The sequence below is a fragment of the Anolis sagrei genome, chromosome 2 (assembly GCF_037176765.1).
Source record: "Anolis sagrei isolate rAnoSag1 chromosome 2, rAnoSag1.mat, whole genome shotgun sequence".
NCBI classification, from domain to species: Eukaryota; Metazoa; Chordata; class Lepidosauria; order Squamata; family Dactyloidae; genus Anolis; species Anolis sagrei.
The window spans coordinates 174,327,617-174,432,116 of record NC_090022.1 but is presented as its reverse complement, the minus strand read 5'-3'; the positions used below and the strand labels follow the sequence as shown (position 1 = coordinate 174,432,116).

At 42.4% G+C, this 104,500-nt stretch overlaps 3 protein-coding genes across 4 annotated transcripts; all 3 read left to right on the top strand.

The window, feature by feature from the left end:
* The first annotated feature begins 298 nt into the window (after positions 1-298).
* On the top strand, positions 299-27,245 carry ATP6AP1 (ATPase H+ transporting accessory protein 1). 2 transcript variants are annotated; one of them, XM_060763249.2, is made up of 10 exons: positions 299-462; positions 8,637-8,766; positions 12,324-12,398; positions 14,660-14,853; positions 18,901-18,941; positions 19,191-19,276; positions 20,609-20,841; positions 22,462-22,509; positions 23,896-24,130; positions 26,389-27,245. In XM_060763249.2, exons 1-10 carry the CDS (start codon positions 362-364, stop codon positions 26,596-26,598), a joined length of 1,353 nt encoding a protein of 450 aa, XP_060619232.2. In that variant the 5' UTR covers positions 299-361; the 3' UTR covers positions 26,599-27,245. The 2 variants fall into 2 exon arrangements, with proteins under 2 accessions (XP_060619232.2, XP_060619234.2); XM_060763251.2 differs by having other exon boundaries at positions 300-462; positions 8,640-8,766.
* A 7,090-nt stretch (positions 27,246-34,335) lies between these two features.
* On the top strand, positions 34,336-59,234 carry GDI1 (GDP dissociation inhibitor 1). The gene is made up of 11 exons (XM_060763253.2): positions 34,336-34,563; positions 43,737-43,844; positions 45,054-45,153; positions 46,123-46,257; positions 48,245-48,443; positions 48,961-49,092; positions 50,587-50,686; positions 52,317-52,488; positions 54,840-54,984; positions 57,370-57,424; positions 57,604-59,234. The coding sequence occupies exons 1-11, from the start codon at positions 34,519-34,521 to the stop codon at positions 57,754-57,756; spliced, it is 1,344 nt and encodes a 447-aa protein (XP_060619236.2). The 5' UTR covers positions 34,336-34,518; the 3' UTR covers positions 57,757-59,234.
* A 3,579-nt stretch (positions 59,235-62,813) lies between these two features.
* Positions 62,814-89,217, top strand: FAM50A (family with sequence similarity 50 member A). Its single transcript, XM_060763254.2, has 14 exons — positions 62,814-62,941; positions 65,234-65,358; positions 70,292-70,376; positions 70,503-70,602; positions 72,996-73,135; positions 73,296-73,372; positions 76,333-76,399; positions 76,542-76,603; positions 78,190-78,266; positions 79,940-79,994; positions 82,340-82,388; positions 84,048-84,118; positions 84,726-84,836; positions 89,058-89,217. The coding sequence occupies exons 2-14, from the start codon at positions 65,248-65,250 to the stop codon at positions 89,064-89,066; spliced, it is 1,014 nt and encodes a 337-aa protein (XP_060619237.1). The 5' UTR covers positions 62,814-62,941; positions 65,234-65,247; the 3' UTR covers positions 89,067-89,217.
* The last annotated feature ends 15,283 nt before the right edge of the window (positions 89,218-104,500 follow it).

Here is a 104,500-nt window from a genome sequence, read left to right as displayed (position 1 = left end):
GAACCTTGGCCCAAGCAGTTAGTCATCCATGGCACTGGTTCTCAAGCTGTGGCCCTCCAGGTATTTTGGACTTCAACTCCCATAATCCCACGCCAGTGGCCACAATGGCTGAGGCTTCTGGGAGCTGAAGTCCAAACCTCTGGAGCACCAAAGGCCTCTGGAAGGCGAGGAACCTCCTACGAAGGAGAAGGAAATCATAGGCGATAGGAAGGAGGTTTCTATTGGCTGCGGCTGATCCTACTTCGCGTCCCTATTGGCTGCCTTTTGGAACCAATATCCTCCTCCCGTTCTGATTGGCTGTGACGCGCCGGGAGAGCAGGCGAAGGGAAGCAGCGGTGAAAGGAGCAGAGAGGGAAGAAAGATGGCGTTGCGGGTGTTTGCTGGGTTTTGGCTGTTCTTGCTTCTGGGCCTGGCGGCGGCGCAGACAGGACAGGTGCCCTTGCTGGCCTGGTCCAGCCACAGGTACGCGGGCCTCTGGACTACCTTGCAGGAATGAGACAGCAAAGGGCTGTCTGGAGTGCGTCTACACTGTAGAATTAACGCAGTTCGACACCGCTCCGTGCTGTGGGATGGTGGGAGTTGTCGTTTGGCGAGGCACTGAAGCCCTTCTCTCTGTACAGCATGCACTGGCTTGATTTTGGTGAAATGTTTACTTCATCTTGAATTAAATGGCGTTTTTCCATCATTGCTCCCAGGCCCCTTCTGCACTGCCATATAATCCAGATTATCAAAACAGATAATCCACATTATCTGCCTTGAACTTGATTATCTGAGTCTACACTGCCATATAATCCGGTTCAAAGCAAACAATTGGATTTTATATGTCAGTGTAGAAGGGGCCTCAGAGCTGAAGGGCAGCCCTTCTGGTTATGAAGGGCTATATTATTTACTAGCTGTCCCCTGCCACGCGTTGCTGTGACCCATTTTGTGTCTATGTGTTTTGTGTGTGTATATATGTGTGTGCAGTGGGTTAAACTGCTGAGCTGCTGAACTTCCTTACCAAATATTACAGGTTTGAATTCGGGAAGCAGGGTGAGCTCATGCTGTTAGCCCCAGCTTCTGTGAACTTGTATTGTCGAAGGCTTTCATGGCCGGAATCACTGGGTTGTTGTAGGTTTTTTCGGGCTGTATGGCCATGTTCTAGAGCAGGGGTCCTCAAACTAAGGCCCGGGGGCCAGATGCGGCCCTCCAAGGTCATTTACCCGGCTCTCGCTCAGGGTCAACCTAAGTCTGAAGCGACTTGAAAGCACATAACAACAACAACAATCCTATCTCATCAGCCAAAAGCAGGCCCACACTTCCCATTGAAATACTAATAGATTTATATTTGTTAACATTGTTCCTCATTTTAATTATTTTATTGTTTTTAAATGTTTTTTACATTACAAATAAGATATGTGCAGCGTGCACAGGAATTCATGTTTTATTTTTCAAATTATAATCCAGCCCTCCAACAGTTTGAGGGACTGTGACCTGGCCCTCTGCTTAAAAAGTTTGTGGACCCCTGGTCTAGAGGCATTCTCTCCTGATGTTTCGCCTGCATCTATGGCAAGCATCCTCAGAGGTAGTGAGGTCTGTTGGAACTAGGAAAAAGGGTTTATATATCTGTGGAATGACCAGGGTGAGACAAAGGACTCTTGTCTGCTGGAGCTAGGTGTGAATGTTTCAACTGACCACCTTGATTAGCATACAATGGGCTGACTGTGCCTGGAGCAACTTAGTTTGAAAACATGCAAATGTGAGTAGATCAGTAGGTACCACTCTGATGGGAAGGCAACAGCGCTCATGCTGGCCACATGACCTTGGAGGTGTCTACGGACCACGCCGGGTCTTCGGCTTGGAAATGAAGAGGAGCAGCACACCACAGAGTTTGACATGACTGGACTTAATGTCAGGGGAAAACCTTTACCTTATATATTTGTGGATATATGTGTATTTGCACATATGTGTGGTTTTGCACATGCATTTTGATGTTTTATATATATATTTGGCTTTTAAAGCCTTTTCTGCTGTGTTTTACAGTGTTTTTATGAGTGATGGTCACTCGTTGGCCTGATAGGTGTCAATTTTGTGTCAATTCGTCCAGTGGTTTTTGAGTTCTGTTAATCCCACAAACGAACATTACACTTTTATTTATATAGACTAGCCATCCCCTGCCACGCGTTGCTGTGGCCCAGTCTGGAAAATAAAGTAAAGTTTATATATCTGTGGAATGACCAGGGTGGGACAAAGGACTCTTGTCTGCTCTCACAACCACCATGTCAGACTACACAGAGAAGCCATTGAAATCCGCAAGCATGTGGACAATTTCAACAGAAAAGAGGAAACCATGAAAATGAACAAAATCTGGCTACCAGTATTAAAAAACTCTAAAATTACCACAGCAAAACAACAGAGAGTAAACAATCAGGCACATCTAATCACCTCTCAACAAAAGATTACCCCAGGCACTGCCAAGCCATCAAATGCTAATTAAGGTGGTCAGTTGAAACATTCACACCTAGCTCCAGCAGACAAGAGTCCTTTGTTCTATCCTGGTCATTCCACAGATCCATCTTATTAGGACGACTGACCACTGTAGTTTTATATTTAGTGTTTTTAAAGTTGTTTTGTAATTTGTGATATATGATATTTTAATGAATGTATATGTTTTTATGGCTCTCGATGAGGTTGAGAAGCTCGGTATACAAAACTGTGAAATAAAATAAACAAAAATAAATATATAAACTGATTTTCCTACTTCCAACAGACCTCACTACCTCTGAGGATGCTTGCCATAGATGCAGGCGAAATGTCAGGAGAAAATGCCTCTAGAACATGGCCATATAGCCTGGAAAAACCTAGAACCACCCAGTTACAGAATCTGCTGAAATTATCAGATTCTGTACAAGATAGGTAGGAACACAATGTACCTAGTGAGAATCCATCTTTAGAAAAAAAAATGCTATTCTTAAATAACATGTTACAGCAAAGATGAAGGAGAAGCTGACTGAACTGCAAGATATTTTGACATGGGACATGTTTGGTTTTCCAAATTTATAACCAAACTAGCTGCCCCCTGCCATGGATTGCTGTGGCCCAGTCTGGTGACCTGGAAACTAGTGTTGGTTTCTAATATGTATAATTTCTTTATGCTTATGGGCAAACAGTATTTCTTGTCAGTGTTGATGTGGAGATTGTCTAGTTTGCCTACTCTGGAACATGTAACATATCATTGTCCTTCTTTAGAGGTCCTTTTGAAATCTCTGATACTATATCTGGCATGTGTGTGTGTGAATCATATCTATTTATCTATATCTAGGGCTGGATGGCTCTTTCTCAGGAAGGCTTTGATTTTCTTGTCCTGGTGAAGGGAGTTGGACTGGATGGCCTTACGGCAGCATTACTCAACTTGGGGGTCGGGATCCCTGGGGGGGTTGTGAGGGGGTGAGAAGGGTCGCCGAAGACCACCGGAAAAACCTACAACAACCCACAGTATTTTCTGTTGGTCATGGAGGTTCTGTATGGAAAGTTTGGCCCAATTTTCTCGTTGGTGGGTTTCAGAATGCTCTTTGATTGTAGGTGAGCTATAAATCTCAGCAAATACAACTCCCAAATGTCAAAGTCTATTTTTCTCAAACTCCACTTGTGTTCACACTTGAGCATGTTGAGTATTCATGCAAAGTTTGTTCCAGATCCATCATTGTTTGAGTCCACAGTGCTCTCTGGATGTAGGTGAACTACAACTTCAAAACTCAAGGTCAATGCCCACCAAACCCTTCCAGTATTTTCTGTTGGTCATGGGAGAACTGTGTGCCAAGTTTGGTTCAATTCAATCGTTGTTGGGGTTCACAATGTTCTTTGATTGTAGGTGAACTATAAATCCCAGCAACTACAACTCCCAAATGACAAAATCAATTTTTTTGAGCGAAGGACATACATTGGGTTGTTAGGTGTCTTGTGTCCAAATTTGGTGTCAATTCATCCAGTGGTTTTTGAGTTCTGTTAACCCTATAAACGAACGGTACATTTTTATTTATATAGATTGGTGGAGTTCAGAGTGCTCTTTGATTGTAGGTGAACCATAAATCCCAGCAACTACAACACCCAAATGACAAAATCAATTTTTTTTTGAGTGATGGTCTCTTGTTGGCCTGATAGGCATATTGTGTCCAAATTTGGTGTCAGTTCGCCCTGTGGTTTTTGAGTGACGTTAATCCCACTAACGAACATTACATTTTTATTTATATAGATGTGTATTTCTGTTAGAAGACTGGGTAGGCATTTCAAGGAATGTAGACCTTTACTGAACTTTGTCAGAAAGTCCAATAAGGAGGTGTGAAAGGAGAGGTTGTGGATGGATGCATTCTTGCAAATGCACCGATTCTCAGGGTGGGACAAAATTTGTGACAACCTATAAGGAATGTAGTTTTATGCTGAGCTCCTTCCTGACATTCTGCTCTCAGCCATCCATACTTTGTAGCCATTCATTACATCTTATGGTAACAAATATTATGGTTTGACTTTCTGTTCTGTGAAAATGTTCCTTTTTATTATTTTTATTAGCCGTCCCCTGCCATGCGTTGCTGTGGCCCACATGGGGGTTCTGTGTGGGAGGTTTGGCCCAATTCTATCATTGGTGGGGTTCAGAATGCTCTGTGATTGTAGGTGAACTATAAATCCCAGCAACTACAACTCTCAAATGTCAAGATTCTATTTTCCCCAAACTCCACCAGTGTTCATATTTGGGCATATTTAGTATTTGTGTAGAGTTTGGTCCAGATCCACCATTGTTTGACTCCATGGTGCTCTCTGAATGTAGGTGTACTCCCAAACTCAAGGTCAATGCCAACCAAACCCTTCTGGTGTTTTCTGTTGGTCATGGGAGTCCTTTGTGCTAAGTCAAAGAATCAAAGAATCAAAGAGTTGGAAGAGACCTCATGAGCCATCCAGTCCAACCCCCTGCCAAGAAACAGGAATATTGCACTCAAATCACCCCTGACAGATGGCCATCCAGCCTCTGCTTAAAAGCCTCCAAGGAAGGAGCCTCCACCACACTCCGGGGCAGAGAGTTCCACTGCTGAACGGCTCTCACAGTCAGGAAGTTCTTCCTCATGTTCAGATAGAATCTCCTTTTTTGTAGTTTGAAGCCATTGTTCCGCGACCTAGTCTCCAGGGAAGCAGAAAACAAGCTTGCTCCCTCCTCTCTGTGGCTTCCTCTCACATATTTATACATGGCTATCATATCTCCTCTCTGCCTTCTCTTCTTCAGGCTAAACATGCCGCTCCTCATAGGGCTTGTTTTCCAGACCCTTGATCATTTTAGTCGCCCTCCTCTGGACACATTCCAGCTTGTCAATATCTCTCTTGAATTGTGGTGCCCAGAATTGGACACAATATTCCAAGTCTGGCCCAATTTCATTGTTGGTGGGATTCAGAGTGCTCTTTGATTGTTGGTGAACTATAAAACCCAGCAACTACAACTCCCAAATGGCCAAATCAGTGTTTTAATGAGTTAAGGACATACATTGGGTTCTTCGGTGTCTTGTGTCCAAATTTTGTGTCAATTCGTCCAGGGGTTTTTGAGTTCTGTGAATACCACAAACGAACATTATATTTTTATTTATATAGATTTTTCTGATTTTTTTCTTACATGGAGCTCCATTGTGTAAACTACATGTTCTGGCATTTCGAAAGGGAAGAGAAATGTCATCTGGTTTGCATTGTGTAATTCTGTGCTGTCTCACATGCCTTTCATTTCCTTATTTCAAGAGTTCCAGAAATTGGAAACTTACGTTGGCCCCTTCCACACAGCTGAATAGAATCCCACAATATCTGCTTTGAACTGGGATATATGGCAGTGTGGACTCAGAAAGCCCAGTTCAAAGCTGTATTGTGAGTTATTCTTCCTTAATATTCTGGGTTATATGACTGTGTGGAAGGGCCCGTTGCTTCATATTCTTTGTTTTTGTCCTTTCTGAGCTCTAAAATAACTACTTTAAGGTATCCTTTCTTGTAGCCCTATAATTTGTTCTTACTGTATAGTTGAGTTGGAACTCTATAGTAGTTTCCTGTGGCCAAATTGGGGTTTCGGCCCTATCTGACATGGAAAGTCAAATTAAAATTGTCCTCGTGGTCAAAAACAGAACAGAAATACTCATTGTGCTCCTCTACCCTTATGTTTTTTAATTAGTCAAGGAGAGTCATAGAAAATAGTAGGATTCTTTCTTCCCGATAATCTGAAACAAGACCCACTAATTGCCATTATTGGATTTTCAAACCATGTCAATGGGGCTACAATATACTTAAAAGTTAGATTACTATTGAAAAGAGGAAAATAGCCCCCTTTGGGTTCCAAACAAAAAAGGGTAATTCAGTGACTCTGGAGTATCAAGGGCCACCAAAACAGACTTTGGGGATCACTTTTTGCCCACCCTGTTGTAAGTGTAACTGACGTTGGTAGTATTTGTATTTAGATCTGCTGAAACCCATTTTGAGATTGATTTCAGTGTGAGCAGTTCTTCTGAGTTTTTCAGAGTAAAACTTTCTTTCTGAGAGCACAAAATGCCTGGTTATTTTGCTGCCCGTATCTCTGAAGCTGAACCTTTAAAGAAATTGGAGTCAAGATATTCCATAGATGGTATGCCACCCCCCAAAATTAGGACTAATGTATACAAATATGAAAAAATAATATTGGAAATGTATTGTCGAAGGCTTTCATGGCCGGAATCACTGGGTTGTTGTACGTTTTTTCGGGCTATATGGCCATGATCTAGAGGCATTCTCTCCTGACGTTTCGCCTGCATCTATGGCAAGCATCCTCAGAGGTAGTGAGGTGCCTGGAGCAATCTTTTGTTGAGAGGTGATTAGATGTCCCTCTCGACAAAAGATTGCTCCAGGCACTTCCAGATTATCAAATGCTAATCAAGGTGGTCAGTTGAAACATTCACACCTAGCTCCAGCAGACAAGAGTTCTTTGTCCCACCCTGGTCATTCCACAGATATATAAACCAATTTTCCTAGTTCCAACTGACCTCACTACCTCTGAGGATGCTTGCCATAGATGCAGGCAAAACGTCAGGAGAGAATGCCTCTAGAACATGGCCATATAGCCTGAAAAAACTTACAACAACCCAGTGTATCCCGGCCATGAAAGCCTTCGACAATACAATATTGGGAATATTATTCCCAAGAAAACCAGAGTACTACTTACTAAATATTACTGACTCAGATCTAATTTGGACCAAAATAAAGATATTTTAGTTCTTGTGGGTTTTTTCGGGCTATATGGCCATGTTCTAGAGGCATTTCTCCTGACGCATCCTCAGAGGTGAGGTCTTGCCATAGATGCAGGCGAAACGTCAGGAGAAATGCCTCTAGAACATGGCCATATAGCCCGAAAAAACCCACAAGAACTGAGTGATTCCAGCCATGAAAGCCTTCGACAATATAAAGATATTTTATTTACCTACATCTCAACTGCAGCAAGAATATCATGCAAAACTTTGGAAAATAGACAAAATTCCAGAAATATACGATTGGATAAATAAAATACAAAAAATTAAAGACATGAAGAATAGCTCGGGAAGCCTAATAAAAGGAACAGATTGGTTGTCCTTTGAGAAATATGTGAAAGAGAAGAGACAGTATCTAGCAATGTGTTTTTGCGGGGTTTTTTTCCTATCAGTTTATGTTTCTTTTATCTTTAATACATTTATCTCTGTTTTTTCCTTATCTATGATTAAAAAGGAGTTTATAGAGAGATGAAAAATTAAATAAACAAAAAAATTGATAAATAAGCAATTACGTAATATAGGTGAAGACACAGAATGGAATTCAAAGGATTTTCTCATCTCTTATTTAGCTTTTTTCTATTTTTAAGGTATTTTTGTATGTTATTTTTTCCTCTTCATTTTTTGCCTATTTCAATTTATTTTTAAACATTTTCCTACTTTCCTATAAACTTAGTGTTCTCCCACTTTCTATGTAAATTCCAACAAAATGATCATATTTCTGGGTTGTTGTAGGTTTTTTTTGGGCTATATGGCCCTGGTCTAGAGGCATTCTCTCCTGACGTTTCGCCTGCAGCTATGGCAAGCATCCTCAGAGGTAGTGAGGTCTATTGGAACTAGGAAAAAGGGTTTATATATCTGTGGAATGACCAGGGTGAGACAAAGGACTCTTCTCTGCTGGAGCTAGGTGTGAATGTTTCAACTGACCACCTTGATTAGCATACAATGGCCTGACTGTGCCTGGGGCAAACTTTTGTTGAGAGATAATTAGATATCCCTGACTGCTTCCTCTCTGTTGTTGTGCTATTGCAATTTTAGAGTTTTTTAATACTGGTAGCCAGATTTTGTTCATTTTCATGGTTTCCTCCTTTCTGTTGAAATTGTCCACATGCTTGTGTATTTCAATAGATCGTATTTGTGTGCGTATAATACAATAAAATTATTAATTAAAAAAAGAAATGGGAGTAACAGCAGCAGCTTTGATAGTTCCTTGAAAGTTTTGGCTGAAGGTCAGAGCAGATGCACTGCCCTATTCACATCTCAGATATCCACCATACCTGCATAAGAGATCTTTGTCAGAAATATATGCCTTCCCTAGCTCTTCTCCCCCCTTTGATCCCTTTCCTTTACTCCTCTTTCGTGAAGCAGATCTTTGTGGCCCCCTTCATCCATTCCACATGAGGGGCACGTGGTGACAGAAACTCAACTTGCAGCACTACTGGACTCGGCACTAGACAGCGGACCTCATAATGTGCTGCTGTTCCTTCAGGAGAAAGTGAGTATTTGTTTTCGGGTCCTTGGTTTAAACTGTATATACTCAAGTATAACCCTAGTTTTTCAGTCCTTTTTTTAGGCTGAAAAAAGTTTCCTGTGGCTTATACTCGAGTCAATATTATTTATTATTTTACTTTCTTGTTGTTATTATTATTACATTTATTATTTTGTTGTTATTATTACATTTATTATTTTACTCTATTGTTACATTTATTATTTTACTGTATTATTATTACGTTTATTATTTTACTCTATTATTATTATTTTACTCTATTATTATTGGAGGACATGTAAGCATATTTACATTGAAGAAGGTTAGAATAATGGTTCAATCAGAGTTGGACAGTCTTATCTTGAATTACAGTTTTATGTAAATATACAAAAACATTTAACCTACTGATGCCTAAATTAATATAATTTTATTGGTATCTATTTTTATTTTGAAATTTACCCGTAAATGCTCCATTTCTCACCCTCGGCTTATATTCGAGTCAATACATTTTCCCAGTTTTTGTGGTAAAATTAGGTGCCTCGGCTTATATTTGGGTCGGCTTATACTCGAGTATATATTATTATTATCATTATTATTATTATTATTATTATCTTTATTTATACCCTGCAAAATCTCCCGAAGGACTCGATGCGGCTTACAAAGGCCAAGGCCGCAACAAACAACAACATACAAATATAACAGTAAAACTCATAAGCAAATAATAAAACATCAAGCAAAGACAATAAAACACTAAAAACAATGACACATGATGCATTTAAAATCTAAATGCCGGGCCAAATGTAATGAACAAAATTTAAAAGTGCTGAACTTGACAGTAGGTATGTAGAGGTTTTTTGGAGGTAGGTGCAATGTGCAGACAATCCTAGTTTCTAACAAAGTGCATTTGGGACATGATGCCAGGAGTTTCCTAATCTGGAAAGGCACGCTGGAACAGCCAGGTCTTCAGGCTCTTCCTAAAGATTGCCAACGTTGAGGCTTGTCTGATATCCTTGGGGAGAAAGTTCCAGAGTCGGGGGGCCACCACAGAGAAGGCCCTGTCCCTCATCCCCACCAAACGCTCTTGCGACGCAGGTGGGATCGTGAGCAGGGCCTCTCCAGATGTTCAAAGGGAACGTGTGGGTTCATATATGGAGATGCGATCATGCAGGTAGGCGGGTCCCAAACCGTTTAGGGCTTTGTAGGTGAGCACAAAATAGCTCGTGGTCCACCTCTGGCCCCAGGACTCTTTAAGTTGTGACCCATGTAACTCTGCATCGGGTTTCCCAAACCATCAACCCCCACTTTTTAAAGACTAGCACAATTTTTTAATCATTTTTTGCCCCCAAATTACACAGAAATATGAAAACACTTATCACATAAGCACCTCAAGACCCTGTACTATCGAATGCCCCGTTTTCCTTTCCAGTTCCTCTCAGAATGATGGAGGAAGTGACACAATGGTTTTTGTGCCCAGTCAGGGGTTTTGTGGTCTGTTTAGGGAGGGATCTGAGGGGATTGACCATTGGCCTCAGGCAGTCATCCATCCCAGGCATTATATTGTACTGAGCACTTACAATACCTTTGAATTGTGAATGAACCTCAGTGAGCAGTTCTGCTCTCCAAATAAATCATGACAATCATTCCCTGGTGAAGTATTTCCAGTCCATACAGTAGGGGATGAGTCTCTTCACAGTTGTATTAATCTATTTCACTATGGATTTAGCTACCTGGGGCAGCCTTCCCCAAGCTGATGTCCTCCACGAGTGATGCAGTGCAAACTTTTCCCATTTTTTTTGTCGTGTCAGGAGCAACTTGAGAAACTCCAAGTTGCTTCTGGTGTGAGAGAATTGGCCGTCAGCAAAGACGTTGCCCAGGGGACGCCCAGATGTTTTGATGTTTTTACCATCCTTGTGGGAGGCTTCTCTCATGTCCCCTCATGAGGAGCTGGAGCTGACACAAGGAGCTCATCCACGCTCTCCCCAGATTCGAACCTGCAACCTGTCGGTCTTCAGTCCTGCCAGTACAGGGGTTTAACCCACTGTGCCACCGGGAGCTCCTAAGCGTTTCCCATCATCCCCAATCACCATGGTTGATCTGATTGTGCCTGATGGATTTTGTCATATGTGGATGGCCCCACCTTGGGGAAACTCAAAAGGGAGTCTCAGACCTGGACTCAACAGCCTTTCAGACTTTGAAAAGACACCAACAATTATTTATTTATTTATTAATTATTTACAGCATTTATATACCGCTTTTCTCACCCCTAGGGGGACTCAAAGTGGAGGGAGAGGGCTATCCTTTATAAGTCACCGATAGGCTGAGAAAGGCGGTATACAAATACAGCAAATAAATAAATAAATAAATAAATATAAAAGATTGCCCATAGGGACCCTAGATTTTGTGGGGTCTGTTTTTAACAGGAGATGCTTTCCACTCCCCTGTCTCACTAGATTAGGGAGAAACCTTCGTCATACCTACTTTTCTCTAAGCCCTTTATACAGTGGAAAATTAAATGAAAACCACTATACAATTTGCCTGAATCAGCTGAGGACCTGGCAAAGGGAGAGCCAGAGAGCACGGGGCTAAATGGAATGAGGAAGTGATAACAGAAAAGTCACGAGGCTTCTCGCTCACATGACCAGGGCAAGGAAACCACTGTGTCTTTGCTACTGTCAGTGTTGTGAAGAGATCCGAAGCCCAGTTCCTGGGCCTGGCTTTAATCATCCTGGAAGTATTAATGTGGTAGAGCCACTATTCAGATGGCTGCTTTTAGATATTGGTAATCTGCATCATGGGACTGAAAACGATAAAAGTTAAAAAGCAGAAATGTCCCACCCTGATCATTCCACAGATATATAAACCCATTTTCCTAGTTCCAACAGCCCTCACTACCTCTGAGGGTGCTTGCCATAGATGCAGGCGAAACGTCAGGAGAGAATGCCTCTAGAACATGGCCATATAACCTAAAAAAACCTACAACAACCCACTAAAATATACATCTTTATTCAAATAAGTATCCTTGTTTAAATCAAAAAGTGATGATTGCCATATCTATAGGCCGAAGGAATATAACTTCTGTTTTCTGCTTCTGAAGGGACTAGACATGAACCGAGAGATTCCATCTGACCATTAGGATGAAGTTTCCTACTATAAAGGCTATTTGATAGCAAAATAGACTGCCTCTCCTTTTTAAGGAGTCCTTACACTGTTGGCTGACTGTCTTTCAAAAGTAATTTAGTTACAGTATGTATTCCTATGTGGTAGTTTTTAGACTACATCAGTGGTTCTCAACCTGTGGGTCTCCAGATGGCCTTCAACTCCCAGAAATCCTAACAGCTGGTAAACTGGCTGGGATTTCTGGAAGTAGTAGGCCAAAACACCTGGGGACCCACAGGTTGAGAACCACTGGACTAGATACTTTTTACATTTTCTTCCAGCTTTGTGTGTTTATGTAAGGGTGGCCATTTCCATTCTGCTTGGCCACAGGAACTGACAAAAAGATCATAGTTAGATCTTTCATAACAGTACTAATCTGAGTTTAAAACAAAGTTGTATTTTTCTCCCAGCTCAGTGTTGAGGATTTCACTGCATATGGAGGAGTATTTGGAAACAAGCCAGACAGCGCCTTCCCCAACCTAGAGGTGAGTGAATGAAAAATAATGATATTTGTTGGAGAAGTCACTAATTCCACCATCCCCAGCCACGGAAGTCTGATACATTTATATGAATCACACCACTGCCCTGCGTGTCAAAAGAGGATGTCAGAAGAGGAACTTGAAATCCAGTTGTGGTTTAAACTCTGCCTAGCCAGCTTGAATTCTTTTTCCATTCCTCAAATCAGTGCCAAGTTGGCACAGCTTCTCGATTCTTTGTTTTAGTCCAGTGGTTCTGAACCTGTGGGTCCCTGGGTGTTTTGGCCCACAACTCCCAGAAATCCCAATGGTCTTAGGAACTCCTTTGGCAGAGAAGGCTAAAAATCTGTCCTTCTCTTACTTTTTGGAAACAGATGCCAAATCCTTCCACCAATAGCCCTCCTCCATCGTGATTGGCCAGCCTTGCAGCCGGGGGGGAGGGCTGCTTTTGAGGCTCCAAGCAGGGAGGGGATAACAGGCATGCTTGGTGCATGGCAGCATGGTGCACATATGAGGGAGAGTGTGCAAGGCTGGAGGGAGGCCCTTCAAGGTATGGAGGTTCTGTGTGGGAAGTTTGGCCCAATTCTATCATTGGTGGGGTTCAGAATGCTCTTTGATTGTAGGTGAACTATACATCCCAGCAACTACAACTCTACAATGTCAAGGTCTATTTCCCCCAAACTCCATCTGTGTTCATATTTGGGCGTATTGAGTGCTTGTGCCAAGTTTGGTCCAGATCCATCATTGTTTGAGTCCACAGTGCTCTCTAGATGTAGGTGAACTACAACTCCAACACTCAAGGCCAATGCCCACCAAACCCTTCCAGTATTTTCTGTTGGTCATGGAAGTTCCATGTGCCAAGTTTGGCTCAATTCCATCATTGGTGGAGTTCAGAATGTTCTTTGATCATAGGTGAACTATACAACCTCCAAATGACAAAATGAAGCCCCACTCCAGGTATTCAAATTTGGGTGTATTGGGTATTGTGCCAAAATTGGTCCAGTGAATGAAAATACATCCTGCATATCAGATATTTACATGACGATTCGTAACAGTAGCAAAATTACAGCTATGAAGCAGCAACAAAAATATTTTTATGGTTGGGGGTCACCACAACATGAAGAATGGTATTAAGAGGTTATAACATTAGGAAGGTTGAGGTCTACTTAAAGACCAGGATTCAGTGCTCACTCAACCATGAAAACCCATTGAGTGACCATGGGCAAATCGCACTCTCTCAGCCTCAAAGGGAAACAAAGGCAACCCTCCCACAAATCTTGCCAAGGAACTCTATAATCGAGTTTCCATAGGTCAGAAGTGACTTAAAGGCATATAACAACAACAGCAGCAATCTTTATTCCAACCTGTCTCTGAAATGTTTCGTCTATTAATTTATTTATTATTTACTTCCTGGGTGATGGGTGGTGATGGGAGCAAAGACAGAAGGGAGCAGAAGACATTTCCATCTTGTCTTTACTAGTAATATAAAATAGTATATTGTATATACATATAATATTTATAATATTATAATGTAATACAATATAATACTAGTAATAATAATATATTATAATTATAATTATATATTTACAGTACATTTAATATTACTAATAATATTACAATATAATGGTATAGTAATGTATAATACTGATATTGTACTATGCTAATAATATAATATATTGTGTGAAAATATATATTGTAAGCCGCTCTGAGTCCCCTTCGGGCTGAGAAGGGCAGCATATAAATGCTGTAAATAAATAAATAAATTTGGTTCTTCACAGACCAGTGCCCAGGCCAAGAGGTGAATTGAACAAACACACAACAAGAAATCTAGTCTATTCTGGAATTTGCTGTGTGTATGTTAGTCTAAGATTACTTTTGCTAGGTTTTTTTTCTGTTAAACCAACATAAATTAAAAATGAAATACTGAAAATTATAACTAGGTAGGCCAGGCTTTCCTGAATTAATGTACATTTGAAAGCTCACATTTCTTGGAGTGTGTCTTGGAATTACTGCCATTAGTAGAGGGGCCAAATTGATTCTGTAGTACTAAAAGACAGGTGGGCAACTTGTGAACTGGATTGTAGCTCCCATGTTACTTGATGATCAACTATGCTGGTCAGGGTTCATGAGCATTAGCATGTGGAAAACTATAGGTTGCTCATTCTTGCACAAATAATGTACTGTCGAGGGACAGGGAAGCTCATGATCACTTTGTGGCCTGATGTCCTGTTGACAACAGCTCTGACTCTTCGCCCTTGGCTTCCCAACAGAATGCGGTAGGTGCAGCCTCCTCTTCCTTGGTGCTTCCTTCTGTGGACTGGTTTGCTGCCAGTGCTGTCCCTGCCTTTTTGAAGGCCAAGCTGGGCATCTCGCCTCTCCATGTGGATCAGAATACCCTTCAGGAGCTGCGGCTCAACGCCAGCTTACCTGCCCTGCTATTGATACGGCTGCCCTATACTACTGGGTAAGTAACCAGCCTTTTGGCATCCTTCTTATTACTGAAGATAATAATAATAATAATAATAATAATAATAATAATAATATTTATTTATACCCCGCCACCATCTCCCCGCTGGGGACTCGGGGCGGCTTACATGAGGCCAAGCCCAGACAACAAATTATAGCAGAATAAAACCAAAAACGCAAACAGTAAACAACAACATCATAATTACATAACACATATGAATACATAACAATATAAAATTACAATAAACACAATCACAATGACAGTGGGCGGGCTACATGTAATGATAAAAAGAAAGTTAATTAAAAACTGATTAAAAACTCAAGTGAGATAAGGAGAAGCAGGTTATTTGTGGAAGAGGGCTCATTAAAAACAGGGGTTGTGGAATCAAGCTTTCCCACAAAAGGGGGGACGGGGACGTATACTCCAATGACAGAACGTTGAGGCTAAGCAATAGTGTGAGGTTGTATACCTACTCACCAGATGGCTAAAGTGCTTTCCCATCTACATCACCAAATGCAACATTTTTTTTAATTATTAAACTTTATTTGTACCCCGCTAGGGACTCGATGCGGCTTACAAAGGCCAAGGCCTCAATACAACAACAGCAAACAATAACAATACAATACAAAGCAAATTAAAAACATAAGCAATAACAAAACATTACACCATTACACAATAAATACCAGGGCCAGGCCCGTGATGGGTACAGGTTAAAAAGTGCTGGGTGTGACAGGTGGTATGTTGGAATTCTGGGCAAGTGCAATGTGCAGAGAGTCTTAAACTCTAATAATGTGCTTCTGGGACATAGTGCTGGGGGTTATCCTGTTTTGGAAAGGCACATCGGAATAGCCAGGTCTTCAAGTTCTTCCTAAAGACTGCCAACGTGGGTGCTAGTCTAATGTCTTTGGGGAGGGTGTTCCAAATTTGTGGGGCAACCACAGAGAAGGCCCTGTCCCTCGTCCCCACCAAACGCGCCTGCGACGCAGGTGGGATTGTGAGCAGGGCCTCTCCGGATGAATGAAGGGAGCGCGTGGGTTCATAAACGGAGATGCTGTCACGCAGGCAGGCATGTCCCAAACCGTTTAGGGCTTTGTAGGTAAGCACCTGATTTTGGTTCAGTAGGTAAACGGCAGCCAATGGAGCTCCTTAAACAGGAGGGTTGACCTCTCTCTGTAGGGAGCGCCAGTTAACATCCTGGCCGCTGCCCGTTGCACCAGTTGGAATTTCCGAGCCATTTTCAAGGGCAGCCCCACGTAGAGCGCATTACAGTAATCCAATCTAGAGGTGACCAAGGCATGGACCACCCCGGCCAAATCAACCTTTGCGAGGTATGGTCGCAGCTGGCGCACAAGTCTTAGCTGTGCAAAAGCCCTCCCGGACACCGCCAACGCCTTAGCCACAAGCGTAAGTGATGAATCCAAGAGGATTCCCAAGCTGCGGACCTGTGACTTCAGGGGGAGTGTAACCCCGTCCAGCACAGGTTGCCATCCTATACCCTGATCTGGTTTACGATTGACCAGGAGGACCTCTATCTTGTCGGGATTGATCTTCAGCTTGTTCCTCCTCATCCAGATAGCCACAGCAGCCAGGCACTCGTCCAGCACCCGAGGGTGGAAATGAGTAGTAGAGTTGTGTGTCATCTGTGTAGAGATGGCATCCAACTCCAAAACTTCGGATTACCTCTCCCAGCAGTTTCATGTAGATGTTAAAGAGCATGGGAGACAAAATAGAGCCTTGCGGGACCCCACAGGTCAAAGGCCAGGGGTCCGAGCAGGCATCTCCCAGCTTCACCATCAAGAGATGTGCACAGCTGTAGTATGAATAGTAGGCCCAAATTTTTTTATTTAACATTTGATTTATTTATTTATAATAATAGTAATATTAATATTGAACTCTATTTATACCCCGCCACCATCTCCCCAATGGGCTAACATGAGGCCGAGCCCAAAAAGAATACAACAAAATAATATACAAAACAAAATCAAACACAACAAAATACATAAAGCAACAAAATAAAATAGACAAAATAAAATTTACCATATTTCTATCCCACCCAACAAAATAATATACAAAACAATAGAAAATTAAATACAACAAAATACAAAATGCAATAAAATAAAATAGACAAAATAAAAATTTACCATATTTCTATCCCACCCTATCTCACCCCAAGGGGGACTTACAGCTTGGCACAATTCGATGCCACATCAAAACATAAACATAACAGATTATAATACATTAAACATTAAATCATTAAACATAAAACAATAACATATAAATATAATTAAAACAATAGTTAAAACAGCAGTTAAAACAACCACATAGTCCACATAGTGTTATCATCTGGATAATCTACAATCATTTTAGAAAATATTTTCCTAGTTCCAAAATTGACATTTCAACTGTCTGTGTTTCTTATCCCAAGATCTCTATCTCTTTCATATATTTTTCAGCACATAGTATCCCTCAATCCAGCCTACTCACATTTCTTGGGATCCATACTTCCTGCTTCTTCCAGTGTGAATGGGAACCACCCTTCCCTAAACTTGCCATTGTATTTTTCCTAGCATTTCAAGTAATTCAAGTAGATGTTTGATCGTGTGCCAAGAATGTAGGCTTCCTTCTCTCCCTTCCAGCCAGAGGCAGCGGGGTCTTAAATGAAATTACTGCAAACTACCTTCCCACCATTGGCAGTGATGGGAATTATGTGGCACTGCAGATATTGTTGCATTGTAACTTCCATTATTATTCACTATTGGGTATGCTGACTAGGGCTACTATTCCCTAGTCAGGGTTCTACTATTCCCACTCCCGAAAAGGGAGAGGTTGGCATTTTGTTGGAGACTAGTTTCAATCTTATTGGTTCCCCTTTTATTTATTTATTTGCAACACTTGTATGCCGCCCTTGTCACCCCGAAGGGGACTCAGAGCAGCTTACAAGATATATATACATACAATACATTATATTATTAGTAATATTACATGTAATATAAAACGTATAATTATAATATCCTATTAGTAGTAGTAGTACTATAATAATACTAACCAGGGCTGTGGTGCAGCTGGCTGGGAGTCAGCTGCATTAAGGTCACTACTAACTGAAAGGTCATGAGTTTGAAGCCAGCCTGGGTCAGAGTGAGCTTCCGACCAATTTGTGTAGCTTGCTGTTGACCTTTGCAGCCCAAAAGTCAGTTGTATTTATTTATTTATTTATTTATTTATTTAGAGCTTTTATAACCCGGTCTTCTCGACCTCCGAAGAGGGACTCAGACCAGCTAACAGCGGAAAATTAATACACACATAGAATAAACATAATAGCATCATAATACATAAATACATTAAAATGCAGATCATACCATTACAAAAGCCAGGTTGTCAGAGTAAAATCATAAATTCATCACCATCCGCCAGTGTGGTCAGCCATTATTGACTCAATCATCATTCTTCAAATGCTATATTCCAAAGCCACGATTTTACCAGCTTTCTGAAAGTCAGGAGGGAAGGGGCAGATCTAATCTCCAACGGGAGAGAGTTCCAAAGCCAAGGGGCCACCACCGAGAAGGCCCTGTCCCTCGTCCACACCAGACGCAATTGCGAAGGAGGTGGGACCGAGAGCAGGGCCCCTCCAGAAGATCTTAACAAGTTGCATCTGTCAATTAGGAAATTTGAGTACTGTGTTTGCAGGGAGGCTTATTTAACTAATTTATGACACCATAAAAATCTCCAGTAAGTATGCAAAGAATGAGGAAGTACTTAATCAGTATCACAAATGGTCGGTGAAGGGACTGCTCCCCTGGTGGCCAGAATACTCTCATCAAAAGCTGGAATATTAAGTAGCCTCTGTGTGTCTGTCTATATATGTTGTGTGTCTATGGCATTGAATGTTTGCCATGTATATGTACATTGTAATCCGCCCTGAGTCCCTTGTGGGGTGAGAAGGGTGGAATATAAATACTGTAAGTAAGTAAATAAATAAATAAATAAACAAATACATTAACAGTAACCTCTCTCTTCTCTCTCTCTCTCTCTGATTCACTTCTGCAGTTCAAGTTTGATGGCCCCAAAGGAAGTTTTGACCAGCAATGGTAAGTAAAAGCATGGAACCCATAATTCACTGGGAAGGAAGGATAGCCGCTAAAGTCACTTTGGGTGGGCATGCTGGGTTAAATATTCACCCTCTGAGAAAGGCCACTGCTGGATGTGTCTGGAAGGCTTGTGGACTTGTAACTGTCCCATATGTAATCCTATTTGTGGACTTGTAACTGCCTCATACGTAAGAGGACATGAGAGCACTTTGAGATAAGGTTTTTCTCTAACAAGATTTCTCCATACAGATGAAATCCTGGGGCAGGTTCTAAGTGGCCTTCAATCCGAAGACATTCCCTATACAGCTATCCTGACTGCTTTACGGCCCTCACGGGTATGTGGACCTTCTGATTCCTGTGCTGCTTTGGTTGGCTTATTGAGCCATTCAATGTCTTCAGACTACAGGAAAGGAGATTCCACCTGAACATTTGGAAAAACTTCTTGACTCTGAGAGCTGTCCAACAGTCGAACTCTCTCTCTGCTCCAGAGTGTGGTGGAGGCTCCTTCTTTGGAGGCTTTTAAACAGAGGCTGGATGGCCATCCATCGGGGGTGCTTTGAATGCTATTTTCCTGCTTCTTGGACTGGATGGCCCATGAGGTCTCTTCCAACTCAAATATTCTATTATTTGTAGGCAACTTTGTAACATGAATCCATCTTTCTCTCTTCTGGTTTTTCTCTCATCCATCATTCCAATCTCTTCTCACACTGTTTTTTTTATTTATTTTTTTGCTTTTATGGGGATAATATATTATGTATCTTAATTTTGGGGTGTTGTGTGGTTTCTAGGCTGCATGGCTGTGTTCTCTCAGCATTTTATTCTGACCTTTTATCTGCATCTGTGGCTGGTATCTTCAGAGACTCTCTCTTCAAATCCTCTGAAGATGCCAGCCACAGATGCAGGAGAAATGTCAGGAGAAAATGATGCTTAAACATGGCCATACAGAAGAAGAGGAGGAGGAGGAGGCGGAAGAGCTTTATTTTTCTACCCCGCTTCCATCTCCCCAAAGGGACTCGGGGCGGCTTACATGGGGCCAAGCGCAGGGAACATACAATTAAAAGCAGAGCAATAATAAAATGCAATTTAAAAACAAAACAAACATAACAATAATAGACAAGCATCAAGCAACAAAAGAACTAAGCGGGGGGGGGGGGGGGGGAGACCTAAAATACGAGCTGATTAAAGAGTAATTGGTTCAACAAGGTGGATAAAAAAGTATAATAGCATAGGAAATATCATTAAAACAGAGCAATCTAACAGGATCAGAAACAATTCAGTATGACTTATAATATCTGAATAATAATGTAATATAGGAAATTTAGGTTGAATGATAATTCGGTTGCAATACAGCCCGGAAACCACACAACAGCCCAGTGATTTATGTCATGAAAGCCTTCAGCAGTACATCTTGTAATTTTGCTTTGAACCTTGTCTACCAATGCTTTTTAAGCTACCTGATTTAAGCGACCAGGAAGAATGGCTTTCCCAAAATGTCAGGAACTAGAATTATATTTGTGCCCATTGGTTGAAAGCATTCCTTTCTTTCCTGACAACTTGCAGCTAATAGTCTGAAGTCCCTGGTCCATAGCACCCTAGTAAACCACTCGGATAACTTTGTTATATGCAACCTGTGCCTGGTATAAAACGAATGAACATTTTTCCTCCAGGTTGTCCGGGATGTGTCTGGCTTGGCCCCTGAGAGATTGGGCCGACAGCTACTCCAGAAGGAGACCACTGTGGCACCGCTCCGTTTCCCTGCAGATAAGCCCTGGGTACTCTTCTGGGCCACCAACTTCTCAGTGGCTATCAACGACACATGGCATGACCTTACAAATCTCACGTTTGGGGACCGTGCTACCGTTGATGTATCAAAGTCTACAAATACACAGAATGCTTCTGAGTGAGTTGTGGAAGAGGATGAAATGGGCAATAAAGGGACACAGATTGAAGTAATTACATAGTGGGGAAAATTTTGTTGGCTCTTGGAAGTCAGGGTGCTGGAGATCCTGGTGTGTAGCATATGTATGCTTTTTACAAATAATCGAGCCAGAATATGATTTTAATAAATTAAACCATGTGGTTGCTAATTTGTATACAGTCACTTTTCCACATTCGCTGGGTTAGCGACACAGGAACTCTGTGAAAGTGAAAAACTGTGAATTAAAAAAATCCCTGCCATTTAATTTTTTTAAAATTATTTTATATCAGGACGCTCTTTGATTGTAGGTGACCTATAAATCCCAGTAACTACAACTTCCAAATGTCAAGGTCTATTTTCCCCAAACTCCATCTGTGTTCATATTTGGGCATATGGAATATTCGTGGCAAGTTTGGTCCAGATCCATCATTGTTTGAGCCCAAAGTGCGCTCCTGATATAGGTGAACTACAACTCCCAAACTCAAGGTCACCAAACCCTTCTAGTGTTTTCTGTTGGTCATGGGAGTCCTGTTATACCACGTTTGGTTCAGTTCCATTGTTGGTGGGGTTCAGAATGCTCTTTGATTGTAGGTGAACTATAAATCCCAGCAACTACAACTCCCAAATGACAAAATCAAAAAAAAATTGAGTGAAGGACATACCTTGGGTTGTTAGGTGTATGCTGTCCAAATTTGGTGTCAATTGGCCCACTGGTTTTTTAGTTCTGTTAATCCCACAAACGAACATTACATTTTTATTTATATAGATAGATTCCCTGCCATTTTTTAACCTGAGAGAACATCTCTCTAGAAATGTCAAGGTCCTCCAGTGAGACTCGATGGTGAACTTCAGAAGGATGTTGATCACAGAGTTCCCCTGGAGGACCTAAAGTTTCCTAGAGTGAGCATTTCAATCAAATTGTAAAAGTCAAGCCTGTATATTGTAATATTATTAGTAATATTACACGTAATAGAAATATAAAATTGTAATATATTATTATTAGTAGTATTAGTAGCAGTAGTATATTGCATTATATTATAATATTATGAATTATGGACATTTTTGGTTATTAAAATCTACAGGAGTTACTAAGGTCTTCTCTGGTTACTACCACTTTTAGAGATCTGCTTGTAAACACTTCTGTGCATCTCCCAACCTTGGTATTGAGTTACTAGGCTGTGAGATTTCCAATAACTAAAAGGAATGACAGGCAGTCCCCAAATTACGAACAAGACTAGCTCTGTATTTTTGCTCTTCAGTTGAATTTGTTTGTAAGTCAAGACAGGGACATATTTAACGTGAAACTCCAGCACAAACATACACATGCTTTGGATACCACAGGGAAGGGTGAACACTCCTGTGGTGATTGTGTTGCTGCCTGTGTCCCTGTTCAGGAGATTTTCCCTCACTTTCTGTCCCTGTGTACATTGGATTTTGGAAACGTTGTGGAGACAAGGATTGGGAATAAAGCTTCAATGCAGAGCCCTTTCCTCCATAATAATGACTCTCCCAGGAATGGATTTTCCTTAAAGATAGATAATACAGATTTTGATTGATATTGGTGCTTTTGAATATTAACATTGTTTTCTTTCCATGCCTTAGGTTGGTATTGAGTTATCCCAGTGTAGGTGGCCAACCCTTGACAATCACGTAAGTACAATGGACACAGTTTCTTCAGTTCTAACTTTATGTCAACCATCATTTTATTTATTTATTTGTTTATTTATTTACTTTACTTGTATACCGCAGTTTCTCAGCCCAACAGGCGACTCAACGCGGTTTACAACAAGGATAAGAATCAATCAACGATATACAATTTAAAACCATAAAAGCATAATATAAAATATTGACACAACAATAGACAACACAATGCATCTCATAACTAGAGTCGTGATCCAATCCGTCGTCCAAATTTCCATTCCTGTAATCATCACATTCATTGCACTGTTTAACCGAATGCCCGTTCAAACATCCCAAGTTTTTAATCTTCTTCGGAACACCATTAGCGAGGGGGCTGATCTTACCTCCATAGGAAGGGCGTTCCACAGCCGGGGGGCCACCACAGAAAAGGCCCTGTCTCTCGTCCCCGCCAGCCGCACCTGTGAAGCAGGTGGGATAGAGAGCAGGGCCTCCCCAGAAGATCTTAGGGTCCTGGCGGGCTGATAGGCAGAGATACATTCGGATAGGTAACTTGGGCCAGAACCGTTTAGGGCTTTATAGGCCAACGCCAGCACTTTGAATTGAGCCCGGTAGCAAATCGGCAGCCAGTGGAGCTGGTGCAGCAGAGGAGTTGTATGCTCCCTGCGCTCCGCTCCTGTTAGTATCATGGCTGCCGAGCATTGGACTAGCTGGAGCTTCCGAGCTGTCTTCAAAGGCAACCCCACATAGAGAGCGTTGCAGTAGTCTAGACGGGATGTAACCAGAGCGTGGACTACCGTGGCCAAGTCAGACTTCCCAAGGTACGGGCGCAGTTGGCGCACAAGTTTTAACTGTGCAAATGCTTCCCTGGTCACCGCCGAAACCTGAGGTTCCAGGCTCAGCGATGAGTCCAGGATCACACCCAAACTGCGAACCTGCGTCTTCAGGGGGAGTGCGACCCCATCCAACACAGGCTGTAACCCTATACCCTGTTCGGCCTTACGACTAACCAGGAGTTCCTCTGTCTTGTCTGGATTCAATTTCAATTTGTTCGCATCATTATTTCCTAACAAATATCTTTCCCCTTTTAAATCTGTGGAGATAATTACCTTTGCCGTCATCGAGTTTGGAATACCATCCCACTCAGATATTTTTCTTTTTTTTTAATGGATAAGTCGCTTTGAAAAGGGAATGTGCACACCTACCTTTTGAAGCATTTTGCAACATTCATATTAGTAGAGGATGGAGTGGTGACTGTTTAATTTTGTAGAAAGTGCGGGGAGGCTTCATCTGCCCTATCCCACCTTCCGCAGCATGATAGAGAAAGCTCTGTTACTTTTCCTAGAGCAGACCCGATCCCCCTCCTTTTGAATCCATCTCTCCCCTTCCATCTCTCAGGTTCCAAATGACAAATATCCGCTACTCAGTCTCAGCACAGAACTGGTTTACTGTCCGGACCGTAGTGCTGCACAGACCTCCAAATCCCCCGGCAACTTTCAACGGCACCCAGATCACGGCACCCAGCAACTATTCATTCAGCTGCGCTCGTGTCAGTAGTCAGCCAGCCTTGGAGGGCGTTTTGGTACCCTACAAAAATGCCAGCCACTGGAAAGTGCTGATCGTGAATTTTCAGGTACGCTGTTGTGTATTCTTGTAAGTTTACTGTAGCATGTTGGCTTGTGACAGAAAGCTGGGGCCTTTTGGGAAGCTTTCATATCTGTTTTCCAAATGATAAGCTGTCGCTTCACTGTACGTTTGTGACACTGATGAAGTACTTCCTTATTCTTTGCATACTTCCTGGAGATGACCTCTTTCTTTCTAAGCTCTCCCAGCAGCAGGAAATGGTTGGGCATTCCTTGCTTTTTTGACCTAACTCTTAGGATGTTGAACCAAGATACTACCTCCTGCATTCTTAACTTCCTTGCAGCAGAGGCAGGAATTGTATGGTCTTCCTTATTAGTGAACAACAGCCCCTACTTTTGCCATTAGTGAGGGATGTTGGGAGTCAGACCTGGAGGGCAACACAGTTCCAACCCGTCTGCACATGAACTAGAACTAGGTGTTGCCCTATATGGTGATCATGCATGTTACTTTTAGCACAGGGCTCACAGAATCTCGCAGCCAGCTTTTTTCTTCTTCTTTTAATTAATTGAAGAAATTATATTAAATACATTGTCTTTCTCAAAGGTATGCCATTCAGTGTGTCGATTTTGGGTTTGAAGACAGCGATAGAAAAATAACTACAAAAATATCAAGTTCATCTGCTTATTGAAAGAGCACAGAATTTTATTTATTATTTATTTACAGTATTTATATTCCGCCCTTTTCACCCTGCAGGGGACTCAGGGCGGATTACAAAGTACATATACATGGCAAACATTCAATGCCATAGACACACAACATATATAGACAGGCACTCATAGGCTATTTAACATTCCAGCTTCTGGCCACCAGGGGAGCTGTCGCTTCACTGTCCATTTGTGACACGGATGAAGTACTTCCTCGTTCTTTGCATACTTGCTGGAGATTTTTATGGCCTCGTAAATTATTTAAATTAGCCTCCCCACGTAAGTGGTACCTAAATTTCCTACTTGACAGATGCAAATGTCTTTTGGGCTGCAAAGGTTGACAACAAGCTACACAAATTGGTTGGAAGCTCACTCTGACCTGGGCTGGCTTCAAACTCATGATCTTTCTGTCAGTAGTGATCTTAATGCAGCTGACTCCCAGCCAGCTCTGCCATTGGACCATCAATGGATTGCATTTACTATTGTAGCAAAAATCCCTATGGAAATAAATGACTGCCCCGCAAAAAAACCAAAAAAAGCAAAAAACAATGATGAGCACAGGAAGGCCTTCAATGTGAGAGAACACCTAGCCTGAGAAGTAAACTACAAACTGGATCTACACTGCCATAAAATCCAGTTATCTGATCCCAGACTATCTCCTTGAACTGGACCACATGAGTCTACACTGCCATATAATCCAGTTCAAAGCAGACAACTCGGGATCACACCCTGGGAAACAGCGCAGTATGGATCCAATCCAAGCTGATTTAAAATACATGTTGGCTAAAAACAAATGTAAAAGACTACAAGAAGTACCAGTGTATGCCACAGTGTGCCAGCCTCAAGGTATGCAGGTAATGAGATTAAGGACAGCTAATTGATTGAACACGCATGTGGGTAAAATTAACAACCGTTTAAAACTGCTTAAAATACATGTTGGCTAAAAAGATATGTAAAAGACAACAAGAAGTGCTGGTGTGTTTCAGCCTGTATCTAAAATTGTGAATTGTCTAATTTATTTATTATTATTTATTTAAAGCATTTATATTCCACCCTTCTCACCCCAGAGGGGCTCAGGGTGGAGCACATGTAAACAGCAAACATTCAATGCTGAAACATATTAGACTATACACATACAAAAGCATTAAAATCACATATCGACATTAAAATCCACTAGTTAAAACTGTCTCAACAACCATATCGAATTTGGTTGGCATACTAGGGTTCCTATCGCTGCCTCATTGCACAGTCCCAAAGGCTTGGTCCCACAGCCACGTTTTTATCTTCCTTCTAAAGGACAAGAGGGAGGGGGCTGACCTCATCTCATTAGGAAGGAAGTTCCATAGCCGAGGGGCAATTACTGAGAAGGCCCTGTCTCGTCCCTGCCAAACGCACTTGTGATGGTGGTGGGACCGAGAGCAGGACCTCCCTAGAAGATCTTAATCTCCGTGGTGGTTCATAAGGGTAGATGCATTCGGACAGGTAATTCTGACCAGCCAGCTGTGAATAATGAAATGTGCTGATTTCCTTGGGGGAGGATGGGGGCGTGGGGTGAAGATGGGATCAGGCTCCATCATTAATACATTCTCCCAATTCCTTTCAGATCCAGAGCTTTAATGTGATAGGTGATAAATTCTCCTATGCCAGTGACTGTGCCGGCTTCTTCTCTCCTGGAATTTGGATGGGTTTGCTGACCTCCTTGCTCCTTGTTGCTGTTTTCACCTACGGCCTCCACATGGTCATGAGCCTCAAGACTATGGACCGTTTTGATGACCCCAAAGGACCTACCATCTCTGTGCCCCAGACCGAATAGCTTCCTCCCGTTGTAGCCATTCTGGGCTCTTTCTACCCATTGCCACATCTTCCCAACACTATTCACAAAACCCCGTCTGGTCTCCGTCCTATACCTTTTCCCATATTCAGGTTCTCTTTCCTAATAGATCCTTCCCTTATCACATCTTCTGTGCTTCTAACCTTTCCCCACTATCCCAGCTTCAAATACCCCAGTGGACATGCTGGAATTAAGAGGAATGTGTAGTTTTTCCTATTGGATGGAAAGACAGGTTCTGTCTGAAATGCAGGGTCTTCGTTATCTCATATGAACTTTGTTGAAGGGCAGAGCACTTCAGGGTCCTCTTCTCGTCCCCTTTGGGATTCCAGTGGTACAAAATTAGTCCTGCCTGGTAATGTGGTGTACATATTCTCCTACTTTGTTGTGTTAAATGTCTCTTTCTTACCCAAATCCTCTTCCCTAGATTTTAGATGGCCCTTCCCTCATTCCTCCCCCCACCCCCAGCTCTACCTTTATTTATTTTTGTGGTTCCTGTGATTACTTCTGTTTACAGTGAGTCAGTATTTGAGACTCCATGCTGCTGTTGATCAGGGGAGAGTGGGGTTTCCTTTCAATGACCCCTGCTATTTCGTCAACTTGAAAGATGTGAATAAAAGACAAACAGTCCAGTCTCTTGTGTATATATGAAAGGGGCTCTTGGGAATTTTGCAAGAAAACAAAACTTAAAGCATATTTTTTTAAAAAAGCAACTAGACCTGTGTTTCACAACCTGGGGGTCAGGACCCCTGAGGGGGTCACGAGGGGGTGTCAGAGGGGACACCAAAGACCATCAAAAAACACAATATTTTCTGTTGGTCATGGGGGTTCTATGTGGAAAGTTTGGCCGAATTCTATTGTTGACGGGATTCAGAATGCTCTTTCATTGTAAGTGAACTATAAATCCCAGCAATTACCAACTCCCAAATTTCAAGGTCTATTTTCCCCAAACTCCACCAGTGTTCACATTTGGGCATATTGAGTATCCGTGCCAAGTTAGATCCAGATCAATCATTGTTTGAGTCCACAGTGCTCTCTGGATGCAGATGAACTACAACTCCAAAACTCAAGGTCAATGCCTACCAACCACTTCCAGTATTTTCTGTTGGTCCAGATCCATCATTGTTTGAGTCCACAGTGCTCTCTGGATGTAGGTGAACTACAACTCTAAAATTCAAGATCATTTCCCACTAAACCCTTGTAGTATTTTCTGTTAGTCATGGGAGTTTTGTGTGCCAAGATCGGTTCAATTCCATCGTTGGTGGGGTTCAGAATGCTCTTTGATTGTAGGTGAACTATAAATCCCAGCAACTACTACTCCCAAATGACAAAATCAATTCCCCCCCCCCCCCACCAGTATTCAAATTCGTGCTTTTGGGGTATTTGTGCCAAATTTGGTCCAGTGAACGAAAATGCATTCTGCATATCAGATATTTACATAACAGTAGCAAAATTACACTTAGGAAGTAGCAACAAAAAATGTTATGGTTTGGCGTCACCACAACTGTATTAAGGGGTCACAGCATTAGGAAGGTTGATAAAAACTGGTTTAACCCATTGTGCCACTATGTCTCCATTAGCTGCCACAGTGAGTGTGGGCGATCATAAGACATTCATTTCCTATAAACTTGTGAGGTAGTCAAGCAAAGTAAGTATATCTCATCTCAAGGCCTAAGTACCCTAATCATAGCAGATCCTGTCTCTAATTGGAAGCTAAGCAAGGCCTAGGTTTGCATGGATGGGAAACATCGAATGAATACCAGGGCTATATTTCAGACCATTTCCGTTACCTTGGCAGCCACCTCTCCACCAAAGTCAACATCGACACCGAAATACAACAGGGCCTGAGGTCTGCGAGTGAAGCATTTTTCTGAATGAAGCAGAGTGTTTGAGGATCAGGACATCCGTAGGGATACCAAGGTGCTTATTTATAAAGCTATTGTCCTCCCAACCTTGCTATATGCCTGCGAAACGTGGACTGTCTACAGACGTCACATGCAACTCCTGGAAGGATTCCATCAGCGCTGCCTCTGGAAAATCCTGCAAATCTCTTGAGAAGACAAGCGGACAAATGTCAGTGTGCTGGAAGAAGCAAAGACCACCAGCATTGAAGCAATGGTCCTCCGCCATCAACTCCGCTGGACCGGCCACATTGTCCGGATGCCCGACCACCGTCTCCCAAAGCAGTTGCTCTACTATGAACTCCAGAACGGAAAACGGAATGTTGGAGGACAGGAAAAGAGATTTAAAGATGGGCTCAAAGCCAGCCTTAAAAACTCTGGCATAGACACTGAGAACTGGGAAGCCCTGGCCCTTGAGCGCTCCAGCTGGAGGTCAGTTGTGACCAGCAGTGCTGCAGAATTTGAAGAGGCACGAATGCAGACAAAGAGAAATGTACCAAGCCGCCTTCCACCTGGAAACCAATGCCCTCACTCCAGGAGGAGATGCAGGTTAAGAATAGGGCTCCACAGCCACAAGAATACAGATCATGGAAGACTATCCTACTTGTCCAACGAGGGATTGCCTAAGTAAGTAAGTATATTTCAGAGGAAGGAACTGGCAAAACTCCTTGTCTAAGAAAATCCTATTAAATTCACAGAGTTACCATAGATTGACAGGTGAATTGAAAGTATGCATGCATACATATACAAAGTTATATCTGGCAACGCTACACAAATATATTGGGTTATTTTTTACAGGTTTAAAGTAAATTGTTCTAGAGAATTAGTCCTACACAAGGAGCTGTTAGCAGAGGATGTTCATTTCCTTTGAAAGTGGATTTCCTTGTGATGATGACCAGATGCAAAGGAAGACAGAGAAGGGCTCCTTTTGTGAAGGAGGAATTAGGCAGTGGGGTGCTTTCCTAGCCATCCTGCCTTTCCCAGCATTGCTACAGAAAGGAGCAAGGGCTTTGTTCTTTTCTGTTGCCTTTCTCATGGGTGGGGCAGCGGTGAGCATTTGAGCTCTGCGGGGCTACAAATACAAGAATACAAATACAGGAATACACACGGTTGCCAAACGCATGTGTGCATGCGCATTCTCCTTCGTTACCACTGGCAACAGGATGTCAGAACAACCATTAGCTGGCTTTGCTTTCACCAGCAAAGCCATTGGAGTGCCAAGCAAATGTATCCTGACCCCACCTTCCACTCATGCTTTAAACAGTTGAGCCCTGTTGCTTTCTTGTGAGTAAACACACCACAAACTGCACACTGACTATTCCTCCTCTCCATCCCCTGAAGGAGTGAGAGAGGCAACCCTGTGGAAAGCAAAGATGCCCATGAAATGCCCCATTGGTCTTGCTGGGAGCATCTTCGACGCTTCACCCAGATTATAAAATGAGGCAATGTTTGATGCAACTGGGAGTATTTTAGGAAGGTTGTGCGTGGTTCTTTTGCGGACGAGGATTACCGTGCTTTTCTTGAATTTGTAATCAGATGGGAGATTGGGAAGAAGGAAATACAGTCCTAAGGCGGGCTTATTTTCTCCTCCCTTTACAAATGTACAATGTATAATGTGTATGTGTTTTTTTTCTAATGTAAATATATATTTTCAGTACACACTATATTTTTAAAAGGAGAAAATGGGCCTTCAGGGCGAAAAATCTCTCATCTTCCATTGGTTGCAGTGTTTTGTGTGTGTGTGTGTGTACACACACACACACTTAATTTTTTAAAAGGAGACGACAATGGACTCTTCAGAACAATGTTTACTCCTCCCGTTTGGTTGCGATGCTTTATGTGTCTGCATGTATACTGACTGTGTATATAGAATCAGAGTTGGGTCGCTCATCTAGTCCAACCCCCTGCCATGCAGGAAAAGCACAATCAAAGTAGCCCCAACAGATGGCCATCCAGCCTCTGTTTCAAAGCTTCCAAGGAAGGTGCCTCTACTGCATTCCAAGGCAAAGTGTTCCACTGTTGAATAATAATAATAATAATAATAATAATAATAAGAAGAAGAAGAAGAAGAAGAAGAAGAAGAAGAAGAAGAAGAAGAAGTGGGTTAAACCCTTGTGCCAGCAGGACTGAAGACTGACAGGTGCTAATCCGGGGAGAGGTGGATGAGTTCCCACTATCAGCTCCAGCTCTTCATGCGGGGACATGAAAGAAGCCTCCCACGAAGATGACAAAACATCAAAATCATCCGGGCGTCCCCTGGGCAATGCCCTTGAGAGAAGCCTCCCACAAGGATGATAAAACATCAAATCATCTGGGCTTTCCCTGGGCAACGTCCTTGCAGACGGCCAATTCTCACACACCAGAAGCAACTTGCGGTTTCTCAGGTTGCTCCTGACATGACAAATAATAATAACAATAACAACAACAATAATAATAATAAGTGCCACCTGCCAGCAGTAAATAATAGGTGGGATCATAAACCTGCAAAGGTCATGGAAAATGAGCATACAAAAATACTGTGGGACTTTCAAAGCCAGACTGTTAAAGTTTTCGAAGCCAGACTGATAAAGTTTTGGAACACAACACACCAGACGATTGTGGAAAAGAAAAAAGTCTGGATTATTGATGTCACCATTCCAGGTGACAGTCGCATTGAGGAAAAACAACAGAAAAAACTCAGCCACTCTGACCTCAAAATCGAACTGCAAAGGCTCTGGCATAAACCAGTACAGGTGGTCCCAGTGGTCAATGGTGCACTAGGTGCCGTGCCAAAAGATCTCAGCCAGCATTTGGAAACAATAAACATCGACAAAATCACGATCTGTCAACTGCAAAAGGCCACCTTACTTGGATCTGCGCGCATAATTCGAAAATACATCACACAGTCCTAGACGCTTAAGAAGTGTCCGACTTGTGATTTTGTGATACGAAATTCAACATATAGATTTCGTTTGCTGTGACATACTGTGCTTTTGTGTCAGTAAAATAATAATAAAAAACGTTATTTGTACCCCGCCACCTTCTTGTCAAAGAGGACTCAGGGCAGCTTGAGACCAAGCCCAAAGGTACAATGCAGCAAAATAAAATACAAAATGCAGACAACAAAAATACATCAGAATAAAATACATACAATAGCAAAAATAAATAAATAAATAAAGCAAATTGATATAATATAAAACCAAACGGGCCAAATGGACGAGGTAAAATGATAAAACCCTAGATGAAGTTGAATAGAAAATGTGTAATTGAGAGGAGCCCAAAAAAGATGAATAGTGGGTTTAGGCTTTTAGTTTAGGACGGGGGAAAGTGCATCATAGGGCAACACTATAAATGGAATAAACAGAAATGGGATAAATGGTTACTCTCCAAAGGCACATCAGAGGAGCAAAGTTTTCAAAGTTGTTTTGAAGGCTACTAAGGTAGGGGCTTGCCTAATCTCACCGGGTAGTGAGTTCCAAAGTTGGGGGGCCACAGCGGATTCCTATATATATATGTTTTGGTATGCAGATTCCTTTACTCTATGGTTCCTGAGAAGTTATAAAAGGGACTTCTGGTTGCTTCTGGAGATACTTATTCTGCATAGAATTATGGAAAATATAGACCCCTGTCTGATCCCACAGCAAGCTGGCTTCAGGAAAGGCAAAAGCTGCACATTGCAAGTGCTGACCCTGACTCAGCACATAGAAGATGGCTTTGAAAGGCAGCAGATCACAGGAGCTGTCTTCATAGACTTGTCAACAGCCTATGATACTGTGAACCACCGCCTCCTCCTGAGAAAAATGTTTAATATCACAAAGGATTACCACCTCACCCGCCTCATAGGAAACCTGCTACAAAACAGGAGCTTTTTAGTTGAGTTCCAGGGCCAGAGAAGCAGATGGCGGAAACAGAAGAACGGCCTGCCTCAGGGGAGCGTGCTTGCTCCATCCATGTTCAACATCTACACAAATGGCGAGCCACTGCCAGAAGGGACAGAGAGTTTCATCTATGCTGATGATCGTGCCATTACTGCTCAAGCAGGGAGCTTTGAGATGGTAGAACAGAAGCTCTCTGAAGCTCTAGGTGCTCTTACTGCCTATTACAGGGAAAACCAGCTGATCCCTAACCCATCTAAAACACAGACATGTGCCTTTCACCTTAATAACAGACAAGCATCTGGGAAGGAATCCCACTGGAGCATTGCAGCACACCCAAATACCTGGGAGTCACTCTGGACCGTGCTCTGACCTACAAGAAGCACTGCCTGAACATCAAGCAAAAAGTGGGTGCTAGAAACAATATCATACAAAAGCTGACTGGCATAACCTGGGGATCACAACCAGATACAGTGAAGACATCTGCCCTTGCGCTATGCTACTCTGCTGCTGAGTACGCATGCCCAGTGTGGAACACATCTCACCACACTAAAACAGTAGATGTGGCTCTTAATGAGACATGCCGCATTATCACGGGGTGTTTGCGCCCTACACCACTGGAGAAATTACACTGCTTAGCTGGTATTGCACCACCTGACATCTGCCAGGAAGTAGCAGCCAATAGTGAAAGGACCAAGGCAGAGACATCTCCAGCTCATCCCCTGTTTGGGTATCAGCCAGCACGTCAACGACTTAAATCAAGACATAGTTTTCTTAGATCTACAGAGACACTCGCTGGAACGCCTCAGCAAGCGAGAGTCCAAAAGTGGCAGGCTCAAACCCAGCACCTCAATCCATGGGTGATACCAGATGAGAGACTCCCCCCTGGACACACAGAAGACTGGGCGACTTGGAAGGCGCTGAACAGACTGCGCTCTGGCACCACGAGATGCAGAGCCAACCTTCAGAAATGGGGCTACAGAGTGGAATTCACGACATGCGAGTGTGGAGAAGAGCAAACCACAGACCACCTGCTGCAATGCAACCTGAGCCCTGCTACATGCGCAATGGAGGACCTTCTTACTTGGAGCAACACCAGAGGCACCAGAGGCATTCCAAGTGGCCCGATACTGGTCAAAGGACATTTAATCAAACTACTAAACTCACAAATTTTGTATTTTGTCTGTTTGTTTGCTTTGTTCTGTTAGAAATGTAATATAATTTGACTGGTTGCTCTGACACGACAAATAAATAAATAAATAAATGGATACTGTTGGCATTGAATTGTTGCCTGCGTTAGCCGCCCTGAGTCCCCCCTCAGGGGTGAGAAGGACGGGGTAGAAATGGTCTAAATAAATAAATAAAGGAGATTCCATCTGAACACGAGGAAGAACTTCCTGATTGTGAGAGCCGTTCAGCAGTGGAACTCTCTGCCCTGGTTTGTGGTAGAGGCTCCATATTTTGAGGCCTTTAAACATGAGGAAGAACTTCCTGGCTGTGAGAGCTGTTCAGCAGTGGAACTCTCTGCCTCGGTGTGTGGTGGAGGCTCCTTCTTTGGAGGCTTTTAAACAGAGGCTGCATGGCCATCTGCTGAGGGTGCTTTGAATGAGATTTTCCTGCTTCTTGGCAGGGGGTTGGACTGGATGGCCCATGAGGTCTCTTCCAACTCTTTGATTCTATGATTCTATATATATGTATAGAGAGAGAGAGAGATAGAGAGAGAGATAGATACACACAGAGATGTATGCATATACTAGAACCCATCCTTGCAGTGAGGTTTCCATGGTGAAGGCAGGCCTGACAAGCCCCCTCCTCCTCCTGCCCTCAGCTGATGACAGGGAGAAACAGGGGCCGGAACTCGTTTCCCATCCTCTCTCTGCGCTGAGGCTGTGGCCAGAACACGGCGGAGGGGCACACTCCCACCCCTCGCCCTTTTCTCCATCCGCCTCCTTTGGAAAAAGGGGCGCGAGGATCCAGTTCACCCTCCCTTTTCCAAGGCGGAGCGATCTCTGCTTTCTCTCTCGGCTCTGGGACTCGTTTATTTTCCCCGGCGGGGTGATCCGCTCGGCGCGGTGGTGCGGCTCCATCTTGGCTCCGCTCGGGGCGGGGGCTCCGCGGCCGGGACCACCACCGTCACCACTACCACCACCATGGACGAGGCCTACGACGTGATCGTGCTGGGCACCGGCCTGACCGTGAGTCTCACCGGGGAAGGGCCAGGGGCGGCCCGCCTGTGGGGACTCCTTTTCCTCCGCCACCGCCGCATCCCAGCCTCCCTTCCCTTCCATTGCAGGCAGGATGCAGCGTCGCCCTTCCTTGATGCAATGGGGAGGGGGAGACCTTGCATTGCAATGGGATGGATGGGGATGGATGGGGCATCTTTCTATTTTTATTTTTCCAAGCACCCACTTCCATATTTCTCCTGCAATAATAATAATAATAATAATAATCATAATTTATATTGCAATCGGATTATGGAGATGGGGCATCAGTTTTTATTTTTCCAATAATAATAATAATAATAATAATAATAATTTGTATTATTTATATTGCAATGGGATGGTGGGGATGGGACATCTATTTTTTTTATTTTTTTCCAAGCACCCACTTCCATATTCCTCCTGCAATAATAATAATAATAATAATAATAATAATAATAATAATTATTTATATCACAATCGGATTATGGAGATGGGGCATCAGTTTTTATTTTTCCAATAATAATAATAATAATAATAATAATAATAATTTGTATTATTTATATTGCAATGGGATGGTGGGGATGGGGCATCTATTTTTTTTTATTTTTTTCCAAGCACCCACTTCCATATTCCTCCTGCAATAATAATAATAATAATAATAATAATAATTTATATTGCAATGGGATTATGGAGATGGGGTATCTGTTTTTATTTTTCCAATAATAATAATAATAATAATAATAATACTTTGTATTATTTATATTGCAATGGGATGGTGGGGATGGGGCATCTGTTTTTGTTTTTTCCCAAGCATCCACTTCCATATTCCTCCTGCAATAATAATAATAATAATAATAATAATTTATATTGCAATCGGATTATGGAGATGGGGCATCAGTTTTTATTTTTCCAATAATAATAATAATAATAATAATTTGTATTATTTATATTGCAATAGGATGGTGGGGATGGGGGCATCTATTTTTTATTTTTTTCCATGCACCCACTTCCATATTCCTCCTGCAATAATAATCATCATAATAATTTGTATTATTTATATTGCAATGGGATGGTGGGGATGGGGCATCTGTTTTTGTTTTTTTTCCAAGCACCCACTTCCATATTCCTCCTGCAATAATAATAATAATAATACTTCGTATTATTTATTTTGCAATGGGATGGTGGGGATGGGGCATCTGTTTTTTTATTTTTCCAAGCATCCACTTTCTTATTTCTCCTGCAATATATTATTATTATTATTATTACAATAGGATGGTGGATCGTGCATTACAATGGAATGGTGGAGATGGGGCATCTATTTTTATTTTTTTTCAAGCACCAATTTCCTTAATCATCCTGCAATAATAATAATAATAATAATAATAATAATATATTGCAACAGGATGGTGGAAATTGTGCCTTTATTTTTTTTCCCCAAGCACTCATTTTCTTATTTCTTCTGCAATATAAATGATAGTGATTATAATAATAACAACAGCCAGCAGAGTGTCTGCTGTGGACTCATCTTGTTGTGTTTCTAATAATAATAATAATAATAATAATAATAATAATAATTTGTATTATTATTTATATTGCAATGAGATGGTGGAGATGGTGCATTTATTATTATATTTTTTCCAAGCACCCACTTCCTTATTTCTCCTGCAATATTATTATTAATAATAATTTATATTGCAGTGGGATGATAGATCATGCATTCCAATGGGATGGTGGAGATGGTGCATTTATTTATTTATTTATTCCAAGCATCTACTTCCTTATTTCTCCTGCAATATACATTAATAATATTATTATTATTACAATGGAATGGTGGGAATGGTGCCTTATATTTTTTTATTCCTTATTTCTCGTGCAATATAAATAATAATTGTTATTTGGATTATTTGTATTGCAATGGGATGGTGGATCGTGCATTGCATTTTTTATTTTTCCAAGCACCCACTTCCTTATTCCTCCTGCAATATAAATAATAATAATATGATGATAATAATAATAATAATAATAATAATAATAATAATAATAATTGTCCTTCCATGCTGTGTATGTGGATTTCCACCTCATTGGCTCTGTTCTCCTAATGGAAATGGGTTTGGCCCCATTGCAGCTCCTCTGATGCAACCCTCCATCCATCCTCAATGTCTGGGTACCAATTGCAAAGCCTCTTTCTCTCTCCTTCCTTCTTTCCTTCCGTCCGTCCTTCCTTCCCTCCCTCCCTCCCTTCTTTTCCTTCTTTACTTTCATCCTCCCCTTCCTTATTTCCCTTCACTCTCTTCTCTTCCTTCCAACATTTTGGCCAGATCCTTCTTATTTCCAACCCATCCCTTGTCTTTAAGATAACAATCCTTGTGTAGCAGACAGTGTTTCCTTCTGTGCTTATTTCAGTGCTGCCAATTGCCCCGGGCGCTCTGTTGGTTGGCAGCATAGAAAATGGGAAGAAAACGACAATAGCATTGCTGCAGTTCCTAAGGTCTGCATAGCATCCCTCTCTCGACATCCCTCATCTCCGATTCCCAAAGTCTGGAGTCACAATATGGGAAGTCCACCCCGTTATCAGTATCTCAAGATTGAAGGGTCTTGCAGAGCAAGGCCAAATCCTGGTGCAGATGTGTGTGTGCACCTACTATTGCAGGCTTGGACAGGGCACAACCCCCTCCTCAGTATGCGGTTCTTCAGATGTTGTCCATGGTTCTGCAAGTCTTCTGGCTATCTAAGGTCCCATGCTTTTCCCACTCTGAATTTTGGTACTGCCTATGACATCTAAGGTCAATGTTTTATATATATATATCTCCACACACACCAAGGATAATTTTATTCTCATTTTCCATATTCTTGTAATCCAGAAAGGAGACTTGGGGTGACATCAAGGGTGTCAAAGCCATTTTCATCAAAAGCCACACCAACCTTATGATTGGGTTGTTGTAGGTTTTTTCGGGTTATATGGCCATGTTCTAGAGGCATTCTCTCCTGACGTTTCTTATGATTGCCTTCAAAGGGCCGTTGCATCCATGGCAGAGAATCCATGGCTACAGAGGACTAGCTAATTTTTTTTTACATTGTTGGTGTTCTTTAGTTTTTATCCGTTTGGCTTCCCAGGTGTTATTGAACGACAACTGCCATCACTGTGATTATCCACTGACTGAGAATAATGGGAATTGCAACCCAACAGCACTTATAGATCTGAAGTTGAGGAAAGGTTGAACGGCATTTTAAAATCAGATATCATATCCATAACCCTTGTATTTAAATTCAGACCCCACTCTCCTGACTGAAGAAAACACTTTTCAACCTTCCAGATGTTGCTGTATCACAACTCCTATCAGCTCTCAATTCATCATGATGTCTAAGATGAGGAAGACAACTTGTAGTTCAGCATCTGGAAGAGGGCCACATAAAACAACATGGCGGGTGAAATTCATCCTGTGGGATTTGAGTTTGACACAAGTCACTGTAGAATTACCGTATATTCTGGTGTATAAGACTACTTTTACCCAAGAAAATCTTCTCAAAAGTCAGGGGTCATCTTATATGCGGTGTCGTCTTATACGCTGGAGTGGCCTTATACATGGGAGTCATCTTATATGCAGGGGTAGTCTTATACGCCAGGAGTCGTCTTATAGAGTGGGTGCTGAAACCCAATCAAATTGGAGAATCTGTGGTTGCCGCATATGGTGGGAAGCTCAAAAATGGCAATGGCCGTGTCCCTGCCATATGAATACGTCAATATACATAATGAGATATTGAGGAGATGGGACTCAGGTCTAAACACTTAATTTATTATGAAGGGAATTTATACATAATGTTTTACTAATTTTGGGCATGAAACATCAGAAATAAAGTGTCAGTAGATCCGCCTAGTCAACGCCATGGCATTCCCTGTAGTAACCTAAGGATGTGAGAGCTGGACCTTAGGGAAGGGTGAGCGAAGGAAGAGAGATGCTTTTGAACTGTGGTGCTGGAGGAAAGTTCTGAGAGTGCCTTGGACTGCGAGAAGATCCAACCAGTCCATCCTCCAGGAAATAAAGCCCGACTGCTCATTGGAGGGAAGGATACTAGAGACAAAGTTGAAGTACTTTGGCCACATCATGAGGAGACAGCAAAGCCTAGAGAAGACAATTATGCTGGGGAAAGTGGAAGGTAAAAGGAAGAGGGGCCGACCAAGGGCAAGATGGATGGATGGCATCCTTGAAGTGACTGGACTGACCTTGAAGGAGCTGGGGGTGGTGACGGCCGACAGGGAGCTCTGGCGTGGGCTGGTCCATGAGGTCACGAAGAGTCGGAGACGACTGAACGAATGAACAACAACAACATCTTATCCACCTCTGAGGACAATTTTGGAGTATTATGGATTATTGAACTCCTGATAAGAGATACTCAATCTATAATATATTCTGGGGGAGCCATTTGTCCTCTTGGGGCAAGTAGGCTTCTCTTTGTTTCTGAGCTCAGAACGCATTGACTTTTAAAAGCAGATTACCACTGCAAACATATTTTGTGGTTAGCCATGATGACTTAACCGTAATGGTTTCTCCTAAGTATAGGCAGTCTCCGACTTACATACGACTCATCGTTACGGGGGGGGGGGGGCAACAGGAAGTGAGAGAAATCTATTCCTTAGAAGGGAAATTCACTCCTGGAAGAGTGATCATGGGGGAGATTCTACTGAAGCATTCTCACCAAGCTTTGTTTCTACAGCAAGCCAATTTGTTCAAAATCCAATTATCCCAGGAACAGAAAGGGAGGTGAAATCTTCAGAACAAGAGCACAGACAGCAAAACAAATACCACAGGGGTGTTCACCCTTCCCTATGCTATTCAAAGCTTAAAGATATATATATTAGGCTGGATTTACACTGTAAAATGTACCTATTCTGACTTACAAACAAATTCAACTTAAGAAGAAACCTACAGAACCTATCACTTCCATAACTAGGGGAATGACAATTCTTTAGACATCTAAGTGGAAGCTTGTATTCAGAATTATCCTTTAGACTGAGGCTTCTAGTCTGCTTTGTAGAGCTACAGAACTGCTAGGGAAACAAAATGTTCATTTAAATCAGTGTAAATCTGCAATGGCGCTGTGTCCAAAGGACCTCTTCAGGTTCACAAAATAGTGATCGCTTGAGGGGGAAAATATTTCAGGGACTATCCAAATAATTTTATTTCAAACAAAAGTAAGAATTTACAGCTAGCAAAGTTTGGTGTAGTCTGGAATGTAATCAGAGCTTGGAAAAATTAGGGATTTTTGTAATAGAACTCTTAGAACACCCCCTCCAACCCCATCCCCACACACGCACATACACATGTGTCACACAGCCATTTGTTGACTGGGTAATTCTGGAAGTAATAATTCAAAAACATAACATTTCTGGATATTGCCTATAAAAAACTAATACCAATACACAGTCTTCCCAACAATGTTTAAGTCAGATTTCACTGGTGCGTAGGGGACTATATAAAATTTAATTACATGGAGCTACATCGGCATTTGTTCCAACTGGAGAATAATAATAATAATGTATTGTCAAAGGCTTTCATGGCCAGAATCACTGGGTTGTTGTAGGTTTTTTTCGGGCTATATGGCCATGTTCTAGAGGCATTCTCTCCTGATGTTTTGCCTGCATCTATGGCAAGCATCCTCAGAGGTAGTGAGGACCTTACTACCTCTAAGATGCTTGCCATAGATGCAGGCGAGACGTCAGGAGAGAATGCTTCTAGAACATGGCCATATAGCCCGAAAAACCTACAACAACCCAATAATAATAATAATAATAATAATAATTTAAAAAAAAACTTTATTTATACCCCGCCACCATCTCCCCAAGGGGACTCGGAGCGGCTTACATGAGGCCAAGCCCAACGACACATCAATAAAAACAACAAGCAACAAGCAAATAAAACAATACAATTAATATAACTCAGCATATAGACAATAACACGCAAGGGTTTAAAAACCTATGGCTGGGCCAGATGTAATAGTTTAAAATTTAAAAATAAACGCTGGGCATGATCAGAGGTAGGTAGGATTATCTAGTAGAAGGGTTTTAAAAGAAATGTAGGGAGAACCACCCAGTGCTTCTGAGGACATTTTGCAGGGAATTATTTCCTTTATTCAGGGAAGGCACACTGGAACAGCCACGTTTTCAGGCTCCTCCTAAAGACTGCCAATGTGGGGGCTTGCCTGATATCCTTGGGAAGTGAGATCCAGAGTCAGGGGCCACCATAGTAAAATGTCACGTTGCCAGGCCTCTGCCTTATTTAGGTAGAGATGAACCAAACTCCCAGTTTTATCAAACAGTTTAATTAAAACAGCACTTACTTGCTGGCTATTTTAATGGACCAAAGTATGACAACAGATATTTTTCTCCCAAAGATCAGTCTCAAGGTTAGCTCCTTAAATCCAGTAACACCCAGCTGCAACCCATCTCTTGCATACCTCCACCCTTACTTGTTTTCACCCTTGAACTCTTACTTATAGATTACTAAACCCTTTAGAACTAATACATTAACCTTTCCATCATCAAGCACCATCAACTGCAGAACATATGACAAGAAGGCCCTATCCCTCGTCCCCACCAATTGCGCCTGCGAAAGGGGCGGGAGCAAGAGCAGGGCCTCCTCCGTTGATCGAAGCGATTACGTTGGTTCATACACTGAAATGCGGTCATGCAGGCAGGCGGGACCCAAACCATTCAGGGTTTTGTAGGTAAGAACCTGCACCTTGAATTGGGACCGGAAAATGAACGGCAGCCAATGGAGCTCCTTGAAACACCCAGTGAAATCAGTGTGACTTACAGAAGTAGCAACTATCAGTTGCCTTTCCTTTCTATGCAGTCTATTCACACAGGGCATATCATTGGACTTTGCTCAAGACCTGTTCTTGAGTTCCACTTGGAAATAGTATGTTTGCTACTTTGCCTCAGTCCCCTGCCATTTTGATAACGAAAGATAACTGAATGAACTTTGGATGGCTGAAATCCAAAGTTAGATCTTATGTGAAGTTTGCTTTGCATATTGGCCTGCACTTACAGAATTGTCCTGCAATGTTTCAGTGAGATAAGATTTCATCAGAGTGTTGCAGGATCCAGCCTCTATGGAGGATTTCTACTAAGTTCAAAATAAGCTCTGGATTTCGATGCATAAAGCACCCTTTTGTGAGCTTACCTTTTCAGTTTCTCACACACTTCCATCTGTTTACTGAAGCTCATCTCCTGGCTTTGCAGGTAAAAGATTTAGCCAATTCAGGCAGTCCCCAAGTTACAAACATCCAACTTACAAATAACTCATAGTTAAGAATGGGGGTGAGACAACAAGAGGTGAGAGAAATCTATCCCTCGGGAAATTCACTCCTGGAAGAGTTATTATCACGGGGAAAAGGTGGCTCCAGTGAAGCTTTCTCACCAATCCTTGTTTCCACAACAAGCCGCATTTTTCAAAATCCAATTATCACAGGGACAGAAAATGAGGTGAAATCTTCTGAATGGAGGCACAGACAGCAAAATGAACATCACAGGGATATTAACCCTTCCCAGTGCTATTGAATGCTAAAAGATATTTACATATATACTAGCCGTCCCCTGCCGCACGTTGCTGTGGCCCAGTCTGGTGATCTGGAAAGAAAGTAATGAGAAAGTGTTGGTTTCTAATCTTTCAAATCTATGATACTGTATCTGTGTGTGTGAATCATATATATCTATGGCTGGATGGCTCTTTGTCAGGAGGGCTTTGATTACATTTTCTTGCCCTGAGGGGAGTTGGACTGGATGGCCTTAAGCATTTTCTGTTGGTCATGGGGGTTCTGTGTGGGAAGTTTGCCCCAATTATGTCATTGGTGGGGCTCAGAATGCTCTTTAATTCTAAGTGAAGTATAAATCGCAGTAACTACAACTCCCAAATGTCAAGGTCTATTTCCCCCAAACTCCATCTGTCTTCATATTTGGGCATATGGAATATTCATGTCAAGTGTGGTCCAGATCCATCATTGTTTGAGTCCACAGTGCTCTCTGGAAGTAGGTGTACTACAACTCCCAAACGCAAGGTCAATGCCCACCAAACCCTTCTAGTGTTTTCTCTTGGTCATGGGAGTTCTGTGTGCTACATTTGGTTCAATTCCATAATTGATGGAGTTCAGAATGCTCTTTGATTATAGGTGAACTCTAAATCCCAGCAATTGCAACTCCCAAATGACAAAATCACAATTTTTTGAGTGAAGGACATACATTGGGTTGTTAGGTGTATGCTGTCCAAATTTGGTGTCAATTGGCCCACTGGTTTTTGAGTTCTGTTAATCCCACAAACTAACATTGCATTTTTATTTATATAGATATGGCTGAAGTTACATTTTAAAAATGTACCTGCTCTGACTTACAGACTAATTCAACTTAAGAACAAACCTACAGAACCTATCTTGTTCATAACTGGGAGACTATCTGTATATTGTTCTTTTTAAAATTCTATGTATGTTGGTTTAATCTCCTCTGACCTAAAATCTCAAGGTAGAGTGTCTTTGAAGAACCCCCTTGTCAGTTTCTGAATAATTCCTTGAGATCGAGTAGCTACACTCCCTTGTCATTTTTAACTGAGTACTCCCCCATCTCCTTTAAACTGGGGTGCTCCTACAGGAGAGATCAGCCACAAGCTTTCCCCAATGCATTGTCACTTTCACAACGTGTAGTGAACAATATGTTAACTTAATATTATGTTGGACATCCAGGAGAATTTTAGATAACCTAAAACACCTTTTCAAAACATCAACCTCCTGGAACTAAAGTTGTCCCTTCTCATTCGCAGTTTCGACTTTTGCAGATTTTATCTAAAGTTTCTCTCTATGAATCTCTAGGTCTTCCAGTGTGAATCCATGGTGGACTTCCCTCAGCCATGCTGAAGGACCTAGAAACTTCTAAACATGACATCTTTCTATGAATCTTTAGGTCCTCTAATCCAATTCTGTGGTCTGCTTCCAGTGGAAATAAACTATAAAGTCATACTGGAAGACCTAGAAATTCCTAGAGAGGTGTTCTCTCATGTAAACCATTAGCAATTCCTTTATTTGTGGCTTTCTAGTGTCAAGGGTTCATGTTAACCTCAGTGAATGTGGAGGGCTTACTATAATGTGAAAAGACTCAACCACTCAACCACTTTCTGTCCTAGGAATGTATCCTTTCGGGCATCATGTCTGTGAATGGCAAGAAGGTCTTGCACATGGACCGGAATCCATACTACGGGGGCGAGAGCTCATCCATTACTCCCTTGGAAGAGGTGAGGTATCAGGAACAGTCTATGTGCACATTTACTTTTGTTAGAAATGTTCTCATTCCTAATCCCTACTGGACCATGAACCAATTTGTCACCTTAGACAAAGACCTTCTCTCTTGGCCTCCCTACCTGTAATGAGAGAGAAAACATTCAAGAGTTACTGAGATAATGTATATGAACCATTTTGAACCCTAAGAAAAAGATCTATTTAATAATCCCTGTTTGTGTGTGTGTGTGTGTGTGGGGGGGGGGGGGGAATCTTATTTCCGCTCTTTAAAAAAAGTTAGCAATCTTTCTTTGACTGATACAGCTGAAAGCAATTCTTCTGTATTTTGCTGGCATTGTATTAGTAAATTGAATTTTAAATTACCAGTTGTTCTGGCGTATAAGACTACTTTTTAATCCAAGAAAATCTCAAAAGTCAGGGGTCGTCTTATACATGGGGGTCGTCTTATACGCTGGAGTAGCCTTATGCATGGAGGCCGTCTTAGATGTGGGAGTAGTCTTATACGTTGGGAGTTGTCTTATAGAGTGGGTGCTGAAACTTCCAGTCTGGATTGGAGAATCTGTGGTTGCGGCATATTGTGGGGGGAGCTCAAAAATGGCAGTGGCCACGTCCCTGCCGTATCCAGCGACTGTATGAAAGCATTAAGGGCGACGCTGTACAAGTACGGTAGAAGAAAATCCATTCATCAGGATTCATGGACTTAATGCGGTCCCGATGGTGAGGTGAAGGGGCGCCTCACCAGGAAGGTGTAAGTGAAGGGTGGAGCAAGCTGCAGGCGTCCAGGGCACCCGGAGTATGGAAAAAAGAGAGAGAGTGGCTGTGGACCCAGAAAAACACAACTCTTTTACCTGTCTGGCCTGCCCTTGTATCCTATTACCGTACCTCCTCCTCTGCCTCTCAGATCTCGCTCCTGAAGACTGCATTGAAGCGGTGCAGGTGCGCAGGTGTGAGATCTGAGAGGCAGAGAAGGCGGTACAGTGATAGGAAAATTACCATATTCAAATCAAATCTGATGCTTTTATTTGGTGTGTGTGGGAAGAGGGGTAGTCTTATACAGTGAGTATATCCCAAACTCTATATTTTAATATTATATCCAATATTATATATTATATTGGAAAAGTTGGGGGTTGTCTTTTATGCCCAGTCGTCTTATATGCCGGAATATACAGGTAAATTGCATGGTTTTTCTCCCCCTTAATCACCAGCTCTACAAGCGCTTTGAGATCGCAGAGGGGCCCTCTGAATCTATGGGGCGTGGAAGGGACTGGAATGTTGACCTTATCCCCAAATTCCTCATGGCAAATGGTAAGTCAGTTTCCATTTGGTCCATAGGTCAAAGAGGTGGTACCTTTTTTCTGAAAGAGGGCTTCAGATAAGTTGCAAAATAGGCGTGCCTGTAGAATGGTTCCTCTGCATGATTTCATCTATAGCTCCCATCTCTTCCACTTAGTATAGCCAGTGGTAAGGGATTGTGGGATTCTGGTCCTAAACATCTGGCACATTATTCGTTTCCTACTCTTTCTGTAGCAGGACAATACACAATGGTGTAGGCAGGCATGCAGCCGGGGGGGGGGGGGGGCTTGAGGGGCTTCAGCCCCCCCCCCCCCCCGAAATTCTCATGGTGGTTCGCGAAAAGGCCTTACTAGTGCATTAATTAAACTGTTATGTTTATTCATATCATGATCTGATCACCATACTCAATATATGCATGAGGGTATTGGGGTAATGATACAAAAGGTTTGCTAGGCTAGACCCTCTTTCACTCAGACTCTGCCCCCCCCCGAAACTCAGCCCCCCCCAAAACCCCCCCTGAAAAAAAATTCAGCCCCCTTCTGAAACGAAATCCTGGCTACGGGCCTGGGTGTAGGACAGCCTTTCCTGCTGGTAGCACTATGACATGTGTTGGTGTACCAGCATAGGCCAGGACTTTGCATGCAGTTGGCTGGTACTGATGGACCAAACATAGTTTCTACAGTCCTTGGAGCTCTCTTTCTTATGCTCCCCAACTCTATCTATACTGACCAAGACTAGTAGTATTTCATCATTTGTTTGCAGCTTCTTGTAATCTGTCATTTTTGTCTGTTTTTTTCAATGTTTTTCTTTCTGTATTTGATATTTTAAATGCTTTTCTTTGTTGTTGTTGCATTGACTATCTTGACTGGCTGTGAGGTAATAGATAAAAGCTTTAAATAAATAATAAGTTGGCTAATCTTTCTGCTGTGGGTGGGGGAGCTTCCTACGGCGACTAATAAAAGGTTGCCTTCTGTTATGTAGGCCAGCTGGTGAAGATGCTGCTGTATACGGAAGTGACGCGCTACCTGGACTTCAAAGTGGTGGAGGGCAGCTTTGTGTACAAAGCAGGAAAGATCTATAAGGTGCCGTCAACAGAGACAGAAGCCCTAGCATCCAGTGAGTAGATCTGGATTAAACAAGTTTCTCCTCCAAAATTTTTGTCTGTCTTTGGATCTGTATTTACTTACATTTCCTTTCAATTTAACATGTGTATCTTGCTGTTTATTTTTGTTTATTGCTTGTTGTTTTCATTATTGCTTATTGTTTTTGATGTGTTGTTGGGCTTGGCCATCTTCCATTGGGAAGATGGTGGCGGGGTATAAATAAAGTTGCTATTATTATTATTATTATTATTATTATTATTATTATTATTATTATTGCTTCGTAATCCATTAGTGAGCTCTCTAAGCAGTTACAAATACATTCAGGTATATTCACTGTAAAAGAGCTATAAGAGCACAGCCCAAAATCAACTGAAGCCAGCCCATAGTAAAAGCAGTAGCAAGATAATCTTACAAACAGTGCTTTTGAAACTTTTGATAGCCAAGCTACACTTAATTCTTTTTGAATGGAACTTGGAAGTGTGCTTCACTTTACACTTGCAAAGGTTTACCATTTGAGAACAACATGTATTCTACTCTTCTACCACCATGAGCAGAGTAACATGTATGGAAATAACTTATTTGAGGGCAGGTACAGTTAAATTTTACACCTTTATACTGTTGTGGTAGCAGGCAACAGACTTAACTCAGTCCCAGAAGAGAGATAAAGTCAACACAACCAATTGTACAGAGGTTCCACTGGGCAGCCATTCGTTCTTGAATAACTTTAATTTTTTAAAACACTAATTCTGTTGAAGGTTGTTCTCGAGCAACAATCACTTGCCTAAACAGAAACATTTTTGACACATTTTATTCCTTTTATTCATTCCAATACCTGAGATATTGGAATCCAGAAATGAAGTGACGATTCTAGTTTTTACCTTTCATAAATGCAAAGTTGCTTTGCAGATGCTTCATAAATCTCCTCCGGGCTTGGAAGGAGAATAGGTACTCCCATCTCTTTTGCTCCTCTCCTGAGGGAGCAATTTATTATCCACTAGCTGTATCCGCCATGTGTTGCTGTGGCCAGCCTTATTTATTTATTTACTTACAGTATTTATATTCTGCTCTTCTCACCCCGCATGGGACAGGGCAGATTACAATGTACACATATATGGCAAACATTCAATGCCAAAGACACACAACAGATATAGACAGACAGAGCCTTCTCTCCCTCTTTCTCTCCTTCTTTACCTCCTTCCGTTGCTCCCTCTTTCCTTCCTTCCTTCCCTTTTCTTCTTTCCTTCTCTCCTTCCCTCCCCCTTTTTCTTTCTCTCCTTTCTTCTCTACCTCTTTTTTTCCTTCCTTTGCTTTTCGCTTCCACCCTTCCATCTCTCTTTCCTTCTTTCCTAACCTCCCTCTTTCTCTCCTTTTTCCCTCCTTCCTTCACTCCCCCTTTCCTTCCTTCCCTTTCCCCATTCCTTCTCTCCTTCCTTTCTTCTCTACCTCTTTCCTTCCTTCCCCCTTTTTTCTTTTCCTTCTCTCTTTCTCTCCTTTCTTCCTTCTCGAACTCTTTCCTTCCTTCCTTCGCTCTTTTCTTCCATGCTTCTTTCCTTCCTTTCTTCCTTCCTTTCTTCCTCCCTCCCTCCCTCCCTTCCCTTCCTTCCTTCCTTCCTTCCCCCTTCCTCCCTTCCTCCCTTTCTTCCTTCCTTCCCTTTTTCCCCCTGTAGTCATTTCGCTTTTTTGGGTTTTTAAGTCATTTCTGATTCTTTCGGGGTGGGGGGTATGAGTGATGGTCACTCGTTGGTCTGTCAGGAATATAACGTCCAAATTTCGTGTCAATTTGTCCAGAGGTTTTTGAGCTATGTTAATCCCACAAATGAACATTGCATTTTTATTTCTATAAATTGACAACTTGAAATCCCTTCACCTGGAAATGCCACAGAGTGGATCTGGGTCCATTACAGGCAAAACGGGTTTTCTCTAGTAAGCCAATACCACAGTAATTCAAACAGCAGTCTCCAGTCCACCCACCTTCTCCGCTTATCTCACGTCTCTTTCAGATCTCATGGGCATGTTTGAGAAGAGGCGCTTCCGCAAGTTCCTAGTGTTTGTGGCGAACTTTGATGAGAATGACTCAAAGACACTGGAGGGTGTGGATCCTCAAAACACCACCATGCGCGAGGTCTACCGGCGCTTTGATCTGGGTCAGGATGTCATCGACTTTACAGGACATGCACTGGCACTCTACCGGACTGATGAGTGAGTGATTCATCAGAATCCCCCCGGATTGCAGAGTGTCCCATTCTGTGTTTTTTCATTCCTGCTTTTTTGATTAATGAAGTAATGAATTAATTCCATTTATATCTTACCAAGGGGCTTGGAGTGGTTGTGTGCCATGTTGTCCCCCATGTTTCTGTTAGCAATTTCCATTAGTAATCAGGGGAGGGTCAATTTTGATGTTTTATACTGTTTTTATTATTATTATTAATGGCATTGAATTATTGTAAATACTGTGAACTGCTCCGAGTTCCCTTCAGGGTTGAGAAGGGCTGTATACTGTAAATAAATAAATAAATTTATAGTGGGAGACTGATAAGCTGAGGGTAACAATAAAAGTAGTCTGATGTTCTTTCCAGCACTGTTTGGTTGGTTCTGGGGATGGGGAAAACACTTTCTATGGAAGCCGTATTTGCAAAATGGAGAGGGGTTTTTTTTTTTTTGCTTCCTTTTATGCTATGCTAACCAAGGCAGCCTGTTTTTCTCTCTCTTTCTGCAGTTACTTGGATCAGCCCTGCTTGGAGACCATCAATCGTATCAAACTGTATAGTGAATCCCTGGCCCGCTATGGGAAGAGCCCCTACCTCTACCCGCTTTACGGCCTGGGTGAACTTCCCCAGGGCTTTGCCAGGTACTGATTCTCAAGGGCATGGAAGAGGAATGAGAATCATGGGCCCTTCAGATGTTTTTGGGCTGCAACTCATAGAATTTCTCGCCATTGGCTAATTCACCCTGGTCTTCTGGGAGCTGCAGTCAAGCTAACCTCTGAAGTACTGCATTTTGTAGATAGTATTACTATTCTCTTACAAACTGTGAATGGGCCCCTGCTTTTTCATAAAATATTCTAAGTTTTTGTTTTTGATGTTTATTCATTCAGTCACTTCTGACTCTTTGTGACCTCATGGACCAGCCCATGCCAGAGCTCCCTGTTTTTGTTTTAGAAAACTAAATTCTCTTTGATACCAGCTCTGGAAAATAAAACCTGTGCTGATACTAAGAAAGATATCAGGAATGGGTTGCTGTGAGTTTTCTGGGCTGTATGGCAATGTTCCAGAAGCATACTCCCTGTGTTTCGCTCACATCTACGGTAGGCATCCTCAGGTGAAACATCAGGAGGGAATGCTTCTGGAACATGGCCATAAAGCCTGGAAAACTCACAACAGCCCAGCGATTCTGGCCATGAAAGCCTTCGACAACACAATATCAGGAATACTAGGAGTGATAGGATTTTTTTACATTCTTAAGGTTAGCAGGTATTGCTTTATCCTTATTTATTTATTTATATTTCTATACCGCCTTTCTCAGCCAAAGGGCAACTCCCAGTGGTTTACAAAAGGCTCAATTCGATGCCTACAGTAACATAAAAACCATTGAAACATTTAACATAAATAACATTTGATAAAATAAAACAAAACCGATAAAAGTATAAATCCTCAGCGTCTCATTACTAAAATCATTACTCAATCACATTGTCCAGTCATTCTAAGATCAGAGTTTGTCTACTGCACTGCATTTGGGAAAGCTTGCTCAAAAAGCCAGGTTTTAACATTTTTTCGAAATGTTAAGAGGGTGGGGACTGATCTGATATCCCTAGGGAGGGCGTTTCATAGCCAAGGGGCCACCGCTGAAAAGGCCCTGTCTCTCGTCCCCATCAACTGAGTCTGTGAAGAAGGCGGGACTGAGAGCAGGGCATCCCCAGAAGACGTTAGGGTCCTAGATGGTTCATAAGGAGAGATACGTTCGAACAAGTAAGCTGGGCCAGAACCGTTTAGGGCTTTATAGGCTAAAGCCAGCACTTTGAATTGTGCTTGGTAGCAAACTGGCAGCCAATGAAGCTGGCGCAACAGAGGAGTTGTATGCTCCCTGAACGCCGCTCCTGCTAACAACCCGGCTGCCGCCCATTGGACCATTTGAAGCTTCAGAACAGTCTTCAAAGGCCACCCCACATAGAGAGCGTTGCAGTAGTCTATACAGGATGTAACAAGAGCATGGACTACTGTGGCTAAGTCAGACTTCCCAAGGTATGGGGAATATAGCTTATAGCCGAACTGCATGTTCTGTGCTTGGGGTGGGGCACAGAGCTCAGAACAGTACTCTTCATCAACCACTTTCTTCATACCCCCAGGCTCAGCGCTATCTATGGTGGCACCTACATGCTCAACAAGCCAGTGGATGAGATTGTCATGGAAGGCGGAAAGGTCATCGGGGTCAAGTCAGAGGGAGAGGTAAGCAGAAGCTGGAAAATTCCTTCTGGAGCAGGGAATAATAGGAATATTGTTTCTGAAACAAGTAGTACCACATCCTAATGTTATGAGAGGTCTGAATGTTCATGTTATTTACCTGTATCCAGAATCCACTTTTATCTTTTCATAATCCTTCTTCAAGCTAATTGAGTTTACACAGACTCACAGATGAAATGGAGAACCATTCCTTCTCCTTCCTATGTGATTTGTCAGATAATTCTAGTTCTGCTTTATACTTGATTTAATGGCTTATGGTCAGGGCCAACTTGAAGCATTTTGCTGCCTGAGACATACAGCCAGGTCCAGGTGTATAGTACCCAAAACCAACCTACTTTATAATAATAATAAATAATAATAAACTTTATTTATACCCCGCCACCATCTCTCCAACGGGGACTCGGAACATGGAATGTTATTTTCCTTCGTTAAGGGTCCCTTTCAAATCTATGATACAAACAACAATTACAGTAAAATAATATACAACTTACAATAAAATAAACATCGCAGTAAAATACAGAACATATAACTTCAATAACCAAAATACAAAAAAAGCAGTAAACCAAACATAATGGCAGTGAGCGGGCTGCATGTACATAAAATAATTTAATAGTACAGAAAATTTATAGTACAGAAAATTTAATAATCCCATTTCTCCCATCTCTAGCAAGACAGATAGGATAGAAAGATAAATAAATATTTTGCTGCAATTTTATTACACTCCAGATCTGTTTAATATTAGGGAGGTCCTACATTTGGTGTGTACATAAAGTGAAGCACACTATTTATTCAGCTCCACTATAGCATGGTAAAACACAGGGAAAGCTTCTGAAATGTTTTTCAGCTCTTATTTTCATTATTTACATTATTAGCTTAAATCAGGGTTGGGATGGGGCATTTATGGAAGGTGCAAAGTAGTGGCACAGAGATTTAAGTGTAGATCTTTGGAATGAAATGCCTCTGAATATATGCTCAGAAGTGTGCTCTTTTTGGTACCAGAATTAAAGTGACAGTCCTTTCATACAAAAACCTGGTTCTGATTACCCCCAAGCTTACTTCATTTCAAGGCATCTATATAAATAAAAATGTAATGTTAGTTTGTGGGATTAACATAACCCAAGAACCACTGGACGAATTAACACCGAATTTGGACACAAGACACCTATCAGGCCAACGAGTGACCATCTCTCATAAAACACTGAAAAACACAGCGGAATGGACTTTAAAAGCCAAAAAACAAAAAATACATTACAATGCATGCACACAACCACACATATATATATATATATACACACACAAACACAAACACACATATATACACATATAAACAAATATATACATATACATATAGGCATATACACGCACACAAAACACATATACACAGACTGGGCCACAGCAATGTGTGTCAGGGGATGGCTAGTTTATTTAAAAAAAACATGTTTTTCTTTATATGTTGCTGAACCTTTATATGCCTTGTTCAGTATCAAGGCATCCAAACAGTAAAACAAACATAACAAAATGAAGAATGGCAGAATTTCCACAGCTAGTTGCATCTGAGATAGAAAGGCTGGCCTCTCCCCACATGCTTTTGGTAATGTTGACTTTGCCATCCCAGGTGGCACGCTGCCAGCAGCTGATCTGCGACCCCAGCTACATACCTGACAGAGTGCGCCCAGCGGGGAAGGTGGTGCGTGTCATCTGCATCCTGAGCCACCCTATCCGTGGCACCAGTGATGCCAACTCCTGTCAAATCATCATCCCCCAGAATCAAGTGGGGCGCAAGTCTGGTGAGTGATAATGGACGTGGCAGGGTAGGAATGGGGAAGGCAGAAATGTACTTGGTTGTGAATGTCTTCGGCAGAATGGTGTGCCATGTTTACAAGTGTTTTCTAATAGTACATCTTTCTGAAGCCTTTCTTTCACAGGATCATTGTGAGATTGGGCCAAATGGGTGTAGTGAAGAACTGAACTTTAGCTCTGCAGTGGAACAGACATAAAAATCTTCCATATACTCAGTCTATTGGTCTGTCTAATTCACTTGTGGATCTAGTGCAGCCAGAACCACGTTGTTGTGGCCTCTAAACTCTTCCCAAATAAAACAAATTGCAGCACAATTTTCAGGCAGCTTTTGTCACACAACTATGCAAAAAAAGACCCTGAACACATGGGAAATAAACCCTAATACCCCTGTGTTGTATATCGTTGATTATTATTATTATTATTATTATTATTATTATTATTATTATTATTATTATTTGAAACACAACAAGATGAGTCCACAGCAGACACTGCTGGCTGTTGAATTGGTTCATACGTCGAACACTTCCCAAGTGTCTAGGACTATGTGATGTATTGGCGAATAATGCTTGCAGAGCCCAGTAAGGTGGCCTTCTGCAACTGGCAGATGGTAATTTTGTCAGTGCCAATTGTGTTTAAGTGCAGGCCAAGGTCTTTAGGCACTGCACCCAGTGTGCCGATCACCACTGGGACCACCTTGACTGGCTTGGGCCAGAGTCTTTGCAGTTAGATCTTTAAATCTTCATATCGTGTCAGCTTTTCCAGTTGTTTCTCTGCAGTCTTGCTGCCACCTGGGATTGCGACATCGACGATCCATACTTTGTTTTTTAATACGATTGGTCAGGAGTATTGTGCTCCAAAACTCTGTCTGAGTTTGGAAGTCCCAGAGGAGTTTGGCGTGATTATTATTATTATTATTATTATTATTATTATTGTTGTTGTTGTTATTATTAGAAGCACAGCAAGATGAGTCCACAGCGGACACTCTGCTGGTTTTTGTATTGGATCACTATTATTATTATTATTATTATTATTATTATTACCCCCCCCCCCATAAACACCCCCAAACTCCACTGTTCCGCCACATATCTAGCCCCTCTCAAAATGGCAACAGGAAGAGATTCAGCATTACTTCCTGTTGCCATTTTGACAGAAGATGAAAATAGGTATTTGGGCTTGCTGGAAGTTGTGGTGTGTGGCATTGACACCCATAAGAGAGTTTGCTGTAAATTGATCCTTTGGCCCCAATGCAGCTGCCCAACCCAATCATATATTGTCTGTTCCATGTAGACTACCAGCAGCTTTTCAGCGCTTCAGATAAGACTTTTCCAGCCCTGCCTGGGATTTAAACCTGACACATTTCACATCGAGAGAAAGGATTCTTGTCCCTGAAGCTATAGCCATTTCCCTTTACAGTTTGCTTTCCACATTTATGGGCCTAACTTTAGGAGACTTGAGTAATATGTTCTCTTCTAGGAACCGCACATGTTCCAGGACTCTATAGTTAACTTGCACTGAAATTTGACTATAGAAATGTGTTGGAAGACTAGCAGGGGTCTCCAACTAAGGCCCGAGGGCTGGATACGGTTCTCCGAGGTTATTTACCTGGCCCTTGCTCAGAGTCAACCTAAGTCTGAAACAACTTGAAAGCACACAACAACAACAATCCTATCTCATCAGCCAAAAGCAGGTCCACACTTCCCACTGAAATACTAATAAGTTTATATTTGTTAAAATTGTTGTTCATTTTAATTATTGGATTGTTTTTAAGTGTCTTTTGCACTACAAATAAGATATGTGCAGCGTGCATAGGAATTCATTCATGTTTTTTTTTTCAAATTATAATCCGGCCCTTCAACAGTTTGAGGGACTGTGACCTGGCCCTCTGTTTAAAAGGTTTGAGGACCCCTAACCTAGAGCTTCCTATATTGAACATTTCTCTAGGACCCAGAGGATGTTTCTTTTAGCTAGTGAAGAAGAAGAAGAACTTTATTTTTCTACCTCACCTCCATCTCCCCGAAGGGACTCGGGACGGCTTACATGGGGCCCAAGCCCAATGAAAAAAAAACAATTAAAAACAAAGCGATAACAATTAAGACAGCATAAAACAGCATAATAATAGCTAGCAACAACAATAACAGCAGACTAATTTTTGCGGGGGAGGGGGGGGGTCAATTTTTCAGAGTTTTGCTGCTGAGCATCTAAAGTGGGAAAATGGCAAAACTCTTTGTGTGTCTCAGAAGACTTCTCTAGGAATCTCTAGCGCCTCCAGGTTGACCGTATGGTCAGCTTCCACCAGATGATCCTTCTGACTCTTTCTTTCTCCCTCTTTCCCATCCAGACATCTATGTCTGCCTCATCTCATCTGCCCACAATGTAGCTGCCCAGGGCAAGTACATTGCTATTGCGAGCACTACTGTGGAGACGGACTCACCTGAGAATGAAGTGCAACCAGCCCTTGAGTTGCTTGAACCTATCGACCAAAAGTGAGTGTTCAGGGGTGGTGGGTGGGAACTGGAGAGAAATGCAATTTTCAGGGGATGCTGCTGTCCGGAATTGTCAGATGATTTTCTGCCTGAAATTTGCATGCTGAAATAAGTAGGGAAGAATCATGTGGTTCTTCATGAGGTCATGAAGTTATTTATGAGAAGAGTTAAGGAGTTGATGTTTATTTTTATTTATCATGTCAGGGCAACCAGTCAATTATATTACATTTCTAACAGAACAAAGCAAACAAACAGACAAAATACAAAATGTGTGAGTTTGGTAGTTGATTAAATGTCCTTTGACCAGTATCTGGCCACTTCTGGTGCTTCTGAGGTTGCTGCAAGAAGGTCCTCCATTGTGCATGTGGCAGGGCTCAAGTTGCATTGCAGCAGATGGTCTGTGGTTTGCTCCTCTCCACACTCGCATGTCGAGGATTCCACTTTGTAGTCCCATTTCTGAAGGTTGGCTCTGCATCTTGTGGTGCCAGAGCGCAGTCTGTTCAGCGCCTTCCAAGTCGCCCAGTCCTCTGTGTGCCCAGGGGGGAGTCTCTCATTTGGTATCAGCCATTGGTTGAGGTTCTGGGTTTGAGCCTGCCACTTTTGGACTCTCGCTTGCTGAGGTGTTCCAGCGAGTGTCTCTGTAGATCTTATAAGGAGTTGATGAGCAAAGGCAAGGAGAGTGGCTAAGCAGAACCACAATTGAGAAGACAGGTAGACCTGGTCAATTCTTATAAATGTAATGACATTTTTGTTATAAGGGCTGTACTGCTTCAGAGTGCACATTACAACATCAGCCCTCTGTGATGGTGGGAAAAATGGTTTATTCCAGTCTTCCAGTATGCTTGGGTGCTCTGCATTGAGTATTCAATTGTATGAATCAAATCTGTAGTCCAGATACACGTTTATCTAAAAAAAGCAAACCCTGAAAAAATACAAACAACCAAAATGACCGGAGGGTATGATGAGGAGTAAGGAGACAAAAGATAAAGAGATGGAAGCTTGTTGAGAAGTGGGCGTTTAATAAACTGAAAGGCTTATATAAATTCTGAAAAGGGACGTGGAGAGGCATGATGAATCATCTTTTGGGGCAGCATGTTGCCGATGAAACTCAATATGTGAAAACAGAGACCTTAGAAATTCTGAGATGATGATAGGGATCTGTATTGAAAGTACTTTGAAAGAGGGTCACTGTTGGTATGTGCACTAATCTCTGTCCTACTTGTGGTAAATAGGATTAGCAGGTTTCTGTGTCCTGTCGAAAACTGGCAAATCTGCTTGATTAAAAAAGATATATTGTGGAGTTTGTGCATATATTCTCCCAAGACTTTCACAGAGGATTGAACCATTCTCAACGTTCCCTGCTAGTGTTGGCTGTACTGGTTGTGCATGGTAGGATTTGGAATCAAACACATCTCCTCCTATGAACCAGCTAGGACATTAAGATCATCTGGAGAGGCCCTACTCTCGGTCCCGCCTGCATCACAGGTACGTCTGGTGGGGACGAGAGACAGGGCCTTCTCAGTGGTGGCCCCTCGGCTGTGGAACGCCCTTCCTACAGAAATTAGATCGGCCCCCTCCCTATTGGCATTTCGGAGGAAAGTGAAGACCTGGTTGTTCGAGCAGGCATTTGAATAGGCAGTGTAATTAATATAGGAATATGGAACAACAGATTGAGATTGGATCTTGATTCTACTTGAGATGTTATATTGATGTTTAACTGTTTATTATGTTATTGCTTTAATTGTTTTTAAACTGTTTTTATGATGTTTAGCATTGAATTTTGCTATTGTTAACCACTTTGAGTCGCCCAGGGGCTGAGAAAAGCGGTATATAAATGAAGTAAATAAATAAATAAATCTGATGAGTGCCTGGTTATACTATTAGACCCAAAGCCTTTTTTGTACCTCAGGCTGGGTCTATACTGCCATATAACACAGATTATCTAATCAAATAATCCAGATTATATTGTTTGAACTGTATTATATGAGTCTACACTGCCATATAATCCAGTTCAAAGCAGATAATCTGCTTTTAATGGAGCCCCCGGTGGTGCAGTGGGTTAAACCCCTGTGCCGGCAGGACTGAAGACCGACAGGTCGCAGGTTCGAATCTGGGGAGAGGCGGATTAGCTCCCTCTATCAGCTTCAGGTCCTTATACGGGGACATGAGAGAAACCTCCCACAAGGATGATAAAAACATCAAATCATTCGGGCGTCCCCTGGGCAACGTTCTTGCAGACGGCCAATTCTCTCACACCAGAAGCGACTTGCAGTTTCTCAAGTCGCTCCTGACATGACAAAAAAAAAAATCTGGATTTTACATTGCAGTATAGATGGGGCCTCAGGTTGCAATGCCAGTTTTCTTACCAAACTGTTTTCCTTATAGGTTTGTGGCCATCAGTGATATATATGAACCTACTGATGATGGAACTGAAAGTCAGGTGAGGCTCTCCAGTACTTTTGAAGGGTTTCAGAGGGTGAAAGAATGAGCACATTTGGCTGGATCCAGAGCTGGATCTCAAAAAAGTCCTGGCTTCTCTCCCCCCGTCCCCTTTCCCCAACTTCTCTGCCCCATCTTATATACTGGTATTGTTTGTGTCTCCTGACTTTCTCCGCACAGATATTCTGTTCACGGTCATACGATGCCACCACTCACTTCGAGACAACATGTGATGACATCAAAGACATTTACCGGCGCATGGCAGGAGCTCCCTTCGACTTTGAGAGCATGAAACGGCGCCAGAATGATGTCTTTGGCGAGGACGAGCAGTGACCACACTCATTCTTTCCCTGTCCCTCCCTTCCCCAGGTTTTCCCCATGCGAGGGACCATACTCCTGCCAGGGACTGGCGCTAACCCACTCCTCACCGTAGACTGGCTTGTCCTCCAAATCCTCATTCTGCTGGGGCAGTGGTGTCACTCTTGTGGCTCTCCAGGTGTTTGGGACATCAGCTCCCAAAATTCCTTGTCATTGCACAAGCTGGCTAGGGCTTCTGGGAGCTGGAGACCCAAACATCTGGAGGGCCACAAGTTTAACACCTCTGCCTCAACCTATAAGGCAGAAACACATTTCTGCGTTAATTCTTTCTTGCCCTCCCACCAATTTTAACCTTTCTGACATGTACCTTTTACATTCTCTCCAGTGCCTCTTTCAGGCATTTGGGACCATGCTGTCTGTTACATACAATTGCATGCATTTAAGTCCACTCTGGCTTAGGGGGGAAAGCAATTTGAGACTAGGGTGATTTGGCACACTTTTTTGCAACAACTAATTATTCCTGATTGTCTCTCTTGGATAAATGTGCATTTGAAAGATGAAAGAATTAAGCACACTCTCCACTTTTGCTCTTCACATTCCCCCATTGCAAACCTATTTTAACCCCGAATGAGAGTAATCATTGGAGATTAAATGCATAGCATTGCATGTAACATGCAGTCTGGCCTCGTATCCTGCTGCTAACCTCAAATTCTTCTCTTTTTCTATTCCTGCCTCTCATGCATTTTGCTGGTCTGCATTCTCTCTGCTTGTTGATCCCCATCATTACTCCTTTGTGCCTCACAATCCCCTTTCTAGCTTTTACTTCTCCCAATTCTGATCATGTTTCGCTTTGTGACAGATCTCCTTCTGATGTATGCATACCCTTTCTTTCTCATCATGGTTTGAACACTCATCCCTGTACACCAAGAGGAGACTGGAATAACTACCACTACAATATGAGGATGTGGAGGCATGTAAAGCCACTCTGAACCATCTCTTTCACACATTCTGCCCCTCTAGCCAGTCTTGCGCCCCCATCTTGCCACTTCAGGTTCCCACAGGCCTCCGTTTGTCTTGCGTCTATTTTGTCCCCTCAGTCCCTCTTAGTTCCTTTAGCCTAAAATGTGGGAAATTGTGTGTGTGTGTATGTCTCTTCTCTCTCTCTCTCTTTCTCGTGTGCTGGACATAGGGACAGGGCGGTGGTTCTGTCCCCTTTCCACTTGCTGCCACCTGCTGTAACTTATTGTAACTTATTAACGAAGCAGGTCAAACCTTTGTTGACACTCCTGAGAATTAATGATGTTTGGGTGTGAAGGGCTTGGCCCTGGCATCAGCAAAGAGGCCTGGGGCCTGTTTTGTGTCAGAGGCTTCCTTCATGCCAAAGCTGGCTTATGGTTAACAATCTGTCTGTAACTCTAGGGGGATATGAGGGGCCACTTCCCTCCACCCCACAGCTGCTCAGTTGTCTCAAGATAATAAATTCACTTAGTCTATCCCTGGCTTCTGTCTGGTACCATTGCCATGTGTGGGGGGAAACTGTGAACAGGCCCAGAATGGAGTGGGATGCTTTTAGCAAAGTGACACACCATGTTGCGCTCAGAAGATGGAAGGAAAGTACCATGTGCGGAGTGGTAAGGGATCAGGGGATAATAATAATAATAATCTATATAAATAAAAATGTAATGTTTGTGGGATTAACAGAACTCAAAAATCACTGGGGGAATTGACGCCAAATTTGGACACAAGACACCTAACAACCCAATGTATGTCCTTCACTCATAAAAACACATAAAAACACAGCAGAAGGGACTTAAATGCCCAAAAAGCTAAATGACGAAAAGCTAAATGACAATACAGAAAAAAGGGAAGAAAGAGAGGGAAGGGGAGAAAAAAAGAAAGAAAGAAAGAAAGAGGAAAGAAAGAGGGAGGGAGGGAAAGAAAGAAGGAACGTGAGAAGGAAGGAAGGAAGGAGGCAGAGAATGAAGAAAGGAGAGAAAGAGGAAGGGGAAAAGGGGGAAGGAAGGAAAGTTAGAGAAGGAAAGAAGGAGATAAGGAAAGCAAAAAGGGAAAGAAGGAAGGAAAGAGGGAGCGAAGGAAGGGGGGAAGATGTAGAGAAAGAGGGAGGGAAGGAAAGAGAAGGAAGAAAAGAGAGCAGAAGAGAAAGAAAAGGGAAAGGAAGGAAAGAGAAGGAAAGGGAGTGAAGGAAGGAGGGAAAGAAGGAGAAAAAAAGGGAAGGTTGGTTGCAGGGTACAGCTAGTCTATATAAATAAAAATGTAATGTTCGTTTGTGGGATTAACAGAACTCAAAAACCAGTGGGCGAATTGACACCAAATTTGGACAGAATACACCTAACAACCCAATGTATGTCCTTCACTCAATTTTTTTAATTTTGTCATTTGGGAGTTGTAGTTGCTGGGATTTATAGTTCACCTACTATCAAAGAGCATTCTGAACACCAATTATGGCATTGAACCAAACATGGCACACAGGACTCCCATGACCAACAGAAAACACTAGAAGGGGATTGGTGGGCATTGACCTTGAGTTTGGAAGTTGTAGTTCACCTACATCCAGAGAGCACCGTGGACTCAAACAATGGTGGATCTGGGCCAAACTTGGCACAAATCTTCCATATGCCCGAATATGAACACAGATGGAGTTTGGGGGAAATAGACCATGACATTTGGGATTTGTAGTTACTGGGATTTATAGTTCACCTACAATCAAAGAGCATTCTGGACCCCACCAACAACAGAATTGGGCCAAACCTCCCACACAGAACCCCCATGACCAACAGAAACCATCCAGTCCAACTCCCTTCACCAGGGCAAGAAAATGTAATCAGAGCCCTCCTGACAGAGCCATCTAGCCATAGATTTGGGGAAAATAGACCTTGACATTATAGAGTTGTAGTTGCTGGGATTTATAGTTCACATACAATCAAAGAGCATCTTGCACTCCACCAACGATGGAATTCAACCAACCAGAACTCCACACAGAACTCCCATGACCAGCAGAAAATACTGGAAGGGCTTGGTGGGCAATGATCTTTAATAAACCTTATTGGGAAAATATACAAAGTATTACTGAAAATGGAAACAGAACTGATAAAGGATTGTATGCTAAAAAAGCTACAGACCAATCTCCCTGTTGTGCCACCTCTACAAAGTTCTGGAGAGACTTATTCTGCATAGAATTATGGAAAAAATAGACCCATATCTGATCCCACAGCAAGCTGGCTTCAGGAAACGCAAAAGCTGCACATTGCAAGTGCTGAACCTGACTCAGCACATAGAAGATGGCTTTGAAAGGCAGCAGATCACAGGAGCTGTCTTCATAGACCTGTCAGCAGCCTATGATACTGTGAACCACCGCCTCCTCCTGAGAAAAATGTATAATATCACAAAGGACTACCACCTCACCCGCCTCATAGGAAACCTGCTACAAAACAGGAGCTTTTTGTTGAGTTCCAGGGCCAGAGAAGCAGATGGCGGAAAAAGAAGAATGGCCTGCCTCAGGGGAGCTCCATCCATGTTCAACATCTACACAAATGACCAGCCACTGCCAGAAGGGACAGAGAGTTTCATCTATGCTGATGACCGTGCCATTACTGCTCAAGCAGGGAGCTTTGAGACTGTAGAACAGAAGCTCTCCGAAGCTCTAGGTGCTCTTACTGCCTACTACAGGGAAAACCAGCTTATCCCTAACCCATCTAAAACACAGACATGTGCCTTTCATCTCAAGAACAGAGAAGCATCCCGAGCTCTGAAGATCACCTGGGAAGGAATCCCACTGGAGCATTGCAGCGCACCCAAATACCTGGGAGTCACTCTGGACCGTGCTCTGACCTACAAGAAGCACTGCCTGAACATCAAGCAAAAAGTGGGTGCTAGAAACAATATCATACGAAAGCTGACTGGCACAACCTGGGGATCACAACCAGACACAGTGAAGACATCTACCCTTGCGCTATGCTACTCTGCTGCTGACTATGCATGCCCAGCGTGGAACACATCTCACCACACTAAAACAGTGGATGTGGCTCTTAATGAGACATGCCGCATTATCACGGGGTGTCTGCGCCCTACACCATTGGAGAAATTACACTGCTTAGCCGGTATTGCACCACCTGACATCCTCCGGGAAGTAGCAGCCAATAGTGAAAGGACCAAGGCAGAGACATCTCCAGCTCATCCCTTGTTTGGATATCAGCCAGCATGCCAACGACTTAAATCTAGACATAGTTTTCTAAGATCTACAGAGACACTCTGCAAGCGAGAGTCCAAAAGTGGCAGGCTCAAACCCAGAACCTCAATCAATGGCTGATAGCAAATGAGAGACTCCCCCCTGGGCACACAGAAGACTGGGCGACTTGGAAGGCACTGAACAGACTGCCCTCTGGCACCATGAGATGCAGAGCCAACCTTAAGAAATGGGGCCACAAAGTGGAATCCTTGACATGCGAGTGTGGAGAAGAGCAAACCACTGACCACCTGCTGCAATGCAACCTGAGCCCTGCCACATGCACAATGGAGGACCTTCTTGCAGCAACACCAGAGGCACTCCAAGTGGCCAGATACTGGTCAAAGGACATTTAACCAGCTACCAACCAGCTACTCACAAGTTGCGTATTTTTTCTGTTTGTTTGCTTTGTTCTGTTAGAAATGTAATATAATGGACTGGCTGCTCTGACACGACAAATACAAAAAAATGCTAAAATGTCAGGCACAACATAGAACGCACGGGATTTATAGTTTGTTGTGGTGCCAGACCTCCCTGCAGGAGGAGAAGGCTCAATATCTCCCAAAACCACATATCCCAGGATTCTATAGCATTGAGCCAGAGCAGAGGAGCTGCATCCATAGAGACCCTTGACTCTTGTTCTCTACACTTCCGGACTCTCATCGAAGCCGTTCTTCCACTCAGTTGTGGGCCTTCATCGCAGAGAGAGACTAAGCGTGAGAATAACCCAATCGCAGCCTTCGCTTTTGTACCGGAAGTCTATGTTGCGACCAACGTATTCGACCTCTTTCCGCGTAACCCAACTTGCAAAGGAAAACAGGAAGAGCGCAGGGCTCGTTTCCGGTCGCGTCTCAATGACGTAGTTGAAGTCATCTGGTAAGATCCAAGACTGGAAAAGAGGCTTTTCGTCTGTCGGAAAGAGAGGAAGGGGATCCAGTCTCTCGTAGGCTCGACCAGGTTTGTTTTATTTCATCAGTTTCCTCACCCTGAGGCTTCCCACTTCCATCCCCATGCCCTCTCTGCCCTTCAGGTTCGTCTGAACTGTAAAATTAATGCGCTTTGACACCGCTGGGATTTGCAGTTAGGTGAGGCACCAACACTCTTTGGCACAGAAGGGTAAAGACCCTGTAAAGCTACAATTCCCGTTATTCCGCAACATTGAGCCATGGCAGTTAAAGCGGTGTCAAACTGCCTTAATTCTTCAATGTAGATGCACCATCAATCTTCTCTTTAGAAAATATCTATCTATTGTATTGTCGAAGGCTTTCATGGCCGGAATCACTGGGTTGTTGTAGGTTTTTTCGGGCTGTATGGCCATGGTCAAGAGGCATTTTCTCCTGACGCTTCGTCTGCATCTATGGCAAGCATCCTCACAGGTAGTGAGGTCTGCTGGAACTAAGAAAAAAAGCGTTTATATATCTGTGGAAAATGGAAGGCAAAAGGAAGAGGGGCCGACCAAGGGCAAGATGGATGGATGGCATCCTTGAAGTGACTGGACTGACCTTGAAGGAGTTTAGGGTGGTGATGGCCGACAGGGAGTTCTGGCGTGGGCTGGTCCGTGAGGTCACGAAGAGTCGGAGACGACTGAACGAATGAACAACAATATCTGTGGAATGACCAGGGTGAGACAAAGAACTCTTGCCTGTTGGAACTAGGTGTGAATGCTTCAACTGACCACCCTGATAAGCATTTGATGGCCTGCCAGTGCCTGCGGCAATCTTTTGTTGAGTGGTGATTAGATGTGCCTGATTGTTTCCTCTCTGTTGTTTTGCTGTTGTAATTTTAGAGTTCTTTTAAAAAAATACTGGTAGCCAGGTTTCTCAAATAATATGCTGTGTCTGTGAACCCCACCTCCTCCAAGGTGAACTGAACCACCTAAACTGGGCCCTACAGGCCAATGGATACTCCACCTCAGACATCAGAAAAGCTGCAAGACCAAGAACAAGCCACGAGAGTAAAGACGAAGATCCACCCAGAGGAAAAGTGTTCTTGCCATACATCAGGGAAACCACTGACCGCATAGGGAAGCTGATGAGGAAACACAACATACAAACTATCTACAGACTCACCAAGAAAATCCAACAAATGCTATGCTCAGCAAAGGACAAGAGGGATCCTCTCACCTCTGCAGGAATCTACCGTCTACCATGCAGCTGTGGACAAGTCTACATAGGGACCACCAAACGCAGCATTGCCCAAACACGAATCCAGGAACATGAAAGGCACTGCAGACTACTTCAACCAGAGAAGTCAGCCATAGCAGAGCACCTGATGAACCAACCTGGACACAGCATATTATTTGAGAACACAGAAATGCTGGACCACTCCAACCACCACCATTTCAGACTACATAGAGAAGCCATTGAAATCCACAAGCATGTGGACAATTTCAACAGAAAAGAGGAAACCATGAAAATGAACAAAATCTGGCTACAAGTATTAAAAAACTCTAAAATTACAACAGCAAAACAACAGAGAGGAACAAACAAGGACATCTAATCACCTCTCAACAAAAGACTGCCCCAGGCACTGCCAGGCCATCAAATACTAATCAAGGTGGTCAGTTGAAACATTCACACCTAGCTCCAGCAGACAAGAGGTCTTTGTCCCAACCTGGTCATTCCACAGATATATAAACCCATTTTCCTAGTTCCAACAGACCTCACTACCTCTGAGGATGCTTGCCATAGATGCAGGCGAAACGTCAGGAGAGAATGGCTCTAGAACATGGCCATATAGCCCAAAAAAACCTACAACAACCCAGACATTGTAATAAATAAATGTGCTAATAAGAAATAAATAAACATATAATCCAAAAAAGAAAGATAAATGAAGACTTGGTTCCATCCCATCTCCAAGATGTTGCTTTATTTACATGGATGCAAATACAGACATTCCAGAATCTGGAAAAAAAAACCCAAGAAGAAATAGAAAGCACTTTTGATCCCAGGCATTTCAGATAGCAGAGACAGAGCCAGTCAAGGATTTCTTTTTAGGAATTGGGATATGAGCCAAAGGGAAAAGCCATGGGTTGTATAAAGAAAGTCCCAATTTCAACCTCCAGCCAAAAGGGAGAGAGTCCGCCCAAATGTTTTGGACTGCAAGTCCATGTTTAATGAGGCATCTGGGAGTTGGTCCAAAAGTGCCTCCTTGTAACAGAGAAGAAGTTTGTTTATGGAAAGGGGTTGCTTGTGAGAACAGACAATAGACTGCAACTTTGTAAAATACTATGCGCCTTGTGCCTTCCAGGTCCATCGACAACCATGGCGCAGTACAAAGGAGCTGCCAGCGAGGCTGGCCGGGCACTTCAACTGATGAAGAAGAGAGAGCGGCAGCGTGAACATATGGAGCAGATGAGGCAACGCATTGCTGAGGTGATTGGAAGTACAAATGTTGGGGAGGAAGGAGATAGAAATGAGGTCTTACTGCCTCATCACACTAGAGCATGGATCCACTTTAAATCCAGTTTCTACCTACTGCAGAATTCTGGGGTTTGTAGTTTAGTGAGCCCAGAACCTCTCTGACTGGGCAGTATAAAGACCCCTCCCTAAACTACAAGCCCCAGAATTCTGCAGGAGGCAGAAACTGGATTTAAAGTTTGATGAGGTTCTTATTGGATTGCTTGTACTGCTCACATAAGGGAAGGATGCTCTTCAATACAAAGAATGTTAACAGCCTGTGTGTGTGCATGCTTGTTGTGTGTGCATAACATAATGTATTTTCCTTACTGACAGACTAGCATACAAACCCGGTGTTGGGGGCTGTTGCTCTCCAGCTTTCATCCCTTCTCTTTCCTTCCCTCATACCTGTTCCTCCTTTTCCTTCCTTCCTTCCTTCCTTCCTTCCTTCCTTCCTTCCTTCCTTCCTCTTCCCTCCCTGTTTTCCTTCTCCTTTCACTTCTTTTTCTCTTCCAGTCACCTTTTTCCTTTCTCCAACTCTGAGAGGATCTACCTCACAACGTCTCCGTGGCACTCTTGGTGGCTCTTTCCTTCCTCCCTCCATTCCTCTCATACACGTGTCATCTTTCTTTCCAAGTGACATTACAGATGGCCACTTCACTCAGTAACAGCCAATCATTTACCTAGCAAACAACCTTTGTGGTGCAAACAGACCTACTTTGACTTACATATATATAGAGATTACTGTCCTGATTTGTCATCGATCCACTCCTTTGGGCTACATGCAAATCTACCATTTGCCAAAATATATATTCCTGTGCTTTTCTTTTCAATTTCTAACCAAATAGCTTAACCGCTACCTCGTTCCATCAAATACGAGATCTGCCCAAGGGCCGCTTGTGATCTCTTAGGGCTAGCAACCTGAATAACACTGCTGCAAAATGTAGTTGCTAAAAAACCAGTCAAAATATAGAGTTTACATTATGCTTTTAATAAGGGATTCCCCAGTTCACATCTGTCACCTTATATCACACCCGAGCTAGTGTCATGAATGAGCTAAGCCAGGGGTCCTCAAACTAAGGCTCGGGGGCCGGATGCGGCCCTCCAAGGTCGTTTACCTGGCCCTCGCTCAGGGTCAACCTAAGTCTAAAACAACTTGAAAGCACACAACAACAATCCTATCTTATCAGCCAAAAGCAGGCCCATACTTCCCATTGAAATATTAATAAGTTTTGCATTTGGTAAAATTGTTGTTCATTTTAATTATTGTATTGTTTTTAAGTGATTTTTGCAGTACAAATAAAATATGTGCAGTGTGCATAGGAATTCATTCATTTTTTTAAATCAAATTATAATCCGGCCCTCCAACAGTTTGAGGGACTGTGACCTGGCCCTCTGTTTACAAAGTTTGTGGACCCCTGAGCTAAGTAGTAAACCCAGTGCACCCATGTTCAGGTAATAGTATCCAATAATACTTGTCTCATGGCCATCACACCCTGTCCTGACTCAACACACAAAACATAAGAACAGTTTTATTGACATCAGTACCATTTAAATCCCACAAAATGTGTTTAGTGTCAAGGAACAATAAATTGTTAAAGAATGCTTCCTCCAACTGTTCTGATGGATTTGTGGGTTTGTAGCTGACATTCACATTGACTTCTCTTTCTTTGTTTTGACCCAGATGCATTCACAGGTACTGCCATTCTCTTCATTTTGGACCTGGGTGACCATTTACTACTACTGCATGGACCTAGCTTTCTTTTCCTGCCCTTTTAAAACTAACTTTACAACCCTGAATAATAATAATAATGTTCCAGTGTTTAGATCTTTCCCAACAGGGCCTTCTTCTGATAATTTTTTACTCACCTTGCTTGTTTCCTTCTATTCCATGTTGGATTTTAAAATGCTGTATATCATTGCTTGAAAGTCTCTCAGATGGATGCTGCCCCATTGCCTTGTTTTGGGCTTTGTTCTGCAAACACTTTGTCTTCCTAACATGACCACAGCATTTCCTGCTTGGTTCTTCTCCTCCTACAGTATAGATTTTAGTAGAAAGATCTCTAGCACTTCCCAATGGTGTTCCCAATGGTGTTGTAATTTTATATCTTTAATGTTATTCATATGTTTTATGTAATTATGATGTTGTTGTTTATTGCTTGTGTTTTGGTTTTATTTTGCTGTAATTGGTTGTTTGGGCTTGGCCTCATGTAAGCCGCCCCAAGTCCCCATTGGGGAGATGGTGGTGGGGTATAAATAAAGTATTATTATTATTATTATTATTATTATTATTATTTCTCTCCAATTTGTTATAATAGCTTCTCACTATGGCCAATGTACCTTTCTCGTGGAATGTGACTTTTGATCAAAGTAGTGAAATTCCTTTGAGCAACATCACCTGTGTAGCTGTGTGAATTCTTGAATATAATAATAATAAAAGAAAACTTTATTTATACCCCGCTCCATCTCCCCCAGGTGGACTCGGTGCGGCTTACATGAGGACACGGCCATCGATACAATACAAGCAATATAACACAAAACACAATAAAATGAGCAAAATACATAAAATGCAAAATTGAAACAATATACAACACAACAATGTAAAATCAAACATTAAAAACACAGGGAATTTCACTAGGCAGGGCCAGATGCATGGATAAAATTATTTTAAAAAATTAAAAACACTGGGAGATAAGACAGTGTAACTTATAAGGAGGAGGCTCCAAGAATGAGGAAGGATTTCATCGCACAACCCTTAAAATAAGGTGCATCTAAGGACATTTTGTGCAAAGTGTGGTCAGGGAGAATCTTACATTCAATCACTGAAGGCACATTGGAATAACCAGGTTTTCAAATTCCTCCTAAAGATTGCCAGTGTGGGGTATTGTCTAATGTCTCTGGGGAGTGAGTTCCAGAGCCAGGGGGCCACCACAGAGAAGGCCCTCTCTCTCGTCCCTGCAAGTTGCACTTGTGATGCGGGTGGGAGCGAAAGAAGGGCCTCTCCGGAGGATCGAAGGGATCGCGTGGGTTCGTAGATAGAAATACGGTCATGCAGGTAGGAAAGTCCCAAACCGTTCAGGGCTTTGTAAGTCAAGACCTGCACCTTGAATTTTGCCCGATAGATAAACGGCAGCCAGTGGAGTTCCTTAAACAGGAGGGTTGACCACTCTCTGTAATTCGCTCCAGTTAATAGTCTGGCTGCCGCCTATTGGACCAGTTGGAGTTTCCGGGCCGTCTTCAAGGGCAGCTCCATGTAGAGAGCATTGCAATAGTCCAACCTAGAGGTAACTAAGGCATGGACCACTGTGGCCAAATCCAATTTCACGAGGTACGGTTGCAGCTGGTGCACGAGTTTCAATTGTGCGAATGCCCTCCCAGCCACCACCGACACCTGAGCTTCAAGCGTCAGCGCTGAACCTAGGAGGACACCCAAGCTGTGGAATATGTGTTTCTCCAGCTGAATTTATTATTTTCTTAATGGAAAGGTGATATATCTTTTTTTTTAAAAAAAAATGAAAATGTTTGGGCAGAAAATATGTATTTTGGCCAAGACCTTTAGATTGAAGTGTGCGGTAAAGTCTAATGTAGTTGGGATAAAGGTAGCAGTTCTTGGAAAATGAAAAAATACCCCCAACTGCCTTGAAAGACCTCCTGGAGGCATTTTCCCATCATTTCAGAATTATCTTTCTCCTAAATGACAGAAGAGCCTCCGGTGCTCCTTAGATGACCTTGAGGAAATTTTAAAAATATGGAACTTGAGGAACAGAGAGGCTCCACAAAAATAGCCCGTGGGTTGTGTGCAGCCTGGGGGTCACACCTTGCAAGCTACCTCATTCTAGCAGGCGTCTTCTATGGAAATAATATTCTTTATCTTCCTTTCTACATGTCCCTGCAGCCTACTGGGCTACCCAAAAACTTCACCCAAGCCTTTTACCTTTTTGGAGTTAGCTTTGAAGGTGCAAAAGTGATTGTGAGGAGCTAAAAAGAGAAGTGAACCCTTCCAGGTTCTGCTGTTGGAAGCTGTTCCATTAGGATAGCAGTGTTGGATCCTTTCCCTAGAGCAGGGGTCCTCAAACTAAGGCTCGAGGGCTGGATACGGCACCCCAAGGTCATTTACCCGGCCCTCGCTCAGTGTCAACCTAACTCTGAAACGACTTGAAAGCACACAACAACAACAATCCTATCTCATCAGCCAAAAGCAGGCCCACACTTCCCCTTGAAATACTAATAAGTTTATATTTGTTTAAATTGTTCTTCAGTTCAATTATTGTATTGCATTTAAGTGTTTTTTTCACTACAAATAAAATATGTGCAGTGTGTATAGGAATTCATTCTTTTTTTTTTAAAATTATAATCCGACCCTCCAACAGTTTGAGGAACTGTGACCTGGCCCTCTGTTTAAAAAGTTTGAGGACCTCTACCATAGAGTATGAGTGATTATTTTTGTCACTGAAATAGAGGAGAGCACTTGACTCAGTGGCTACACCGATTCAGTGACCAAGTGTTGTTATTCTTATATGTGTATAATTTCCCATTGATTCAGTGAGTTTGCTCTAGTTATAGCTAACAGTCAGATTTAGCCTACTGGTGTCAGGCCAGGTTTTGTTAGGTAGCTGTCACCCCCCCCCCCCCCCATCACATTGCCTTTTACTTCTCCTCTCCTTGGGACAATAGTAGATTTCTGGAGATTTATCCAGAGCTTGAAGTCATTTACTTTTGAGGTGGAGGATATCCCCCGGAATCCTCTACTAATCATAACCATTAGGTTATGAGATTCTGGAAGTTGTGGTGCATAACAGGAACTCCTCTAGGCTTTGAGTTTGATCCAAGAAGTTTGGTTTAGGAATTGGGAGGTCATGGAGCTTCTCTATTTTTGTAGCAAATGCGAACTGTACTTTCCCCATGGCAGGAAAACATCATGAAATCAAACATCGACAAGAAATTCTCTGCCCATTACGATGCAGTGGAAGCAGAACTGAAGTCCAGCACAGTGGGTAAGTGTATCTGTGTACTATTAAAAAATGAACCCAATGTTCTTCTTCCTAACCCCATTTTGGCTATATTGATTCCATTTGCTATACACTCAAACCTAAAAAGTCTGTTGCCTTACCTGTGTACAGGCCTGGTGACCCTGAATGACATGAAGGCCAAGCAAGAAGCGCTTGTAAAGGAACGGGAGAAGCAGCTGGCAAAAAAAGAACAGTCCAAAGAGCTGCAGCTGTGAGTTGTTGGATGGACTTGTATGTATTCTAGGTAGCTAAAGGCCCCTTCTACACAGATGTATAAAATTCAGATTATCTGATTTGAACTGGATTATCTGGCAGTGTAGACTCAGATAATCCAGTTCAAAGCAGATAATGTGGATTATCTGTCTTGATATTCTGGATGATATGGTAGTGTAGAAGAGCCCTAAGATAAGAAATTTATTCTGTATTTATTGAAGATGGAATGATAGATAAGAACTGGATTACTTATCGTATTAACTCAAGTATAAGCTGACACGAATATAAGCCGAGGCACCCAATTTTATCACAAAAAACTGGGAAAACCTATTGACTCAAGTATAAGCCTAAGGAAATGCAACAGCAGCTGTTGGTAAATTTCAAAATAAAAATAGATACCAATAAAATTGCATTAATTGAGGCATCAGTAAGTTAAAATGTTTTTGAATATTTACTTTAAACTAATTTAAGATAAGACTGTCCAAGTCTGATTAAACCATTATTCTAACCTTCTTCAATGTAAATGTGCTTACGTATCCTTCTAATAATAATAAGTAGAGTAAAACAATGCGATAATAACAATAATAAAAAAGTAAAATAATAAATGTAATAATAACTGTGCTGTCGCACGCTGGGCCTGTGCATCAGACTGTAGACAGGACATAAATTCTGTGTGCCCAACGGGACGCCGGGGCTGCCTCAGATTAAAGGCCTTTGGATTTCCTTAAAACAGAGTCTTTAGATTGCTTAAAGGTTCAACAAAGTTCTTTATTAATGAAAACAAACAGGTACTTTAAGGCTTTCTTAACGGTCTATAGGCTCTTTCAATCTTGTCCACAGGAAACAGGCACTATCTTCATGACTGGTATTTTAACTAATGGGGAAATCCTTAACTTCTAATCTGGGCAGTCTGTCTTTGCCTCTGTTGGCGTGGAGCCCCTACACCCGGTACCAACTGCTTCTGGCTTCCTCGAGAAACCTTTACCAAGCAGAGCTTTGTAGACTTTCAGAGGAAAAAGGAGTTCAGGTTTCGGTGATGGCTGGCTGAAGTCCTTCAGCAAAGGAGCTGTAGGGCTGTACAACCCCGGCCAAGCTGTGGGCTGTATATCTCCCCGGCCAAGCCGTAGAAGACGAAGCTTTCTACAGGAGCTCTTGGTATTATGTCCTGCATGAAAAGCTTCTCTGTGTAGACTGAACCCAAATTGGCTCCTATTCCCTCCAAAAACCCAAAAAGGGGGCGGGACCAGGGAACCTAACTATAATTGACAGGTGGCTTGCCCTATGATTGCAGCCAAAAGAAGCCACCTATCTGCAGAGCCCCTGAAACTCAGGACTACAACAAACATTCAATGCAAAGCAAACAAAATAGCTCCTGGTACAGTTGTACCTGCACAATAACAATACATAGAGTAAAATAATAAATGTAATAATAATAATAATAATAATAATGGAGTTATATAATGTAAATGTCATAATAATAATAACAGTAATAACAGTAAAATAATAAATAACTTTGACTTGAGTATAAACCGATGGGGCTTTTTCAGCCTTAAAAAAGGGCTGAAAAGCTCAGCTTATACTTGAGTATATACAGTAACTGGTTATGAATGTAGGACAGCAGTAAGAATGTAAGACTGATGAGATTTGGGGGGGGGGGGGGGAGCAGATACATCCTAGTAGTGAGGGACCAAATGAAAGAGGGAGAGATCCAAATATTGTACCATATTTTCTTTTAGATCTTTGTGAAAGCTTTACGAGAGATGTTTCAGCCTTTTAAAATGGGTAACAACACAAAAGTTGGGAAACCGCTCTGTGATTGCGTTGTGGGTAAAAAAAACTATGATTGAGGCTCCAAAAGGGTTGAATTTGACCCTAGAGCCTGAGATTTCCCTTCTCTGATGTAAGCTGTTAGTTGGAAGTGCACATTTCATACAGACTGATTTCTGTATTCCTTCAAGCAACACACAATTAACTTGCATGGAACTTTCTCAACAAGATTTGTTCAGAGGGGGTTTGGCCTTGCCTTTCCCTGAGGTCAAGAGAATGTGACTTGCCCAAATTCATACAGTGAGTTTCATGGCGGGGTGGGGACTCAAACCCTGGTCTTCAAAATTGTAGTCCAACACTGAAACTATTACACTACATTGACTCCTTCCCTCTAGCATTCTTTTAATCAGGCATCCACAAACTCAGTCTCTCCACCTTTTTGGCCTTCCAGAAGCCTGAGCCAGCTTATTGAATGGTAGCTGGAAGCCCAAACAGCTGGAGGGCCAGAGTTTGAGGGTGCCTACTCCTAATGTTTCTCAGCTCCCTACCTTTCTCAAAGATCCCACCAAAATTCACACCCTCTTCCCACATTTCTCAGAGAGGATTGTGCTTTGGGCCTTACAGGAAGCTGGAGCGGATGCGGGAGCGAGAGCGCAAGCAGGAACAGAAACGTAAGATCTCAAGCTTATCCTTCACTTTGGATGAAGAAGAGGAAGAGGATGGAGCTGAGGAGGAGGAGGACGAAGTCGAGCTGGAGCAGGAAGGTGAGAGGAACAGCACTTTTGCAGTGGAGAACACCTCAGTAGGTCTGGAATAATGATGGCAAGTAGGACCACAGAAAACAGATGGGACGGGCTATTGGGTTGAAGCAGTGGGATTCTGAAAATAGGTTCCTATTCATTCATATATCCTCATTCTCCCTAGAGCTCCCTCCCAAGAAGAAGAAACTGGGGAAGAACCCAGACGTGGACACTAGTTTCCTGCCTGATCGTGACCGTGAGGTAAGGTGCTTACATGCCTTCCTTTGAAAGCGAGACCGCATCTCTGTTTATGAACCCACACAATCTCTTCGATCATCTGGAGAAGCCCTACTCGCATCACAAGCGCGATTGGTGGGGATGAGGGACAGGGCCTTCTCGGTGGTGGCCCCTCCACTCTGGAACTCTCTCCCTAAAGACATCAGGCAAGCCCCAATGCTGGCAATTTTTTGGAGGAGCTTGAAAACATGATTGTTTCAGTGTGCCTTCCCAGAATAAGGAAACTCCAATCATTATGTCCCCAAACACATTTTATCAGAGATCCAGGATATCTGCATGTCCATCCCCCTCCAAACACCAACCCTTTTTACCCGGTAATGCCCAGCATATTTTAATTTTAATTATTACATTTGGCCTTGCCATAGATTTTGATTGCGTCATGGTGTGTTGTTAATGTTTATTGCTTTGTTTTTGAGTTTATTTTGCTGTATTGTTGTTGTTGTTTTTACTGATGTATTTGGGCTTGGCCTCTTGTAAGCTGCACCGAGTCCTCCGGGAGATGGTAGCGGGGTACAAATAAAGGTTTATTATTATTATTATTATTATTATTATTATTATTATTATAAAGCCACTTTCATGTATTGGATTGGGACTAGGGAAGTACAGGTCCTAGTCCCCATTTAGGTCTGAAACTCCTTGAGTGACCTTGGACTAGTCACATTGTCTTAGCCTGATGCTCTTGACTCAATTATTGTGAGGATAAAGTGATAGAGAAAAGAGCCTCATGCACCAGACTTTATCTTATCAATAGCGAACCGAAGGTACAGTTGTAACGTATTTAAAAAGCACAAAGTTTTAAAACTTGGCATTATATTAAACATCCATTGACTAATAGCTGGCCACTTGGAGTGCCTCTGGTGTTGGTTTAGAACAGGGATCCTCAAACTTTTTAAACAGAGGGGCAGTTCACAGTCCCTCAAACTGTTGAAGGACCGGATTATAATTTGAAGAAACAAAACTATGAATGAATTCCTATGCACACTGCACATATCTTATTTGTAGTGCAAAAAAACACTTAATTTCAATAAAGAAATAATTTACAATAATTAAAATTAAGAACAATTTTAGCAAATATAAAATTATTAGTATTTCAATGGGAAGTGTGGGCCTGCTTTTGGCTGATGAGATAGGATTGTTGTTGTTGTGTGCTTTCAAGTCACTTCAGACTTAGGTTGATGCTGAGTGAGGGCCGGGTAAATGACCTTGGAGGGCCACATCCCCTGCTTTAGAAGATCCTCCATTGTGCATGTGGCAGGGCTCAGACTGCATTGTAATAGGTGGTCTGTATTTTGCTCTTCTCCACACTCGCATGTTGTGGACTCCACTTTGTAGCCCCATTTTTTAAGGTTGGCTCTGCATCCCGTGGTACCAGAGCGCAGCCTGTTCAGCGCCTTCCAAGTTGCCCAGTCTCTCATTTGGTATCAGCTCCAGAAGCGACCAAGAGGGATATAAACGTACCATATATTCTGGCGTATAAGACTACTTTTTAACCCTAGAAAATCTTCTCAAAAGTCAGGGGTCTTAAATTCCATCTGAACATGAGGAAGAACTTCCTGACTGTGAGAGCCGTTCAGCAATGGAACTCTGCCCCGAGCGTGGTGGTGGCTCCTTCTTTGGAAGCTTTTAAACAGAGGCTGGATGGCCATCTGTCAGGGGTGATTTGAATGCAATATTCCTGCTTCTTGGCAGGGGGTTGGACTGGATGGCCCATGAGTTCTCTTCCAACTCTGTGATTCTATGATTCTATGATTATATGTGGGAGTAGTCTTATATGTGGGAGTAGTCTTATGCATGGGAGTTGTCTTATATGCTGGAGTCGTCTTATACGCTGGAGTAGCCTTATGCATGGGAGTCATCTTATATGTGGGAGTAGTCTTATATGCCGGGAGTCGTCTTATAGAGTGGGTGCTGAAACTTCCAATCTGGATTGGTTGCTGCATATTGTGGGGGGAGCTCAAAAATGGCAGTGGCCTCGTCCCCACCGTATGCAATGACTGTATGAAAGTGTTAAGGGCTACGCTGCACAAGTACGGTAGAAACAAATCCATTCATCAGGATTCGTGGACTTAATGCGGTCCCGATGGTGAGGTGAAGGGGCGCCTCACCGGGAAAGTGTAAGTGAAGGGCGGAGCAAGCTGCAGGCGTCTGGGGCGCCCGGAGTATGGAAAAAAGAGATAGAGTGGCTCTGGGCCCAGAAAAACACAACAGTTTTTACTTTCTGGCCCGCCCTTATATCCTATTACCGTACCTCTTCTTCTGCCTCTCAGATCTCACTCCTGCAGTGAAGTAGTGCAGGTGCGCATGTGCGAGATCTGAGAGGCAGAGAAGGAGGTACAGTAATAGGAAAATTACCATATTGAAATCAAATCTGATGCTTTTAAATTTTTTATTTGTTGTATGTTGGAAAAGGGGTAGTCTTATACAGTGAGTATATTCCAAACTCTATATTTTAACTGGAAAAGTTGGGGTTCATCTTATTCACCCAGTCGTCTTATATGCCGGAATATACGGGTAATTATTAATGAATTAAAGGAAAGAGAGGTGTAAAAATACAAGTATACTATGATTGCCATATTTGCAAGACAGTAACCTGCAGTCTCATTTATCCACTTCTCACAAAATCTGGCCTTTTTAGGCTTTTTAAAGTCCTCCAATGTGGCTCTTTAGTATTCTTGGGCAAGAAGTCCTTCATTTCAATAGAGTTTGCAATTAACTGCAGTTTCATGTATCCACAAAAAGTCTGGGAATGTAGCTCTTATAAATACAGGGGTCATACTGTGCTATATAAATGGTGCCTGTGAAAGTACCCAGTTCCTTGCCCAATTTCATCTTCTAAGGCACTTTGGTCTGTTTTCACCCTTTGGATGAGTCCTTCTTGCAGCACAAACTAATGAGTTGTTGCCCCTTTTCCTCCTAATTTTCAGGAAGAAGAAAACCGCCTGCGAGAAGAGCTGCGCCAGGAGTGGGAGGGCAAACAGGAGAAAATTAAGAGTGAGTGGAGGAACACAATGCTTCTGTGGCAGGGAGTCGCGGGCAGGAGGACAATCCTTATAGGGAGTTACCAGAGCTCATCAGGCTTGGTTCTCTCCTCAGGGTTTTTTTAAAATTTATTTTCCTTCCCATCTCTGGCTAGGTGAAGAAATTGAAATTACCTTCAGCTACTGGGATGGCTCTGGCCACCGCCGAACTGTCAAGGTGAGATTTGCTCCTTGCCAATGTTATCACAGTTTAGGAAAAGAAGCAAGTAGTTGGGTCTGGAGGATGTTAGGAGTCAGCCATTACACTAATTATAAATAATAATAAATTTTAGGTTCTTGTGGGTTTTTCGGGCTATATGGCCATGTTCTAGAGGTATTTCTCCTGACGTTTCGCCTGCATCTATGGCAAGCATCCTCAGAGGTAGTGAGGTCTGTTGGAATTAGGACAATGGGTTTATATATCTGTGGAATGGCTGGGGTGGGGCAAAGAGCTCTTCTCTGCTGGAGCTAGGTGTGAATGTTTCAACTGACCACCTTGATTAGCATTTGAAGGCCTGGCTGAGCCTGGGGGAATCTTTTGTTGAGAGGTGTTAAGATGTGCCTGGTTGTTTCCTCTCTGCTGTTTTGCTGTTGTCATTTTAGAGTTTTTTTAATGCTGGTAGCCAGATTTTGTTCATTTTTATGGCCTCTTCCTTTCTGTTGAAATTGTCCACATGCTTGTGGATTTCAATGGCTTCTCTGTGTAGTCTGACATGGTGGTTGTTGGAGTGGCCCAGCATTTCTGTGTTCTCAAATAATATGCTGTGTCCAGGCTGGTTCATCAGGTGCTCTGCTATGGCTGATTTCTCTGGTTGAAGTAGTCTGCAGTGCCTTTCATGTTCCTTGATTCATGTTTGGGCAATGCTGCGTTTGGTGGTCCCTATGTAGACTTGTCCACAGCTACCAGTATCTAAAAGCTCTAAGGCCCCTCACTAAACTACGAACCCCAGAAAGTGAGGTGAAATCTTCTGAACAGGAGCACAGACAGCAAAACAAACACTATATGGGGTGATGATGATGATAATAACAATAATAAACTTTATTTATAGACTGCCCTCTCTCCCTGAGGGAACTCAGGGCAGTTTTCATACAAAAAGGCAAACATTCAATGACACAAGCACATCAAAGTAATACAAAAAATACAAGATAACATTGGTAGACTTATGACAAATAAAAAAATTGAAATTAAAATAAAAAGTATACAAATGCTCAAATAAAGCATAATGATGATGGGCCCTTTCTGTGCACTTTGGTCATTCAGTTACTCTGGGTACATGTTTTTAATGTAATTTATGTTATTAGGATGTTGTTTTTTATTCATTCAGTCAGTCGCTTACAGTCACAAAGAGTCGGAAGTGATTAATAAAAAACAACAACATAGTAATAACATAAATTCCATTAAAAACATGTACTGCAATTGAATGACTAAGGTGCATAGAAAGGGCCTATCATCAGTTGAGCTTTAACCCGTCCCTATACTATCCAAAATATGTGTGTGTGTGTGTGGCTGTGGCTGGAGTTGCACTTAAAAATGTACCTGTTCTGACTTACATAAAACTTGAACTTAAGAACATACCCATCTTGTCTGTAACATGTAACATGGGCACTGTCTATACACTGTCTTGAAGTGCTAAGAGAAAGCAGGGTATGTCTATATGAACACTCACATGGGTTGGGGAATCACCAGAGTGTGTTTTTGACTTGCAAATTATGTCAGGGAGAGCAACCCACTCTGGACTGACTCGTGTTTTCTCCGCAGTGCAGATGAAGAAGGGGAACACAATTCAGCAATTTCTGCAAAAAGCTCTGGAGATCTTGCGTAAGGACTTCAGTGAACTCCGGTAAAGACTTTGGCAGAGTGGGCAGGGTGCTGCAGGGCTACATTTCTAGCCCCTTTATCCCAAAGTTATGTACAGTCTATAAATATAAAGTAGTTGTGTCATTCTTTGTGGTCTGAAACACACACTTGGATCTTGTGCCTGCATCGAGACACTGTCCAGAATCTTCTAGCTAGCAAAGTATTGGTAGTAGCTTTGCTTTTCCTCCCTAACAAAGATGCACCTGGTGCTGTTTTCTCAGTTCCAATATGTCTACCACGCTGTGGAGACAGGGCTTCAGGCCAAATTTCTCCCTCCTTTCATCTGAAGTATAAAGTGATTGTACTCTAACGAGTATTGGAATTGACTCTGTTAGACCCAGGTTCAAATCTTGGCTTTGTGCAAAGTCACTGTCTCTTAGCTTCAAATCTTCATCTATGAAATGGAAGTGATTCATTAATAGATAAACTCATTGCACAATGGCAGTTACCTAGGAAAATATTATACATAATGTACCCTGCAGGGCTTGACGGATGCAAGGCTGGGGTGAAAATTGCTGGAAGAAACATTAACAATCTTAGATATGCAGACGACACCACTTTGATGGCCAAAAGCGAGGAGAGGCTGAGGAGCCTTCTAATCAAGGTGAAAGAAGAAAGCACAAAAGCTGGATTGCATCTAAACATAAAAAAACAAGATTATGGCAACAAGAATGATTGACAACTGGAAAATAGAGGAAGAAAACGTGGAGGCAGTGACAGACTTTGTATTTCTAGGTGCAAAGATTACTGCAGATGCAGACTGCAGCCAGGAAATCAGGAGATGTTTACTTCTTGGGAAGGGAGCAATGTCCATTCTCGATAAGATGGTGAAGAGTAGAGACATCACACTGGCAATGAAGATCCGCATAGTAAAAGCAATGGTATTACACATAGTTACCTACGGATGTGAGAGTTGGACCTATAAGGAAGACTGAGCGAAGGAAGATGCTTTTGAACTGTGGTGTTGGAGGAAAGTTCTGAAAGTGCCTTGGACTGCGAGAAGATCCAACCAGTCCATACTTCAGGAAATAAAGCCCGACTGCTCATTGGAGGGAAGGATAGTAGAGACAAAGTTGAAGTACTCTGGCCACATCATGAGAAGAAAGGAAAGCTTAGAGAAGACAATGATGCTGGGGAATATGGAAGGAAAAAGGAAGAGGGGCCGACCAAGGACAAAATGGATGGATGGGATCCTTGAAATGACTGGCTAGACTCTGAAGGAGCTGGGGGAGGTGAGGGAGCTCTGGCGTGGGCTGGTCCATGAGGTCATGAAGAGTTGGAAACGACTGAATGAATGAACAACAAACCCTGCCCAGGCAGCATTAGGTACACATTGAGATAGTATATACTGTATTTTCAGGTGCATACATGGCCAATGACTGAAGCTTTAAAGCTTAGAATGTACACAGATCCTTTTTGTGTACAGAGGGTGAAAAAATATATTTTGATACAGTGTTTTAGAGCTTCCATGCAAGTTTTTAACCAGAATGACACACATACATGAGTATAGAAAGCAAACTAAAGGTGGAATGCATGTAGTTTGAGACTCATGTTCAATTGGGATTTTCCGATGATCAGATGTTGGAGTAGTGGGTAGAAGGAGAAAGAGAGCCAAAGCAACTGGGTTCAGTCTCTAATGTGTGTTTCCCTCCACAGGTCTGCTGGTGTGGAACAACTTATGTACATCAAGGAGGATCTCATAATCCCACATGTGAGTGGATAACCCTGGCCCAACATGTTAAAACTATTCTGCTCTTCAGCACTTTTCTCTTTTGTTGTCTGCCATAATGTATTAGAGAGCCAGTGTCTGAATACACACATCTTTTCCACCTAGAGTATTATAACTTATTATAAATCCATCACGCCTCTTGCCACCACTGGTACCAATAATAATGTATATACTATAATATATCCCACAGCTGATTACCACTGTAAAGGACTATAAGTAGTATCACACCACTGGACACCAGTAAGAAGAAAAATATCACAACCAGTGACGCGAGGCTGGAGGCTTATTGATAATATGTCTGGGCAGGATGATTCTTCCCCCCAAAATTCACTTTTCCCTGTGCCTCCAATTTGGTAGCAAGATGTAGATAGATATGTGTAACGATAAGAGTGAACAGTGCTTGTCTTTCAGTCTTCTTTTGGTTTAAAGCTGCCACCAACCCAAGTTGCCTTAGGATTTTAAAATGAGTTTTTTAGGTAAACTTTTCCCACTTCTGCCAACACTGCTCTTCCCTTAGCTCCCAGAATGACTGTAGAATTAGCCTGCTAAAGATGCTGGAATTATCACAAAGGATTAATGATAGATTGAGGAACGATAGAGACTTTTTTTGAAAGTTAAATAGAAAAAGATTTATTTATAAAAACAGACAACTAACTACTTCTGAGAGGCCCAAAACGCTTGACTTGTTACAAAAGTATTACAGCTTGATGGTTGCTAGAATAAGTATCTTCACTTAGTTACCTACAGAGCTAATCAAAGAGATCTAGCTGCTAGTAATAAAATCCCTCACTCTACTTCAGAGAAATAGTAATGAGTTTCTGACTTATCTATCCTCGATAGTCCCCTGAGTTATCAGCTAACTCTTCCCAGAGTTCCTCCTGCTAACTAACTCAGCCTAGAGAGTTAGTTAGCCTGCATCTATGGCAGGCACCGTGAGAGGTTGTGAAGTCTCACAACCTCTGAGGATGCCTGCCATAGATGCAGGCCAAACATCAGGAGAGAATGCTTCTGGAACATGGCCGTATAGCCCAGAAAACACACAACAACAACCCATTATTACCTTTGTACATTGTGGGGTCCCTGGTGGCGCAGCGGGTTAAACTGTTGAGCTGCAGAAGCTGGCCAAAGGTTACTGGTTTGAATCCGGGGAGCGGGGTGAGGTCCCACTACTAGGCCCAGCTTCTGCCAATCTACTAGTTTGAAAACATGCACATGTGAGTAGATCAATAGGTACTGCTACTGCAGGAAAGTAATGGCGCTCCATGCAGTCATGCTGGCCACATGACCTTGGAGGTGTCTATGGACAACGCCGGCTCTTCGGCTTAGAAATGGAGATGAGCACCAATCCCCAGAGTCAGACACAACTAGACTTAATGTCAGGGGAAACCTTTACCTTTTACATTGTCTACAGTCTGTATATACCTACTTAAAATTTAATTTCTACAGTTTTATTCTATGCAGGCTATAGATAGTATACTTGTATATACTCGAGTATAAGCCTAATTTTTCAGCCCTTTTTTAAGCCTGAAAAAGTCCCCCTCGGCTTATATTTGAGTCAAGGTTATTTATTATTTTATTCTGTTATTATTATTATTATTATTATTATTATTATTATTACATTTATTTTACTCTATTATTACTATATTTATCATTTTACTCTATTATTATTATTACATTTATTATTTTACTTTATTATTGTTGTTATTACATTTATTGTTTTACTCTATAATTGTTATTATTGCATTTATTATTTTACTCTATTATTGGAAGGATACATAAGCACATTTACATTGAAGAAGGTGAGAATAATGGTTTAATCAGAGTTGGACAGTCTTATATTATACTACAATTCTATGTAAATATTCAAAAACATTTAATTTACTGATGCCTCACTTAATGTAATTGTGTTGGTATCTATGAATTGACCAGTAGCTGCTGCATTTCCCACCCTCGGCTTATACTCGAGTCAATACGTTTTCCCAGTTTTTTTATGGTAAAATTAGGTGCCTCGGCTTATATTTGGGTCGGCTTATATTCGCGTATATACGGTACAAATACGATATTCTATGTCTACATTTTATTCTCTCACAATTTTGTATAGTTCCCTGAAGAAGACCTTATGAGTAAATGTAGGCTGAAATTTGTTAGGATTTTCTACCCAAGAGAAACATTGTTCTTCACTCTGCACCTCTTATGGCATTTGCCATCTTATGGCATTTGCCATCTGCTACAAATGGGGTGAATCCACTGACTGGATTCCTCAGTCTAGACTGGGGAATACTTGGGTAAGATACCTTCCATGAACTCGCGTCTTTCTGTCCTTCTAGCATCACAGCTTCTATGACTTCATTGTTACCAAGGCTCGAGGGAAAAGCGGTAAGTCTCTTCCTGTCTGTTTGGAGTCCTTCCTTTCTGGAGGGTTTGAGATGATAGGGGTAGAGCATGGGGATGGATAAAGGGCTGCAGCAATTGTGGAAACAGGCAAAAGGGATATAGAAAGAGAAGAAACAGGGGGATGCCCATTTCAGGGACTCTGTATGAGAAGAACTGAAGGCTGTAGTGTAGCCTTGTCCAAACTGGTGCCCACTAGGGACTTTGGACTACAATTTCCATAATTTCTCAGCACTATGTCTGGTGAAGGACTGTAACCAGAGGCGGCCCTAGGTAATTTTCAATGGTAAGCAAACAGTATTTTGGTCCCCCCCCCCCCCCAAATCAGTGATATATATTTTCTGTTCGTCGTGGGAGTACTGTGTGCCATATTTGGTTCAATTCCATCATTGGTGGAGTTCAGAATGCCCTTTGATTGCAGGTGAACTATACATCCCAGTAACTACAACATGCATATGTCAAGGTCTATTTTCCCCCAAGAGCACCTCAAGAGCGCCCCTGGGCAAAATCAACTATACTGCAAGTGCTTACTTTGCGTAATGGTTGAGCCGACCCTGACTGTAACTGAATGCAGTCAGGAGTACTAGATTGGAGACAAGCAGTGTCAGTGAGTACAAGGATGGGTGGGGAAGGTATATAGATTGCACTGTGGAGTATCACAGTGCAGTATATTTGAGGAGAAAGGTTCAGTTTGTGGGGTGGGAACTGCTTCACTTCGCGATCGCATCCTCCCCTATGAACCAGTGTGTACCTTGAGATCTTCTAGGGAGGCATTGCCCTCTCTCCCCCCGCCGTCATATGTACGGTTGATGGGGACGAGGGAGAGAGAGCCTTCTCGGTGGTGGCCCCCGGCTCTGGAACTCCCTACCTAGGGAGATCAGACAGGGTCCCACCTTTCGTAGTCAACTAAAAACCTGGATGTTCCGGTGAGCTTTTGACTATGCAGCTCACCAGTAACTTTCTTGTCCCTACTTGAAGTTCCGCACTTTACACTGGCATACGTCTACCTCAACATGTGTTATGACAGTATTTCCTGCCCAATTTACTGTACTGTTGCACATCCCTGTGCTTCTGTAAAAATGTATTGCACTCGTTGCATCTATACCTCAGCTATGTTTCTTTCAGCCGTATTGTTTTTATATTGCTTTCAATTGTGCTGTTATTTGTTTTTATCGATGTTTTATGGAGCCCCTGGTGGCGCAGTGGGTAAAACCCCTGTGCTGGCAGGACTGAAGACCAACAGGTCACAGGTTCGAATCTGGGGAGAGGCGGATGAGCTCCCTCTATCAGCTCCAGCTCCTCATGTGGGGACTTGAGAGAAGCCTCCCACAAGGATGATAAAACATCAAATCATCCGGGCGTCCCCTGGGCAACGTCCTTGCAGACGGCCAATTCTCTCACACCAGAAGCGACTTGCAGTTTCTCAGGTCGCTCCGGACACGACAAAAAAATATATAAATCTGATGTTTTAATTGGTTAAAGTGTTTTACATGTGTGTTTTAATTGTAATCTTGGGCGTGTCCCTTGTAAGCCGCCCTGAGTCCCCTAGTGGAGATGGTTGGCGGGGGTATAAAAATAAAGTTGTTATTATTATTATTATTATTATTATTATTATTATTATTATGTGCATTCTCTTTAATCCAGGGCCGCTGTTCAATTTTGACGTCCATGATGATGTTCGGCTTTTGAGTGATGCTACGGTGGAAAAAGATGAGGTAAGAGGAAGGTGATTGGACCTCATTTAACGCCCTAGATCAGTGGTTCTCAATCTGTGGGTCCCCAGGTATTTTGGCCTACAACTCCCAGAAATCCCAGCCAATTAACCAGCTGTTAGGATTTCTGGGAGTTGAAGGCCAAAACATCTGGGGACCCAAAGGTTGAGAACCACTGCCCTAGACTCTGTCGGCCTACTTCCTGAATGAACTCTATATGAAACAAAAAAAGTAGTGCCAATGTCACTCCACTCTTAAATTCAGGTAGTCGGTTCTACCCCTCCCCTTCCTCCTTTTATGGGCAAATCCAATGTAATTTGGGGAAAATTGGCTGCTCTCTTTCCTGTTCTTCTACCTAAATACTCTAAAAGCACCAAATCCCATTTGATCTTGGAACCTAAACAGGGTCAAGCTTGGCTATTACTTGGGTGGAGGGCTGCCAACAAATACTAAATGGTGCAGAGGAAGGAACTGGCACAACAAACCTCGGAGTATATATGGAATCACCTAAAGTTCACAGGCAACTTGAACATGTGCACACACTCACTCACCTCTTTTCTGAAGTGGATGAGCACTGATTTCACACTGATTTTTCTTTCTAATCTTCCAGTCCCATGCAGGCAAGGTTGTACTTCGCAGCTGGTATGAGAAGAACAAACACATTTTCCCTGCAAGCCGGTGGGAGCCCTATGACCCAGAGAAGAAGTGGGACAAGTATACGGTAGGGAATGAAGGGAGCTGACTGGGCTGGGAAAAGTTGACTGAGTCAAATGGGAAATTCCAGGAAAAGGCATGGCAAGCAATTGCACGATCTTTATAACTATGCCAGTCTAAAATCAGCTGCTCTAATACTCCAATTTATATTCACACAACTTCCCAATAGCTACGATGTCTGAATACATAGATTCAATTAACCACAATAACAAAGATCTATATAAATAAAAATATAATGTTCGTTAATGGGATTAACATAATTCAAAAACTACTGGATGAATTGCCGCCAAATTTGGCCACAAGACACCTACTACCCAAGGAGTGACCATCACTCAAAAAATTGATTTTGTCATTTGGGAGTTGTAGTTGCTGGGATTGATAGTTTACCTACAATCAAAGAGCATTTTGAACTCCACCAATGATAGAATTGAACCAAACATGACACACAGGATTCACATTCACACCTAGCTCCAGCAAACAAGAGTCCTTTGTCCCACCCCAGTCATTCCACAGATATAGAAACCCTTTTTCCTAGTTCCAACAGACCTCACTACCTCTGAGGATGCTTGCCCTAGATGCTGGCGAAATGTCAGGAGAGAATGCCTCTAGACCATGGCCATACAGCCCGAAAAAACCTACAACAACCCAGTGATTCCGGCCATGAAAGCCTTCAACAATACTAGGGTTTGGTGGGCATTGACCTTGAGTTTTGGAGTTGTAGTTCACCTACATGCAGAGAGCACTGTGGACTCAAACAATGATGGATCTGGACCAAACTTGGCACGAATATTCCATATGCCCAATTATGAACACAGATGGAGTTTGGGGAAAATAGACCTTGACATTTGGGAGTTGTAGTTACTGGGATTTATAGTTCACCTACAATCAAAGAGCATTCTGAACCCCACGGATGACAGAATTGGGGCAAATTTCCCACACAGAACCCCCGTTGACCAACAGAAAATACTTAAGGCCACCCAGTCCAACTCCCTTCACCAGGAGATGACTTTGGAAAGTCCAAGCGAAATCTAGTGATGGTGAATGACTGTTTTTGGTTGCTATTTTTGAAGATATATCCTGGGAAGTTCTCCTGCACAAACCTCTTTGGAGGAGGTGGGTCCTCCTTGAGCAGGGGAACAATTAATGGGACTTGTGTAGTATAATTTCCTGGTCCATGTTTGGGAAACCTCTGGCCCTCCAAATGATGTTGGATTTACTTGCCATCAGCCTAAGCAGCATGAGTTGGGAATGAGAGGAGCTGCAGTGGAACATTTAGAGTCTGACAGATTCCCCATTCATATTCTAGTGAAATATTCACTTTCTAAATTACAGTATGTAGTAATGCAATAACACTAAAGCCTAATTGTGTAATATATTTCTGACAGAAAGGTCCATTTCTTATTGATTTAAAAACAAGACTTAATTTATGCTGCAGTCATTTACATCATGGTTTGGAATACTGCCATTCAGAAGAGAGTCGACTTTCTAGATCAAAGAAAAGAAGGGCCTTTCCCCTTCCCTTCAAGTGGATATTGACAGTTTCTGCCAAATATATAACCAAAATGGGAAAGCATTGTGAGAGGTTGTGTGACATGAGCTAGTACTCAAAACTAGTGGAAATTTAGTGCGGCAGCTTCTGAATTATGTTGTTAGAATTGCCTGGAAGAAGAAAAAAAAAGAGTAAAAAGAGCCACCCTTCTATAAATAGCAGATTGGTTCGACAGCCTTCTGTGTTGTTTATTTAAAACACTTTCTATCTCACCTTTCTAAGATGTGAGTTTGCTTACAACAGTTTTTGCGGGGGAAAGTGATAAAAATACAATGAACTGCCAAATCTAACAGATCTCAGCAGTCTGTAATTTTTGCAGCCAACATCCTTTTCTATAAGTGGTGATTCTTATATATATTTTTCGAAGTGCTAAATAATAAGGATATTTTTTTAATCGAGTCAGGAGCAAACCAAACAGTTGTATTGCATTTTTTAACAAACAAACAAACAAACAAACAAACAAACAAAGCACAAAGTTTGCAAGCTTGGTAGTTGTTTATATGCCCTTTGACCAGTAGCTGGCCACTTGGAGTGCCTCTGGTGTTGCCGCAAGAAGGTCCTCCATTGTGCATGTAGCAGGGCTCAGGTTGCATTGCAGTAGGTGTTCTGTAGTTTGCTCTTCTCCGCACTCGCATGTTGTGGATTCCACTTTGTAGCCCCATTTCTTAAGGTTGGCTCTGCATCTCGTGGTGCCAGAGCGCCTTCCAAGTCACCCAGTTTTCTGTGTGCCCAGGGGGGAGTCTCATTTGGTATCAGCCATTGATTGAGGTTCTGGGTTTGAGCCTGCCACTTTTGGACTCTTGCTTGCTGAAGTGTTCCAGCGAGTGTCTCTGTAGATCTTAGAAAACTATTTCTTGATTTAAGTCGTTGACGTGCTGGCTGATACCCAAACGGAGGATTCACTATTGGTTGCTACTTCCCAGCGGATGTCAAGTGGTGCAATACATCTACACAAATGACCAGCACTGCCAGAAGGGACAGAGAGTTTCATCTATGCTGATGATTGTGCCATTACCGCTCAAGCAGGGAGCTGTGAGATGGTTGAACAGAAGCTCTCTAAAGCTCTAGGTGCTCTTACTGTCTATTACAGAGAAAACCAGCTGATCCCTAATCCATCTAAAACACAGACATGTGCTTTTCACCTTAAGAACAGACACTCATCCCGAGCTCTGAAGGAAGGAATCCCACTGGAGCATTGCAGCACACCCAAATACCTGGGAGTCACTCTGGACCGTGCTCTGACCTACAAGAAGCACTGCCTGAATATCAAGCAAAAAGTGGGCGCTAGAAACAATATCATATGTAAGCTGACTGGCACAACCTGGGGATCACAACCAGACACAGTGAAGACATCTGCCCTTGCACTATGCTACTCTGCTGCTGAGTATACATGCCCAGTGTGGAATACATCTCACTACGCTAAAACAGAGGATGTGGCTCTTAATGAGACATGCCACATTATCACGGGGTGTCTGCGCCCTGCACCACTGGGCGCAGACCAGGTATTGCACCACTTGACAGGAAGTAGGAACCAATAGTGAAAGGACCAAGGCAGTGACATCTCTAGCTCATCCCTTGTTTGGATATCAGGCAGCACATCAGTGACTTAAATCAAGAAATAATTTTCTAAGATCTACAGAGACACTTGCTGGAACACCTCAGCAAGCGAGAGTCCAAAAGTGGCAGGCTCAAACTCAAAACCTCAATCAATGGCTGATACCAAATGAGAGACTCCCCCCTGGACACACAGAAAACTGGGCGACTTGGAAGGCGCTGAACAGACTGTGCTCTGGCACCACGAGATGCAGAGCCAACCTTAGGAAATGGGGCTACAAAGTGGAATCCACAACATGTGAGTGTGGAGAAGAGCAAACCACTGCCCACCTGCTGCAATGCAACCTGAGTCCTGCCACATGCACAATGGAGGACCTTCTTGTAGTAACACCAGAGGCACTCCAAGTGGCCAGATACTGGTCAAAAGACATTTAATCAACTACCAAGCTTGAAAACTTGTTTGTTTGTTAAAAAAATGCAACACAACTGTTTGGTTTGCTCCTGACACGATAAATAAATAAAATCACAATATTAAAATACACTGCTTAAAACCGTCTTGGTTTGTATGCACAGATAGATGTAGTATGAAAGCTGGTTAAAATATCAGCAAAAAGGAATGATGATGATGTGAAATTATAGATATCCAAAGGAGAGAAGTGATGGCTAACAAGGGCTTTGTACGTTTTCCTTTAAATACACTATATGGCTTTGTATGAAACCCGACCAGAATTTAATATTTTCCTTATCCTTCTTCATCTAACTGGCAGCTTGAAATCTGCCTGCTGACTCAACTGGGACATATGTTTTGTTTTCTTGCTATGTGGCATCTTCTACTTGCTCCCAAAAATTATGGTCCTTAATTGGCATATCCGTGGCCTTTACATTTCCTTTCCCGTGTTTATTAATGTTGTTCCAAAAGGTCATTCACATCACTTTTTGAAATCAATGGTCCAACCATTTGAGGCTCCATGGTCACCCTAAACGTGAATAAATGTCACTTGGTTGAACTGTGTGATGGGCTGAGACAGATCTGGAGAATCTCAATCCACTTTCAGCCAGGTTGCCTAAGGAATTAGGGACTAATGGAATAGGAATAACTCCTTCCCTTTTTTCTCCTCCCCACAGATCCGGTGAGCAGCTGTCCGTGTGTTGCTTGTGGTCATGTGAGGCCTTCCCTGTTCTTCTGGAGTAACTCCTTTTTAGTCAAGCCCAGACTTTCCAACTTTGTCTTCCCTGAGTGCGTCGACCCTTGGTGAAAATAAACATTGCCTTTCCCAAATGGAAAGTGACTCATTGTGCTTCTTTGGGTATGTTTTAGTTCTGCAGTCAGGGCATGGTTTGAGGGCATGGTTTTCAGACTTGAGATGTAGATTCCGACAGGTAGGCTAAAATTATATGTGTGTGTTGAATGTATGCAGAGTGTCTTCTTATCATTGAGTAACCTTGTGTGTGTTGCACCTCAGAATCTATTCACCTTGCTAAAATCACCAGAACCGCACACAGACTGAAGTTTTGTAGTTTTGTTTTGGTTTGGTTTTTTTTGTCGTGTCAGGAGCGACTTGAGAAACTGCAAGTCACTTCTGGTGTGAGAGAATTGGCTGTTTGCAAGGATGTTGCCCAGGGGACGCACAGATGATTTGATGTTTTATAGTTTATTAAAAAGTAAAGATGAAAAGTTTAAAAAACAATGTTTCAAAGATCAATAAAACATAGCACTGTAAAGCAGGATTACAAATGGCACAAACGAAACAAAGTCCCATGAGAACATGACAAAATCCCAAGACCATGGACACAGGAAAACGAGCACAAACTGCTTGGTTGAGCGAGAAGTTGCTCTGACAAAGATTTGTTTTGAAACACACTGTTTAATATCTTTCGCAATACATGAAAGCATTTATTTGGCCTCTGACCTCCTTCTTGTTGGCTATTCTCACACTCCTTCGAACTCTGAATTCCAAACTGTCAGCCCGATTTAAGATTCCCTCCATGAATCACCTCAGGCCCTCCGATCTTCTGGGGAGGCCTTCTCTCACCCCTGCCAGTCTCACAAGCTCGCCTGGTATACATATATACACACAAACACACATATATACACAAATACACAAATATATACACACACATGCACACACAAAACACATGTACATAGACTGGGCCACAGCAACGCGTGGCAGGGGACGGCTAGTTTATTATAAAGCCAGAGAAGCAGACATTATAGTCATTTTATTGTCGAAGGCTTTCATGGCCGGAATCACTGGGTTGTTGTAGGTTTTTTCCGGGCTATATGGCCATTGTCTAGAGGCATTCTCTCCTGATGTTGCGTCTGCATCTATGGCAAGCATCCTCAGAGGTAGTGAGGTCTGTTGGAACTAGGAAAAAGGTTTATATATCTGTGGAATGACCGGGGTGAGACAAAGGACTCTTGTCTGCTGGAGCTAGGTGTGAATGTTTCAACTGATCACCTTGATTAGCATTTGATTACCTGGCAGTGCCTGGAGCAAACTTTTGTTGAGACGTGATTAGATGTCATTGTTTGTTTCCTCTCGGTTGTTCTGCTGTTGTAATTTTAAATTTTTTTAATACTGGTAGCCAGATTTTGTTCATTTTCATGGTTTCGTCCTTTCTGTTGAAATAGTCCACATGCTTGTGTACTTCAATGGCTTCTCTGTGTAGCCTGACATGGTGGTTGTGAGAGTGGTCCAGCAAACAAGCCCTGGAAACAGCAACAAAAAAGCCCACTATGGTTCAGATATGTGGATGACACTTTCACCATTTGGAGCCATGGAGCCTTTGTCCCACCCTGGCCATTCCACAGATATATAAACCCTTTTTCCTAGTTCCAACAGACCTCACTACCTCTAGATGCTTGCCATAGATGCAGGTGAAACGTCAGGAGAGAATGCCTCTAGACCATGGCCATATAGCCCGAAAAAACCTACAACAACCCATTGTCCTTTTGTTTGTGCTTCCTGATTCCTGAAATATATCCGGGCTTTGGAGTAGAAGCAGTTCGAGTCTTAGGGAAGGCATTTTGGAACAGCCATTTAGCAAGCTGGATTGCAGTATCCATAAGTGTTCCCGCCTTCTGAAACTCTTGGGGATCAAACTCATGGCCTTATAATGTCAATATTTTTTCCAACGCTTGATGTCATATGGAACAGAAAGCTTCCAATGTAAACCAAGGCTGGTGACAGGAAAAGAACATGAATTCCTAGGAAAAAGAAGTTAAACATTTGTCCTCTGCTTGGACACCAGATGGAGCTATAACTTCATGATTTAACATCCTTGATTCTCTTATGTTGCATTTTAAATGGAAATGGATTTCTCCATTGTGAAATGTTTGTGCAATTCACCAAGGTCCAGCAGGACACTATATTACAGGCTACTTCTCCTGTCTCTCAAATGCAATGCCTTGGCCTGGCTCAGGCTCTTTTTAATTTAAAACAAAGGTAATAGGGATCCTTCATGAACTATTGGACTGTCACTCCTATCATCTCTCATAATAATAATATACTTTATTTATGAGCTCTGCGAGTGCAGCATTTTTCCAAATGAAGCAGAGAGTGTTTGAGGACCGGGACATCTGTAGGGAGACCAAGGTTCTTGTTTATAAAGCTATTGTCCTCCCAACCCTACTATACGCCTGCGAGACATGGACAGTCTACAGCAGGGGTCCTCAAACTAAGGTCCAGGGGCCGGATATGGCCCTCCAAGGTCATTTACCCGGCCCTCGCTCAGGGTCACCCTAATTCTGAAACGTCTGGAAAGCACAACAACAATCCTATCTTATTAGCCAAAAAAACAGGTCCGCACTTCCCATTGAAATACTAATAAATTTATATTTGTTAAAAACAATACAATAATTAAAATGAAGAACAATTTAAAGTGGTTTTTTTTTGCACTACAAATAAGATATGTGCAGTGTGCATAGGAATTCATTCATGTTTTTTTCAAATTATAATCCGGCCCTCCCAACAGTTTGAGGGACTGTGACCTGGCCCTCTGCTTAAAACGTTTTGAGGACCCCTGGTCTACAGATGTCACATGCAACTCCTGGAACGATTCCATCAGTGCTGCCTCTGGAAAATCCTGCAAATATCTTGGGAAGACAAGCGGACAAATGTCCTCCCCGCCAAAACGATACCTATTGATCTACTCAACGGCTAGGTAAGAATCATAGAATCATAGAATCAAAGAGTTGGAAGAGACCTCATGGGCCATCCAGTCCAACCCCCTGCCAAGAAGCAGGAATATTGCATTCAAATCACCCCTGACAGATGGCCATCCAGCCTCTGCTTAAAAGCTTCCAAAGAAGGAGCCTCCACCACACTCCGGGGCAGAGAGTTCCACTGCTGAACGGCTCTCACAGTCAGGAAGTTCTTCCTAATGTTCAGATGGAATCTCCTCTCTTGTAGTTTGAAGCCATTGTTCCGCGTCCTAGTCTCCAAGGAAGCAGAAAACAAGCTTGCTCCCTCCTCCCTGTGGCTTCCTCTCACATATTTATACATGGCTATCATATCTCCTCTCAGCCTTCTCTTCTTCAGGCTAAACATGCCCAGTTCCCCAAGCCGCTCCTCATAGGGCTTGTTCTCCAGACCCTTGATCATTTTAGTCGCCCTCCTCTGGACACATTCCAGCTTGTCAATATCTCTCTTGAATTGTGGTGCCCAGAATTGGACACAATATTCCAGATGTGGTCTAACTAAAGCAGAATAGAGGGGTAGCATTACTTCCTTAGATCTAGACACTATGCTCCTATTGATGCAGGCCAAAATCCCATTGGCTTTTTTTGCTGCCACATCACATTGTTGGCTCATGTTTAACTTGTTGTCCACGAGGACTCCAAGATCTTTTTCACACATACTGCTCTCGAGCCAGGCGTCCCCCATTCTGTATCTTTGCATTTCATTTTTTCTGCCAAAGTGGAGTATCTTGCATTTGTCACTGTTGAACTTCATTTTGTTAGTTTTGGCCCATCTCTCTAATCTGTCAAGATCGTTTTGAATCCTGCTCCTGTCCTCTGGACTATTGGCTATCCCTCCCAATTTGGTGTCGTCTGCAAACTTGATGATCATGCCTTCTAGCCCTTCATCTAAGTCATTAATAAAGATGTTGAACAGGACCGGGCCCAGGACGGAACCCTGCGGCACTCCACTTGTCACTTCTTTCCAAGATGAAGAGGAAGCATTAGTGAGCACTCTCTGTGTTCGTCCACTTAACCAATTACAGATCCACCTCACCGTAGTTTTGCCTAGCCCACATTGGACTAGTTTCCTTGCCAGAGGTCATGGGGGACCTTGTCGAAGGCCTTACTGAAATCCAGGTACGCTACATCCACGGCATTCCCCGCATCTACCCAGCTAGGCTGACGGTGGGAGCTCACCCCAACCCGTGGCTTGAACTGCCAACCTTCCAGTCGGCAAGTTTTTCTGCAGCTGGCGGTTTAATCCACCGTGACCATCATCACTGGCAGTACTTCCATTCCTTCTGTAAAGTTTTGATCTCATGCATACTCTTTTAAGAATGAACACTACTGGACTTATTGTTTACTTCAGATGATACATGTACTAAGCATTACAATGCTGTTAAATGGAACACATGGGACATTTCAATCCAAGCCGTTCTCATCCAAACTGGGATAGCATAGCACCTGCAGAGTGTCCCAGAACAAAAATTCAGCCAACTTTAACTCAACCAAATCTACCTATAAATATGCTGTACACAGAGGCGGCCCTAGGTAATTTTCAACGGTAAGCAAACAGTATTTTGGCGCCCGCCCGCCCCCCCCCAACCAATCACTGATATATATTTTCTGTTCGTCGTGGGAGTTCTGTGTGCCATATTTGGTTCAATTCCATCATTGGTGGAGTTCAGAATGCTCTTTGATTGTAGGTGAACTATACATCCCAGTAACTACTCCTCGCAAGAGCACCCCTGGGCAAAATCAATTATACTGCAAATGCTTACTTTGTGTAATGGGTTGAGCCACCCCTGGCTGTACATATAAGATGCCTGCTAGTATTGTATGCCCTTTGAATATGAGTATAGTTCAGGGATGGGAAATTGTGACACTTCTGATGTCAAATTACAACTTCCACAATCCTCGGACACAGGAAAAGGCTTTACTACCATCACCGACTGATGACTAGAACGTGTAAAGGATTTCTTGACAATGGCTATGGGTGATGATAGTTATTGTCTAATGTAAAAGCTGTAGCTATGGAGGGGTGATGAGGGCTATCACCCCAGACTAAAAATCCTCCCCACACAATTATTTTCACCTTCAGTCTGCAGGTTTCTATCATTGCAGTTACTTTTTACTTCGGTTGAACACTTACAAATTTGGTTTAGACATCCAAAGAAAAGAGGCAAGTCATCAAGCAAAGGAGAACATATAAGAGTTCTGGGGCAAGCAATGTCTTGCTCTTTGCACTGCTAGAAATATAAATTGGAAGAAGAGGTGGATTCGGTCACATACTGCAAAGTGCTGTCTCATTAAAATATACAAAGGATAGCTTGGAGACTATAGGTGGTCTCCCAAGTTTGTTTTGGCCACTCTCGATTCCTCTAGGCCAGGGGTCCTCAAACTTTTTAAATAGAGGGCCAGGTCACACTCCCTCAAACTCTTGGAGGACCAGATTATAATTTGAAGAAAAAAGAACATGAATTCCTATATCTTATTTGTAGTGCAAAAAACACTTTAAAAACAATAGAATAATTAAAATGAAGAACAATTTTAACAAATATAAATTTATTAGTATTTCAATGGGAAGTGTGGGCCTGCTTTTGGCTGTTGAGATAGGATTGTTGTTGTTGTGTGCTTTCAAGTTGTTTCAGATTTAGGTTGACGCTGAGCGAGGGCCGGGTAAATGACCTTGGAGGGCTGTGTCCGACCCCCGGGCCGTAGTTTGAGGATCCCTGCTCTAGACTATGGACTGACCTTATTCTGACAAAAGAAAAAGAATGAATCTTTATCTACATGACACAATTATAGCTGTTCATTTCCTTTTACTCGCATGGCTATGTCGAATAATGGGATTTGTAATTTTGTGAGGTGCTTAGAATCCAGGTTTATAGTTCAAAACATTAGAACTAAAGCTTCTATGAATCCATATGATGGAACTCCCCACATTTAAAGTGGTATTGAACTGCTACACCATTGGAGTGTAGCTATTGGAAGTTTCCAGGAGATGCAATTTGCCATTTAAAAGAGTTGCATGACACTCTGTAATATCAAAACACTAATATTTTTAAAAGCTAGGAGAGGACTTTTAGTCATTTCTGATCGGGGTAGGGAGAGCTCTTTGGAAGCCATATTTGACATATCTGAAATATCCATCATGCTATGTCACTTTTCGGTGCTCTAATAAATATGGATCTCTGTGACTAGGATTGATGCCGAACACAAATTTGGGAGGCCCTGCTTAGGCAGAGACTAGCCAGGCCCAAAAGGAGGACCTGGAACACCTAGTGAGACAGCAAACACCAAGAAAGATTTCCCCTAAATTTCCCAAAATAGAGTCTCACCAAGTTGAAGGAAAGCCACCGAGGTTTTATTTTCTATTCCAGCTGGAAAGGATGACGACTGCAGTAGTCTGCCAAACAAGCTGACATGTTTGCTAGGTAGGTAAATACAAAATATATATAGTTTTGCACAGATATATAAACCCATTTTCCTACTTTCAACAGACCTCACTACCTCTGAGGATGCTTGCCATAGATGCAGGCGAAATGTCAGGAGGAAATGCCTCCAGAACATGGCCATACAGCCCGGAAAAACCTACAACAACCCAGGAATCCAATTCATCCAAATTGGTGACTGGTTTGGGTTATAAGGACGTTGCCATGTGGGGCCATGGAAAGAGCCATAGGTTCCCACATGGGGGAGAGATAGCGGATTATGGGATCATTCTAGCCTGGTGTCCTTGACATAACTATGAATTCTCTGATTTTGAACTATCTTTTATAGAACCCGAGGGGGGGGGGTCACCTCCGATTACATGATCAGAAGGAAATTGTGGCATAGGAATAGGGGAGAAAAGTGTTGGATGTGTGGTTCCGAAATAACATACCCATTCAAACCTCCCAAGAATGACTATGCAACAGGACATTTTGGAAATCTACACATTTACAAACCTTGCAAGGCATTTAGTGGGGAAATGTGCAAATTCAATACAAACTTTATTGTATTTTTCTGCATACAACAGAAAAATATGCATGAGTTTCCATTTGAGGCAGGTGGAGCCAATTCGTAAATGGGAGTGAACCAGAATGCAGGGTTAGAAGTTGAGAAACCCAGGGAGATTGATGGGTTTTCACATCCATACTGTCTGTTTCTTGTTTCATGGTTCTTTATTTTGAATTGAAACGTAGTATTACTGAATAAGGAACTATTCATTGACATTAAAAAAATATGGCAAGTCTGTAAGAAGCATGGGATGCAGGATAAAATACAACAGCCTTCCACTCCCTCCCAAACCTCTAAAAACTTCAGGCATTCATGAAAAATAAAGCATGTCTGAGGTTTTGAGCAGATGTCATAATTTTCCTCATAAACGCCAACCAAAAGGCAAATTCTTGAGGAGCGTAGCGTTGGCACATTCTGACGTGGTTGAGTGTTAGGCTTCAAGTTTCAGGGATGTTAGTCCAGGGTTTTCTATTACACAAGAACAAAGATTCAGCAGAAATTCTGCATGGATCCAAAAGAAGTCTATATAAATAAAAATGTAATGTTCAGTTCTTGTGGGTTTTTTCGGGCTATATGGCCATGTTCTAGAGGCATTTCTCCTGACGTTTCGCCTGCATCTATGGCAGGCTTCCTCAGAGGTCTGAGGAAGCCTGCCATAGATGCAGGCGAAACGTCAGGAGAAATGCCTCTAGAACATGGCCATATAGCCCGAAAAAACCCACAAGAACTGAGTGATTCCAGCCATGAAAGCCTTCGACAATACAATGTAATGTTTGTTTGTGATATTCACAGAACTCAAAAACCACTGGGGGAATTGACACCAAATTTGGACACAAGACACGTAACAACCCAATGTATGTCCTTCACTCAAAAAGAATTGATTTTGTCATTTGGGAGTTGTAGTTGCTGGGATTTATATCACCTACAATCAAAGAGCATTCTGAACCCCACCAACGATGGAATTGAACCAAACTTGGCACACAGTCCTCCCATGACCAACAGCAAATACTGGAAGGGTTTGGTGGGCAGTGCCCTTTGGTTTTGGAGTTGTAGTTCACCTACATCCAGAGATCACTGTGGACTCAAACAATGATGGATCTGGACCAAACTACACGAATACTCAATATGCCCAAATGTGAACACTGGTGGAGTTGGGGGAACATAGAATCTTGAGATTTGGGAATTGTAGTTGCTGGGATTTATAGTTCACCTACCATCACAGAGCATTCTGAATCCCACCAACGATAGAAGGGGCCAAACACAGAACCCCCATGTGGGCCACAGCAACGTGTGGCAGGGGACGGCTAGTTTTCAATAAAAATTAATGCTAACAGTGAATGCCTCCCCCTTGGAGATAGTTTTCCAGATAAGACTTTGGGCTGGGCTGTTTGAGTTTAGAAACTTCAGATCAGAAGGAACTGAAATACAGGCAGTCCCCAAGGACAAAAAGGTAGGTTCTTTAGGTTTGTTCTTAAGTTGAATTTGTGTGTAAGCCAGAACAGGTACATTTTTAAGTGCAGTTCCATATTTTAGCTTTGGATGGCATAGGGAAGTGTTAACAAGTATAAGTTTTCCTTTTTCACCATGGTAATAACTCTGTGAGGCTTGTAGATCAGTTTTAGTATTTGTTTGTTTGTATCCGGGTGTTTGTCCTAGATAGAGCTGTGTTAGTTGTTGTAGTGTAGTTTTATATATCACTAGCCGTCCCCTGCCACGCGTTGCTGTGGCCCAGTCTGGTGATCTAGAAAATAAAGTAATGAGAAAGTGTTGGTTTCTAATATATGTAATTTCTTTATGCTTGTGGGTAATCAGAATTTCATGCTGTTTCTTTGTCAGTGTTGATGTGGAGAGTGTCTGGTTTGCCTACTCTGAAACATGCAATATACTATAATTGTCCTTCTTTAGGGGTCCCTTTCAAATCTATGATACTATCTATGATACAATATCTCTCTGTATGTGAATCATATCTATCTATATCTATGGCTGGATGGATCTTTGTCAGGGGGGCTTTGATTAGATTTTCTTGCCCTGGTGAAGAGAGTTGGACTGGATGACCTTAAGTATTTTCTGTTGGTCATGGGGGTTCTGTGTGGGAAATTTGCCCCAATTCTGTCATTTGTGGGGTTGAGAATGTTCTTTGATTGTAGGTGAACTATAAATCCCAGTAACTACAACTCTCAAATGTCAAGGTCCTTCCCCCCACTCCATCAGTATTCACATTTGGGATATGGAATATTCGTGCCAAATTTGGTCCAGATCCATCATTGTTTGAGTCCACAGTGCTCTCTGGAAGTAGGTGAACTACAAATCCCAAACTCAAGGTCAATGCCCACCAAACCCTTCCAGTATTTTCTGTTGGTCATGGGAGTTCTGTGTTTGGTTCAATTCCATCATTGGTGGAGTTCCAAATGCTCTTTGATTATAGGTGAACTATAAATCTCAGCAACTACAACTCCCAAATGACAAAATAAAAAAAATTGAGTGATGGTCGCTTGTTGGGTTAGTAGGTGTCTTGTGGCCAAATTTGGTGTCAGTTCGTCCACTGGTTTTTGAGTTTTGTTAATCCCACAAATCCCACAAATGAACATTACATTTTTATTTATATAGATGAAAAATTGTTTTTCTGGAATCATTTCTGTTTTCTTTAGTTTTTCTTTCTTTCTCTATTCCTGGATAAGAATCAATAATAAAAAAGGAGTACTTCCAAATTTATCTTGTAAAACAGACGGTGTCTGCAATCCAGCATCACCTCAACATACATAATACACTATGTGAGTTCTACTCAACTGCAATGCAAACAGGAACGATGTGCGACACATTTCAATCACTAGTGTTCATGAAAACACTAGTGATCCCACTCAACTGCAGTGCACAAGTGCAGTGCACAATACATTACTTACTTAGGTGTCTGAGTATGATGGTCTTTCAAGTGTAGTGTCTTGGCAGTGGATATGTAGGTGACTGTGGAGCCCTGTTCTTGATCCGCATGTCCTTCCACAGTGAGGGCATAAGTTTCCAGGTGGAAGGCGGTCCCGGTCAGGTTTGGATTGACTCACTTTCCTCTTGGCATGTTTCTCCCTTTTGCCCTTCATTCATGCCTCTTCAAATTCCACAGCACTGCTGGTCCCAGCTGACCTCCATGTAGAGAGCTCAAGGGCTAGGGCTTCCCAGTTCTCGGTTTCTGTGCCACAGTTTTTAAGATCATTTTTAAATCTCTTTTCCTGTCCGCCAACATTCAATTTTTCATTCTTGAGTTGGGACTATAGTAACTACTTTGGGAGATGATGATTGGGCATTTGGACAATGTGGCTAGTCCAGCAGAGTTGATGACGTAGGAGCATTGCCTCAATTCTGGTGGTCTTTGCTTCTTCCAGTACTGACATTTGTCTGCTTATCTTCCCAAGATAGTGGTAGGATTTTTCGGAGGCAATAATGGTGGAATTGTTCCAGGAGTTGAGTGTGACGTCTGTAGACAGTCCACATTTCACAGGCATATAACAGGGTTGGGAGGATAATAGCTTTATAAACAAACATCTTTGTCTCCCTACGGATGTCCTGATCCCCAAGCACTCTCTGCTTCATTTGGAAAAATTCTGCACTCGCAGAGCTCAGGTGGTGTTGTATTTCAGTGTCAATGTTGACTTTTGTGTTACACCATTAAGCTGTATTTCTGGCATTGCACAGAGATTGCCTCGTGCCTGCACTTTGGTTTTCTCGATGTTCAGTGAGAGGCCAAGCTTTTCGTATGCTTCTGTAAAGGTGTTTAGTGTGGCTTGTAGGTCTTCTTATGAATGCACACAGACTACATTATCATCAGCATATTGGAGTTCTATAATAGATGTTATGGCACAATACATACATGATGTCCAACCCCAATGTGCAATTGATGTTGTGCAAAATAATGTACTATTATGTACTAACTTACTTACTTAGGCGATCCGTTGTTGTCCAAGTAGGATAGTATTCCAAAATCAGTGTACTGGCGGTGGGTCCGTAGGTGACTGTGGAGCCCTATTCTTGACCTGCATGTTCCTCCCACAGTGAGGGAATTGGTTTCCAGATGGAAGGCAGCCCCAGTCAGGGTTGGCTTGATGCATCTTCCTCTTGGCACGTTTCTCTCTTTCGCCCTCCATTCGTGCCTCTTCAAATTCTACAGCACTGTTGGTCACAACTGACCTCCAGCTGGAGCACTCAAGGGCCAGGGATTCCCAGTTCTCAGTGTCTATGCCAGAGTTTTAAGGTTGGCTTTGAATCCATCTTTAAATCTTTAAATCTCTTTTCCTGTCTTCCAACATTCCATTTTCCGTTCTTGAGTTCGGAGTAGAGCAACTGCTTTGGGAGACGATGGTCGGGCATCCGGACAACGTGTCCGGTCTAGCCAAGTTGATGGTGGAGGACCATCGCTTCAGTGCTGGTGGTCTTTGCTTCTTCCAGCATGCTGATGTTTGTCCGCTTGTCTTCCCAAAAGATTTGCAGGATTTTTCGGAGGCAGCGCGGGTGGAATCGTTCAGGCGGTATTGTATTTCACTTAGGCTATCCATAAAGTAGCTTGGAGCTGGGAGTAGGGGCCTCACGCCAGCAAGATAAAGAAAGATTGCCCAGGGAGGTGTCAGAAGATTTCCCTAAGGCTGAATTATTTACAAATAAAAGAACAATATAAGCAAGACATAAAATTAGGATTTCAAACCAAGGAAGAGTTTGGGGATAAAATCCTTAAAACGGAAACAAAATGTATAACAAAACTATATGATAAGCTGTTAGAATGGTCAACGGAGACCGATCTAATAAAAAACTGCATGTTAAAATGGGCAGAGAATTTCAAAAAACCAATACCACTGGCAGACTGGGAAATAATGTGGAACAAAAAACTTAAGTACACTTATGCCACTGATCTTAAAGAAAATTGGTTGAAAATGTTCCATAGATGGTACATGACACCAGTGAAATTAAATCAGATGTATAAAGAAGTATCAAAAACCTGCTGGAAATGTAATGTACACGATGGAAGTTTCTTCCATTTATGGTGGAGTTGTGAAATAACTCAGAAATATTGGAAAGGTATCCATGAAGAAATGCAAATAATATTTAAGAAAAAATTCCCGAGAAAAGCTGAGTACTATCTATTGGGAATTACAGATGGGGATATAAGCTTGGACACAAATGAGGATATTTTATTTTTCTACCTGACTACGGCTGCCAGAATCATATTTGCGCAACTATGGAAGCAGAAAGAAATTCCAGTGAAATTCCAGTGGCTAAAGAAGATAAATGAAATTAAGGACATGGATATACTAACTTTTTTATTGAAAAAGAATACTGGCAATCCAGTAAAACAGACAAACTGGTCAATAATCAAAGAGTACATTGAAAATAGGTTTAAGGATCTTTAATCAATTATAGTAGTTTTGAAGACACCAATCATTGGACATATAAATGAGATTGACAAAAAGGAAAGACACGTGCAGAATCAGAAGGAAGCCCTATTTTATTATCATTATTTTTTATTATATTTTTCTTTTTCTTTTTTCAATTTTTCATTTTTATCTTTTTTTTCTTCAATTTTTGTAATTTTTCTAAATCTTTTATTATTTCCTACTTTTCTATCTTCTTCAAATTATTCTCCCTCTTTCGTTGTAGTTTGTGATATTTCAATAAAAATTTATTAAAAAAAAAAAAGAAGATTTCCCTAAGGAAGAAAGGAACAGTTTACCACCAGTTGCCTGCCCTTGATAGCAGATTGAGGAAGCTACCGGTTTTCCAAGGTTATAAAGCATTTAATTCATTTGTTTGAAGATTTAAGCCCAAATAAAGAACTTTGTTGAACTTATTTTGAGCCTCAATAGAACTTTGTGTTGGGAAATCTAAGGGGCCCTTCAGCTGAGGCACCCCGGCGTCCCGTTGGGCATACGGAAGGCATGTCCTGTAAACAGACATTATTTCAGGCCCAGCATGCAACAGCACAATGGTCAATATATAAGTTACATTTGATGCCCCCCTTCCCCACACCTAACAAGAGTGGAGAAGTCCTGTGCCTTTTTGTATCTGGCCTCAGTAGTCTAGACAAAAGTTTGTAGTCTCAGAGGGCTTTGAGGATGGAGCTTTTATCTCTGCTTTTAATTTCAGGGAAATTTCAGGGAACGGTACAATGAAAACAAAATAAGAGACCTCCATCTATTCACATTGTTTTGAAAGGATATGGGGCCTTTTGATCAGGGACAAAATTGCTCCCCAAACCAACAACCTAACAAACTTATCTTTGATCAAGCCACTGTTGAGAAAGAGCGATGGTTCCCATTTTCCTGTGGTATAGGGAGAATAAAACAAACTTTCAGCAAAACAAAAACACTACAACTCTTATTTACATCAATTGATTGGAGAAGTGGTTCTCTGTGCGCAAGACACAAATGACTGCTCGGCTGTTGTGTACAAGTACCCTTGTGATGTCTCTTCCCCACGCTCTTTTCAAATATTTTTGCATGCTGACATTCTTGTCATATAAGCAGCGCTTTCCCCCCAGTTATTTGCGTTTCGGTTTTGATTCCCATCTTTCTATTTTTGTTTGTTTGATCTAATCTACTTAATATGGCATTGAACTCTTCATATGTCTGGGAAAAGGTTTTGATCTGAAAAAATAATTACATGCTCACATCCCACCCTGCCCCAAAGACATTCGATATCTAAAACCTCTGTCACACACTCATTCTACATGGGCGGGCCATCCAGCACCGAAGGAAGCAAATGCACTCTGAATATGGTCAGAGGGCCCTCTTTTCTCAATTTGCGATCCAAGCGCTACAAGTATGGTCAGAGGTTTCTTTTTGGGATTCACGCACTATGAATATTATTATTATTATTATTATTATTATTAACTTTATTTGTACCCCGCTAACATCTCCCGAAGGACTCGATGCGGCTTACAAAGGCCAAGGCCTCAATCAAACAACAATACAACAATACACATAAACCATAAAGCAAATCAAAACATTAAAGCAATAACAGTAAACAGTAAAAACAGTACACCATAGCACAAGAAAACTAAGGCCGGGCCAAGTGTAAATGGGTACAGATTAAAAGTGCTGAGTATGACAGTTGAAATATAAGGATTTTTGGCTAAGTACAATGTGCGGACAATCTTAAGTCTCTAGTAAAGTGCTTTTGGGACATATTGCTGGGTTTCCTATTCTGGAAAGGCACACCGGAATAGCCAAGTCTTCAAGCTCTTCCTAAAGACTGCCAATGTAGGGGCCTGTCTGATGTCTTTGGGGAGGGTGTTCCAGAGTCGGGGGGCTACTACAGAGAAGGCCCTGTCCCTCGTCCCCACCAACCGTGTTTCCGACGCAGGTGGAATCGTGAGCAGGGCCTCTCCAGATGAACGAAGGGAGTGTGCAGTTTCGTAAACAGAGATGCGGTCACGCAGGTAGGCAGGTCCCAAACCATTTAGGGCTTTGTAGGTGAGCACCTGCACCTTGAATTGGGACCGGAAAATGAACGGCAGCCAATGGAGCTCCTTGAACAGGAGGGTTGACCTCATGGACCATCCAGTCCAACCCCCTGCCAAGAAGCAGGAATATTGCATTCAAAGCACCCCTGACAGATGGTCATCCAGTATCTGTTTAAAAGCTTTCAAAGAAGGAGCCTCCACCACACTCCAGGGCAGAGAGTTCCACTGCTGAACAACCCACAGTCAGGAAGTTCTTCCTCATGTTCAGATGGAATCTCCTTTCTTGTAGTTTGAAGCCATTTCTCCGTGTCTCCAGGGCAGCAGAAAACAAGCTTGCTCCCTCCTCCCTGTGACTTCCTCTCACGCATTTATACATGGCTATCAGATCTCCACTCAGCCTTCTCTTCTTCAGGCTAAACATGCCCAGCTCTTTAAGCCGCTCCTCATAGGGCTTGTTCTCCAGACTCTTGATCATTTTAGTCGCCCTCCTCTGGACACATTCCAGCTTGTCAACATCTCTCTTCAATTGTGGTGCTCAGAATTGGACACAATATTCAAGGTGTGGTCTAACCAAGTCAGAATAGAGGGGTAGCATTACTTCCCTAGATCTAGACACTATGCTCCTATTGATGCAGGCCAAAATCCCATTGGCTTTTTTCCCCGCCACATGACATTGTTGGCTCATGTTTAAACTTGCTGCCCACGAGGACTCCAAGATCTTTTTCACCATGCAGTCATGCTGGCCACATGACCTAGGAGGTGCCTACTGACAACGCCGGCTCTTCGACTTAGAAATGGAGTTGAGCACCAACCCACAGAGTCGGACACGACTAGACCTAATGTCAGGGGAAAACTTTACCTTTAACTCTTGACCTATCCTAGGGACAGATTCCTCTCATTTCCTGTTGTCTCACCCCCTTTCTTAACTATGAGTCATTTCCA

Coding starts and splice junctions, on each gene's coding strand:
- FAM50A (XM_060763254.2), top strand. CDS start 65,248: ATGGCGCAGTACAAAGGAGCTGCCAGCGAGGCTGGCCGGGCACTTCAA. Junction 70,377..70,502: donor ACTGAAGTCCAGCACAGTGG/GTAAGTGTATCT, acceptor ACCTGTGTACAG/GCCTGGTGACCCTGAATGAC. Junction 70,603..72,995: donor CAGTCCAAAGAGCTGCAGCT/GTGAGTTGTTGG, acceptor TGGGCCTTACAG/GAAGCTGGAGCGGATGCGGG.
- GDI1 (XM_060763253.2), top strand. CDS start 34,519: ATGGACGAGGCCTACGACGTGATCGTGCTGGGCACCGGCCTGACC. Junction 43,845..45,053: donor CCATTACTCCCTTGGAAGAG/GTGAGGTATCAG, acceptor CTTAATCACCAG/CTCTACAAGCGCTTTGAGAT. Junction 45,154..46,122: donor CAAATTCCTCATGGCAAATG/GTAAGTCAGTTT, acceptor TCTGTTATGTAG/GCCAGCTGGTGAAGATGCTG.
- ATP6AP1 (XM_060763249.2), top strand. CDS start 362: ATGGCGTTGCGGGTGTTTGCTGGGTTTTGGCTGTTCTTGCTTCTGGGC. Junction 18,942..19,190: donor GGAAGTTTTGACCAGCAATG/GTAAGTAAAAGC, acceptor TTCTCCATACAG/ATGAAATCCTGGGGCAGGTT. Junction 20,842..22,461: donor AATACACAGAATGCTTCTGA/GTGAGTTGTGGA, acceptor TCCATGCCTTAG/GTTGGTATTGAGTTATCCCA.